Below are 142,017 nucleotides of genomic sequence, written 5' to 3'. Positions count from 1 at the left end.
GTAATACAGACTTCAACATATGCTACAATAAAAGTCTGTTCACACACGTTCTTGTACAAATAGATGGGAAGTCATGCTGTTACTAGAATAGGACACCAAACTCTGCTGTTACCTGCATCTTCACCATGTTCCAGTCAGCTGGTGAGTGGAAACTTCACTGAATATCCCCATTCCTGGATAGCTATTATATTATAAGTGCTCTCAGGAAACTGGATTAGGGGCAGCATTTCTGTCAGCTAAGCAGAGTACAAAGAGAGCAACAGGTGTCCCTGGGAATCAGCTGTTTACCTAGGGCAGGAGACACAGATACACACAGCCCTATTCAAGCTGGCTCCTGAACCAAGTAACTTCATACTCAGGCTAGGCCATTTAACTGGGATATTTAATATTCAGAGTTTCTCTGCAACCTAAAACCCCCAACAGATGTTATTCAAATAGCAGATCATTTCAATTTGAATACAAAGCAGACTTCTGCAAGAATTAATTCTTGTGTAGTGTTGGTGTTTGTGTCTTACAGAACTGATGATTATTTTAACATTCAAAGATGCTCTTCAAAACGATGTTCAGTATTATCTGACAGAAGGAAAATCAGTTTGCTCTTTGGCAACTGACCAGCTAAACACCCAGAGAAGACACAAGATCTTAAAATCATCAGTATTAGTTCAGGCTCATGATGGCTGAAGAATAGCCAAACCACAGGAGAGAAAGTGAGGGTGCTTCTCCCCCCCACCCTGCCCCAGTTCATCTATTTTTTTTTTATTCTTTGGAGCACCAACTTCATACTTACCTGCCCAACAGCAATGACAGAACGCAGTTTACTCATTCCACGAGACCATCAGCATTGTGCCAAAAGTATATTTTTAGTATGAACTGCTAAGATTTAACAGCACCTGCAAACACAGGAACTGTATATGAAATGCTGGTTTTCTGTCCCATCTACCCTGTCACTCCTCACCCATCAGACCTTGCTTTGACCAGCAAATGCACGTTAAAAGTCATTGCCTGAGCAATATACAGCATGAAGATACTGTTTAAACATGTTTCAGAAATATACCATCAACCATAGTCTAAACAAGTCCAAAGAGAGAGCAGCACAGTGAAAGCTTGCCATTGTACTGGAGTCGGACCAATTAAATAAAACTGAGTGAGTTTAATAGTGCCTCTATAGAGAGAAAATACTTCTTTAACCACATCATTTTTTCAGCCTGTGTAGTTTAATTGGTACAGCTTGATTCTTTTTTTCCAGGGGTTTGGAACCAAGCGTTCTGGAAGTCAGTTTCCTTTGAAACACCCCAGGAGCACTCATCAGAGCGACCCTCCAAATCACAACTGCATCTCCCCCTTACCAGCCTGATGCTCTCCAGGCACGAGCAGGCAGAAAGCCTCAATGCCAGTAATATATTCATTTACCTACATTTCCTCGCTGCTGCAAGTCAACTATTCAAACACCTAAATAAGCAACCTAAGGGTAGGTTCAACCCAGACACTTTCCTGTTGTGCTGGTTGAGAGAAATACTTGTGCTCCCTCCAAGCTGGCACAAGTCCTAGCACACACAGAGGCACACAGCGAGCAGCCTTGCTGCTCTAGCTCACTTCACTCAGCATCACCCGCACAATTCAGGCACTTTCTGCCAGCACGAAACCCAAACTTACATGGGGCTTCCCAAGGTATTGATGCCTGAGCAGCATTCATTGTGCTAAAGGCTGTCAAGATAATGAAAAAGAGCACCTCTGCTTAAAGGATCTGGATACAAACTGCAGCTTTTTCCAAGCTGTAACTTTTAATTTGCAGGGTATCTGACTTCTACATGAGCAACGTGAATAACTGAAAATAAATTATCACAAGACAAAACAAAGCTTAAAATAACGTAGGACGTAAATACCTACAGTTAACAAAGAAAACTAGAGGGAAATACAGGAACACAATTCTAAACAAAACAGCAGGGAGATTGTTCCCATGCTTCCCGCTGCAACGCTACCCTTTCCACTGAAGGTGCGCTGAAAGAGGGAATCCTCATAGCACAAAAAATTTTATGAGGATTTTCCTGTAATTGACTAGGAATTCTAATGGCTCGTCAGTTTTACGCAGCAGAGGAATCTGCCGACTCTGATCACGCAAACCTTGCCGGACCTCTACTCCAAAGGACCTCACGACTTACAGCCGTGTCTTTTAAGACAAAGAAGGTCCATATCCAACTGCAAGGCAGACAATAACTTCCAGGCGAAAAAAAAAAAGCCAACAAAAAAAAAGAAGGGCAGGCGTGAGTAACTCGTTTCCCCAGCTGTGTGTGAGTGAGGGGCAGGCCTACAGGGAGCACGGCGGCCCCGGGCAGCCGGACCAGCGCCCGGCCACCGAGCCGCATTTCTCACCGGGTCCTGCACCAATCCAGAAAGGAGATTATGGAAACAGAACAGGCGCTAAAAGCCAGCTGGGGGGGAGGATGGCGGGGGGACGGGCCGGGGAGGCAGAAAATCGCCTTCGAATGAATGAGCCGGCGGGGAGCGGGAGTTCCCGGCGGGAAGGCGGCAGGCACCCACCGCCCTCCCCGCCGCCCCCAGCCGCGGCCACCTCAGTGTTTACATCCCGAACCTCCGAACGCGACACTTCCCCGGCTGCCGAGAGGGGGATCCCCCCTCCCTCCTTCCCCCCCGGCGCCTCTTTATTGATTACCGAGGGAAAAGCCCAGCTGCTGCTGCAATGCAACACGCGCCGGCTAAGGCGGAGGGGAAGGGGGGGAATAAAAAAACCACCACCGGCAGAGAAAGAAAGGAGCCGGGCGCCCGGGGCTCACGCCATGCCCGGCCCGAGGGAGGCGCCGGAGCGGGGCCGCCCCCCGCCCCGGACTCGCGGCGGGGGGAGCGCGGGGGCGGCCGGAGACACCGGCGGGGCCGCGGGAGCGGCGGCGGCCGGGGGTGCGGGAGCGGCGGGCGGGAGGAAAGACAGAGGGAGGGAGGAAGGGGCGGGCGGCGGAGGAGGAGGCCGCGCCCACCGCCGCGCTGTGCCCGGGAGGCTCGCTGGGGCTCGGCGGCCCCGGTGCGGGGTGGCGCGGGTGGAGGGACGGGGCGGCCGCAGGTGAGGCGGCGGCCCCTCAGGAGAGCCGCCCGCCGCCCCTCAGGAGAACGGCCCGCCCGCCCGCGGCAGCTTCTTCCCCGGCGGCCTCGGGAGTCGCCCCGGAGCCGAGGGGCGGGATGGGCTCCCGGGATGGGCGTCCCGGCCGGCGGATCGCGGCGTGTGAACGCCTCCCGCTGCCTCTGCCCCGCGCTGCCGCACCGGGCTCGGTCCGGCCGCAGCCCCGCCCGGCGCGGGAGGGAACACCGAGCCCGGCAGGTACCACTGCGGGCAGCGGTGCCCCGGGAGCCGGTGGCCTAAGCCTTTCTCAGGAATGCTCTTCCTGCGGCTTTCGGTAGCCCCGCGCCTGCCCTAAAGGCAGATTTGCGTTCTGCTCTCGGTACCCGCAGCGGACCCAGCACGCTGTGCGAGTAACTTTAACCCAGCTCGTGTTCGGCTCCTTTCTCTCAACTAGCGAGTGAATGAATGCCCGTTCTCTTTCGTCTCGGTTAAAAGAAGTGATGAGCAAGTGTCTTTGCAATTCCCAATGGTGTTAAGCCATCTTGGTGCTTTTGCACCTCCAATTTATTTTTTCCCTAAGGACCAGTGCTTTCTAGGGTCTAGCAGTAAAAATATACATGAGAAACAAACGTGTTAACATCTTCTTTATAAGTGTCTAGACTTCTAGATATAAAAAAATGAAGATTTTAAAAATATATATGTATTTCTGCTGTAGGTTCCACACATGTAAGGGGATTTTACCATGAATCTCAGCTATTTGACACCACCTCTTCCTTGATCAGTGAGGCAGACTCACTCTGTCAATTAATGGTGTCAGTAGCACAGTAAGAGATGAACTAATCAATGAAAAAAAAAATGGCCAGTTGTTAGAAAACACTAACTCGGGAACAAGGACAGGCACTGAAACTGAAGCTGATGAAGAATAGTTTAGTAAGAAAACATGTTTTTACTGGCAAAGGGATGATGTCAATGAAAATGTTGCAGTAGAGGTGAATCACAAAATGCAGATGAGTAATCAGAAAAAAAGTGACATCGTGATCTTAAAAACTGTGTGCCTTTGTCAACTATGTAAAGACAATCTGAAAAAGGGACACAATTGAATCTGATAAATAAAATTACCTTAATTGCTTTCAACAAATGCTGAGGACTCTAATGACTGGCAGTGGACCTGAGTTCTTAAGGCATAATGAATTTTCTGAGGTCTGGGCTTCCTATCACCACAACATCCTCCAAATAAAAGGTTTGGAAAGAAAGCCATCCTGGCAGTGAAAATTCTCTTGAAGGCAGCCAAGCAGAAATGTTAAAATCTGTATCTATATAGATACATCTAAGATGTGTGTCTAATGGCCTTCAGCAGGTACATCAATAGAAGGAACGGCAGAGACAGAAGAAGGAGGATTTTGTTCAAAGATACCAGTTGTTCTACAACAGAAAAAAAATCAGGATCATAATGTGTCTGTCCTGATGCAACTGTCCGGTCTTATTAGTCAAACCTAAAAGAATTTTGACTGTGACAGGTATATAAAAACCACTGAAAGTATGCCTGGGCTCCAGGTCTGCCTGAGAGGGAATGAAAATAGCCAGAAGCTTTTACTCCTGCAAAATAACTATTATCGCTATTTGTGTTATATTACGAGGTGTTCTTGGCCAAATCAGATACAGCCATAGCTGGATTTCTCAAGACCTACTCAGTGGTACAATAGAATTTGTAAAAATGCCAGAAGAATCATTTTGCATGCTGGCATCGCAGATGTCACCAAGTGCAAAGTCATTTTGGACGCTAGCTTAGTCAAAAATCCCATTGAATTAATCTGTAACAAAATACTAAATCTGCAGTAACTCATATTAGCAGCTACATGGGAAGGAGAGGAGCCAGAATTATATAGGGCAGAAATCAAATTACAAACGTTGAATGCCTCTTTCTTTCCAGGTCAATTTAGTGAGGTTGTTGTCAAGAAACGAAAGCAGTCTAGCAGAGGAAGGAGTTAGTGTCATGTACATGTTTGTGGTGCTGAATTATGCATTGAGAAATCTGCCTGCTCCCAAGCCGCAATAGCTCGGTGTGTCCTGTGTCCAAGCCACTTGGTGCCACCCTGCTGTCACCTTTCTCGCTGACAGGATCCTCCAGCAGCACAGCATGGGTGTCAATGCCCTCTGCATCCTCTCCCTTCTTCTGGCAGTGACAGAACCAGTGTGGCAGAAAGCCTTCTTAGCTGCTGGTGTCACACTGATAACCTGAGGCCCATGACAACCTACGAGGCAGTGCCATGTAATGGTTCTCCTTATCAGTGTCCAAGGATTGTGTTCATGCCCTTCTTCCTCTGCATCCAAGCAGCTCAGAATACCCCAAAACCACTTTGCATTCTTCCCTCCTTCACTTTCTGCTGCTCAGCTGCAAGTTAGGTGCTCTGAAAAGCTAAGCCAGCTCAGGTTGAGCAGTGTGGTGTGCCTGCTCTCCAAACAACCTGACTAATAAAGGTTTTCTGAAATGGCTCACCCAGGCAGAAAGCAGAAGAGGATGTGCTCCTGTTTCCTATCAGCCAAATGCAACAGGCTTGGCAGGCTATTCCTGAGTAAACCCAGTGGATCCCATCACATCTCATCAGTATGGATCCCCCTTGATACAGGGTCAGGAGGAGGATGCATGATGTTCTAATGTTCTGGACACATTCAGGGAATCCAAAAGCTTCAAAAAGCAGAGTAATGCTTTCTCTCACAGTGAGATTTCCCCTGTCTTCTCTGAAATAATCTTCCACTTTCCAATCTTTGTTTCTTCAGAAAGGAAAAAGTAGCTGAGATCTTCATATGTCCTACAAAAGCCAGTGTCCTAGGACAGCGGCTCATATGCAAGATTACTTTGGCCTTCTTCAATGACTGTAAATAACATAAAGCAGGACACAGTCAAAGAAGATTCTGGAACAGGGGAAAGTGTTGCTTTATTTTTGGCTGGTCGTTTTGGCTTTTTGAGGGTTATTGTTCTTTTCACTCAATACACCCTGGGTTTGGGTTTTGAATACATAAGAAAAGATACTTTATTTCACTTGTTTGGACTATTTTCTATAGAACAAGTATAGAAAGAAAACACAATTTGCTGCATAATAGAAGTGAGAGAGTTGCAACAACAAAGCATGAGCTTTCTCTCCAGAGATAGTGAAGGGCTTTCCAAAAATGGTGGACTAAAAGAAAATAGCTCTGACAGTGTGCTTCTGGTATCATTGAAGATTATCAAAACAGAAGTGAATTAAGTAATTGAACATATTTTTCTCATCAGTGATTATGTTAATCTAATTTATAAATACATCTTTTGCTCTGGACCAGACACAGAGCTGACGCCTGAACCAATTCTGTGAGGTCATGGTTAGTTGAACAAAATGAAGATCCAACTATTATATAGATAGTTAAACTATACTGGCTACTATAATTCTTCCTGTCCTCTTCTTGCTTTCCCTCAACCCCAAGTCATTTTCAATTTCAGGTTGCCATGAGTCAGCTGACTGTTGAACTGTTGCATAGCAGACCATTAAAGGAAATGCTTTCAACTACAAACTCCTTAGTTTTATTTTATTTATGAAATTACACAGTTTTTCCTAACTGCCTTCTGGGGAAGGGGGAGTAAACTATCTCTAAAATTCTCTAGGAATGCTAAAATAAACAATTATTGGCATGACTCAGCACATAACAACAACAATAGCCAAGAAGGTCTTTTCTTAAAGGAATAATATTTTTATTCTGTTGTAAAAAAGGCAAAAACAACATCACCAGCAAAGGAAGCAAATCTTTTGCTATCAAACACAGTCCTTTGACTCCCAAAGGTGAAATCTGGTCTTCCTACCAGCGTACCCTGCTCCTTGTTGTGCGAGCAAACAATTCCTAAGATCTTCCATCAGGCACCTCCAAAGAGGAATGAAAACAGCAGCTGAAGCTTTCTGCTATGCTTCTTTCCACCAAGATTCCTAGAAGTGCCCCCCACACTATCAAATATCATCATCACATCAAACCACAAGCCCCTGGAGATGTGAGTGGGGAGTATGGCATGTGTCTTTCAGGCTGCTCCCAGTAGACTCAAATACTTAAGTGAAAATTCCTTGTATAAAAAGGGATTGGTTTTCCCCCCTCGGTTTACCATGAAAGAATTTGTATTGTGCTGCAGGCTATTCAGTGAGGGTTGAAGTCTCTTTTTGTGTAAGTACTGTCTATCAAGTGTAAATCGATGTGTTGTGTACTTAGTGCAAAAATGCTTTTCTGACACTCAGATAAATTATGATTGTTGTTTTGACCCTAGTCTTTCATTCGCCTCCACTCAGCTGCTGACTTTTGTGGTTTCTGAGATGAAATGTTGATTTAGGACCAGTGCAATTGACCAATCTCATCTCTTCCTTTCCATCTAATTTTATACTCTTATCCCCTAATAGTCTTATTTGCCACCACTCTGCATTCTTCTTATGCATTACCAATAAAATGTATTATGTCCTTCTCTCTCCCTTGCTAATGTCTCAGAACAAATTGTACTCTGCTGCTTTATCTTTTGCTGGAGCAAAGTCAAGGCACAAAGCTGGCCCAGGATTTGGTTAAGATTGTTTTGAGCCATCTTTTCTTACAACTCTAGATGAGTTCTTCTCTGAGGAACTCAATCACAGCCAAGGATTTGGGCCATTATTAATTAGTTAATATTAATAATTGTTAAGTGCCTAGTGTTCTTGTAGCATAAAAAAGGGCAGGCTTCTTGCCTAGAAGAGCTGTGTATGGCATGTCTACACTGCAGTCTCCCATGTCTAAGCCAGCTTTAAAATACTCAGGTATTACTTGCCTTACTTACTCTACTTTAAAACTGAGCTCTGCAAGCAGCTTCTACAACCCCAGCTGAGCTTTGACTTCACCAGAGCACGTTCACTGCACTGTACCCCTTCATCCTGTCTGAGATTAGGCAGGCAGATGCCAAAGGAAATGGTACTGTACTGAATTTCACCAACTCAACATTACCTTGAACTTCCCTGGGGTTATTTTACTGAGTCTCCACTGCAAATAACGTTCTGCATTTTGTCCATCTTTCTCCTTTCTCTTCCCTTCTATTTTAGATGAATGACAACACACTTACTATTGCTGGTAAGTTTTCATTCACTACAAAGTTGGAATAACTTACCATGGAAGTACTGTCCCAGTTATAGATGAATGACAACACTTTCACTATAGCTGGTTAGTTTCCATTGACTGCAAAGTTGGAATAACTTGCAGTAAAAATAATGTCCTGATTATAGATGAATTACAACACTTTTGCTATTGTGAGTGAGCACCTGTGGATTGCAAAGCTGTTAGTAACCTACAAAACAAATATTGTTCCAAGAAAGGTTGCAGCTTAGTCAGATGATAACCTTTTTAGTCCTTTTCCAGCACTGCAGATTCTGCTTTCTGGCAATAGCTATAGCCAGTTCCATAATTTGGATTTCAAATTTAGTAAGTGATAAATCATGCATGAGACCCAAAATATACAAAGCAGCAGTTGCAAAAATATTCTTCCTCAGTATTTTAGAAAGAACATCACAAAATTTTTTTGCCAAAAGAATTAATGTTTCTATAAAAAGACATGTGAAGAAATGAGCTCTTAAGAGATTACAACGTTAACACATGCCATTATTATTACTATAACTAGCTAGAATCTATTTCAGAATGTAGATATACTCTGTAAAATCAATGAGAAGGAATTCCTTGCAACTGGCCCTAAGTCACGCTTACAGGACTAGGGATCTTAACCATAATCACTCTCTGCTGAGTATTTATTTATTCTCCACTTCCTCTGTTAGTTCAGCTCCCATGTGTCACAAACACAACCACATAAACAGTGATGGATTTTCTCCAGCTCCTTCCACCCTCAGAGCACAGAACCACCTCGTACCCTGTTTCCTGTGTCACAGGTTTATTTCTAAACAACTCATCCCGAGTGTTTGACACTGACTGGAGTGCTGCAGTCAGGAATTCAGCTACTACGGTCAACTGACTGCTTTCCAAGAACACCTCTCATTAAAAAGTACTGTGGAGACTACATTCAAATCCTTGCTGAATGCTGGGCTTTCCTACTGGTTAATAAGAAAGGATTCATCTTCTGGAGCGTGTAAATAAGTAAAGGTAGGGAAAGACCAATAAAAATTCTTCACCAGGCTTTTTTCAGAGTTTTCAAAAAACAACCTTCTACTATCCAGAATACATTTTCCTGTCAGAAGTTCTTCTTTGTAAAACTTCCCTTGTTTCTCTTAGACTTACTGTGTCTAGATGAAATCTATCTTCCCTGGTTTTTTTTCTCTTCTAAATAGCTATAAATTTTATCACAGATTTCTTCAGACATCAACTATTGCAAAAATAACTGCTCTCTGTCACCAAACAAAATTTTTCATTGTTCCCATAGCTCACTTTCTCAAAAGCTTCCACTGACGCTTTGTGGTTTTGTTCTAAGCTCCGTCCCATGTCTCTAATCTTGGACACAAGGGCACAAAACTATTCTTTATTCAAGGTACAAACAACTGCTCTTTGCTTCTGAACATGGAAACAGAAATCATATTTCAAGAGACTGTTTCCACTAGAGTTGTTGTCAGTCTTAAAGATTCTGTGGATTTATAATAAAGGACAGGTCAAGGACAGGTAGCACCAACTGGAGACAGAATGATTTGTAACCCTAAGAGATGCTCAGACAATGATTTTATTTAATTGTCATGACTAGTTGAACATTTCTAAACTTCCAATTGTGAATAGAGGTTGCTTTGTGCAGGGAAATGCCTCTTCTAACAATGATCCATTCATTCTGCTGTGACTACACCAGTGGGTGAAGGGGAAATGCCAGCTTTGCAATGTTTTAAATTATTATTTTTATTAAAACAACTGTACTAGAGTATTGGCACATCTACAAAGAAACAAACCCCCTCCATTGCTTACCTGTTCATGGTTTAGAATCATCCTAAACTTTTAGCAGCCATAACCATTAGCATCTGATAGGGTTGGTATATTCATAAAATCATCAGTAAAATCATCCAAGAGCTCCTGGACAAAATCAAACAGAAAAAGGAAGCCTACAGAGGGTGTAAGCAGGAATACAGGAGGAATATAGACAGAATTGTAGCCAGAGATCAGATTATAAAAGCCAAAACCCTGATGGAATTAAACCTGGCCAGGGACATCAAGGAGAACAAAAAAGGCTTCTATAGGGTCATTGATAGTAAAAGAAAAACCAAGAAAAATGTGGGCCATCTTCAGAAGGAAACAGAAGACCTGGTTACCCAGGTGGGACATGGAGAAGGGTGAGGTCTCAATGAAGTTTTTGCCTCCATTTTCACCAGCAGGGGCTCCAGCCACACCAGCCAAGTCACAGAAGGCAAAGGTGGTGACTGGGGGAATGAGGAACCACGGCAGGGTAAGGGAAGAACAGGTACCAGAGCATCTAAGGAGTGTGAAGGTGTACAGATCCATGGAACCTGGTGAGGTGCATGAGGTACATGGGCACCAGTGGGTGAAGTGGCTGAGCCACTGTCCATCGAATTTGAGAAACTGTGGCAGTCTGGTGAAGCTGGCAGTTGGCGGATGAGGAATTGGCTGGATGGTCACTCTGCAGGAGCTGTGGTCAGCAGCTCGATGTCCAAGTGAAAACCAGTCATGAGTGGTGCTCCTCAGGGGTCTCTGTGGGGACCAGTGCTGTCTAACACCTCCGTCAGTGCTGGGGACACGAGCTGAGCGCTGCTGTCCACGTGCTGGAGGGAAGGGACACCACAGGGACCTTGACAGGACTGAGCCCACATGAACCTTATGAAGCTCAACAAGGCCAAGTGTAAGGTCCTGCACCTGGATCTTGGCATCCATCCCTGGAAGTGTCCAAGGCCAGTTCAGGTGGGCCTTTGAGCAACCTGCTGTAGTGGAAGGTGTCTCTGCCTAAGGCAGGGGGTTGGAACTAGATGGTCTTTAAGGTCCCTTCCAACCTAAACCATCCTAGGATTCTGTGATTCTACAAATATGAGCTAATGTGTTGGTAAAAACATGTTCAGATAAAAATGCTAGGAAGATAAGACGTCCATCTCTTTCCACAAGAAGTGATGGATAAAGTGAAAAATGCACAACTGAATGGGAATCTATGCAAGGTTGCCAGCCTGCTCCTAAAACCCAGCAGCAAGGGCAATCCTTGTGTGCTCCTTTGGAGCAATGGCTGAGAAGAAGAGCAGAAAATAAAATGGGGCTTCAGCAAGAAGCTGGGGAGGTTACAATGCTAAAAAATTTATAAAACCATGTATGAATTCATCAGCATTTGTCCTGACAAAAGAACAAGTCCTTGATCTACAAAGGCAGGGAATGAAATTTTTTTAAAGGAATTACCATATAATCATGTTTCATAGACATTACTCTAAACATAACAACATTACTCTAAACCAAATCCAGAGAAAATATAATACCAAAGTCAGTCTGCCATTGTAGAGGTGGGCTTTGCATTTATCAGTTTAATTTTGGCTTTAAAACCAAAGGAGGCCAGTTACTTACACTGATAAAGCTGCTGTGCATTGCCCTTCCATCTCTTAACTTCATGACAAAAACTCAAAAGGAGCTTTAAAACAGACACATTACAAGATTCTTTTGACAATGACCATCATCAACTTCACATTCTTCTCCATCACCTGGAATAGATGGAGTGTCCAGAGGACAGCTGAGAGCAGATATGTGCCTCCTGTCCCACCAAAGCACAGGGATTCCTGCCCCATAATGGTGCTTCCAGGCTGACCACACTTGTGATAACTCAGAGCAGGCTGGAAACTGCTGCAGGATTTGCTTGGGAAGGGAGAGGTGTTAGGTAAAGCTCAGAAGATGAACTAGCCCAGGGAATTACAGGGGGATTTCATGCATGAATCAGATCATGTTAGGTCAAAGCACTCCTCAAGAAGTGATGCTTTTGAACCTGAACAAAATGGGACTAAAAGCCTTGCTTTGGAGTTCTGGTCTGTGACTTCTACAGAGATGTAGAAAATGTCACCTTAGTAAACAAATTCATATGAAATTAAATAACAAAGAGGTGCTCTTGCCTCCACTTACATCCAGATCACTAAGGAAAGCCCAAAGCTGTTGATTTTTTCAGGAAGATCAGGCTGGTGTAGGCTGCAGAAAGGTCTTGGACACAGGAGTCCTGCTTAAGCACAGCTAAATCCACGAGCTTTCTCTACAAACCTCTTCATTTGTAGAATTTTCAGGCAATTTTTGGAATAGATCTTGTAAGTTACAGAAATAAGCAAGTTACCCTCATTATCACTGCATTACAGCCTCACCCAGGACAGCAATGCTGGTTCATGTGCCACACAAGTCCCTGAGAGTGTTCTCTCTGTGTGAGTTAACCTTTAACATAAATCAGCTGAGACTCCGACCCACATAAACTGTGACCTTACAACAGGGCATTTCTTCTTCCCTTCATTTCAAACACAGCAGCTCATCTTTTCATTTACATGAAGATCTTTTACATCAATTACAGCTGAATTTTATGCTATAATTAAGATCCCTTTGCACCAAAAAAAAGTGGTTCAAAATGCATTAATTAATTACATTAAATAAGCACACAAGAGACTGCCTTGCATTTTTTTGTTCCTCATCTAAGAATTCTGTGAAGCCAGCTGCAATTCACAAAATTGCTCAGCTTCACAAGCATTTCTCCCTCAAATTCTCAGACATTTTGGACATCTTACTGGTTTCTGTGAGGGCTCTCAAGCAGCCAAAAATGTGTTTCCCTTTCTACATCCTGCTGTGTGTACCCTTGCTAAGTCCTTCACAACAGGTTTTCCTCAAAAGCTGAGAATTTTCCAAAGCTGAGGTTTTACCTAAAAAGTTCTGCAGACAGACTCTCCTGAGATGCTGACCTCACTTGTTTAATGATTTCTCTCCAGCTACTGCATTCTTACAGCAGAGTTCTGGCTAGTTCTAAGAACCAGGGAAAGGCTTCTCCAACTGCATTCAGGGGACTTAAACGTAACAGCAGAGACAAACCTGTTAATCCACAAAGCAATTAAAAAGATTTGTCCTATGCATCCAAGATTTTATCTCCATTGTCTCTTCTCCTTTATTCTGTAAAGAAAAATTTAGTTTAATGTTAAATTCATTATTATGGTTGTGACAGATGGGTATAGAAACTATGGAGTAATTGCAGAAGGGTGGTCATTAGCAGGGAAAGACAGAAATGCTTAGTTGGAAACAGTGATCTTCCATAATCCATCAAAATGCCAAGATTGCTGAATATTCACTTCAAAAGACAGATTCTTTGCTGATATTTTACTTTACAATGGGTTTGTCCAAATGGGAGTACTGTGCAGAATTCTGGTTTCTGGTGTCTTTAGCACAGCGGAAATAAATGCTGAAGGATTCCCATGCATTTGCAAAGCTTACTGGGAATCTTTGTGCAAGAAAAGGGAAGGATTGGAAGCTATGACCACACAAAACACAAATCATAGTCCACATTCAGAATACCTCAGAATACCTGGCTGGCAGCACCCAAAAGGCTGGAAGATGGATCTGCTAATGTCATGTTCTCCCTCTGCACTGCCTGCTTAGCTCCTCTGGGATGGAAGGGAAGACAATGGCAGCCTTTGGCTTCGTGCCTGTCATTGCCATGACACTTCCATACGTTCCCTTCAGCATTGTGTATGTCTCCCTTTACCTCTCAGCAGCAGCAGCATCAGTTACTCCACAGGAAACGTCTCGAAATAAGCCTTTCATTTGAGGAGTCTGCCAAAATGAAAACACTTTTAGAAAGAGAAAACTGATCCGCTAAACAGAAATAAATCTGAAATTAACTGAAACCAAAATCACATGTTTCCCCCCTATGCCCCCACCCAGGTCTCTGGATGTTGGGAACCTTAAGCTCCACTCTGAAACTAAATTAGACTCACAGTCTGAAAACTGACCTCAGAGTCAAACTTTGGTGGAGTGGCTTGAGATGATATGTTCTCTACTTAGATATAAATGCACAACTTTAGATCCCCTGTTCTCACAAGTTGTTTCCTAGAAACAAAATCTTATGATTTTCCATTAAATTAGATTGTGTATTTTAATTAATTCTCTAGTCTTTCTCTGGAAGCAAAACATCAAATAGAAGAGACATCTGCACTGTTCTAATTGACTTAAATAGAAATAATGAATGTGCAACCTTTGGGTTGATTGGACACCTGGATTATTTCTCACCGAGAAAAATAATACATCTATCCACAAGCAAATTTTCAGAAGAGAGAGTGTGATAATTTCATCAAAAAAGCATTAAGTTAAAAAAGTGGGCTAGAATTACACACATTTACTGAGTAGAGCCTCTACTCCATCCCCTGTTAGGGCTTCACTTTGAAGACTGAAGTGAAACAGCAACAGTTTATTTCTTTCTGAGATTTCCATAATAGAGGAGAAAAGAGGCTCTGGTCCATGTATTTAGCTATAGACTATCTAGGAATTCTTCTGAGTAAAACACACCAGGATTTGCAGTTGCCACCTTTATTCCCTCTGACAGAAATAATTCCACTGATTTTTTTTTTCCAGAGACATTGGGTTTACATTTTATTAAAAAGGATAAAGCTGTTGTTATATCTAGAAAGCAAGAAGCCTTTCCAAAAAAGAGTACCTTGAACCAACTTTTAGAGAATAGAGACCATTTACCTCACAAAATTAAACTCTTATATTTGGAATTTCATGTACAAAACACAAACCTTGGGAACAATTCCCATAAGGAGCCATTTAACAAGCTTCATTATGTGGAAAGGGTATAAAGCAACCAAAAACCTAAAATGGCTGCTTGGTATTATATTGTTCTGTGACTGCAAGCATGATTTACAACAATGCATTTTCTGCCCTTGTTTCTTTAGCTTAGTGCTGAATTATAAATGAACAACTGCATCCTGGCATTCTTCTAGTTCAAATAAAATTAACCTGTTTGAGGGACACTTTTTTAAACACATTCAGTCAATTAATTCTTTATAAGGAAATTCTTTATTTAAAGAAAAAATACCCCAACCCATCTCAGACCTTTCTGTTTTGCTCTTAAATGAAGAGTAAAGATAGCTGCATGTAAAACCAGGCCAAACAGTTCCATGTCAGCTTGTTTGATAGAGTTTAATTAATTGTGGATAACCAATCCACAGAAAGGGCAACTGGTTTGCTTTGGCTTGATTTGAATTTAGAGGTGCAGTAAATTTGTCCACTGATGTAGGTATTTGACAACACGTGAAGTTCTGCAAAATCACGTTCAGTCTGCCTGACAACATGAACCTTTCTGTCTGCTCAACACTTGTGCACCATATCTGTTATTAAATAATGTACACAAATGCTGCAACAAACGAATCATAAATAATTACTGAGCATTTTTTTCAATAGATGACGCAAGTCCCCGCCTCAGGGGTTTGCTGTCTACCTCAAAAATGGGCTAAAAAGATGGAAAATTATACACAACACCAGAAATTAGCAGAGGTTTGGCACTGCTCAGTACTAAAGGCTTGCGAGAAGATGTTGGTATGAAGGAAGAGGAGGCAGAAGTGTGAAGTTCAAACCAAGAGCACAGAACACCAAAAAGCCATCCAAGGTTTACTTTCATCCTGGGTGTGTTCAGAGAGCTGCTGGAGGGAGAATCAGCAGGTAGCCAGTCCTTGCTGTATTTCCAGCTCTGTCCCAGCTCCACCTGAATGTTTCTCATTAAACAGATGCATATCTAGGAAGGTGTGACCAACCTAAGAGATGCTGCTCTGTTTGCAGGCCCCCAGCTGGGCATGGAGCTTGTCCTTGTGCCTTTCCAAGTGCCTCAGCACAGGGCTGTGAGTGGCTCAGTGGGGCATTCCCAGGGGTTAAGGAAGACTGGAGGAGAGGACTGTCCCAGCACTTTGCATCCTCTGACCACAGCCATCAAAATAGCTCTCAAGCTGTCAACCACAGCCCTGGGGAACAGGGAAGGTTCTTCAGCTCTCTCCTTGTATTACAGGCCTGGATTAGGCTGATTTAGCCCTTTTTTTTTTTTGTAAATAAGGCATCAGGATCTGCCAACAACATTCCTCTCATTTTATCTGATCTCATAAGAATTATTTTTAGTGAGAACTGGTTTGCCCTGAAAGAAAGCAATTCTCTAAAAAAAGCTTTGTACACTTAAGACATATGGGACAGAAGGAAGCCTGCATCTAGCATTGCTTTTTTCTTTCAGTCACCAGAAAAACCCTGAAATTGCCCTTTTTAGCAAAGAGAAAAGATAAATGGGTTCATTTTGAACCAAAATAATAGATATGTCTTGTGCCATTCTTGACAACCTTTTCTGAAGTCTCATTAGCTCACAGAACATGTGCACAACTCCTACCTCTAAGAAATCTACACAGGTGTAATTCCACCGAAATAACAGTTGAATAGCTGTAGTAGAATGAGAGCTATTTTTGTCACTTCTCTCACAACAATTAATTGAAATAGATACTTTACAGAGGTAGCAGCAGCCAGTCCTCCTTTCTGACCAGCTTACAAGCACTGGGGACATGGCTCGGGGTCATCATACTCTGTATTTTGGTGCACAGACTTAGTGAATGGCATGCATGTTATGCTTACTAAGCTACTTTGGATAAACATGGAAAAAATCTAGTGGTGTAGTTGTCACAGACCAAAATGGTTTCATGTGCTATGTGATTTGAAGGGAGATTCCTTTGCTGTGTGTCATTTACCTTTTATACATTGCTGCTGAGCAGTATTTCATAACCATTCATTCTTTGGATGCCCACACTGACATTGTTATATACATACAGGCAGAGAAAAATGGGAACTGTGCGTTCTTACTCCACGTCACATTGGAGTCCACAAACAGCTTTATTGCTCTTTACCATGTTTGGGAACAAAGGGAAAGGGATGACCGATGTCTCACAGCAGAACAATTTCCTTCTCACACTTGGAAAACAGAGCTCCTCTCTTTTACATATGGTTTGTGTACACATGCATAGCCTTGGGACATCGGGATCTGAGGAGGAAAACCTCTCGTGTTTCATATGTAAATCAGTGACAGCCCTGGTCATGTGCTAAATGATAAATAAGCTGGCATGGTGGAGTCAGCAAAAACCTTTCATGCTTTAATTTTTAACATCATTTCTCAAGCCATGATCCTGCAAGTCATAAGGGTTTTTGAGTAGGTTGGGCCCTGTCATGAATGAACTGTTGGCATAACGGATACAACAGCAAACAGCTTTGGGAAAAGAACTGCTTGTGTCTCTCTGGCATAGAGCACAAGACCCTCTCACTGACTCCTGCCTTCCCTGGCACACCTGGAGTGCACTCACTGTGCCCCAGTCACTGGGAATTCCTTAAATACATGGGGAGAGAATGATGATATTTAGGGTACAACAGGACTTGAAGTTAATGTGGGATCTGTTTTTCCTTCCTGTCTCTTGTGGCACTCTGAAATCAGCCCGTGATGCCTCTGTGTCTCCATTTCTGCCTTCATGGTGATAATTTCCCCATCCCAGGAAGTCTGAGAGCCTGTAAATGTGTTTAATGTGAATGGAGGTCGTTGGTTGCAAGTTTCAAATCAGATGGAGCCATTTTGTACAGGAGGTTGTGACATTATGGATAATAAAGATAAGGCTTCCCGTAGCTGAGGTTTTTACACTCCCCATTTAATTCACTGTTTCCTTGCTGAATGACAGTATTCCAACATTAGCAAGTACTAATGATGACAGCTGAAAGTTATGCTGCTGGGTATCCAACTCATGTCAATACTTTGGAATAAATCTAACCCAAGTAACCCATGCAAAAATGAAGGATACTGTATTGCCTTAAAAACATTCACATCCTTTCCTGTGATAATCCTAGGCCATCCTTACCCTGAAGGAGGGATGGATCACAAATGCTGATATCAAGGATGCAACTTTTACTGTTCCTTTCAGAAGCCTCTCAGTTAGACCAAACCTCTGCCCATTGCTTTTCAGTCATTCAGTAAAGAATGGGCAGGCTTGGATTAAACTTGTGTGCTGTCACAGAGAGCAGGGTGGAAATGCAAGGGGAGCAGCCCTGTGACAAGATATTTTGGGGTACCTGGGGTACCACAGAGCTTGGATGCAAGAGAGCCTAGGATGAAGTCTCAAAGAGGGAGCTCCTGGCAGGTGGAATATGAAAATGTTGGGGACTAAAACTTGAGGCTGAAGGAGACTGAGAAACAGGGATGGAGACAAGGAGATGTAAGGCTAAAAGGGCTAAACTGGGAGTGTAAGAAGGGAAAGCTAGAGTAAGTACGAGCTGAACACTTCAGAGTTGTGTTAAGAGCTGACAGTGTGCCTAGATGGGTTCCTCCCAGAATCTGGAACAGAACCCAAAATTTCTGACTTGCATATTTTTCTATTTTTCCTACTGAGATCTACTGAAAAAAAAAAGGAAAAAAAAAAGGATGCCTTTTCTCCTTGCAGCCTGCACAGGGATGATACACCTCTGCATGGTGAGAGTTGTCCATGAAACTCTGCTTCAATCTGTGGATCTGGAATTCCTTCCAATGAAACAAATGGAACTGAATGTAGCAACATGTGAAAGGAAACCAACTTTCCTCCCTCAAAAAGCTAAGAAATTCCTCGATATGCGTGTGTTTGTGTGTATTTATATATGCACACACACATAAAGTAGTGTGAAGGGAACTTGTGATATCACTGCCTTCAGAAAGCAGGAAGTACAGGAATACAACAATTGGAGCTCAACCATTGCTCATCTGCTCTGAGCACTTCCATTTTTATCCAGTCTATTTCTTACACCTCGTGCAGAGGCTCCTCCAAGTCCTCTGGTGCTCCACAGTTACTTCAGCCTTTTATTCTTGGGAAGGGTTTGGGTAGTGGTAGTCCCTAAGTCAGAGATCCAGTCTGTTCATGGCCTACTTCACCATCTAAAGAATCTGGACTGTAATTCCATAGCTGGAACTTTTCACTGCAGTGCTCAAATAGAATTCAACCAACCCCCAGCTTATCTTGCTGTTCTTCCTACTCTTCCTCCTTTTATTTTTTCTTTGCTTCTTGGGTTTGGTTTTTTTTCACACTTTTTCAACAAAAAAAATGAAAGCATTCTATATTTCTTCATCACTCTTTTCCTTTCCACCTCTTCTGTTTCTGTGCTTCTTTTCCACAATTAGCTCTTTTTTTTTTCTTCATTTTCATTTCCCTCTCCTGTCACAAGGAATGAAGCTTGAGCCTGGATCTTGCATTATCTTAATAATTATTTGAACCTGTATTACGTCTTCAGACTAGTCACAAGAGTTAAAACTTTTTTTTTAATTTTTTTTTTGTTATAAAAACTGATCCTAGGCAGCCTTCCAATTATGATATCAGTCTCGTAACGTTTGCCTGAATTTGCTGACATCCTGAAGGAATGATCTCAAGAGGTGTATTCTCCTGGCTGAAAGGGCCAGCAATGACACATCAGTCAGTGTTAGCCTGCCCACAGCTGATTATTTTGGGGGTTGGAATGGTGCAAGTGGAGAGAATGGAGCCCCCCAAGAGGCAAGATCTGGAAACAGCTGGAATAAAGATGTGCAGGAAGGATGAGGGGTTAGGAAAAGAAAATCTGAGGAGAAAAAGGAGGAGCTTAAGAGCCCAGAGGCAGAAGGAGCAGTAGCCTAGAGCAGAGATTTTCTGAGTGTGATGGAGAACAGGAAAATAAGAACTGATTAACTTTTAGTTATAAAGTAATTTTAATCCATGAAAAAGCCTCCTGGTGGTATCAGAATTAGAGCCAGTGATAACTGGGGAGATTATAATGAAACACCATAGTCTGTTTTCTTTTCTCCTCAGCTCTGCTCTATCATCTTCTTATCCATCCCTGTTTTCCCTGCCTAGACCTGTCCAGCTCCTACAGGAGTTAACAAAGAGCTTTGCCATCAGCTCCAGGAGGAGAACAGTTGTGAATTATTGTAAATTGAGGCCAGCCTTGGCAACAGGCTCACAGAAGGACCAGTTCCACATCAGGAAGCAGAGGATGTTTCAGTGACAGTGTTAATGCACTGCCAAGCAATAAAACTTCTGGTTTCTGGCATACTTTGGAGCAACATGACAAAAAATTGCAGAATCCACAATATTATCCTACCCACAGTTTTCTACTGACCCTAATTACAGTTCTGTTGCTCAAGCTATATAATTTGATTTTCAACAGCACACCAAAAAGGCAGCAGCTCAGCAGTTCCCAGAGCCATTGCACAGTTTGCTGGACAAATGTGTTCTGCTTCTGGTCAGGACTTAGGTGAATAATTAATTAGGAAGTTAGATGCCCAAACATGTGTCCAGTAGGTCTACAGAGCAAGAACAGTTAGATAGGGCTGGCATGCCTGGATGCCACTCCTAATGTTGAAAGTTGCTGGTAGCTCTTTTCTCTAATGGCAGATGGCAGATCTAGTGGAGGCCACAGTGTTCTTGCACTTTCATTCCAAGTGTAATTTTCATGTTTTCAGAGATAACCAAAGGACTAAGCACAACTGGTGTGGTGGCACTTGGCCCTCGTGCATATGACAACAAAAACAATGCTGGAAAAGGAGATACTCATTTTACTCACCATGTGCATCTTGTTTGGACCTTAAAGCATTTTGCCTTTCTCTTATTTCCATACAGGTACATTTTTGTTTATTTTGCCATTGAAGTCCTCAATCTTTTTTTTTGTCTAATTATTGTTGACACACAGTTGTCATACACCAGAGCTGACTCTGCCAGATGAGCATTGCTGTGGTTCAGTCCAGAGCTGCACCCCCAGCTAACCTGTCCTTCTGAAGAAGCCTTCCACCTGATGCAGCAGGAAATCTTTGCTTCCACCCCTGCAGAGACATCAGTGCAAACCCAGTCAAAAATCCAGCTAAGGAGAAGACAATCAGGCTTTCCATGAGGAAACTGAGGTGTGACAGCTCTTTGCACCCAAGGTTGCCTGGGTGGGAAGCCAAGGCAGACACTGCTGTAGCTGCTGCAGCAAAATTCACCAGAGCTCATCTCTCAACATGGAGTCATGTTCTTGGCATCAGTAGGAATCAGGCTTCCTCTGACTGAAGGGAAAAGTAGCAAGGGACATGATTTGAGATTGCTACTGATTTTGTTTCGCTTTCAAAGGCAGCAAGATTAAAATTTGAATTCTAATTATGTGCCTTTTTTTTTAAGGCACAGCAGCTAACTAATTCCCATCAGTGCTTTCCCTAAGATCAGAAGCAAAGTTGTCACTAAAATATATTTTTTCAATTCCAAGCCAGTCATATAAGTACAGTGCCTAAGATGAATCAGTTCAATGGTGCTCTCATTCCGTGTTTAATAATAAAATAAAACCAAAAATTACTAATGAAATCCCAAATCCTGCAGGCTATTGAAAATTGCAGACTATTGTCTGAGCTTGCACTCTGACCCCAGCTTATGTTTGTCTGCTGAAGCACAGTAAGCACATATGATATTATAGAGCAAATAAAACACACAATTAAGCTAACACATTCAGGCAGATAAAACTAATGAAAGGTTTAGCTCTTCTCAAAAATAATGTGCTCAGTTGAAGACAATCTCTTGAAGCACATGGAATGTCTTAACATAATACATTTCCATGCTTAGATTTTCAAAACTGCAAAATACAGACATTTATAGATACGTGTCTCAAATGCAAAATAATCTTTTTGGAAGGAGTAGACAGTATCTTTTTCTGACACACTGGAGGGGAATAATGTTCATTGTTTATGCATTTTCTCAAGCAGTGGAATTTTGCATGGCTAGACCTCACTTCATCAGATGTATATCAGTTTAAATTAGCTCAAAATCCAACTCAACATTAATTTTTAGATCACAGTCTTCAGAGGAACTGATTTATCAGGATGCCTAAATCCAGATGCACTACAAATAAGCCAGGAAAGACAAATAAGCCTCTTGGCATAAAACAAATGAGCCAGGAGGAAAAAGAAACGTGAAAAAAGGAACAGCTTAGGGAAAGTAAGAAAAAACCTGCCAGTGGGAAGAATGCAGAGTTTGAGATTCCAGACACTACCCCACTTGGATTTCCTCATGTTCTACCTTCCCTCCAGCCCTTCCTTTTTTATTTTTATTCCTTTTCCTTTTTTTACCATTGCCTCCTGGACCACCTTCCCTGCTCGCATCCATCAGCTCTCCAGTTTTGCATTTGCATTCCTTTTGAAACCACATCTCTTTAACAAACCTTATAAACCATTTGGGATGCCTGAATGAGAACAGTTTGGAAGGACCAAAAGGCTTTGGGCATGGTCTGAGCAATGGTAGCTGCCTGGGTCTGCTTCAAGCTCCCAACAAATACAAAAACAATCACCCCCAAGAACAGGATCTTAAAACGAAAGGCAGTTTAGACCCTTATCATCCCTCTGTCAGGTATATTGGTTTGCTGATAGTGGAGCTGTGAAGACTTTGTAGATGAGGAAAGTTTATATAAGAGGGAAAAGTGAAGGAAAATTGAAATGTTTGTATGATACCAGTCCTGTCAAGAAACAGTGGCCAAGTGTTAGAATAACTACCCTTTGAGAAATTGGGAATTAAAGGTAAAGCACTTCTGGCCAGAGACCAGGCTTCCTTAGCTGGGGAGCAGCCCAACAGAGAAAAATCCTTCTTCCTGCACAAACTTTCCACTGATGATGGCTAATTTACCTGGTACTTGGCTAAAAATTTAACATATTTGTAAGGTCTGACTCAGTTCTTATTCATCACTATTTAAGAACACAACAGTGTCTCATTTCCATCCATGTTCATGTAGTCTGGCTTGTACAGAGAGGTAAATGAACTCAGAGAAGTTAGATCTCAGATCATGTAGAAGAAAGAGTTCTATCAGGTAGCCCTGAGTGTAAGAGTCAGTGCCACATGTATTACCATTATACACTGCATTTCATTTTGCTCCTTTTGTTTCCTATCAGACTCCCCAGAGGCCTTAGTTTGTATTCATTCACTCTCTCAAACGTCTTCCCAGATGCTCAAATCCCACTTCTGTTATTGCAGTTTCTTTTAAATTTGTCTGGATCCCTTGTGCAGAGTCAGGACTTTACTGTTCCTTAGCTCAGCATTCTCCTGGCTGGACTCCAGCTCAGGTAATTATATCCAGAGCTCTCTCAGACTTCTCTCTCTAGCTGCCTTTGGAGAAGTTATTCTTCCTTTTCCTTTGCAAGCTGCTTTATAACATTGCAGATCCTGGGAACTGATGGGATGTGTATTTTGGAGAGGCTGTGCATTATGCATTAGGGGTGAACCAACACCTTCCTCAGTGGGACTGAAAGTACTGACACAGCTTCCTTTCTTTTTCATTTCAATGCTATTTTAAGTGGGCAGTTGTCACACCAAGCAGAAGCTGAAGGACAAAAATTTGGTCCAGATGAATCTGTTGTTGCTATTTGGATGTGGAGACTTCACCCTCTAATTTCCTATTCTGAATCTAGCCCGGATTTGTTCAATAGATGTTCAGTGGCTTATGTCACTTGAGCTGGTTGTCACAAGATGCTCACAAAAATAGATTCCTCACTTTTTGGGAGAAATATCAATACAGAGGTTAAAGAGAGAGCAAGTACTGCTAGAGGTAATACTGCTACATCAACCAAGAGGCAAACTACAAAACAAAAGCAAGAGAAAACTTAATCTTGCAATGCCTCTGCTCAATCAGCAGTTCTCTCTCTCTTATATTTATCCAGTGCTAGGGCAAAGACAGTTCAGGGTATCCTTTCCAATGAAAAGGATTCATATAGAATCACCAGGAGTCTAAAACATTAAGAGAGAAAAAATATTTTCCTTCTTAACTAAGAAGCGTGAACCATAAAGTTAGGCAAATTTCAGAAAATAAGATATATAGTTAAAAAAAAAAATTAAAGAATTGTAATTGATCTCCTAGACACTGCTCATTTCCTGCAGGATGTGGCCATGAGAACTGGCTGCAAGTACTTATGCAAGCTCATGTAACTGCTCACTGCAGTGCAGTTCTTCCAAAGCAAAGAAAAGGATCTTCACACATCAAACAAGTAAACACTGATCAATTCTCCCTCCCTCACCTTGGAGGAATTTGAGTTGTTGCTATCAGCAGAATTTTAAGCTGTTCCCTAGTCTGGGCAGAACTGCTGCACTCAGAAAAATCTTGGGAAGACAAATGATTCAGGAGAGGTCAATCTGTGCTCAGGAGAAGCTTAAGAAATGCTTTCCTAATCTAAACTTGAAGGTTTTACTTTCACCATGGGCCATCTCTCAGGGGAGGATCATCAGAGAGCAGCCTCATCTGCATGGCCTCACTTGGAATGGAGATTGGACCAAATTAGCTCCAGAGGACCCTTCATGCCTGCTCTGCACCCACAGGGAAATCCTTCACATCACAGAAATTCCTACCAAGGAAAAACAATAAAAGAAGCATCCATCAGATGAAAAAGTAATATAAACTATATACAATATATTTTTGTTTTATTTTCCTCCCAAATCTACAAGTTTTAAAAGCTGCCAGGTCCAGCTCAGCTTTTATGTTAAAAAATACCAATTATACCCAATGAGGCCATGACTGAACTTGGATCACTTGCTGATTTGGGTTCTCCAGAGAAGGCAGAACCATCACAGCCTTCATGTGACGATGTCCAGCCAGCTGAGATGGTTTCTGCACTTGTCCCAGAAGTGAATAGAGGGGAAGGGAAGGAGCAGGGGTCTGTAGAAGTGTACATCTGGAAGTTTAACTTGACTCTGCTGCAGAGTTAAGTTAGCACAACCTCTGTGCAGTTTTGATGGCAGGACCTGGCCAGTGCAAAAACAGCTGGCACCATGTTCATCTTCCTCCCCCTCTCTAAACAGCCCTTTCATGCAAAAAGAAATTGATCCCACTGTACTCAGTAACATTTTTATCCTCCCTCCCCTGCAGTTCAGGGGTATGTGAGCAGTCATAAATCCATATTTAAAGTGCTGCTGACTACTTTAGAACTTGGGCAGTAAAGGAAAAAAAGTAAGCACATAAGCATGTAGCCCTTGCACTGTTAAACATGGCATCCAGTGCTGGGGATAACTAAAAGCATGGTTGACTAAGGAACTAAATAAAACTGTAACGCACTACAGTATGATTTATATCACATGGGTTTTCCTGTCATTTTTGTAAGTGGAAGCCAGGAATAGGTGCAGGACAACAAGAACAAACATATTTTAGGATTCTTACTGCAATCAAAGCACTGGGGACAAGGAAGAAGTGAAAGTATACAAACATACTTGAGCAAGTATGGAATTTTTATTTTAATTTTTATGAAGGAGAAAAATCCACAATATAATGGTATCCATGTAGAATGAAATTCTGTTGGCTTATATTATACCAGATGATTGATGATGGTGCAACATAAATAGGTAATGAGCAATGTAATCTGTATTATTTCATGCTTGTTTATTTTCAAGAGGTGATATAAGAATAAAGTAAATTCTACACCTTCATAAACTTCAGCATCTGTTTCTTTTTTCTGTTTGAAAACTTTAAACATCAAGCAGGTTTTGGGACCTGAAAGCAAGCAAGTAAAAATTGCTTCCTCATGTCCAACCCAGGATTTTCTTATTAGTCATTATGAGTAAAGATGTCTAATGTAAGAACAGCAACAGTTTAATCTTCCACAGAACCCAAATATTTCAAGTACCTTGCTAATATTACCAGGTGATTTGCACTGAACAGTGATATGGATTTTATCAAAGAGAAGCAAAGGCACTGTTCTCTTTATGGAAGCTATGGATCAAATTTTCAAGAGCGCTGCAGGGACTTTACACACAGGGGAAGCACACCATGATATAATCCTCACCTTATTTTAGTCCTTTGGTAAAAGAGCCTCAGATTGCTCCTGTACATTTCTGCAAATGCAGTGACAATCTCCTGTTCCCAAAATTTGTTAGGGCAGCTGTGTATTTTCCTAAAGAAAATGCTGTCAGAGAAACTAAAGGAATGCTTGAACTACGGCTTTACCAGGAAGTCCTTTTTGGCTGTATGATTGCAAACGTTTGTAGATGAGTGAAACTGTTTTGAGTAAAACTTAAAAAAGAAGGTGGAAATAACCATTAGCAAGGCAGAGGTGTCTGTGAAGATCATAGAGGATATATTGAGGGATATTAAGAGAGTGCTGAGATTCAGCTGGGAAAGATCAAAGAGAGCCAGATAACAGCCAGGGGACATCAGAGTACCATGAAAGTTGCTGAGGATGTAGGAAAAGCCCGTCTAGTGCTGTGGGACATAAGGGAAGCTGAATAAGATATGTGTGTCAAGAAACATCCCAGGGTGATACAGAAAACCAGAGGACACATCCTCATGGCACAGCTGTCTGAGAAGGCCTTGCAGTGGTGTGAGATGCCAGCCTCAGGATGATGTGGAAAACCAGGGAAGGTTGAGAATTGCTGGGGATACAAGGCAGTCAGCTAACAGGAAGGAATGTCACTGAATGCAATCACATCTAGAAGGGCTACAGCTGCTGGGTAGAGCTACAAGGATGTTTGAAATAACAGTCAGAGTGTCCCTATTTTATGGTGAATAACACATGATGCTGGACACCAGTGACCAATAAAGTAAAATTAAGAACAATTAGAAATATACCAAGGAAAACACATCATATCACAAAATAGAAAAAAAAAATCATTGCTAGAGAGCATAAGGGAGAATCTGGAAAATGCTTTCAGCAAAAAGCTCCTCAGCCTTAGGAGCCTTCTTGGAGCAGCTGCTAAGCCTGAGGAAGGCTATAGCATGTTAGGGAATGAGAGAGCAACTGTAAGGTGCCAGAAAGAGTGAAGCAGATTGTGAGCTGAATGACAAATGTGTAAGTCGCTGGCTGCTATAAGGGGCCGTGGTGTCAGGAAATGTTGGAGCCTGCTGTGCTGCTCCTGGAGGCATCCAGGAAGGATGCAAGTCAAAGAACACTGTATAGGTTAAATAGCAAGAAACATCAGAGAAGGCCATGAACACCTTTAAGCCTGTTCAGCAGAGGGATCCAGACTAAGGCAGTGAATTGCTGGAGTGGCCACATAGAAACCAAGGCAAGGCTGTGATCTCCCAAAGACCCAAGATACCAGGAAAAAGGGAAAAAGCTGGAGAAACAATGCAGATTGACAGGGGGACTGAAGAATCCTGCATATAAACCAGGGACAACTGAAAGCTCTGAGATTGTCAGGAAGCACAGGGTAAAGTCACAGACTTAACTCAGATGTCTGGTTTCACCGTTTGACTAATAGAAGAAAGATGTGACCCAAGATAATCCTGCCTGCTTCTTTTTGGGAGAGCAGAACAGAACCCCTTTCAGTACTGTCCTAAAGCAATGAATGATTCCTGCTGAACAACCATACAAGGCCTTGTATGGAAAATAGCTATCTATCCTATGTCATTGTATGTGTTTAAACTGGGCCTTGGAAACCACACGAGACCAGGAGAGGAAAATAATCTCTTTGGGACAAGGGAAAATCTTAAAGGACTAAGTTGTGCTTAGGTCTGTGTGCTGGTGCAAGGAGCCCTTCTGCCCTCCTCAGCACAGTTACAAGCAAGTAAATATCCCCAGCCTTTATCATGAGTTTATAAAATACCGAGAGAGAGAAAAGCAGTGTGGAAAATACGTTTTATTAATGCATTCATCTAACTCCAGAGCACTGGTCCTAAATGGAGTAACATGGCCAATGTATTTATAATTCACGGTGCCAACTGGCTCTGGAGCAATGCCTTGCTGGAGCCTGGGCAGAGCGAGGCCCTCAGCCCCCATCTGGCAACCCAGTTTTACAGAGGAGACACTCTGTTTGGAACCTGCTCCTTGCTGCACATCTTCCCCAGGGAATGCCAGGCACCAGGACTTGAGCAGCACAGCTCCTCCCTCTAGCACAGCTCAGCCCCAGGAGAGCCACTCTGCAGCCTGAGTTTGGACGGGGAGGTGCAAGGGGGAAGAAGACAAAGGGTTATTTTCTGTCAGATCTGCTGTGGAAGGCTGAAAACAGCCAGGTTTCCAACCTCTTTCCTTTGTTTGCCTTAGGTCTCCCAGTTTCTATATCAGGCTCTGGTTCAGCTTCCATTAGCGCTTCCTCATCAACACCGCTAACAATGGTTTCTTCACTGAGGGTATCACTAGGATTATACTTACTGCCAGAATCCTCTGGCACAAAATCACTGTCTGAGTCAGAGCAGAGAAATAATTAACCCTCATGATACTTCTCTGAAGAACGAACAGAATACCTAATAAGATTTATGGGACATCAAACTGATGCTGCTCCTAAGGAGAAAAGCATCTGCTGGCTGAAGTTGTCATCACCACCGAGGAGTGAGGAGGTTCCTGAGTGGACACAGGAGACATCCTCACCTCACCTTAAGGCAACCTGCATCCCCCTAATTGAGTTAGTTACCTTACATGTCCAAACAGCAAACCACTTGTTTACTGCTCTGGCCCTGGATTAGATCATGGTTTCATTTCCTTAAAAAAAAATCTATCAGAGTCAATGGATTCTCAGCTTCTGTGAAACTGGCCAGGGTGAAGGAAAGTAGGGCAAGACAATCTTACCTGAAATTACCAGCATTTGATTTGCAAATGGCCTTCAAATACTCCTGATCATATCCTTGTTATGTAAGAGTAGAGTTATCATTTCAGTTACAATTCCAGAACTGAAATAGAACAGCTGAAAAATTTTCCCCACATGTGGAGAAGAGTGTTGCCCCACAGAAGAGAAATAAGCACCAAAATATATACAAATTTGCGGGCTTTTGCTGTTTTCAACTCTAGAGACAAGAGTTTTCCTTCCCTCCAAAAAGCACATGTGGAGAAGAGTGTTGCCCCACAGAAGAGAAATAAGCACCAAAATATATACAAATTTGCTGTTTTCAGCTCTAGAGACAAGAGTTTTCCTTCCCTACAGAAAGTAATCAGTCACTTCAGTGGCAGACATTTGCAACCAAAACTAATTAACCTTCTAGGTCCAGAAGGATCCCCTCCCAAAAGCTGGTAATATGTCTCAGCAGGGTAGAAAAAGGTAGTACAGTCCTAGCTGGCTGGGAGGGAATCTCTGGAGAAGTACATATGATACAGATTTCTGTCTGCAAAAAACCAGTAGTCTGCTAAGATCTGGAAGCCTCAAAATCCTTTCACTTCTGCTGGGAATTTAGTTCAAAGCAGCTGCATGTAAATTTTGCATAGCAAATGCTACACTGGCCAATCTTTCTCATTATTCTTGTCTTTAAATCAACAAGAATAAACGAAAGGAAGAGGAGCTTGGTTTAGGGCAGCCTAAACTAAACTAAAAGTGAAAACAACCCTAAGGAGAAAAAAAAAAAGAAATATTTGAAATATGTATGAGCAACTGCACTGCCCTGCCTCATCTCTTTGTGCTGCATAAAGGGGACACAGATTGGCTGAATCTTTTATACAAAGAGATCTGGCCACAGATTCATCAGAAGGCATGCAGCAACCATTCCCAGTTCCTGTCCCTCCCAGCCAGGAGCGGGTAAGAGGCAGGGAGACAAAGCAGGAGGATCAGCAGCAGGCTGGGAATTGCCTGAAGGCTCATCATCTTTCTCCAGGCCCTACAAGACTGAGAGCAGTGAGTATTTCCTCCTCATTCACATCCCTTGCATAAGTGTTTCTGGTATCTGTGTGACCTCTATACTTCTTCCTCATCTAAAAGAAAGGAGAACTTTGTCAGTAATTCCCAAAGGAGGGAGATCACTTCAACCTTTGACTTACTCACTACTCATTAAACAAAATGAGATCAGTAAAAGTTGCTAATGGAGAGAGAAAAACACCTCAGCACGAATGCAATGGTTAGGGCACATTGTAAATCTTGTTAGGAGCTATCCCTTCAACATGAAATTACAGCCATGGCATGGAATTTATGGAGATATTCTCCCTGCCCCCACTCCTAAACACCACCTAGGTCTCCTTTCATATTTTTAATCTAATCCAAATCTTTTGAAAACGCTAACCGTAGAGATTTGATGTTAAAATTCCTCTGCAGACCCAAGCCAACTAAAGAGCCAGGTAAATCCTTGCAATCTCCATGACAAGGGTCTTAACAACAGCAGTATGTTGGAAGTGAGGAAGCCCTTCCCAGCACTGATCCCAGCTCTTGTGTATGCTTCATGTGGGTCTGTGAGCCCAGTACTACCAAAGCTCTGGATCAAACACCTTTTAGAAGAAGCTGCCCTACTGCAGACATCCAAGGAATGTGTGTGCTAGCAGTTGTTCCAGGAACTGGCAACACAAATGTCAAGCATCCATTTTGATGCTAATTTGATCATAATTTGGACCTCCACCCTCACCAGCCCTTGACCAAGGACAAAGACTTGAACAGAGGAGCTTGAGGAGCTTGCAAGGTCTTTATTCTGCTGTGCATTGTTGGCCACAGCTGCTCAGCACAAAGTTCTGCTGCTGTGAGTTTGGGAAGGGGTAAACAGGGAAACAATTCCTCTGCTGCAGCTTCCCAAGCTGTGCCAGCCAGGCTGCCCAGCAGGCCCATGTGCTGGAGTCCTCCTCTGCCTGCAGCCCAGGGGATGGGAGAAGCTGCTGATTCAGATCCACTCCTCCTGCTCAGCCCGTCCTACTTCTTGTGGAAATTACCACCTCTTGAGATCTGCCTGCAGAGCAGGCTCCTGTGGACACCCCCTCAGCTACTTCGGTCAACCTGGGCCAGACTTAAATGGATTAAGTAGGAGGTTTTTGCTAGCCCAGTTTGATTGAAGTGGGTTGAGGGGTACTTACACATGCATTTCTGCAAACACATCCTGAGAGGGCATTAATCCCCAGGAAAAGGCAATGAATAAGTAGCAGGGACTACCAGCTCTTGTACTGCCACAGCTAAATCAAGAGTCCACTCAAATGAGGCTCTGTGAATTCAGGGACAGGGATGAATTTTCTTTGCAAACAGTGAAAGCTAATATTTCCCACCAGCTGCAGGTTGCTGCTCTCACAGCAGCACTGGGGGAAGGGGAAGCCTGTTACTCTCACTTGAGCAAGAAGTTGGCAGGGTTCACCTGCCAGGAAAGTTCAGGCCTTAGCATTACAGCTGCTCTGTCTCCCTTTCTGTAGGCTGAACCGAGGAGGAGGCAATTTCCATCTGATCCAGACTCAGACATGTAGCTCAGAATTAGAAGTCAACTTAAGCTAAAAAAATTCGGAAAGCCCTTCCACCCCAGCTGCAGTTACACAGCTCCAGAGGATTTGGGAAGGTATCACTGTAAGCATCTAATCTCTCTTGCCTCTTCTGGTGCTTTGTACTCAATTACGTCAGCCACGGCAGCATGAACAGCACAGGTAAACCAGCCTTAAGTCATGCCTATCAAATAAAAAGCTTTGCTGCTTAAAGATTAATGTAAGAAATCAATGTGCTTGCAGCGTGTGCCAGCAGATGATCTAAGCCCATCTTAAGCAGGCTCAGAAACTTCACGTAATGGTGATACAAAAATCTATGAGCAGTTAATGCTAAGATTGTCTGTCTGCTTCCAGAGTGCTTCAAATGCTGGTTCATGAGCTGGCTACCAGATGTGCTCCTCTTTTCCCTGAAGGCCATCACGAGGACTGCTATTTCATTCTCAAATCTCAACAGCCAGCGTGGTGACAGCAGAGAGGCTGCTCTCTAACATATGTCTCCTGCATGACAGCACATCCATTTGAATACCTTGTTATGCTGTAGGAACTGGAGTGACCACTTAACAGGAAGGGATGAATCTTTCCAGCTATCAAAACTGAGCAGCTTAACAAGAACACTGTCAGAACAGCATCCAAAAATGAAAGGGCAGTTTCTGTTCAGGGTAGAACACGGCCACAGGCAGGAATGACTCTCTTGCCAGAGTAATGGCTGTTGCCATCCACATACCTACACTCCCTAACGAAATGAGATTAGACCATATTAAATTACATTGTCTTTTCTGATGTTAAAGTAAATTAGGGAACAATGCTGCCTTGGGCAAGGTCATTGCTCAAGTGTCTGGCAAGGGTAGATCACGGTGTGCCCTGATCAGGGCAGTGTTTGCAGTGTGCTCCTTTCACAGGAGCAGGGGCACTGGGGAAAAGGAAAGAGGATAGTGACAGGCATCCAGGTTTTACCCTGCCCTGAAGCTGTGACTGGGCTGTGACAGGCACCAGGACAGTGCCCTGGAATCCTGCTGCCCACACACAGCCTTAACTGCCACGAACTGTCTTTTAACAACAAAGTGTCACCAACATTTAATTATCCTGTTAGGACAACATGAGCCTGAATCACTCTGTAAGATGCTTGTGTCCAAAATAACAGAAAACTGGCATTGCTGTAATTACCTGTGTATGGCTCAACCTGGCAAAACCTTCAGCCAAGCTGCGTAAAACATAAAACCCCTAAAAAGGAGCCGCGTGCTTTGTGCTCCTTCAGGAGCTGTGGAGTGAAACCTGTGGCTCAGACTGGCGTGTTCCAACCCATCCAGGAGCACAAAGTGCTTCTCACTGCAGGCTCGGTTCTCATGGGCACGGAGACTCAGAAGCCAGTGAGAAGTCAAGAGCTGGAATCTCAGTGTACTCGAGATTTATCTTCATCCCTATGCACATAAATGCCCTTTCAAAGGAAAAAAAAATAGCCCCGTGCGATTAAAGTCTGCATCAGTACAAATCCCAGGCTGGTTTAGACCATACACACACAAGAATGGAATGTATAATCACAATGCCTGGGATTCTCCTTAACTGTGCTAAGGGCTGGGTTGAAGCTATTTTGAAAGAAGCAACTACATCTCCTTTAAGCATTAAGCACTCTTGGCAGTAATAATTGCCTTGTAACTAACTCCTCATTAGCACTCTCTCAGACCTGAATTACTGCGCCGACTTTATGTTGCTCCCGGTCCAAGAACAGGATTATCATCCCGGCACCAAAGTCTGCTCTTAATTATACTGTTGCAGATACGGAAAAAAAACCCCAACGAAATAAATGGAATGACTCTGGATTTAGAGCAGTATATCTGAGATCAGTTTGTCCCACTGTTTCCCATGTAACCCACAATTTAGCATGATAAAGCACAGTGTTCCATACAAAGCTTCTTTTAGCTGGGAAGACCAGCTTGTTTTACCCACCAGTAGTATGCCATGGTGAATGATAACTATTTTAATGAATTTAATACTCTTATCTGAATTCCTTATCCAGGAGAGAAAAATAAAGAGAATATGGCACCTGCTTCAGATAGAATAAAAGCCTTAATGTGAAGAACAGGAAACCAAATGTCTGACCCTGAGTGATGCTAAGCAGCTGCAGCTTCCATGAACTTTGCAGGAGTTGTAAGATCTCCGTGGATGATATTTTAAGATTTAATGCAATGCTTTCTCTACTATTTCATTGCAGTTTGTCATTAGTGCAAAGGAAGACACTACATAAAACACCTGAAGAGATCATCATGTACAATCCAGGTGCCTGAACACAACTTTACGAAGCAGAACTTGCAGTGGCAATGCATGTAGGAGCTTGATCAAAGAGAGATAATTAATCATGTACATACAGGTTGGATGAGGGGAAAAGGCCTGAGGAAAACCCACATGAAAAGTCTTCATCACACAAGCACTTACATTATTGCTTCATAGCTTTTTATGGCCTTAAATCCAAGCAAAAAAAGACATTATCTAAGGTGGTCTAGGGAATACAGCAAGGATATACAGAGACAGACTGAGGAAAGGGTAAATGAGGTTTTACAGCATTCCACATTTCATTTGCAAGTGATGGAATGGGCCGTTAAGACCGTTGGAATGATTTCTTGCATGGCAGAAAGCAGAAACTCAAGAAAAGAAAGCAAGATAAGTATGTATGTTTTAGCAGAATTCTTACTAACTACTAAATTATTATTGGCTGCATACCAAACACTCCACACAGTGGTAAACAACTGCTCATTTTATTTCACTAAACAAAAAGCCCATTGAAGGATTTCTACTATTACTGCACTCACTGGAACTCACTTGAAAAATACAGTTTTGGACATACATCAAATACAACTTACAGCTGAATAGCTGCAGTGGTCTGACTTCCTTTCCAAACATGTCAAGAAAATGTTCTGTTCTCCAGGCAAAGGGAGAACAACAGAGCGCAGCAGTGCACTAACTACAGGTATCAGACATTCCCTGGGGCTCAGAAATAGCTTCTCTTCTTAATTGTGGAGAGCTCAGCAACTGGCCCTGCTTTCAGGGGCACTGGGGGCGGGGGTGGTTTCATATCCAGCCCCTCATTTTTGGTGGCAATCCAGCAAAACCAGTAGGAATTCCCGTATTCTGTCTTGCCACCAAAAAAGGTACATTTTCTACAGCTGTGGCAGCACAACAGTACATAAGGCCACACATTAAACTAGGAAACCAAACTCATCTCAGTAAAAAAAAAAAAAAGTGTTGCTAAAAAGGGTGTTGCTTTTAAGCCCAGCATTGGTTTGATTCCCAGTGCAGAGTCATAACCAGTTGTGGCAGCACAGTGTTGGGCCACAGGTGGTGGTGGCAGTGGCAGGGGTGACAAAATCCTTAAGATCTGCAGCCAGGAACAGGTTATGCAGAGCTGTGTACCAGGCTGGAAAGAACTGTCATTGTGACACATCCCATTTTCCTCAGAGGCAAGGCCAGTTATGAAATCCCTCTCTGTTCTTTGTCCTGGCTGCTGCAGTTTGTCACCTCCAAAATTGTGCCTATAGAACAGTTTTAGAAGCTGCATCCTAAAATGGATCATGGAAATCATCTATGTTATGGGAAAAAAAAAATACTACAATGGGGTTATTTTCTGATCTTGCTCTGTTGCATTAGCTCAGCTGCAGAGCTAATGACTGGGCATTGGCAAGCTCCTGAACCCCTTCTGTGGCAAAGAACACACAAAAGATCCTGAACATTTGAGTCAAAACTAAAATCCTCTCTGAAGTGCTTATGACTGGACAGCCCAAAACTGAGGCTCTCTCAGAAGGTAAACCCGTGTCCCACTTGAAGACCTGGACCCAAATTTGGTGAATGATGGCTCTGCAAAACGCGTGTTACAGGGTTTGTGCTCCCTTTCCACGTGTTTACATCCCCTACATGTCTGTACAACACTACCAAATGCAATTCTTACTCTGCTGCTATAAATAGCTACCCAAACTTAAGGAGAGCAGAGAACCATTCTGTCCAGGCTGGGTTCTGTGTCTGGGATGATTGCTTTAGGCTCTGTCCATAAACCTATCACCTGATAATCTGTTGATTCTCAGCATCTCTGAGGACAACTCCTGTAGATCTGAAGCTTGGTTCTGTGACACATCAGTGCCTAAACCCTGTGAGCAGTTCTGGAAAGAAAGAAAGAAAAAATCCTTAAATCTTTCCACCCTCCATAGCCCCCACTCATTGGTGCAAAGCCCTTTACCAGAATTGTTTAGACCACAAAACACCCACAAGTCACAATTTATGAAGTTTGGCAGCCTAATCACTGTAGACTTTTTCAGAGTACATCCCCACAGTAACAATTATTTTCTGCTTTACTGACTCAGGGAATTTCATTCTAGTTTTTCTCCCCTTACCTCCCATCCACCCTTTTATTTCTAGGCCACATTTCTTCATTCTCTCTTGCACGAATTGTGCCTTTTGTGGCCAAAAAAAGCCTGCAGCTATAGTATTTCCCCATGTTGCTAGTGGAGACTGCAACAGCCTGCATAATTTGTTCCCTCAAATGCAGACCTGCCCTAAACCTTCCCGTTTATTTGTCTGGCCACACTGGTGGAGTTTCAAGTTGTTCAGTAAAACTTGGAGCTGTGAATCATTGCCAGGAGCTTTTGGGCTTTCAGTGAAGCCCTGTGAAACAGAGAATAGAAACCACAAGTTTTCCGTGCTTGTTGTCACTGCAGCATGGCACAATTCGTGTGACACGAGGCTCAGTGTCTGGCTGCAGCCTTTGATCTGTAAGGGCACAAAAAATATCGCAGGCAATGGGATTTTTAAAACGTACCAGGAGAAATCACAGATCTTTTTTTTTCCACCCTCATTTGCTTTTTGAAGGGGATTTTTAAGTCAGCTTTACGTAAAAGCTTTACACACACACACACGCCTGAAAAGCAGACTTCCCTGACATTCCATGATTTTATCCTACGCCATTCAGCCTCTCCCCCAGAGAGCAGCTTTAGTTTAGCGACGCCTCAGCACCCCTCAGCAAGGCAGAGCAGGGAAGGCAGCGAGGGGCTCCCACACATCATTTTTGTTCCAACCTCCGGCCTCAGGCAGGCCCTTCCAGCCTGGGAAAACCTGGGAATTGCTCCAGCCGGGAGGGCCGGCCGAGCGAACAGAACACCTCAGCCGCACGGCCCTCACCTCCCGCCGGACCCCCAGGGGCCCGCTGCCCCACCCTCATCCCCCGTGGCCTCAGAGCGTGAATTTACCGCGGAGACAGCCCGTACCTGGCCTGGCACAGCCCCGCAGCCGCCGGCCCCGGGGCGCTCCGCCGGCGGCGGGGCTCGAACCCGCCACCCGCGGCCCCCCCCCCGGTGCCATCTTGCCGCGGCCGCGGAGCCGAGCGCGCCCGGCCATGCCGCACTTCCAGGCCTGGGAGGAGTTCACCCGCGCCGCCGAGAAGCTCTACCTCGCCGACCCCATGAAGGTGGGACAGCCCGGGCCGGGAGGGCAGGGTGTGCGGCCCGGCCCGGCCGCGGGAGCGGCGGTCTGGAGGCTGCGCGCAGCTGGGCGGGGGCGGCGGGCGGTGCCGGGCTGAGGGGGTTCCCTGGTCGCTGCACCGGGGAGGCGAGAATCGCAGAATGGCAGGCTCGATTAGGTTGGAAAAGAGCTCTGAGATCGTCGAGCCCAACCTGTGACCGAATCAGCCATACTGAGTAGGCCGCAGATAACCCTAATGCCACGTCTGCTTATTTCTTGAACGCCTCCAGGGATGGCGACTCCACCACCTCTGTGGGCAGCCCTTTTATTGCATGATCACCCTTTCTATGAAGAAATTTCTTCTAATGCCCGCCCTAAATCCACCCTAGCACAGCTTTAGCCTGTGTGGAGGGATGAGGTGACTCCTGAGCCTCCTCTTCTCCAGGCTGAGCAATCTCCATTGCCCTGCCCTGCATTCCCTGCAGCACCTCCGTGTCCTTCCCGAAGTGACAGACACAGCCCTTGGAGCGTGGCCTCAGCGGTGCCGAGCACGGGGAAAAGAGCCTGCGAGGAAGGGGATTGCTCCTTGGTGTTGCAGCTGGCCGTCCTTCCCTGTGGAACGGGAGGGGGCTGTCGTTTGCAGCCCCAGGAGCATCCCTAGGGAGCAGTGTTCCAGCTGCTCTTACTGGCAGCTGGGGTGAACCTCAACAGCTGAACTTCAAAGACAATGACCCATTCACTGTATTCATTTCAACCTGTGCGTTAAAAACCAAGGTTAAGAATTCTGCTGAAGCATCAATAATTAGTTTATTTTAGGAGTTTATAGCATTTAAGACCTGTATTATTTGAATTTGTCCTTTCGTTACCTCAATACGTTGCATTGTTGCCTGCAGTGACGTTTCAGGCTGGAAGGTGTTTGCATCCTAAAGAACAATTCCTCAAGGACTTAACTTCTTGGTTTATGACTGTTTCTTGTTTCTGCTCACTTTTTTGGGAATGCAGTTTATGCAAATACTAAAATTAACCTCAGTCTTCAGAAAAAGCATTGGCCTGACTTTAAAAGCAGCACAGAAGTGTGATGTGAAACTCACACCTGAGAAAACTTGAGTAAAAAAAGAGTAGTGTTCTTCACCAAAAATAGGGGAACTAGAGAAACCTTTAGAAGGTTAAATTAATATCTGATTACTCAAAGCAGATTAGCTCTGCCTTTTAATTAGCACAGAGACACCACGTGTGATTGCTGCTGATAATAAAATTGCCCAGTTTTGCCTTCCTAGGCTCTGTGACATTCAGTTAAATGAAAGAAGGGATGTCCCTGCAGCCGGGAGTTGCTCCTCCCCTTACCTCTAAAGGTAATCTCTTCCCATCCACGGCAGTAAATTTGTTACAGAGGGGTTTATACAGGCCCTGTTGTCACAACACAGGTACCCTCCTGTTACTTTGGCAGAGAATTAGCAGTTTTGTAGTTGGGCTTGCTGGGCAGCTGAAGGAAGAGCAGGAGCTGTGGGAGGTGGGTGTGTGTTCTCCAGCCCGGTGCTGAGTGCTGTTGCCCTAGCAGGAGCAGGTTATGGATACACTGAGCCTGTTCCTGCTGCTGTGCTCAGGAGGTGGCAGTTTGTTAAACAAAAAGGGTCAGTCTGTGGCGAGATCCACTCTGCAACAGGAATTTCAGAATGTATTTCTAGCAAAGGAGGTTGTTGACCATCAGCACGAATCACTGCACAATAAAACCTGTTTGCAGTGTGGGTTCAGAATGCTCTCAAAGGCAGCCTTGCTTTGTTTCCAGTTCCTGATGTTAGCTGAGGCTGCAGACTGTGCTCAGGGGGAACCACTTAATGCTCAGCCACTGAGGATGTGGATTTTTATCAGTTTGAGAATTTTGGTGATTTGAGGCTCCCGAGGGGCTGGATGGTCAGAGCTCAGGGCAGGTGAGCAGGAGTAGCTGTGGTAACACTTCAGGTGCCATAGCAGAAAAAGTGGTGGTGTTGAGCCTGCCCCACTCGGCTGATCCCTTTCAAGTCTTCATGTAGAGCTGCTCTTTTTTGAACTGTTTCAAGCCTACAAGCACAGGCTTCCAGTAGTTTTTTCTGGGCTGTGAAACACAGCAAGGGGGTGTCTCATCTCGACTCTCATTGTTTGTCCTGCCTGTTTCCAAGGTCTCTGCAACTGTTGTTGCTGAATTTGCAGGGTTTTTGAATATGCCCAGTGTTAACCTTGCTGGTGCTGCTGGAAAACCAGCCTACATTGTAAGGCAGGGAAGTGTGGGGGGTCAAATTCCACACCACCTTGGCTGTGGGATCACAGCTCCCACAGCACCAGGGCTCAGGACTGCCACAGAGGTGCTGGAAACATGGAGCAGTACATAATGATGGTTAAGGGTAGTCTGAATGTGGGCAGATTCCCTTCAATATATGCTGAGAATTGTTAGCTGTCAGTGCTAATTCCTAAAATATTAAAAATTAAAATGTTTGTCATTTCAGGTCCGTGTTGTCCTCAAGTACCGACATTGTGATGGGAACCTCTGTATCAAAGTAACAGATGATGTGGCTGTAAGTACAGAGCACAGTCCCCTTTCAGAGCTTCTTGTACCACTCACAGACTTTTGTTTATTGTCAGTCAGCCTGGGAGCTCCTGGACACTGCCTTGAGAATGCCTGACAGGTATTTTTTGTACTCAGCCTTCCCCTGTTGCTGTGTCTCACTGACACTGACCAGTTCAGGAGCATTTTCAAACAGGTTTTTACTACTGTGAGTGGGGTCCTTTTGATCTGCTCAGAGTGATGAAAACTTCCAGCCATAGGTGAAGTTCCTTCTTTGTGATTATGAGGCTGAGGGACAGCAATGTTCCAGCTAAGGAGCTGTTTTTGTGCAGTCCAGGGTACTCTGGTACTCTGCAGTCCAGACACAGTATTCTGCCCTGCCCTTGCCTTCAGACTTGGAAAAGAGTCACATTTCTTCTTTCCAGGAAAAGTAGTCTGGCATTGGAATTTCAAGTGCCTGGAATGGATGTGAAACTCCAGTAAAGGCACTTCTTGATAGGGCAGTAGGGCTGAACATGGGTGAGCTGGTGAGTGTGGAGCACTGATAATGGGGAATTTAAGGGTAATTTTGTTGAAATCTCCCATAGGGGAAGTTTGAGTCAGGTGATTCACAAACTTAAGCTCTTCTGGGTATAGGTTACCTGACCTGCTTTCAGTCAGAGAAGGATGTTACACAATGGGAGAAAATGGGGAGTGGTTTCAGCATTTTGGTTGGGTTGTGGGTTTTTTTATTTTAATCAGATTCTGTGTTCCCTGTGTAGGGCTCTCTTAGAAAAACAGGTTTTGCTTGGGGAAGGGCATCCCCTTCAGTGGGAAATACTGAATTTTATGTCCCTGGCAGTGTAACATTAAGGACTGTGAAAGGCAAAATAAGCTTGCTTTCAGAATATAAAGAATTGGCAAGTAACAGGTCTGAAATATGTTTCTATGTTTAGACAACACAAAAAAGGGCAGCTTTAAAACCCAAGCTTTAACAGCTTTTTGGAGCTAGAGGGAACTAGGATAAATCATGAGTTTCCCTGTTTTCAGTATGGGAGGCATGAGCATTAAGGAGAAGCTTAAAGGCAAACACAGATATGTTTGTGCTCTGAAACAGGGTAAGTGTGTTGGTGCTGCCTCCTGGTAACTGCTGAACATTTCAGTGCTCTCCTGTTCTGTGTGTTCCAAGCACAAATGCACAGCGGCTACAAACAAGATAAAAGCAGTCGAAGGGAGATCTGATATCAGGAACTTTGTCTTGCAGTGTTTGCTGTACAGAACAGACCAGGCACAAGACGTGAAGAAGATTGAGAAATTCCACAGTCAGCTCATGCGGCTCATGGTGGCCAAGGAATCCCGCAGTGCTGCCATGGAAACAGACTGAAGGGCTGCCAAGAAAATCACTGCTCTGGTCATATTTCACTGGAAGCAAATCTTTGGGATTTCAACGAAAAACTGGGGCAGGAGATACTTTTATGTACTGAAGTGGACTGATGACAAGTCTGAAGCATTTTCACCCCTCAGAGTCCGCTTTGGAAATCTAAGAAAATAAGTGCTTTCAATTGAAAGCTTATATTTATTTTTGGGTATTAAGCAACTATTCTTACACGTTAGGTATGCTAAGAAGACAAGCAAATATTTTAAATCTACAGTATGTTAGTGCAAATTTGTTAGGCCACAGGCATACTTCTGGAAAGTTACTGTAAAATTTCATATAGGTTTCATTGTGTTCATACCTTATGCTGGTTTATTCTCAAAATGAGAGGGTTTATTAATCTAATACTGTAGCATGGTGACTGGGTTTAATAAATATTTACATACATTATATAAATCTGTTGGGTTTAGAATAACATGTTTTCTGAACTGAAATGTTGAAATTGCCAATTTGTATTACCACTGTCACTGGCAGCACTCTAGCTTTTGATGTTGCACTCAATCATAAGATGTGCAACATTATCCACAATGCAGTTTGTAGAACTCTTATACTGGCTAAGTGATTAAACTTCTGTATTTTAAAAATTAAAACAACTTCACTTAATATTCCTAGATCTGTGAGAAACTGGGAGGGTTTTTTTCTGCTTGTGCAAATACTGTTACTAAAAAACAGTCAGTGGCTTTTCTACATACTTGAACTATTTTGTACTTGCAGGGGTTTGTTTTCCCATCCTTGCTTCAGGCAGAGTTGAAGTATATCAGCAAGACAAATTCTAGAAGCTCTTGCCTATTATGCTAATAGAAAATATCCAACTGCACACTACCCAGATTCCTCATTCTAGCAGCTTGTTAACTGCAATTGCAGATCTTACATGTGGCAGGTGGATGTCAGCCAAATGAATAAATGGATGAAAACACCTTAATAAATACTTAAATACCACTGTCAGAAATAGACCAATGCTCCTGTAGCTCAGATGTGTTTCTCACAGTAACCTCTGGTAGGCTGATGGAAGCTTTAATTGTCTCTTGTAAAAAAGCTTTTTGTTTGAAAACCCAGTAGCTGAAATTGATACTTGCTTTGACTAGGTCTTGCATACTTGAAAACAGATCAACATTTTCATGTAATTAGGCTATTGGTATAACTAGGTGCTTTCAGAACTGATGTTTTTGGGTTAAGCCAAGCCACAAAAGTAAAGCAGGACCATACTTATAGTGGCATTTTTGTATAACAAAACAATCTATCTAGGTAGCTACCTGCTGTCACTTACATAAAAATAATGGAGCTACTGGGAAGCAGTGGACTTTCCACATTTGCCAAAAGCTTGGAAAAAACCCACCAGGCTTGAATATTGCATTAGAGTACCCTTTCAGCTGAACATAGAATGTTGCACGTTGTTGGAAAACAGTGCAGCACTGAATTCCTGGTGACTGCTCAGAATTCTGGTCTGTGACTGGTATGTGTGTAACATTTTTGTATTGGCTTTTGAAATATAAATAAAGCCAGAGACAAGGCTGGACTCGGTTCATTGTTAAACTTTCATGAGATGCTGTAACACTGCAATTTTTCTTTGGTGCTCCAAATAACTTCCCTAATATGTGCAATATAGTAATAGAGAGGCTGGGTGTACCAAGTGGCTGAAAGGCTTCAGCTGCTTTGTACCCCAGTAGGTTTTAGAGGAGGAGCAATTACAGCACTGTATATTAGAGCACCAGTTTTCAGGCAAAACAGGCAAGGGAATACATTTCTACTTTTCTAAATTCAGAAATTATTTCCCCAAAACCCTGGGGAAATACTGTTGCCACTTTTGTAAGAGTGATGTGTTGTTAAGCTTGTTCTGTATATACTCAGAAAAAACGAGTGGTTCTGTGCAGTCAGAATGCAAAAGAAAATATTGCAAAGCTGCTGCTTAAGAAAATTAAGTGGTATGGAAAGTTGTTGAGAAAAATACAGGTGCTTCATGACTTTGTCCTGGAATTTTCAGCCATTTCCCTGCTGTGTCCATGGGGCAGTAGAGAAGCTCTGAATTCCAAGCTCTGTTTCTTTCATGCCTGCCCTCTTGCTGAGAGTGTGTGTGCTTTTGTACACTGATCACTTCCCTAATAAACATCCCCTGAGCTGGTCCATCATGTTGCCAGCTACTTGAGTGTGTCCTCTGGTGTGTGATTAAAAAGTCAGTTTATTGTGGCTGCTGCAGCAAAGGGGTGCTCACAGTACCTGAATCTCTGTGTTGGGCAGCCCAGCTTGGCAGAGACTGCTGCTCTCCAGCCTGGAGCTGGTGCCAGCTACAGGCTGCAGTCAGGCAGGAGCACATGGGCAGCCTGTGCAGTGACAGACAGGTGACCTTTGCAGAAATGGAATTATTGGAAAAAATAGGATGTTTTTCCCTGCTACAGCTAATTTTGTTGCTGCCTGATAGTTACCTTCAGTAGTTGTTCTGTTTGGTGAGAGTAGTTTAATAAAAAGGGGCCTTCTTATTGTTCCAAGAACTTGGGTTAGTTAACCCATGGGATTTATTCTGTTTCTCTGGGGTTCTCACCTGCTGAGTTCCCTGAGTGTCTTGATTTCAGTTCTTTGTGCAAAGCACTTCATATCTGAGCTCTCTTATATGCAACTCCTTATATGCAATCACTTCTGTTTCCAATTTTAGGGGTTTCAACCCTGAGCTGCTCCATATGTAATCCATTGTGGAAGCATATTCTGGAGTGCAGGAAGATTTTTAAATTATCTGGAGAAGCGAGAAGTTTGGTCACAGGTTTTTGTTTAAGAGCCTTTTGATAGCGGCCTTCCTATTAAAGTCCTGACCTAACTTCTGGGAGTGACAGGTTTATTCTGGAAAACTGGATGCTTTGGTGCTAGAATCTGTCAAAAGGGGAAATGGAGCCAAAGGCAAGCAGGTGCTTTTAAAAATGTTTTAACTTGTCAAAAGAATTATGTTTCATCTCAGTGAGTTTCTTCACGCAGTATAAAAGCGGGTAATACTCGGCATTTTGCTGGAACAAATGTGAGGAAACTTTTTTGTCAGTAGGACTGGGATGATGACTTGTGACTGTAGGCTGATCTTAAAGGATTAAGTCGTTTTAGCTGTTCTTAGGTGTCCATCCTGTTTAGGTAGGATGAATCCCTCATTTTGATCACCTGGGAGAAGGACAGAAACACGGTTACCTTACCTGTGCCTTCTCACTTCTGGCCGGGGGGAGCACAAACCTGTCACAGGAATTACACTGTAACCACCTCTCAAATGAAGTTTGGATCTGAAGCAGAAGTACATAGAGAATAAGTGTTTTCTTTTTTTTGTAAACTTACCTAGGCTGCAGATTGTGCACAAGTCCTGATCCTTGAAGATTTCTGTGAGCATTAGTGGGTGTCCGTAGGGAGTAGGAGCTTAGCTGAAAACTGGTGTTCTTTGTACAGTGCTGTGTGCTGAGGCACCTTCCAATTGACTGAAGCAAAGCTGTTTTGATCAAATAAATCCAAGGAGTCCTTTTGTTAGATAACTGTCTTAAAGGATCTTCACTTTTTTTTTTTTTTTTTTTTTTTTTTTAGGAGAAGCTTGTCTATGAAGAGCTACATCTAACTCCTTGCTTATGTTAATAGTGATTTGCTTCTCAAGACATGGGGGTGTCTCCTCTGAAATCCTGATACTACTTTAAGGGTAGATGCTGTGTGACTCAACACAACTTTTGTTTATAAAGATATTATCTGTTAAAAAAAGCTTTGAGAGTTCAAGGACTGGTATTTAAATACAAGCAATGGCTGAATTGTCTTTGTTGCTGCAGATGACATAAAAACATGCCTTTCATCTGTTATTACTTTCACATAAGCAGATCTTTAGTCTAAGTAGACTCTTCAGGCCGGCTTTCAGATAAACCTCCCCACCCTGATGCTGGGCTGAAGTGTTTGAGTCACTACAGACTGGAGACAGATGTGGGCTTTTTAGTCTGTAGAAATGTTATTTTTGAGATGAGAATGACGCTTAAATGTATTTGAGCAGCAGATTGGTTACTCAGCAGAAGTTTGTTAACCCCTGCTTATTACCAAGAACGTGTGTGTGCCCAGTACCAGCTCCACCAGGATAAATGCTCCTGGGAGGAGGTGGGCTTAAACTGGACCATGTAGAACTGAGGTCTGTGGGAACTGAGCAAATAAAAGCACGGTAATGGCATGACAGCAGAGTTAACTGCCTTCCTGCAAGTCCAGGCCCATGCTGCTGAGCATGATCTTTGCTTCTGCTGAAGGTAAGTCCTTATGTTCTCACACTGTGCCAAGGTGGTTGTAGGGGTGTGCTCTTGGAGTCCTGTGGTGGGAAAAGCAATTCCTTTCTGCCATTCCAAAAGCATCTAAAGCCCTGAGTGCCATCTCTGAGTGCTCCTGTGTGGAAGTGCCTGATCTTCCAGCAGGAGCCAGTGTGCTCGACCCGTTATGACTCCTCAAACAGACAGTTCCTGGGTGTTGTGAATATTTGGATTACAAAACCAAGAGTATGGAGTTTCTCTTAAACTGTAATGCTGGTATTTATGAAAGTGTTTTCCATTTAAATCAAGACCAGCTCTGAGGATATTTTGCTTTTTTAGCAAGTTTTGATTTTGTGCTTTTGCCGTCTTTTTGGTGGCAATTCTTGGTAATTTTTTAAGAAGAACTTAAAACATTAGTCATATCGTGAGGTCTGGGGTAGAGTGATATTTTTAAAAATTTCCTTTGAAGGTGTGTGTGCATGTTGGGTTCTTTTTCTGTCTAGAAGAAGACATGTTCTTCTGTTCCTGAAAGGACTGGTCTGCATTGCCCTGCCTTTACTGAGAACCTTCCTGAGCTGCAGCAAGGTTCCAAAGGCTGGCTCCTTGGAGAGGGGCTTGAGTTTTCTGGACACCTCCTGAATGGCTGTGCTGGCTGCTAGTGAGCAAGTGAGAGTTCAGGCAGCTGAAATATGCATTTTAACTGGGCTGCTCATGCATGTGCATACAGCCACCTCCGCTGCAGCTCTGCTAGCATTGTGTGGCTGCAGATGAAAGGCTCGCCTTGGGGCGCTGACAAATGAGCTCTGGCAAAGCCAGCGCGGCTCCAAATGGTACTCTGCAAAGGCATCTGCTCCGCTAGGGAGTCAGCGAGGCAGGGGATGAGCTAATGCCTCAGACACGTCCCTGTGAAATTCGGTGTCTTGCTTTAAGATGCCTTAAAAGACAGCTTTTTAAAATTTGGGGGCAGGAGGCAAAGTGACCTTTCAGTGATCGACAGTTCGGGGGTGGGTGTGCCATTCACATCCTCTGAACAGAGAGAGAGATGTAATTCTGTCTCGGAAAAGTCTGCATTGTGGGCTCTCTGGGATCAGTTATTGGATTAAAAGGGAAAGTAATCTAGGTGTCAGTTCTTTTTTCCTGGAGAAGCACAGAGAGAAGAAAGAGAAAACAATTCTCATCTCTACTTGCTTCTCCTGTTGTTTTTGCACGTGTGGAATGTGTTAGGAAGATTGTTTACCTGAAGTGTTTTGTCAATTGGATTCTGCTGAGGATTGTTTTGTTTCTTTTACCAATTGGAAAAAGCTGTGTCCTGGCTGTCTGGAGACAGCCAAGTTTTTTTTAGTAGTATTATTTAGTATTTTTTGTAGTATAGCATCTTATTAATATGGTATAGTATAATGTAATATGATATAAATATTAAATAATAAAGCAATAATAAGAATAAATAAATAAAAAATAAATAATAAAGCAATTATCCAACATTCTGAACCAATGGAGTCATACCAATCATTCCCTACATCGGGGGCACCCTACATTACTATAGGTGGGTTTTTCAAAAACACATTTTCTGCAGCAGTGCTCCCATATAGCTGAGGTCAGGAACCAAAGGAATAAACAAATTTCATCAGGGATTGTTGGTTTGTGCCCAGAGGCAAACCTTCTGTGCTTGCTCACACAGCAGAGCCGGGTGACACGTGAGTAAAACCCAGCAAAAAAGCAGCCGTGGCTTTGGCAGAGCAAACAGCTGCTTTGCAAACAGCTCCTGACCCTCCACAGGTGTTGATGGTGCCATGAGTGTGCAGGCTGGGATTCCACAGCAGCCTTGGTCCCCCTTGCCACTAGCAGTGATTCCAGTGGGTCTGAGCCTCAGCTGAGCTGTTCCCATTCCCCAGAGCATCAGAAAACCCCTTGATGTTCTGGAGAGCTGCCATGAGGTGTTCCACCTGGTTCGTGTGCTGAGGTGGTCACAGAAGGTCAGCTGAGGGCTGTTGGCTTCTCTGGGTGTGGATTGAAGGCACTGGAGATGGTAGTTTCATCAAACTGCACAGCCACCTCCCTCAGCCAATAATAGTATAAGAAAATGGTTTTACAGAATATGAACAGATTACTTGGACTTCAGCAAATAAAAAGATCCTTCAGCTCATACTCTGTGTTGGAGTATCTACATAGATTGTAGCAATTAATTTGCTTTCCTATAGTGCAAATGGCAATCTTCTTGGCGTTATTTGGCTGATGAGTGTCTGACAGTCTACAACACAGATTACTTGGACTTCAGCAAATAAAAAGATCCTTCAGCTCATACTCTGTGTTGGAGTATCTGCATAGATTGTAGCAATTAATTTACTTTCCCATATGCAAATTGCAATCTTCTTGGCATTATGTTATTTGGCTGATGACTGTCTGCCAGTCTACAAGTTGTAAAAGATGAGATATCAGCAATTCTCCATAATAATATTGATCAATACCTGTCGTACAACATAAAGAGTGATTTTTAAAGATAAAAACCATTGTTTTATCTGTTGTTGTCAGTTTCTCTGTGCTTATATGAATCTTTGTTTGAACTCTGCAGTTGCCCTCTCACCAGCAGTCCCATGTGCTTCTATCATAGTCACATCCTCCCCTTAATTTCTGTAACAAACCCAGCTGCTTTGAAGGGTGATATTGTGTGTATTGTTCCTCTACCTCAGCCTGATGCTAAAGCAAAAATTACTCAGAGGAATGCCAGACCATGGAGTTGCTAATGTTTTCCATTTGTTTTAGAATATCTCAAGCTGGAAAGAATCCTCAAGGATCATAATTTCCAACTCCCTGCTCCTCACAGGGCTACCTAAAGCTACTCCATATGATTAGGAGCATTGTGCAGATGCTCCTTGAAATCTGACAGGCTGGATGCCTTGAGCACTTCCCTGTAGCCTGGTCCAGTGACTGACCACTCTGTGAAGAACCTTTTCCTAATGTCTAATCTGAATTTCCTCCGATGCAGCTCCATTCCATTTTCTCGTGTCCTGCTGCTGATCACGAGAGAAAGGAGATCAGCCCCTCCTCTGTGAGGAAGCTGTGATGAGCTCACCCCCCAGACTTCTCCAAGCTCAACAAACCAAGAGACCTCAGCTGCTGCTACTGAGTCTTCCCCTGAGGCTTTCACCAGGCTGGTCACCCTCCTCTGAACACACTTCAATAATTTATTGTCCTTCTCAGGCTGTGGTGCCCAAAACTGCAAACAGAACTCGAGGTGAGGCTGCTCCAGAAGAGCAGAATTGGGCACTCACCTCCCTCATCATGCTGAGCCTGGGGACCTCAGGGCATGGCTGGCCTTCTGCCTGTAGTGGTGTTTGCATCTCTGTGCTGTCCCTGCTAGGCTGTGGGAGCTGTATGATTCCACAAGAAACAGCCAAAGCAGTTCCAGTCAGGAGAGATCCATGTGAAGCACTAACCCTGCTGTAATCTTCCTCCCATATCTGTGCAAGGTGCCTGTGGATATTCTCAGTTCAGCTGAAGAAAGAGAAAATTTCTCCCAGGCTGAGCCTGGGAATCTTAGACATAAGAATTCAAACAATTATTATCTCTCTTTCTGTAACCATTGTTTATAGCTATGGTTCTCCACAGTGTGCTATTCATAGTCACCAATAATATGAGATGTTTCTACTTCGAGACCAATCAGGTCCCACTTAGAAAATGAGACTATAAAGCTCACAACTTCTTGCTAATAAAATTATTCTTAGCCTTCTATCCACCTGAATACTGGAGTCTTTCTTTACATCCCTGACTCAACAGCATCAGGCACCTGCTTTGCCCATTGCTCTTTGCTGCTGCTGTAAGGAATCACGGAATGGCTTAGGTTGGAAAAGAGCCTCCAAGACCTTCAAGTGCAGCCATTAACCCAGCACTGCCAACCCCACCTCTAAGCTGTGTCTCCTAAGGGTTCAGTGCTGCTAGAGCATGGAAAAATCTACTCTTAAGTGATTTGTCAAGTTAAGAAGGTGGACACCCACAGGAAAACATCTATGCCAGAGGGATATCCCCACAACAGGGACTTTGAACTACCCTGTCCCCTTCAAAAAAGGAAGGACTGGGGCCCTCAGTGGTAGCAGGGCTTTGCTGGGTGACTGAGCACAGCTGTGCTCAGAGCATGGGACAGCCTGGATAAAGTACATCTACCTCCTTTGACACTGCATCTTCAGCAAGTTACAGAGTTACAATTCCAATCTCCAGTTGCTAACTGGAGATTGGAATTGACATCCTTATGACAAATAGAGGACAGAAAAAAAGCAAATTGTCATTAGTTAAAGTAGTCAAATAGAGTATTGTGCTGGCTTTGGCTGGGGTAATTTCCTTTGCATGGCTGCTGTGGGGCTATGGTTTGGGTTAGTGCTGAAGGCAGTGCTGATAGCAGAGAGATGTTTTTGCTGTTTTTTGGCAGGGCTTGCACACATCAAGGCCTGCTCTGCCCCTCACCCACCAGCAGTGAGCGGGCTGGGGACACAAGGAGCTGGGAGGGGACAGAGCCAGGGCAGCTGGCCCCAGTGCCCAAAGGGACACCCCACAGCACAGGGCAGTGTCCAGAGCTGGGGCAAGGAGGAGCAAGGGGGTGTTTGAGTCTGATTTCCCAATAACTGCTCTGGGTGATGAGCCTCTCTTTCCAGGAGATGGCTGAACACCTGCCTGCCCATGGGCAGCAGGGAACTAATTCCTTGTTTTGCTTTTCTTGCATGTGCATCATTTGCTTTACCTCTTAGAGTGTTTTTATTTCTATCCATGAGTTTTCTGACTTCTACTCCTCTGATTGTCACCCTGATCCTGCTGGTGGGTGAGTGAGTGACTGATGTGTGGTGCTTGGCTGCCAGCTGGGGTTAAACAGTGCCAAGTATCTGTGTGGTAGCTGTAACAAAGGGTTATGACCCTGGCACACCACACAGTTGCATTTTTAACTTTCATCCCGTAGAAGTTATGTTTACTATCAAATTCAGCACAGTCTTGTTTGTGTGTAAGTGAAATCTGTGAAATCTATGTAGTCCTACAGAAGAAAGATGGACTGCTACTGATGTTTTTGGTGTCTCAAGAAAAATAGTACAGAGCAGTTTGTGAAGATAGGTGCCCCAAAAGGGGTAGAACTCAGCCAGCACATTTGGAAAAAGAAAACTACAAAAAAGGACAAAATTTACTCACAGGACAGTCTAGGGACATGTTGCTTTAAAGAAGACTAGTTTTTAATTTAGGTACTATTGCTGCTCATAACAAAAGAGAGTGAGAGCTACACCAAAGGCCCTGGGCAAAGGCTCTGCTTGAGCAGAATGAGGTGATTGGGCTGAGGAGGTTGAAAGATGTGAAAGGAATCTTTGTCTGTGATCACAGGTCTGTCAGTGAGAGCCCAACAATCCAAACAGGAGCTGAGATGGTGTGGTGGAGGTGACGGAAAAAGAAGATTGGATCTTAGGAGTGAAGCAATAGGTGAAAAGTGAGATGGAATGGTAAAACCTCAGCGATGATGAAGAGTTTAATGCTTGCTTGTTTTGTTTTTCCTGGTGGCATGAGTTGCTACACCTTGACCTTCTGAGGCTCGTTTAGCTCTCTCTGCCCAAGCTGGGAAGGCAGACCTTGGAGAGCGCGTGTCCAGAGGACAGGCAGCTCTGTTTGAAGCATTTTCGGCCTTTTCCTTCTGTTGGGCACAGCCTGTGCTCCTCTCCCGTTCTACTCCCGGGAAGCTAGAGCTGCGATCCCGGCTGGGAGCCGCAGGGCATCTCCCGGTGGTGTCACCAGCGGATTCCCGGCCGTGTCCCAGCCCTGCAGGGCATCTCCCGGTGGTGTCACCAGCGGATTCCCGGCCGTGTCCCAGCCCTGCAGGGCGGCTGGCAGGCGGCGTTCGCATCCCGGGGCTGTGCGGGACCAACCTGCGCCTCTCCGGAGCCTCTGTCCCCGGCGGGCTGGGGAGCGGGGCACGGCCCGGGGGTCCCGGGGGTCCCGGGGGGCCCGGGGGCCCCGGGGTCCCGGTGCCCGCTCCCGCGGTGCCGGGATGCGGCGGGATGCTCTGAGCTCGGGAAGTTCCCGAGGGATGCGCTCCGTGCCCCGGCGGGAGAGCAGCTCCCCGTGTGGCAAAGGAAAGGGCTTCTCCAAGGCAGTCCGTGTGTCCAAGCCCGCGGGGCTGAAGGTCCGTCAGTGCCAGGGATGTAAGGAGTGCGAGGTGCTCCGCTGCTGCTGCTCCGCGGATTCCTAACAGTGGGAATTGTTCACGCACTGGATCCTCTGGGGACTTTTTGCTGATTTCGGGAACAGGAAGGCTCCAATCTGCATTCCTGGTAGGGGAGCGTGTGTGGCATCTCCAACAGCTGGAGCCAGAGGTGCTTTTCCAGGGTGAGGTCCCTGATAAGCGGGATTTACCAGTGCTTATGGAAACAACAATTTTATTTAGCGTTCCTCGGGAGTGTGGCCAGGTTTCCTTGCTTAGTTAAAGTAAGTCACTCTAACTACTGGCATGTAAAGGGTTTCAGTTTGGTTTATTTGCTCATTTCTAAATGGGGATATGAAATCGAAGTTTTATTTATTTATGGATAATTTTGCCAATTTTGAAGATGATTTGATTGAGTATTTTATGTGTAATTCCCTCTGCTGAACAAGCGTTTTGGGCATGAGAAGAAAACCTTGTAAGTTTAACGCCCATATTTTGTTGCATAACTGAGCAATCTGCAAAGACTGAGCAAATTATGTACCCTGCTCGAGCTGGGTTTAGTTTGTCAGAATTCAGTTGGGATTTTGATTGCCCAGAAGTTAAAACATACCATTTCCAAATGCACTGCTTAATTTTCCAACTCTGTTTAGTTAGGCTGCTTTCTCTTCCCTTCTTTTCCTAGCCTAGCTTTGTCTAAAATAAGAGAAATTGCCCAGTAATTCCAGGTGAACCTACAAGACAGGATCAGTCTTAGAAGCCAATGTCTCAGAGTCACTCAGAGAGCCACAAAAGCAGGGTTCATATTTTGACTGGCACCACTCCTTGGAGATGCTGTGCTTCTCCCCTGAAGCAGATATTGCTCCTGTTTGAAGTGAGCTAAAGCTGAGGCTTGAGTGCACAGACTGCTAATGCTTGCTGAAAATCGATGGAAGATAGTCCCCAAAAGCAATTAAGCAGCTTTGAAAATCAATCCACAGTTGAAGTTGTCCAAGGACAGGGGTTAGATCTTTGTCAGAGCTCAAGTCTTTGTGGGAAGGTCCTGGCACGGTGTCAAGTTCATGGCTCTTTGTTCTACATCTTTTCCAGTCTGAATTCATTTCCAGTCAAAAAATTAAGAAAAAAATCATTCAGACTTGTGTGTGATTTGCTAAACTCTGCTGGTTTGTTATTTTTCCCAGAGTTTGAGGTTTTATTTTGTGTGATCATAGCGTTGAAGTAAATAATTTGAAATAGAGCACGGTGGGTAATAACCAGTGCAGCCAGAATCCACATGCAATTTGTCTGTATGAATTGCCCAAAATAGGCTTTGGATTACTGGGTGTTTTAAAAGGCTTTTTTGCCCCCTGTTGATTTACTGTACTTTAAGTATTTGGTCATTCTGTAGGGTAATACCATTCCTTTCAGCCTGTTTGTTCATCCAGGGTTTCAACAAAGCTTTCAGACCTACCCAGGATTTTTAGGCATCAAATGGCAATGTTTTAATCTTGTAAGCACTGTGAAACAAGCTCAGGCTCCCTATTGGAAGGACCAATTTGATCTGAGTAATTACAACAGGTAAATGAAACTGTTAGGGGTAATAATCCTGGAATGGTAATACTCCCAGAAATTCTTGTTGCTTCACTAATAGTTTGTCAAGTAATTTGTCAGTGGAGAAGCAGAAAGCAGAGCTGGGGGTGGTAGGGGAAGCAGAGCTTATAGCTCTAGGCAAAGCAAATCGATTATCTTACACGTTCCTATGCACATTTCTTGTTGGAATATTCAAATTCTGTGGCCAGATGAGCAGAGGTAAAGCCTTACCTTTGTGGTAGGGTGTGCACTATTTCATTGAGCCTGCAAGAGGATTTTCTTTATGCCATGCACAATCCCAGAAGCAGGGCAGACTTCTGTAAAGTGCAAGTTCCAAATGTGGCAAATAGATCTCTAATTACTGTCTAAGTCCCTGAAGAAAAGTCACTTGGAAAGTAGAGCATCTTGCTTCTCTCTGAAGAGCTTTGGTCTGCTTGTAATTAATGTTGAAAATACTTTTTTCCCTTCTGAATACTACTGCTGAAAAAGTCCTGGATTCTTCCTCTGCACACATTATTTTTAATTAAAAGCATCATTGTGTGTGTAAATGGGTGTTTACATAAATAGTAAAGCACAAAGCATCATCTTCTAAAGTGGCATTTGCTTTAATATCTTGGTCATGCTCGACATGGCAGGATGGCTGACAGTGATTTGAATATACCCTGGGGTTTATGCTTGGTTCTTTAAAGCAGCATTCTGAGTTGTTTATATCTATTTAAGCATGTTGTTATTGATCAAATGCTTTCTGGTTGGCAGGGCTGGGAATATTTTTGTGGGAATTGTGGTAGCCATGCTTTGCTAGTTGTTCTCTCTGATAGTGCATTTGCCAGAATGAAGAAATGGCCTGTGATCATGTTTATGGAGGGATCCTGCTGGATTAAAGAACAGGAGCTGTTTGCTGGTTTCCTCTCTGGAAAGTGAGCTGTCACCTAGCATTCCTCCAGCTTTTTTTATTTTTTTATTTTTTTCCTTTTTTTTTGCTTTTGTTTTTTTTTTTGGAACATCTCTGCAGGAGATTATTAGGTGTAATCCATGGGACAAGAAAGGGCTCAGCAAGCTTTTGGGTTTTGTTGTTCTTTTTTTTCTCCAGCAATTCTCCTCACATTTATTGCACCAAGTTTTGTTCCTCCTGTGGGTTCTGCAGTTAGGACACGCAGCTCTTGCTCTCCCTGCTTGCTCTGTGTCTGCAGCCTGGCTGGGCTTTGCTGTCTGACAGCAGACAAGTCTCCCTCTCAGGTAAGACACCCAGTGTGATGAATCAAAACCCAAGCTCTGTTGGAGCACCAAGCCCCCTGGGTGCTTCATCAAGAGTGTTAATTGCTCTCATCTGGTGGGTGCAGGTAGTGCATTTTTCTAGATGAAGGCCATGAATCCAAACAGAATGTAAATATTGTTATTAAGGGAGAGATAAAGTAGCAAGGATTGTTCTTGTTACATGTTTACTCTGGCACATCCTTTTGGTGTTGCAGTTATTTGACAGAAAATGATGGCTACCATCTGTTCCCCTCCTCTGGCATCATTCAAAGTTCCTTTCCTCGTTGGGAATGGAGTCTTTGTAGAGAGACAACAAGTTTTGATCTCTTCCTGTTTCCATAGTCACATTTAATATTATTTTTTCCTTTTACATTTACAGCTCTAGGCAAAATGAATTGATTATCTTATGTATTATTTTGTACATTTCTTCCATTATACTCGGAGTATGCAGGTTTTGTGGCCAGGGAGTTTGCTGTCCCAGAAAAAGAAGGAAATCTGAAACAATAGATGAAGTAAGGACTCTCTCAAGGGTGTCAGACATCATTGAGGAATTGTGGCATCATAGAAAAAGGAGGAAATGTGGAAAAGTTGGACATGACAGAGGATTGAGATACTCTCATACTGAGGAAGGAGAAAGTCTCACACACAGGGAAGAGAGAGTGTGGCGGAAGGAAGGAGGGAAGGAAGGAAGGAAGGAAGGAAGGAAGGAAGGAAGGAGTCTGTCATAGCAGTGAGAGGGAATCTGCTGTCATAGAGGAAAGAGAGAGGGTTGCACAGAGGTAAGAGCGAGTCTGGCATCAGGAAGGAAGAAGAAAGTGTCATCATTGAGGAAGGGAGGGGTCTGACATCACAGGGCTGGATATCATAGACGGAATGTGGTGTCCTGAAGGAAGGAAAGAGTCTGGCATGGCTGAGAAAGGAAGAAATTGTCTCAGAGATAAGAGAGTCTGACATCACAGAGGAAAGAAATAATGTGATGTCACAGAAAAAAGCAGGAAATCTTCACTACTGGAGGATGGAGTGTCATCCTAAAGGTAAGAGGGAGACTGGTGTGACAGAGGTAAGAGGAAGTCTGGCATCACAGAAGGTGGAGGTCATCTTGCATCCCAGAGGAAGGAGGGAGTTTGGCATCACAGAGGAAGGAGGGAGTCTCACATCATGGGGCAAGGAGCACATTCTCATCCATGCTGCCCTGACTACTTGGAGTCGTGCTCCTAATTGAAATTCACAATGTGCACCTCATCTGTCTTGCAGTTTGCCAGAAAATTCCTCTGGCAGTCTTTATATTCATCGTTTCTATCTCCACACCTTCTTTTAACTGAAGGGTTGTCATGTACTTTGTTCTTACCTACCTCAAACTGCTTGCACTCCCTTTTTTTCCCCTCTAAAGCACCACATATACATCAATTCTGCATGTTTTAATAATTAAAGGTTTCAGTAACGCAGTTTTCTAACAGTGCTAATACAAAATCTTGTAAATCTGCTAGCTGAAAAGATCTTTCCCTCCCTGATTCCGTGGAAGAATCTTAAGAGACTCAGACTGAGGAAGATCCTGCAGTAAACAGAAGGGGACATGCTGTGCTGTACCACCAAGAAATTTGGGATGAAAACAAGTCTTATCTAAAGATCAGGGCAGGCAAAACATTGGCAATAAAACTGTGGCAGGGAAAGAGGGCAACCTTTTACTCTTTGCTGCTGGAGGATTTGGTGAAGCTAAAATTAGAGCCCAAATTTGCCTCAAGGCCTGAGGAACAATTACCTCGACCTCATTTCCTTATCTGTAATATCTCACTCTTTTGGTTCATTTCCACCTCCTCTGTAAAATGCAGATGCTGGCACAGGATGAGGAGGTGAACCTCATTATTGCTAGAAACTCCAGTGGAAGGCAAGACAGAACCACGTGCTGTTCATAATTTCTTTTCAGACACTAGGAGTGAAATGTTGAAGTAAAGCTCAAGATGTTGTGGCTAAGAACTATTTAAAAAACTTGTTGCTGGCATGGTATCCTTCCCTCTTTTAGCTGGAAGATGGGATTTGAGAGAGCTTTCAGCTGTGTTCACCCTCCATTGTATGCCAGGCTGTTGTCACTTCTCTGCACCTGTGCAAAAAACCTCTTCTTGCTGGGATTTGGGATCATTAATAGACTAGAGTCTGGATAGGATAAATAGGATAAAATCTTTGCATGATCTCACCTTAATGCATTATTATGGTAGTTTGAACAGCTCTTTCACCCTTAATTATTGTGGCTGAACAGCGCTGATTTAAGAGTCCTTTTGTGGCTTTTCTGTCTGCAGAGTCTGAAGCAGAAATTATTGCAGATGGAGAGTGCATCTCATTTCTCCTGAATCATGCACACAGTCATTAGATCACATTAATGGGCATCACACAGATCCCAAGCTGGATTCTGTCAGTTTGTGTTTGTGTAGCCCAAAGGCTTTTTTTAGACTTTTGAGAGAGAGTGGGTTTGTTCAAACGTAATAGAAGCAAAATAAGGAAAATTGAGATAAACAAATCACATTTTTAAGCAGCCCAGAATAATGTGTAGGGCACGGCTTTGAAAGCACAAGTAATGTTGCTTAGATTTGTGTTCTTGTAAATTGAGTTTCTTCCTCTTAAGAAAGCAGTGTGCAGTATTTTAAATAATGATTGAGTTATGAGCTTTGGCTGGCCAGTTGTTAGTAACATTCTGCCCCGGGGTGAGGCAAAGTACGTAGCAGTGAACTTAGTCCCAGACTACTTTTCTTTTATACTTACTTAGACTCGAGTCTCAGTGCCTGTGGATTTTCAGTGCAGTACTGGAGAGTTAACAAGGGACTGTAACTGCAGGAAAATGAGGGGGGAATGTGTTGTTCCACTCCTCTGGAACAACGTGCCTCGAAGGACAAGTGCTCTGGGTGATGCAGAGGGCACCCCCAGAGCCTGAAGTGGCCCTGCTGCTTGTTCCTGTTGGCCAGGGGACAAAGCAGGTGAGGAGCTGCACGGGAGCAGTGCCTCAGTGCCAGAGGTGTGGGGTGTTCCTCAGCAGGGAACCCCAACCCTGGCTGGGAGCAGCATGCCCCACTCCTGGGGGAGGCCTGAGGGAGTGTGCTTTCACTGCTTTGGGGACATGACCTCACCCCTTGCTTGCAGCCTTCTAATTAAGTTCCTTCTGTACTGGTTAATTTCTGATTGTGAACAGTCTAGGAAAAAAAAAAAAGTAAAATAGGATGATATCATCTCTTCCTGCTGTTTTGGAGATAGCATTGTATGCCACCTCCCTGTGGCAATAAAAAAATGTAAATGCTAAATTTCTTATCGAGACAAGCCAGAAACTCTGTTGGATTTGTATTTCCTGTCTTTGATTTGCTTTCCTGCGTAGGATGCTTTATTTCATCCCATGCCTGCCTCTCCTCCTCCCCTACGATGTTAATGCAGCATTTCATGCTCACCTGGGAGATGTTATCACTTGTAGGCAAAGCAATTTCTGCGTTGCTAAGCTATTTTCAAGCTTGTCATGATGCTCCATAAACTACAGAAATGGGAAGATTTTCTTCTGTGAGTGACTTGATGGTTTTCTGTCTGTTTCTGGTGCAACATGATGGCAAAAATGCCTGGAGAGGGTAGGGGACAAACTGAGGGTGAAGCTGTGGGGACTGTGCCATGTCTTAGCTCCTTTTAGGCTGTGGCAGTGCCCAGGGACTCTGTTACAGGTGCCATGAGTTTTAGAAGTCCTTCAGTGGAGCTGTTTTTCCTTTCTTGGGAAGAGTAGCCTGCAATTGCTGCTCTTTGGGCAAACAAGCATGCAAACAAAGGTGCTGCAGCAGAGATGTGTTTTTGGTAAAGCCTGATGTGGGACCTCATGTAAAGGAACAGAAATAAACAGATAAATCACTTCCAAATGGAGCTATTATTTCTCCTGCAGAGTAATTATTGATCAATAATCCTTGTGTCTCTCAGAGTGTGCCAAGTGCTCTGAGCTGCCTCCGAGTGTGCTGGTGAACCAGTCCTGGAGAGAAAATGTTATTAACCCTAAACCATGATGAGCTCTGAAAGCAGCAGAGTCTCACAGCTGCTGCCTCAGCCACGCAGCAGCAGTTTTGCCCTGGCAGGGTTTGGTAGCACCCTCAGAGCTGTGGGTGCTGCGCATCATTCACTGCAGCTGGGTGGTGTTTGGGCCAGAAGGCATTTCCAGCATTAAGTTTAAGTTCTGCACAGTTGCTTATTTCTCCAAAACCATGTTTCAGATGATTCTAATTCTGCAAGGCTAAGATGGATGGTTACTCATAGACGGAGAGGGGAATTTTACCATGAAGCTTTTTAATAGATGACCTCTCTGAAAATGAAGAGCTGTGTTCTCTGGGGCATCTCTTCCTGTGTATTGATGAAGACAAAGCAAGAGACAGGACATATCTTTGATGTAAATAATAATTGCTCTGTTCCTGTGGACCCCTTAGCTCTGATGTGAATGCACAGATGGGAACAAATCAAAATGCAGAAAGGTGCTGAAAACCAGGAGTGTCTTGTACTTGCAGGGTTCCCAGACAAAGGAAGGAAGTGATAAATCTGACTCCATGTTCTTAGAGGTTAATTTATTATTTTATGATACTATATTATATTAAAGAATACTATACTAAAACTATGCTAAAGAATACAGAAAGAATACAGACAGAAGGCTAGAAGATACTACTGAAAACTCATGTCTCTCTCCTCCAGATCTGACACAGTTTGGCCCTTGACAGGACAATAAGTAAAAACAATTCACATGAAGCCAATGAAAAAATCACCTTCCACATTCTAAAGTAGCATAACACAGGAGAAGCAAATGAGATAAAAATTGTTTTCCTTTTTCCCTGAGGCTTCTCATCTTCCCAGGAGTAAAATCCTGGGCAAGGGATTTTTCCAGAAAATATGACAGTGACAGGAGTGTTTCCAATAGGGAGCTGTAAGATACTGTAAGGAAGTTCTGGGGTTTTCTTGCAAAAGTATTTCACGAGATGTGCTTGGCCTTCTTCAAGAGGAGCTTGGTTTATTTACTGGGCCCATTGCATTTCAACATTTTTCTTTGAAAACATGTTTTTAAAGGAGCAAACCAAAAGCATTCCTCCTTGAACTCTTTTTAGGATAAAAGTACTGTCTAAGGTATTTAAGTGTAGTCTGTACACAATATCCACTCTGGGGTACAGCAAAGTCTCAGAGCCTAAGGACCATGGAATAAATGGAAATATTTCCTTCTAAGGTCTTGCCTTTGGTCACATAAAAAGAGGAAAAAGCCAAAGCAAAACATGAACTCCCTTTGAAGCACTCGTTTATAAAGGCATGGTGCCAGTGTGGTTGCATCAAGAGACTTCAGACAATGAAACCACCAGCACTTTGTTGCTGACATCTCTGAAAAACGAGGGTAGAAAAGTGTTATTATACCTCTTTGTCCTTCCACGTTCATGGTGCTGTATTGCTGCATGTGGAACAAGTGTTGAGGAGCTGATAACTTTCACTCCCCCACAGATCCCAGCAGTGATTAGCAGAGGAAATTCTGGTGCCTCACAACTGAGGCTGCTCTGTGCTGCTCAAACGACACACCAGAGCTCCAGAGAAGCAGCTGGAATAGTGAACTTGGGAAATCACTGCTCTGAGTGGCCTCCTCTGGGCCCAGGCTGGAGCTGCTGGCAGGAACATGCTGCATCCCAGCAGCTCATCCCTCACAGAACAATTCCCTTGGGTGAGTTGGTGCCAGTTCAAATGCTACTGACGTGCTTGGTCCTTCCCTTCAGACAGAAAAATGTGACACTCTTGGAGCTCTGGGACCCGTGTTCATCATCATCAGGAATTTTACAGGCACTTTCAAGGCAACTGGGAGAAGTTGAATACAGAGAGTCCCTCTATTGGCAAAAAAAAACCCCCAACCAATATCAGAGGTGGCTTCTTCCCAGTCAGGATGACATCTCGTGCAAAGCAATTTGTCACCAGCCCCAGCTATCTGCAGTGGAAGTCAGGATTCTTGTGGGACCTGAAGCTGTTTTGGGCACTTACTACTGGGTGGTAAACAAGCTCATCCTCCAGTCTCTTTGGAATTCACTGCAAAAACTGGATGCCTGTTCACAGTGCTCCAGGGTGAATGCAAAACACACACATCTGCACACAATCCCTCCCCAGGTCTTCTGCTGCAAAAATTCTGCTTTCTCCACTGTCCTTGGGAGGAGATGGTGGGGAGCAGAAATGGTTCTGCAGCTCTGGGCGTGGACATGAGGGTTTCTGGCTGATGGGGGTTCAGCTCCTGGGCAGAGCAGCTCCGTGCTGGGAGCTGCTCCCTGTCTGTGCTCCAGGGCTGTGCTGCTGGTGCAGCAGGAGCCAGGGCAAAGGGAGCTCTGCTTTTGGAGACAGCCCAGCCTGAACAACGGGGCTGGCACTGACAGCAGCTCTTCTGTTGGCTGGGGAGCTCTGGGCTTGGCCAAGAGTTGGGATTTTTCAGTGTGGTGTTCACACATGAACCTTTCCCGTCCAGACATGGCTCCAGTTGTGTTGTGATTTTGGGGAAGCTGCTGTTTTTCTCCACGAAGGCTTAGGAGTAGAAATTTTATAAAATGCTGTGGTAGGTATCATTTCAGTGTAAAGTGCTCTGAGGTTTCTAGAAGCCCCTCCAGTTGTGCTTTGCAGTAAAATTTAATTGTGCTCAGGATGCTCCTAAACTGCATTGGTTTGTGTGCTGAGGCAAGCTGAAATTGGATAAACATTTTAATTCTGGGGAGAATTATGGCCTGGGTGTTGTAAAGGTGGGAAAAGAGTGTTGTCCTGTGCTCCAGATAACATTGTGAAGAAAAACAAGTGGCAGAAATGATGGAAGCACCAGTGAAACAAATAAATCAAGTTTTTTCAGTGCCTATCATTCCCTATAGCTCCAGCCTGTGAGGATTCAGGCATTTTCGAGGCTGTAGCACTTGCATGTGTAAAAAACAGAATTTAAAATTTTTTTTTCTTCTTTTTTTTAGCTTGTTCAATCTGCACAGTGCCCAGACAAATGTTCAATCTGCACAGATGTTGTATGGTTGCTTATCTTGACTTGTGCATTTATTTATTTATTTGTTTACTGTCAGCCATTAGAAAATTAAACTCAAGAAGTTGACTACAACATGTTTTATCACATGAAGGCACTTAAACGATTCCATTCAGTTTCATTCCTGTTCTAATCCTGTGAATTCCCATTAAGTTGTGCTAAAATTCCTGGTTTGATCCAGGAGTAAATTTGGTGCATTCTGAGGACTCTTTGAGCCATTCCAGAGCATCAAATTACTCTGCAGCAGCAAAATGAACAAAACCTTCTGGCTCTAGAGAGAATGAAGACGTTCTGGGTCATAAGCAATCCTTGCCCTACAGAAGTTTTGAAATACTTGATGTCTTAGTAATTCCCCAGCAAATTAGTGTTTGAAGCATGATATTCTTTAAAATTATGCATTAAAATGATGACAGTACTGTTCCCCAAACCACCTTACTACGGTTTCTTACACTTAAAGGCGTGCTTGAAAACATTAATTATTAAAGACAAGTCTAAGTGTTTTTTTCTACTTGCAGCACAAAACAGTCCAAATATATTCAAGATGGTTTTCTTTTTTTGTTGTTGTTGTTGGGGTGTTCTGTTTGCAGCACAGCAGCCCTGCAGCTGGGTCATGCAGATGTGCTGTGAAATCAGGCTGCTCTGCACCTTGACAGAATTTTGTCACTTGGCAATGTGGTCACATTTTAGAGTGTGGGCTTTTGTTTTCTCTTTAAAATAGTTCACAGGGAGAAGGAAAGGGAAGGTCTGACTGCCCTTTACACTGCTGTTCAAGGGTTGTGCAAATATATCCCTGCTGCACTTCCTGGCTGACTGGGAGGTACAAGGTGGCTGCCCTCATGCTGTTGGCTTTTTATTCTGTATTTATGTTCTGTCTTGCTTTTCTTTCCCTCTGAATCTACAGCAAGAGACATGGAAACCTTGCTGAAGAGATGCTGTGCCCTGGGAGTTGTGGGGAATCTAGAACTTCAGAGGAAGAGAAGGCATTAAATGTGAATTGTATAATTGTAATTATTGAGCTCTGTTATATTTATGTCATATTTACATTGTAATGACTATTTAATTGCCACATGATCGCTTTAACTTACTTTGAGCTCTGTTTTTATTATGTGTCTTTTATTTAAAACAATTCTTCCTCATTTGGGTGGGTTGAAACCTTCTATTTCAGAAATTTCACAGAAGTATTGATATCCTGTGAGTGCCAGAACATCCTGTGGCTGGAATCCTGTCTGAAAAGGGAAAAGCCCTCATAAAGAATGTGAATGAGCTGGCTGGGCTCACCAGAGTTCTGTTCTTCTCTTGCAGGCATTATGCTGCTCGAGGTGTTCCTGGTCCTGGGGACTCTCCTCATCTACTTCTTATTTTCCAAGAAGAACGAGGAGACACTGCCCTTCAGAGATGGGTGGTGGGGCAGGGGACAGAAGCCTGTGACTAAAGAAGACTCAAGCATTAGGACATTTAAGGTGGAGACTGCAGAGGAAGAGCTGAGTGTAAGCAAATCTCTGTGCTGGGGGAAGGGAAGGAAGAAATGGCCAAATGATGTACAACGTGTTTGGAAGTAATTTTTAAATTGAACCAACAGGGTGCCAGTGATGTGCAGGTCTTGGGGGAAGGGATTTTTCAGTGCTTCAGAAGATAGGTATGAATAGGCAGATCTCACTGTATAATTTTGTTCTCAGCTGGCTCTTGCATGATTGCTGGTAAATAAACCTACTCTGCAAAGCCTAATGAACATAAAAATCATATTACAGATTACTCAACTCTGTTTTTCTGTTTGTGCATTTTCCTCAGTTTGTGTAGACCAGAATAAGAACAATGTCTTTTTTTCCCCCCCTTTCTTTCCAAAGCAATTACAAATACCTCATTTTCTTGACTGCTTTATGTTTGCAGCTGTGTTGGATGCTGATTCTTCTGTAATTAATAGTCTACTTTGGTCAACACTAAATTACTGTGGTAATTACAGTAAACACATACGTTGCAGAATTTGTTGGATAGAAAGATTCTGATTGTGTGTGTTTAAGCCAGGGATTGAACCATTTCATAGATCTTTGTGGAGTCATGGTTCAAACAATACTCATGGGATTGCTCATATTATTAATTTATAATAGATTCCTAATTTCTCAGCAAGGCCTGTGTTTTTTAACACTTTGCTTACCCTTCTTAGTAATACCAAAAGACATTGGTCTCCATTCTGTTTTCCCCTTACACTGCAGACACTAAGATGGATAATTTCTAATTTAAAATGATTGAGCAGGATTAGATTTCCAGACCTGCCTTTCAGCCACTCCGTGGTTCTGTTTGCAGCAGGAAGGGGCTCTTGGCTGTCTTTCCTTGCTGAGTGATTTTGAAGTGGTCTTGCAGTGTCACCAGCATCCCCTGTACCCCTGAAGAGCAGTGGGAAGGTGACTAATGTTATTCCAGACTGGCAAACTTCCATTTCAGTCTGGTTTCACCAACTTTCTGTCTGTGCAAAATCCTTCTGAATGTTCCCTGGTGAACACCTCCCACTCCTGGGTTTGGGAGGGAAAGCAGAAGGTTTGGGCCAGATCCATGCGTTGGCTGTGAGGAAGGTACCCAGGAAAGGCAGCAAGAGTTACCCCCTGAAGCCACAGCGGTGCCTGCAGAGCAGCTTGCCCTCTGTGCTTCTCAGCCCGGCAGAACAAAGGCTGAGAACAGCTGTGAATGGAAGGGGAAGGAGGCCACCTGCAGGAGGAGAAGGACTGGAACAGCTGATGGAGCAAAAGGCACAGGTGTCTAATTAGAGAGGTTATTCCCATTGTTCTCCTTTCACGTGGGAATAACTAGAGACCACACATAGCCCAAGAGAGCAGACACCGGTGCTTTTAATGTCTCTTCTCTCTCTTTCCCTGTAGGATTTATTTAGGAGACTGGACCAGGCTCGATTCATTGAGCCACTGGAGAACAGCTGCTTCCATTATGGAACTAACTCGGTGCATCTCAGGAAGGTTGTGTCCTACTGGAAAAACCAGTTCAATTGGAAGAAACAAGTTGAAGTCCTCAACAAGTATCCACAATTCAAAACAAAGATTCAAGGTGTGTTGCTTTTCCCCTTAAAACATAACCAGCAATAGATAAATTTGTCTGCAAGGGAGCTTGGTGGGAAGAAGGTTCTGCTTGTGTCACAGGGCTTTCCCTCCCTGGCTGCCACAGTCTGGATCGTTGGCATCACTGCTGAAGGAGCAGGGAACTCCTTGCTTGTAACTGAAGCCTTCAGGACAAGGAATGACAAATGGAATTCCCTGTGCATGAGCAGGCTGTCAGCTGGTGTTAGCAGGAGCCAAGCACGAGTGTTTGGGAGCAGAAGTGGATCTTAAGATGTACACATGTTGCCTGCCTTGCATGCAGTCATGCAAAAATTGCCACAGATGTCTCCTGGTGCTCCGTGGGGCTGCCCAGCTGCTGCTGTCACAGTGCAGCCATCAGCCTGGCAGGGCAGATGTGCTCTGCTGCACCTCTTCAGCATTCCCAGTGCCTCTCCCCTGGGGCTGGTGTGCTGCTGCTGTGAGGGAATGGTTCCTCTTCATTCATTCTTTCCAAGGAGTTCATTCAGCCAAGGTCTGCTGGTGCTGGAGCTTGGCCAGACTGGGCTTTTTAAAATGCCTCATTTAGGGTGGTGCTTAGGTCCTCTTGTAGGTCTAGAGCACAGCAGGCAATTGTCACCCATGATGGCAAAATTTAACCTTAACAGGGTATTTTGTTCTGTTTTCACTTGCACCCATAACTGTGTTCTTCAAAGGTGCTGTTTGACATGGTATTTTAAATGGATTTGGGACAATAAATAGTGCTACATAGTGGTTAGAGCTTAAAGCACTTATTTAAATGATGATTAGTGCTGAAAAAGATAAAACCAGAAAGTCTTCCCTTGAAAAAGAAGAAAAAAGCACCATCTGAGACAAGAAAGGGAGAAGCAGCTAAGGACAATGCACTATGTATAGCAGTGGGAAGGGAAATTTCAGTGTTGGGAAAGATTACAGAGAGGAGATATGAAAAGACAAGGTCAAACATGCTGTGTATCAGATTCCTACCTTCTGTCATCACTTGAAAGCTTTTCAGAGAGTGCAGAGATTCACAGGAGTGTCAAGGGTGGGGAAAGCTCAAGTCAGTGAAAGACGGTGGGATTGCTGGTGAACTGGAGCTGATGTGAGTAAAACATGCTTAAATTCATCAAGAAATGAGGTAGTCAGGCTCTGCTGGGAACAAATTCCTGTTTCCTGGAAAACAAAGCCCTGAGTTAGTTTGAGGAAGAGCAGCTCACCTGAAGCAGGTAGTGCAATGCTGTGTGGAGCTTTCCTGCTGGAAAGAGCCAAAATGGAAACGACACTGCTGATTTCACCTTTTACTGATCAAACTGGAGACTGGTACTAGAACACAGGCTCCTGTCTTGGTTTATTCACTGAAAGAGATCCTGAAAGCTTTGGACAAAGGGTAGGAAAGAACTACAAAAATGAAGACTTTAACTCACTTTTAGCAAGACATAAAATCCTCAATTTGGCATGATTGGTTTACCAGCAGTTAAGATGTGTGACCTGATTACATGAGGCTTCCAGAGACAGAGAATATTTAGTGAAGGCTTTAAAATTCCTTTTGTGCAGCATTGAGAGTCGGTGGCTGGGGACAGAATCCAGACATATTCAAATGGAAAGTAAGGCATGCACAAAATGAGGAAAGTGATTCATGCCCCCAGACAAACAGCTGCACGTTGTGATGGATTCCTTATCTCTTGGTGCCTTCAAGCTGCAATTGTGGGCCTTTCAGGAAGAAAAATCTCCGGCTGACTGAAGCCCATCCTGTGCCATGTAGGGACATTTGGGTAAAATTTAAGGGCACTTGGACTAAATGATGCAATTGTCTCCTCTGCCTGTAAGCTGTGTGAGTCACTGTGCTACCGTTGGTAGATTGCTTCACTTCTATGTCTTAATTTGCCAATTTATTTTAAAACAGAAATAGCCATCCTCATTTGGCTGCTGTGATGCTTAATTGCCCATTATAAAGTACTTTAAGGTCCTTGGATGAATGTGTCCAGAGAGGTGCAGTGTGTTTGCATGCTCACCAAGAAAAAGGACAGGGAAAAAGCTTTATTCCTAATCTGTTCTGTGATTAGTTTCAGTGTCACGGTAAATTTGGGCGTGCTAATGAATGATTTTATTTCTACAGGCATTGATATCCATTTTGTTCATGTAAAGCCTCCTTGTTTGCCTGAAAGCCAGGCTGCAAAGCCACTGTTAATGGTCCATGGTTGGCCGGGCTCATTCTACGAGTTTTACAAAATTATCCCTCTGCTGACGGATCCTGCAAGCCACGGCCTCGGTGATGAGCACATTTTTGAAGTCATCTGCCCATCCATCCCTGGTTATGGTTTCTCAGAAGCACCCCACAAACAAGGTATGACACAGGAGAAGAAACTGAACCCCCAAAGCCCAGCCTCGCAGTGAGGCAGCCTCTGTTAGCAGAACAGCAACTCCTGTTACACACTTCTTGTTTTCCCAGTGAGGAAACAGAAATCCTGCGTGTTGTGTGGGATGAGGGACATGAGAGGGTGACTTGGGGTGACATCACCTGCTACTTCCTGGAGCAGTGTGTAGATAATTTAAAAAGAACCATAAAAAGCTATGAAGTGACAACTCAACAGTTGTAATTGCATCCATGAATTGTCTGTGAGTGAGCAGGCATGGTAAATTTAAGTTATTACTGTTCCTTTTTGGTGTTTTGCATTCATATTCGACAGCATTGTACTGGTGAGAAGGAAGAGCTGAAACAGAGCAGTCCATGTGTCCACATGGCAGATTGCAGCCAAATACCTGCTTGCTCCCTTGTGCTCTGAGTTGTACAAACACAAACTGCAGAAAATTGAGGAGGTAGTGTTTAAAGTGATACTGAGTTTAGTATTTTATTGCATGTGCAGATGTGGAGAAGGTTGGGTTTGCTTTTCTCTGCTTCCCTGGTTACAGTTTTTATGGTCAGAATTCAGAGCAGTGGAGAGGTCTGCAGCAAAGGCTGGAGTTTGTCCTCCTCATGGTTCCTGCTTGCTCCCTGTGCTTGGATGCTGAGAAGGGCTTGCATGGAGTCAGGCAAGGAGAAAGGGACTTGGAAGAGCTTTGGAGGAGCTGGAACTTTGCCTTGATGTGGAGAATCAGTGCTGCAGGGTCAGAAGTGTGGGTGGAATTAATGCAACAAAAGTGATCTTTTCTTTCAATGCAGGCTTCAATTCCGTGAGTGCTGCTTCTGTTTTTTATGAACTGATGCTCAGGCTGGGGTTCAATGAGTTCTACACCCAGGGTGGGGACTCTGGCTGGCTCATCTGCACCAACCTGGCCCAGATAGCTCCCAGGTAAGTACACCCTTGGTGCAGCTGTTTTATTCTGTCAATAATTATTTCCTGTGCACTTGGGAGTTCCTGCCCAAGCCCTCGCTGTGTAGGTTCTCCCTTTGGTGCTCAGTGTTAAGCGAAGATTCAAAATTACATACCTTAGTTAAAAAAAACCCCATATTCAATGTTTTTTTTTTTTTCTTTCAAACAGTTGTGCAGCAGTTTTGTAGTGGCCTCACTGAGGTCTGGAGTGGGACAAGGACTTGTAAAGCAAAAAAAAGGAAGATTTGTGGCTTAGTGCCCTGGAGTGTGTGCTGATTACTGACAGTTGTCCCTTTGACTTGTCGTTTTTGTGTGAAAAGCCACACCACAAAGGGCAGCTGAGGCCATGATGTAATTAACAGGCTGGAATTCAAGTATGTCCATTTCTGTTAATGACATTTTAAATGTTACAGGTCACAGCACCAAGCCTGGCAGAGTTCAAGAAGTGTTTGGGCAACACTCTCAGACACATGGTGTGATTTTTGGGGCGGTCCTGTGAAGGGCCAGGAGCTGGACTTTGATGATCCTTGTGGGTCCCTTCCAACTCAGGATATTCTATGATTCCAAACACACAAACTTTAAATTTTGGTAACTTTTTTTTAACATGTGGGTTGTTTTTTTTTTTACCTTTAGCCATGTGAAGGGTCTCCATTTAAACATGGTCTTGGTTTCGAAGCTGGGGCTCTCTCACCTGCTCTCCGTCCTGCTGGGCCGGTACTTCCCAGGGCTCTTTGGATTCCAGGATGAAGATGTCAGGAGGATGTTCCCCTTCTTGAAGAAATATCTCTACAAGATCTTCTCTGAGTTTGGCTATGCTCACATACAGACTACAAAACCGGATACTGTTGGTAAAACAAACAAACAAAACCCCACAACCTTTTTTGAGCTCGAGATACCCTACAAAACCGGATACTGTTGGTAAAACAAACAAACAAAAAAAAAACCCACAACCTTTTTTGAGCTCGAGATACCTAAGTCTCTTCACTTTGGCTGTACTTTCATAGAAACAAAATGTACTGCTTAAAATATGCAGAAAATAGGGGTTTTTTTGCAGTGTATCTGCACATCCAAACTGAGCATGCTCCAAGTGCTACTGACATCATTTTCCAGTTTTCATAAATAAAATAGATTGTTTTATATTTTTCCACTTCTGCTATCACTGGGGACTGTAATTCCATTTCAAATGCAGCTCTGCTGAGAGCAAAAGACAATTTCTTCTCAGAGATTGGATCACATTCAAGTAATGTAAACTACAAGAAGCTTTTAGCTGTCTCAGCACACAATGTAGCTTATTTATTATAGTGATAAGTAATACCTGAGAAGTAAAATCAAATTTCACTTTCACTCATTGTTCTGAATCACTTGCAGATTTCAAGGAAAAAAAATTGTAGCTGTGAATGTTCTTTCTACATGAGCTAGTCACTCAGATGGTTTAACTGCTTCAAGTACCTGAGTATTAAGTATTTCTATTTTAAAAACATCTTTTGTGACTGAATTGGACAACTGAGTCAAGAGTACTGACTACATTTTAGTTCGGTGCAGTAGCAATTCACTGATGGATTTTATTAAAAATATAGCTAAGGGAAATATTTCTTAATGGTTTTCCATAAGCTTACCTACAGAGGCAGGTATGTTCTTAAAATGTGTAGGCAAAAGGATAATTGTATGGATTTAAAATAATTTTGCTTTTGTTGAGTTTTGGTTTCTAAAAATTGCCAGTCTTTTGTTCTTTAGGAAAGAGAGGGAAGCTGATATCTGAAAGATGTCTAAGCCATGCTCCTTCTCAATCAGAATTCTGGCTGATTCTTGTCCTTACCAGTCCAGCACATCTGGAAAGTGCTCAACAGAACTTTTTCAAATACTTGATACTTCAGTTATCAAGAGTGGTTGCTTAGTAATTGAAATCCCACTGTCATGCTTAAATTGCAATTACTGGTGAAATTGTGCCTGCTGCAGTGTTAGGCACCTTCCTGGAAGGCTGGGTTGCAAGGGTGGAACTTCTAATTCCACCAAATTCCCAAATTCAACTTCAAAGCTGTTCCCAAGGAACTTGCTGCTCCTTGGGAACAGCTTGTTCTCATGTTTTACTGAGAAGCTGGGACAATTTACAGTCCCTGTATTTCACAGCACTAGGATGGTGTGATCAAAGCTCCAAGTGCAGGTGTGTTCTTTGTGTCCAAGAAAAGCAAACTATAAAATCTATATGAAGGCTTGTTCTACATGAAAGCAGTTTGCTATTGCTAATTCAGAAGATGGACCATTTAGCAGAGCCTTGCAGTTCCTTAATGACTTTCTAATAATCCTTAAAATGTTTTTGCTGTTAGATAATGCTGCAAATCCTCCTGGTCATGTGTAGGCATGTGGGGTTTGGCTCTGTAATGCTGTTTAATACATGACAACTTCCAGATTAATGGAAGCAAACCCTCCTTGGCACATAGAGCTTAATCTTATTAGCTTACCAGAAAAAAAGAAAAGCCAGCAGAAATCCAATACTGTTACATCAGTTCAAAAAATGTTCAGTGAGAGCTAATTTGGAGCCTGCTCATTTGCAGACACTTCTAGTTTATGATTTGGCATGAAATGGCTCCAACTCATTGTACTATTTTATTTATTTAAGAAAGCAGCTGATGGAACAGCTTTGTAAAGTTACATCCCCTATATTATAACAGGCAGCTTCTCTAACACTGAGTTCTGTAGTTGGATATCAGTTAGAGGTAAATTTTCCTCCTCCTTTCTAGGCTGTGGTTTGAATGACTCTCCTGTGGGACTGGCTGCATACATCTTAGAGAAGTTTTCCTCTTGGACTGATATGGAATTCCAGAACCTAGAGGATGGAGGGCTAGAAAGGTAAGCCCTTTCTCCCCTGCTATTTTGCATGAGGTGACTGAGCCCAGGGTCACAGCTGAGGAGGTTTCTCTGATGTGGTCACCTCACACCTCAGGGAGCCTGCAGTGACCACAGCTGGTGCAGGGCTGCACTCCAGCACACAGAGAGGCAAACAGGCCATGGAGGCTGATGGATTCCCTTCCCACTTCCATCTCCTAGGAAAGAAATACACCCTGCAACTCCTGGATATTAAAAACTGACTTATGGGGAAGAATCTCATTAGGGCACAAAATCCAAAAGTTTAACGCACATTAAGATGCTGGCAGCTCATGATTCATTGTAATACTAACAATTAACTCCCTGTGAATTGGCTTCGGATTGATTGTTACAGCTTCATCTACCTACCATTTGCTAATAAAGGATTATGTTTAGTGTGCAACAGAAACCAGAGATGAAATCCTCTTTGAGAACTACCTGGCAGGAATGGAGAGAGGGGGCATGCTATGGAAAGGCCCAGATTTGCATGGAATGTTTGCCCTACATACAGCCAATAAATTTATATGAAACATGCACTGTTTACAGCACAAGCTGGTGTGTGAGGGCTCTGTTGAGGGCTCACAGTAGCATTTCAGATTATCATTAATAAATGGCACAAGCTGCTGCCTGTGCTGTTCTGCTCCCACCCTCCCAGTCTGTGGACAGGAGACACCATGCTGGAGCATAAGTTGCTTGTTGGAATCTGTCTTCCATGTAGGAGTTAAAATGTGACTTCCCAGTTTATGTCTGAAAGCCTTTTGCATCCTTAATTGGTCACTGGCAGACAGAGGGGGAGTAATAACTTCACCTCTCCACTCTTAACCACTATTTATTTCTATTTTTTTTTCCCTTACAACCAAACCAAAGTCAAGTCCCTGCTAAAGTGATGCAAATCATTCTTCAGTTCTAATTAAGCAATCTCTTGGGTTTGCCTTTTCAGGAAGTTCAGCCTGGATGACCTGCTCACCAATATCATGATCTACTGGGTGTCAGGCTGCATTGTCTCCTCCATGCGTTTCTACAAAGAAAACTTGCAGAAGGGGATAGGCACACAGAAACATGAAAAGTAAGTGTGGCTTCTTCTCCTTAAATATTTTGCCCTGATTTTAATTTTACAGTTGCATGCCTTATAGATTCCTGAATGCTGAAGAAAAACACTGCTCTCACAGTATTCCTCTGCAAGACAGAGCAGGTAGCTGATGTGCTTGGAAAACACTGCTTAGGTAGGAATCCTGAGCCCTGAGTGAGGAGATCTGACCGGAGGCACTGCTTGAGGGCCTCCCATTCTTGGTGTAGCCATGTACTTCCCCATTTTATTTCAGTTACTAAATCAGTCTGTGACTGAGTCACACAGTCAGTTTGGTTTAGTTTAGTTGGTTGTAGTTTTAGTACTTTTCTGTACACACTTTGCCTCTTTCTGCAAGAAAGCTTAAGTCCTTTGGAAGCAGCTTCAGCCTGCTGACAAACAGCATCATTGAGGAGTCAGTGAGACTGATGTGCCTGCTGCTGCTCAGACTCTTCAGACAGCAGCTTGGTTGCATGTACTTGTGTCAGCCTGAGTAAGAGTGAAGGCTTAAACCTGCCCAGAGGTATTTTCACCCACAGCTTAGTGCCATGGTGTTTATTTAGCTGTGAAATGATGCTCCCAGGAAGCTGACTCAGTTCCTGAAGCTGCTGTGGCTATGCTGTGGGCAGTATCTTGTCTGGTTCTGCCTGCATTAGATGAGCTGTGTGAGCTTCTAAGTGCCTAGAGGACAGTCTCAGAGTCCTGTGTAAAGTTCTGACCTCAGCCTCCCAGTGGCTACATGCCCAACACTTTTTGTGTCTACATTTTAAAGTCTGTCACTTCTGACAATGCAGCTTATGTGTATGGGATATTCAAACCTAGAAAATGTGGCTCTTAGAACAAGCACAGATCATTCACACCCCTCACATCCAGTTGCTTCCTTACACTTCCTAATGTGAAGAATGTTTTGTAGTGTGCATTTGTGCCAGTTAAAAGCAAGAGCTATTTTACAAGTATAGTCCCACATATAGAAATGTAGCTTCTGAACTAGTCTATATTATCAGTATTCCTCTCTTCTCCCCCCTATTAAGTGATTATTCTCCAGTTAACCACTAAAACATGCCAAGCCTGGCAGGACATCTTCTCTGTAAATCTCTCTCCACTCTTATAAAATTGTGTGCTTGCCCATCAATTTGAACCCTGTGTGCAGCAAGAGGAAATTTGCTGCCCACCAGCTCCTAGGGCTCTCGTCTCCCTTCCATGCTTCTGAGCCTCAGGCCCTGGACCCCCTGCAAAATTTCCTTGATATCACTGTATGCAAAAATAAGAGAGGGGGTTTTTTCTTTTTTTTCCTCAGGAATTATAGTGTTGTCTTCAGTTTTAGGATCTGGAAGTCAAATTTTTAATTCCAAACAGGAGCTTGCCCAACTGTTCGGGAACATTTCCTTGGGACTTTTGATTTGTTGCAGATTTAAGTGTTTGGAAGATGACAGTGATTCTCTCTCCTCTCTCAGGCTCACAGTACAGGTACCCACTGGCATTGCTGCCTTCCCTAATGAAATCCTGCACATACCCCAGGCTTGGGCCAAGAAGAAATACACCAACATTGTCTCCTTCCACTTCATGCCTCGAGGTGGCCACTTCGCAGCTTTCGAGGAACCTGAACTTCTTGCTAAAGATATTCTGCAATTTGTTGACAAAGTAGAGAAAGAGCAACTCTGGAAAAAGAAAGGGGAATAACTTCCCTAAGAAACAGCAGGGTAATTACTTCTAGCTTAGCACTTGTACAGGGCTTACTAAGTCTGCTGTAATCCACGTAATTAGATTTTATTGTTGACCAGATGTGAGCAAGGACAGAAAGAAAAATACAGTGTATCTTCATGAGATACTGCCATGGGGACCAACAGATTTTGGGCTGTTTTTTGTTTGTTTGTTTGTTTTTTTTTTTGTTGTTCAGATAGGCTAATAAAGTAGCATGAAGAGTGCTTGAGTAACTTCTGAAACATGTTCTGTAGGATTTTTGACTCTTGCTTTGAGATTGAAAAATAGACCTCACAACAACTAACGTACCTAGTAACAGTAAAATTGTTATGAAAGGCCTTTTCTTTTCATGGCAGCAGTAAAATTTGATTTGCTGTGGGTATGAAGTTCCTCACATAAAGAGTAGGGAGCAGTCTGGCAGGACCCAACTTGCATGAGTGCATCAATCAATCAGCATTGATGAGCTACAGTACCTTTAAACTGCCTTCTGCTGGCTTCCTTTCTCTTCCAGCCTGGGCTCTGAAGCAGCTTCCTGGCTGTGAAGAAGCTGGACTGCCCTGTGCCAGGCTCCTGGGATATGTGAGGAGCAGCTGACACACACAGCCCAGGAGATGGGGCTGGGTAGGAGTAATTGCAGCCCCAGCTACCTCTGCACTGAATTTGTACTCTTAAATCATAGCCCTAGGTAGGCTCAACAAACTGTGGCTTTGCACTGCTTTGGCAGGGTGTTATAAATACCTCTTACTAAAGGATAAAAATATTATTAATTCAAAATTAAAAGAAAAATGAATTAAATTTTTGGTAACTCCTGTGTGATTCTTTTAATTCTTTTAACAATGGAGATTTTGCTTGGCACCAGCTAGGAGAATCATCAGCTCAGAACCTATCAATTCTGTACTCCATCTGCCACAGAGGTCAGATTGAAGGCAAATTGCTCAAAGAAAATTGAAGGGCTGTATGGCTTTACCAGCTCCTGTCCCTAGTGTGTGCAGCTGAGCTTCAAACAGGTCTTAATCCATCTCCAGATGACTGATCTTAGTGTGGTTTTGTTCTCCAGTCACTTCTGATGTCCTTCTCTACTTCTGAAAGCACAGGGAAATACAATCTATCAATAACACTTGCATGGATTAGTATTATTTCAAAATATTAATTGAAAGAGAAGCTAAGATCAGAAGCTCAGCAGATCCATGCTCCATCCCACAAGGCTTTAGACTCAAGCATACCATGCAGTTTGTTTCACAGGAGGCAATGGACTGTCCTGCTGGAGAGTCAAAATTCAAATCCTAGTGCTGAGAGCCACCACCAACCCTGACAGAAAATCATCAGGGCAGATGGGCTGTGGACCAGCCTGGGTCAGTTTTCTGAGCAGAGGTGAGACCTCTTGCTCCTTTCCTCTGCCTGCTGCACCTGGGTGCCAGTAGAGCAAGGCAGGGGAGCTCTCGGCTCTCCCTGCAAGATTTGATCCTCAAGCTGTTCTTCAGTTAAGACAGCTACTTGCTTCCAGAACAGTGGTGAGCACTAATTCCATGCTTAACTTGCAAATGCTTTCATTCAGTCAAAATTTGTCTTCACATTTGCAAAAGGTGTGTGATGCAGGCCAGTCTGTTTGGAAACTCTGGAGGAAAACACGGAATCATTCCCTTTGAAATAGACTCTGTGGAGAAGACCCTCCCCAAACTTGTTTCAGGAGCAGGATGGTGAAAGAGAGATCCTTATTCAGGAGAAATTGGCTCACCTCTGGCAGGAACAGCCTGTAAGGCACCACTGCACACCCTCCTGCACAAGTCTGTTCTGTCCTGCCCTGCACACCAGGTAATTTTCTTCAGGGTTTGATAAGCTACTGTCTGAAAGAGAGACAAATCTGGACTGAAAAGGTCTAGATTTTAGGACCTTAAAAAAGACAATTAAATACCTGATACACAGCAGTTTTTGTCCTGAATTTTGATGTCACACTTCTCAAACCTTAAGCCCACAGCTATCAGTAGCTGTTACTCATCACCTACTTACCTGCAGTTAAATAAAATGCAGTGGAATACTATGACAAAGTGAAAAAGTATGAAATTAGCTATACAGTGGCTGTAAAACCTGCCCTCAGTTCCTCTTCCTTTTTCAAAATAATCCTCTAGTTTTAGCAAAACACAGCCAAATCCACCACCTCTAGTGCAAGGTTTAACACTAATGAACTGTCTGTGAGCCAGTGGTAGTATCTGCCTCTCATCCTGTAGGGAGCAACTCCCCCAGAAACCTGAAATCTGGATTTGACATGCACCTTGAGTGAGTCCAGATTCACTTCTGATACTCTGTGGTACTGGCTACAGGCAATTTGGTACAGATAACCAGAAATAGTTTAACAGTTTTAACATCTAATAGTTTTAACATTTCTATTACATTTCTATTACTACTAGCAAGTAGCTGCATATCAGACTATTGCAATAATAATAATATTTATAATAATAATAATAATAATAATAATAATCAGTACAAAATAAGTCCCTGCTCTGTTACAGTTGTTCTTATTTATGTCCCTGCCATTCAGCCAGGGAATTTTCTCTAAAAAGGTTAAGTGTGATGCTCTTGGGCTGGCTGAGCTGTTTCTTGGGAATAAGGCTCTGAAGGAGTAGCTACAGCCTTCAGCATAACACAGAATATGGTAACACTTTGATGCTCAAAACATTACATTTTGCTATAGGGCCACTTCTTAATGAAGCACCAATTTCTGTCCCAAAGTTGCCCCAAAGTCTCTGCTCAAAAAAACTAAAACTGTCCTAAAAGCCCTGCCACATTAAGTTGCTCCAGACCATGCATTTATCCCACGCTGAAACCAGAAGTAGCTGACCTAAACCTTGCTTTTTAATTATCCAGTTATAGCTCATTAAGAGTCTCGATAAGAGGTTTGGAACCATGGAGATGCCACTGAAAATAAACAACTTGTACTCTTCCTCCCCAGCTGAAGTGCTTTGAAAAGTGTCTGCTTCTAGTATGGAAAAATACAAGTAAGGTCATAATCTTCTCATACAGCTCCAGATAAACAAACTCCCACTACAACCAAATTTGACTTCTGATTTTTAAACTGCAAACCATAATGTCCTGAAAAATCCAAGTCACCATATGCAGCCTTTGGACATCTTACACAACAAGACAGGACTTCATATACATTAAACAAAAATGTCAGGCATTACTCAGCTCGTGAATGGAAAAAAATATGAATAGAACTCACACTTTCATAGGAAAAAGGAAGTGAAACCATCATTTAATATAAAATAGGATGTGTTAAGCCTAGCATCAGAGTTAGTTCTAGATCCATGAAGGGTCCCCTAAGTCAGCTGCAATTGCTCAGGGGCAGGACTGAGGTTCAAAGCAGTCAATCAAATGTACAATTCTGTTTTACAGCAAGTGCAATACATAATATGCACTAAATGAAGATACATTTTTGTCTGCAAGAGCAGTGGAAAGAGACAGGGAATAAATCCATATTGATTTCAGTGTAGCTTATTTTAAACCACTGAGAAATGATGCTGCTTGTTTTACTTGCTGTAATAGCACTTCAAGGAACATAAGTCACACTAAAACTGTCTTGCTCAGGATTAGTTTTCCTTCATGGAAGAAATACCCTGTGCAGTGCCAGACAGCCCTGATGGTGTTATGCCAGTGCTGCTAGAAGAATTAGCCCCATTACAATTGTCAGCTGTCTTCTGGAGAGCAGATATTTATAAACAGGTCTGTGCTGAGTGGTGACAGCTCCTTCCCCTGGCTGGGTGTGGCCCAAAGCTCAGGTTTCCAAAACCCTTCCTGACTGGGTTTAAAGATGCTGAGGATGATGGTGCCCTCCCTGTGTTTAATAATGGAATGTCTGCAGTTTTGAGGACATGATGAACAAGAAAAGAGATTGAAATGATGACTTTCATCACCTTTTTAAAGGAAAGATAATCCTTTGCAGCAGGAGTTCAATCCACTGCAGGTGATCAGAGGGAGTGCAGCACAGGGAAGGGGTGAGCAGAAACACCAAGGGACAAACTCCAGTCAAGCACCCAAAGAACCAAGAGCTCTTTTTCAGCCAAGCCTGCATTGCTGGCTGGTTTTGTGTACAGACACATTTGTACCTCATGAGTTCAAGGAATTCTTGTACAGGCTTCAGGGAGCTAAGGGCCAGCCCTGCATTTTTATCTTAGTGGAAGATTTTTATCACCCCAACTCTTTTGTGGCCCATAAAGCTTTTTGCAGTCATCAGAAGGCAATTCTTAATATTTCAGAGAAACCAGAGGCAAAGAGGGTTTAAGCAATATCTCACACAAACTGAGCAGAAGAACCCAGTGCAGAACACAGATGATGCAATTCTCCTAATTTCTCTACTCATTTTCTTTTAAAAGATAGATAACTTAAATGATTCCTCTTAAAGGTGCTCAATTGATTTATTTCTCAATTTTTGCCCTTTTCTTTCCAGCAGATTCTGATTTCCCATCTCAAAAGGGAATTAAGTTTTCCTATTTCAGGAACACTTTTGAAGCTACAGATTTAAAATATAAAAGAACAAGATAACCCTACTTCATTCTCTAAATCTAGAATCCTATCATAAAGAATTTCAATGCCTGCAACCAAATTATGGTACTTAGCAATTCTTTAAATCATTTGGTTTTTCCATTTTCATCTGTGGGGAGAGCTGCTGGTTTTATTTCTCTGTCTCTGTAGATGGAGGGGAAAAATACTGATAATTTGCCTTAGGGAAAAAAAAACCTATTTAGAATTCCAATAAGTTTTGACATGGAACATCTTCACTTGAAAGAAGCAACTTACTGCTTTACATTTCAGGAAAGCAGGCTATAAAAAAGCCAATCAGTCTGAAAATCCAAGCATAAACCAGCACCAAATGCATGAAAGATTTTCATACAGAAGGGAGGCCAGCTGTGTACAAAAATACATATCTCTCAGCTCTCAGTCTTCCTCCTGTACTGCAACTTTTTTTTTCTGAAATTTCAATGAACATCTAAGATGCAGAACAGATAGGTACCCTTCTAAACCAGTCCCTAACTTCTATCACAAACCTTCACCCTTTTGGGAGGTTCACAGCCACACAGCAGCAAGGATGAGACAGCAAGAAAATCTGGCTCCTGTTTTATTTAGGAGCATCTTATGACATACCATACGTTGGACTTCTAGAATTCTATCTTCAACATCACTTTTGAGAAGAGTGCTTTCATTAATTATTAACCAGCACTTAGTTAACCACAGAGCCTGGGAGCAGATACAAAAATTTCTCTCTCTCCTTCTTGGCTATTTAAAGTCCCACCTATTTCCACTTTAAGTTGTGTTGGCTGCAGCTGAGATGCTCCATTCTAACCAGCAGGATGTGGGAAACAGAGAAAATGCCAGAACTTCACCCAAGAACCAAAAAATTATAGGGAAGAATGTTCCATTATAATGACCCAATCTTCAGCCTCTCCACTTTTAGTTGTTTCCTTTCTGTTTTTATCCTTCAGACAGCTGTCGTCAGAAAGAAAAAAAAAACAACTTCTGTACTTCTGAAATATCTGAAACAGGCACTTGCAGCTGTTACAGACAGGTGACTGTCTGAATCCTTCAAGAAGTCTTGTCTAGATATGACAGAGAAGGAATTTGCAAGACCAATTTCAGATAAGACACGTGACCCTGGCTTCATTTGGAATTAAAAGCGTGCATTTCCTCACACTGTTGCAGTTTTGAGACAATAAAGGGTGTCTTTTCTTTGTAGTCAATAGACTTGGGATAGAGCTCCCTTCTCCCTAAATCTTCTGCCTCTCATCTCACTTTTAGCAAAAGCCAGGTGAAAACTCTGTGGTCTGCTGCTGCTGGGATGAAGCAGCAGCAGACTTGAAGCCTTGTCTTCTTGAAGAGAAGGCTTCCAAAAGCAAAAGGCTTCCAAACACTCATAACCAGATTATCTGTAGAACAGACACAAGAAAGCTTCAGTTGTGCTGCCAGCATGTGTGGGCAAGCAGAGCTGGGAACTGGACCTCTGCAAAAAGAGACACAAAGAACATGGCCTACTGCTACACTGGAGCACTTGGAAACTTAGCCAGCACAAAGATCTGCTTTTGGCTCAGGATATGGGAAAAGCCCAGAGGAAAACAAAGCACAAACGTGTGCACCTCATGCAAATGAGAAATTGCAATAATTTGGGTGTTGAGGATGTGTTGTAAGAGGGCTGGAGGTGAGCCAGATGGGCCTGGCACACAGAATCCTGGCACAGAGCTCCGTGTATCCAAGCAAGCCAAGGCTTCTGAGCCTCAGCAAACCATGTAGCATTTTCCTCACTCTGGAAGAAATTCATCTACCCTGAAGTGTTTGCAGAAGTGTACCCTGTTGTACAGTACCAAATGAGCTCCATTCTTCAAAGTGTCAGAGGCTGCCCCTTCAGCTGTGTCACAGAGAATCCCATCACAGACCATGCTCTGGGGCTTCCTCCTGTGGAGGGAGAGTGTCAGCTCGTCCAGGATTCCTCCTGTGGAGGGAGAGTGTCAGCTTGTCCAGGGTTCCTCCTGTGGAGGGAGAGTGTCAGCTTGTCCAGGGTTCCTCCTGTGGAGGGAGAGTGTCAGCTGGCCCGGGATTCCTGCCCCCGGGAGCGCTGCTGGAGGTGGCTGCTGGAATGTCGGGAAGGACTCAGCGTGGGGGAGGCACTGCTCCAACTGAGCAATTCGAGGCAAGCAGCAGGAGCTGGATCCCAACAAATATGGGAGCTTCTGGGAGCCACAGTCAGCAACTCCAGCTGGGCCATTTGCTTAGGCTGCTTGCCAAAAGGTTTATAAAAAGAACAGTAAAGAATGTGCCATGGCTTTAAATACGAATTACAAATACAGTGCAGCCAATATCCACATTTGTTGAGGCTTCCATCCCTCAGCTTTTCTCTAAGGCTCAGTCAGGAATGCAAGGAGTTTCTCCTGCTGATCTAATTTTATGCCCTTACAGATATTCACCAGAATGAAGGAATGAAGTAGAGCCAGGGCAGTTTCCTAATTACTTCCAGCTTTTAGAGAGGGACCCAAAAGGTAATAGTGAAGCAAGCACAATGCTGCAAAGATGCTAAACCAGCCTATAATTTGTGTGTTGCTGTACACAGCTCTTGTGATAATTTACCAATAGGTGACCCCAGCCTTTTCTCCAACTGGTGCCTGTCCTAATACCACAGACATTTCTATGAGTTTAACTGCAACAGAGCACAGTGGCAAACAAGAATAGCAGCTACACAGTAAGTGAAGGTGATTTCCCCATCAGACACATGAACTGGTTCCACAAATGCCAACAACGACTTTTTAGCAAGATGTAACTTTCCACTACCTCAGAGGTTTTCCATATTCTATATCTGAAGCACCTTAGCATGACTGGAGTGGGTTAATTCAAGTTCAGCTTGTGCCAGCCACAAGGAATGTCACCACCAAGGTTCAGCAACCTCCCAGGCACAGAAAGGAAATCAAATCATTAAAGGAGTTTTTGTCCTCAATATGACACATAGAACCTCACAGTGAGTATCAAAAGTCATCTGTTCAAAAAAGTGAGTTACATCACAGAGCATAAAACCCCCACAGCACCAGCACAGTAAACAGGTCAAGTGTGGTAGCTGAATGATTTATTTGATTCTTCAATAAGCACACACATGATCATCCACTGCTGCTGCAGACACCTGGATGAGATGGGGTAGTGCAGCTAGAAACAATCACAGGCTTCTGATGTAATTAACACAACAAGCTGCCTCCTCCTTGTGACCGCATGTCTGTATGAAAAACTCACAGATGAGCAAAAAATTGGAGTTTTGTTGGGTTTTTTTCCTTCTTGGTTTGAACACCAACCTGGAATGGCAGTGTGTGCACGAGGTACACATCACCTCATAATGTCATGATCGCTAAAAATTGAAATGCACATACACACACACACAAACCCCTGACTAAACTGCACCACTGAAGTGAGAGTCTAAAACAAGTCTGACAAATTCATGCCCCCTCCTCCACTAGCCAAGGCTCCTCACCTGCCTTTTAAGAACCAGAATGTGCATCTTCAGCTAACATGAGTTTGTAATCAGAGGGCTCAGAGCTCCACAGGATCCTTCTTGCATCAGGCAGGTCTCATGCTCAGCACTTGTCTGAGTGCTGTTCTTGGGAAGCTGGAGGCATTCCTGCAAGACACTGAACATCTGCACACATTTATGGCACAAAATCTCCTTCAATCTCAAGATGTTGCTGCTTTACAGACATGCTAGAAAAGGTCAAAGTCAGGAAATAACAGTTTAACAACAAGCAAGGAAACAGAGGGCCAAAAGCTTATCCTACCCATAGGTTGCCAAGATTCATCCCCTAGAGAAATCCAAAAGTATTCAAATTCCTCATGGGACATACTGTCATTCTAAGGCTTGTGGCAGTGCTCTTATGAAGAGTTCATGACCATGCTGTGAGGCAGCCAGAAAAAGGACTGTTCCAACACATAGAGAAAAGAATAAATAAATCAAGACAGCCTGAAATTTTTCTAAACTCAGTGTTTTATTGCCCCGTGATTATTAGTTGCATTTTGACACATTGCACTTCGGAATAGATTAGCACCTACTACAAAATTTAAAAACTTAGTATCTTACAATTCATATAATTGGCACTATTGAAAAAACCCAGAGATCTGTCATTTTAACCCAAGACTAAAAGAGATAAAATCCTTTATCGTTGGCAGGTGAGCTTTCATTGTGGAAGGCCCTTAAGAATAGTGAACAGAAACTAAGAACCAAAATGCCCTCCAAAAATGTATAAAAACAGTATCAGATAAATCACTCCCTTCTTTACACCACTCTTTTTGCTTTGGTACCTTTAGTACCCAAGTGCACAGTTATTCCCTCATCACTTTAAAGGAAAAAAAAAAGTAACATGATCAAAACTATGCTGACTACTTTGGGTGAAAAGAGGAGAGACTCCCACACACCATTCTCAGCACCCACACAAACAGCATTTTCATCAAAAGTGGCATTGTCTCAGGATTTAACACATCCCAAGAGGTTTATAAATAATAAACATTGGGGGTTTTTAAAAAGGGAAGAATTCTTTTGAATAAATAAATGACAGCTCTAATAGCTGCATTGGCTTTGGTGACCAGTTATCTAGATGCAGCATAAGTTATCTTCATAAGGCAAGTGATGAGCTAGCAGAAGTGAAGTCCCTGAGGATCAGCATCTCCGCGTTCAAATTATTTGTTTCACAACTTGTGTAGACAGCCTGGAAAACAATCAGTCCCAAGGCATCTGCTTTTTAATCTCCCAGCACAGCTGCAGACCACACAATGAATTATTTCTGTACCTTTTCTGCAGGCAGGAATACATAAATAACGCCAAATACTTAGGAGGAGGAGGCAGGGAATTAGTTCTGCTAAACCTGGGCCAAGTGCTCCACCTTGTGTTCGTGCTCACAACACAGCTCAGAGCGAAGCTCCCGACGCCTGCTCCACACCTGCAGGTCCTGTGGCATAGCTTCTGATTCCTTCTGCCTGGGAGCAAGCGTTGTCCATGGTGCCGTAGGACTGCTGCTCCGCGGGGGCCAGCACCGTCCTTTCGGTGGGATGAGGACGCAAAACCTGGGGGACATACATCTGAAATCACAAGTGAAGGCTTTTAGTGGTCTCTCAAAGCACAGTGCTGGGATAACTCACCCAGGAGAATTTTTCCCCTTGTCACTCTTCTCTTCATCCTTTTCCCATTCTTCACCTTAACACCTCAGGCATTTTGCACCCTGCTGGAGGCTTCCTGGTGCAACTTGTCTGCACCTCTTGACTGTGGCACCAAGGCCTTTCCTTCTACCTCAGTCCTATGTCCTTCTCAGTGACATGGCAAGCAAGACCTGCTACATGTCACAACATTCAGAATCAAAGCAGTGGCAACTGACTGCATTTGGCAGCTGTTCAGATGTGAGGCTCTGTCTGGGGCAGGGCACAGAACACAGCACACAGAGCTGTGGAAGCAGTGTGTCTCAGCTGCTCCTAAAACAGCAGCTGAAGGTACTTCTGGAACACCACCTGGGAGCATCAAGGAGCCCAGCTGCAGAGCTCTCTGGTCCCACATGCACCTGGGAAATCCCACAATCCATGCAGACTAATATGTGCTACACAAGCTCTTTGGTAAGCAGGGTGAGAAATTAGTTTATTCTAGGAAATGCAAGGGAATATTAGTAACTCTTAGCTTCTTACAGAAGATGTAGGGACTGTTGGTACATCTGTGTCTTTTCCTCTTTCACCTTGTGTGTCTTCAATCTGTAACCAGCAATAGGTGGGGAAAGAGAGAGAGACAACATCAAACTGGTGAGTGGAAACAATACACACAGATCATGAGCACCCAAAACCTGCACAGACAGATCTCAGTGCAGTTCTGGCACTCTCTCCACCACTCCTTCTAAACAGAATCACAAAAAGGTTTGGCTTAGAAGGGCCCTTAGAGATCATCAAGCTCCAAGATCTAAGGGACACCTTCCACTAGACCAGGTTGCTCCAAGTTCCATCCACCCTGGCCTTGAACACTTTCAGGGATGAGCATCCACAACATCACTGAGCAACCTGTGCTAGTGCCTCAGCAATCTCACAGCAAAGAATTTCTTACTATTACCTAATCTAAACCTACTGTCAGTTTAAAGCCATTCTTCCTTGTCCTCTCACTACATGCTCTTGTAAAAAGTCTCTCTCCACCTTTTTTTGTAGGCTCCCTGAAAAGGAAGCCTTTTTTGGAAGGTTGCAATTAGGTCAGCCCACATCCTCCTCTTCTCCAGGCTGAACACCCCCAATTCTCTCAGTCTGGCCTCACAGCAGAGGTGTTCCACCCCTCTGATCATCTTGGTTGTATTCTCTGGATTTGCTCCAAGAGGTTCATGTCTTTCCTCATGCTGGAACCCCAGAGCTGGATGCAGCCCTTCAGGTGGGGTCTCTCCAGAGCAGAGGGGCAGAATCCTCTCCCTCAACCTGCTGGCCACACTGCTGGGGATGCAGCCAGTACTTCCATACTGCTCTTTTCTCTCAAATTCAGTTCCTGCAGACACAGAGACTTTCCACTCTGCCAAGCAGCCTACCTGTACACAGGCTCTATTCAGCAATCTCACCATGAATAGACACTGCCAGCAGGAAGGAAGGGACAACCCACCAGGAATAGCTGGTGCTCCATCAGGCACACAGGCAGGTGCTGAAGGGTCAGGTATCCATCACTTACCCTATAATTCAGTGGGCTCAGGTACTTGAAACAGCCAAAACAAGTGTAAGCCAAGCAAATAACAATAGTGATGTTGACAACCAGCAAGGTAAACATTGTGGTAGGTGCTTTAAAACCTAGAAAAATATCCAAAGAATACAGTAAAAAAAACACATAGCAGAAAAATCCAACAAAACCAAAAGAAGCCTTTATTTATCCTTCTCATTTTCAGAAGCCTCATGGATTTTTTTTTTTTTCTTAGAGGAATGGGCAGCCCACTTCCAGCAACAAACAAGAGAATATCATTATGTACTAAGTTCTCCCACTTTTCCTAGAGGCCAAGAAGTGTTACTGCAATACCTAAATGATAGACAAGACTCAGTGATTCTTCTCCTCCCTCATTCCTCCATTCTGGACCCACTTCTTAAGTACTTTCATTAATGATCTGTGAAATATAATATTAATTACATTGATTAATTAAGATGATGGCACCAAATTGGATGGTTTGCCATCAGCTCAAAGAGATGGAGGTGGGGCAACAGGAGAATCAAAATGGTCTTGGTAGATAAAACCATCCCACCTGCTTTTAAAGGATCAAAACAAACAAACAAAAAAAAACAGCAGCAAGATAAAACTGTAGGTAGAAAACAACCACTAAGTACAATTTGGAAGGAAAAATAAATGTAGATATGAGGGATAACAATAGCACTGCAGCATACAACTGCTGGAAAGCAGTCAATAGTGGGATGGTATCAAAGAATATGGGAAGAGAGGAAAATGAAAAAAAAAACCAACCAAGTCTCTGGAACCTATACAAAATAATTCAGTGCTACTGAGCCTTCATCTGGGTAGCCTTGTCTACAATAAAATATGGACAGAACTCGGAAGAATCCAAGGAAAAAGATCAAAAGAATGGACAGTAAATATGAACTAGGCTGATAGGTAAGTTTTAATTCAGAGAAAGTGCAACAAACTATAGTAAAGGACATGGTTGTCTAGCATGGAAAAAGCATTAAAGATTACAGTGACTTCTTATTTTCCAGATCCACTGGGGAAATACTCTAAAGAAATTAATCTCATTTTGCAGTAAAGATGACTTGAATAGAATATTAGGAAAAAGTATACATCACTGCAAGCCCTAGCTGTTTCCAAGCTTCTTCAGTTTAACAACAAGCTCTAGACAGATTTGAATGAAAAAAACCCTAAAGAGGCAACACCAACTCTCAGACATTTCTGTGGAAAACCCAGCATACACAGTGGCACAGAATAGAAAAGTTTTACACTTTGGCAGGTTATAGAAGCCCTGCACAGGTCTGTTCACAAGGGGGAAAACCACCACACATGCAAAAAACAAAACCATAAAAGCTCTATGAACACATCACTATTCAAACCAAAAAAGGAAGTGAAAAAACCTCCCTAGGGGTATTCTGGAATGCCCTTCAGAGGGGCTTGTTTTTATGAGCACAGGTTACATGAGTATTTATCAGGTGGTGACGTGTGTCTACACCAAAGCCAATGTATGGTGCAAACCACAAGGCAAACAGCAGAGATTAGGGAAGGAAAAGTTTCCCACATCAGTTTTCCTTGCACTGTGTCCTCAGAACTCCTGCCTGCCAACAGCTCTGGAGAACATGGGATTCAAGTGACTGTCCCAGGAGATGGGGCTTGAACTGCAGATAGGGCCTCACCTCCTCTGTGGTGAGAGGCCCAGTGGTGTAGGATGGGTGGGTGGCAGGCATAAGAGTCGAGAAAGAATACAGGCACTGAGAAGGAAAAAATAGGCACAGCTTCTCACCTTCTGTATGCAGTCAGGTGGGTTTTGGTCCTGACTGAGAATGGGGGAGAGGTCTTTCCAGCCTTACATTAATATATGAGGAGTGAGAAACCAGAGTATTGGCACTGGACTCTGCAACCAGACTGAAACACCCATATCAAGCCAACCACACAAGTCAATGACCAAACAATCAAGCTTTACACCATAAACTGATCTATTTTGCAGATAAGAAAGCAGAGGTCTCTTATTCTTCCTTCCTTCTTTTTGGCACAAGAAGCAGCAATGAAATCAAAGTATCAAATTCCTACATCTAAGACTGCTCTGTGCACTGACAAACCACTGAACAGCATCCTGTAAACAGGATCCTCTACACTGACCAAGGCAAACATGGTAACCCAGCCTGTGTTTTCCATTATTAAGGTCCCTGACAAATGATGGTTTTACCATCCAGAACTAGAAAACATTATAATAAAGATTTTATTTTTACTTCACCAGGATTTCCTTCCTAACAATTAAAGAGGTGCATCAGAGGCTGAGTGCTTGGAGTTGATTTTTCTAAAGCATGCTCTAGAAATTCTCGTGTTAATTTAGAGGACCAGATTTGTTGGTCTTCCTGGTTGCAAAAGCAGCTCTCAAAACAAAGGAAAAAACAAGCTCTCAAACATAAAAGTAATGCAGGAACACCTATTCAAATCCAAGGACAGCCTGAAGCAATAGTTCCAAGTGCCTCTTGCATCCACAGGGAGCTTTCCCTATAGCTTTACCTCTCCCTAAGTTGGATGACAGCCTGCCAGCAATACCTTTCTGAATGCTGCTATGCTAAAAAACACAATCATTTGTCATGTGAGCACAACATAGTTAGCTATCAGGAGCTCCCTTCTAAAGAAGGGGAACCCAACCCTTCCAGCATCACTGACATCCCCATTCCATGCCAAATGCTTTCTCCTGTATCATGGATAAAAACCCACAAGCTGTTGCCTACCCTTTTTTTGACATCAAAGCTGTTGGTACAACACAGCCAATACAGTCAATACCAAGTATTTGCAAAATACAGAACGTCTGCTTTTTAAAGATAAATTGCATACAAAACATGAGGTTTTAAACTCCAGCGTGGGGAAGAGAGTCACCATCTCACTGCAGTCTTCCATGTGAAATTTGATGGATGATGAAGAACACACAAGGACTAGCATTAGCCAACATTTTAGCATTTTTTCCTAAGTGATGGCTGTACAACCAAGGCAGCAGCCAATTCAGCCAGGCAAATTAAACTTATGCCCAGGCTGCACAAATGCAGGTAGTGAAGCCAGTGATCATCTCACTATAAAGAGCTAATTCTGAGTAGATTTTTGTTCTATGTAATGATTTTTACTGTCTGTCACTTCACAGCCCAACTGGCCAATTCCAGGTATCCTGATTTAAGGAATACATTATTTTCTGTGAAATGAAGGAACATGGAGCCCCATGCTAACAGTTTAATATATCAGGCATCTCCATCAAAGGTTCTTGTGAAAATCATGTGTAGTTCAGTTCTACAGAAAACCACCATGACTCCCCCTTTAGGGAAGGAAATAGAAAAGTCCACAAAGCTTATGAAAGCTTTATGAGAGCTCACATCTAATTCAGGGATGCTGGCAAGAGAGCTGGAAGCAGCTTCCAGGTGGAAACAGGTCATACTTACCCAGCCTCACAAATGAATAAAAATAGAGCCAGAAAAGGCAGAGGATGGGAGCTGCCAGGGCCTGATTGACAGCTGCAAAGTGCATCTTCTTCTCCAGCTTGGCAGGGAGATAGGCGTAGTAGAGGTTGTGACGGTCCACCATGTGCTTCAGGAGGATGTAGATCAAACCTGGCAGGGAAAACAGCAGAGCCAAGCAGAGGCTGTCAGAGGTTTGATAAAAAGCAGCAACTCTGTGAGGAGATCTGCATTAAATAAGTGGATGCAGCTCAGACACGAGGAACAGCTGCAAGACAGCACTTCCCCCTAAAGCTTAGGAGCTGAGCTTGTTGCACCTCCATCCCTCCCCTCTCCACACACTCTTCTGTGATGCCTCTTGGGCTCCCAGGGAGAGCCCAGAGTTCCTTCCAGGGGCTGGCACATGAGGCCAAGCCAGTAGGGAAGACTTCCCAACTCCCCCTCCACTGTTGCTGGTAAGGAAGGCATGACAGTGGCTTAACATCTCCCTCTCAGCCTTCACCAGATTCATGACTGGATTTCAGGTCAGCTATTCCTTAGCCAAACAAACAGCAACTGCTGTGGCAGCTATGAATTGCAACAGCTCTGGGATGCAGTGGCACATTCAGATATTTACAACTGCATACAAAACAGAATGTAAGTAAATATCAATTACATTGTTACATAAAAATTGGCCACATTCTCTCAATAATAAGGTTGTTGATTAAACCAGTTCTGAACAATACCTAATTTGGACAATTATCTTGTATCTAGCTCTGTAAAGTTTCGGATTAGAAAATGAAAATACCAACTAAATAAAATTATTTAGTACTACTTATGTCTGATGTAAACCCCTCACTACCAAAGCCAGTACACTCAAATTTGAGAAATAAAATAAACATCTAATATACATTAAATGGACTTTCATCTTCTAAAGACAGTACAAGAGCTAAGTAATTCATCATCTTTTTAACTGCTCTTGCACAAGAAGGGAAAAAAACTTGGATCCATGTCCTGATGATTATCAGCATTTGAATGGGAATAGGAATTCAGAGCTGAGCCTTCCAAACTTCCCACATGCCCCATCTCACTCCCACAGTGCCCACTGGAAAACTTACCAAAAGGGACAATGATGGGACATGTGATGCTGTAGGCCATGATGACAGTGAACACACACAGCATCCAGGCATACATTGCTCCAAATTCATATTCAAATGCCTGTTGCTAGGAACAAAAACAAAACACCCCAAACTCTCAAGTCATCCATCAATGTGTCAGGAGTTAAGAATAGATTCCCTAAAGCAACAATTCACCTTATCTTATTCATTCTGAGAGATCAGTTATTTCCCTAAGAGGCAGAAATGATGTAATTAGATGAAATATTTTGTGTTTTTATTATCTGGACATACAGAAAAGATGCTGTTTCTTTCTCAGCCTTAAAGAAATTTCTCAGAGAATCTGCATCTACAAAAAGAAGCTCCTTAAAAATCACAAGGCAGAAAATAATTGTGCCAGACTCAGAACATTCACCTCACTATGGCAGGTACATACAGGCTTAAGTTCCCATTGTAACACCTGGAATTTCAAGCTACAGGATGACACTTCACCTGGAAGTGGAAGTCCACCTCTTAAAATGGAATATAGGCAAAATAATATATATATTTTGCTAGGTGTATGTTCAGTTTAAAGCAAGCTGCACAAACCTGATGGCTAACAGAAGAAACTAACTCTAGACAGATATGAATGAAAAAAAACCCTGAAGTTCAGACTATAATATAAAATCAGAACTATTCTATAAAATCCAAATCATAAAACTGTCTTAGAGCTATGAAGAGATTGACACCTGAAACTCAGAGCTTGAGTTTTGATTTTTGACCATCTCTGACTGGAATAAATCCCTCCCTGTTACCTGAGCTGTGAATGAAAGGAATATGAACCTGTTGTGGACAAGCGAAACAAAGGCTAAAAAAAAAATGTCAGGAGATGATGGTTAATGGCATGCAGGATGGGTGCTCCCACTGTTTCTGACAAGGATCAGTCACTGAAATGCCTCCTGCTCAGGAGGGCTCCAATACCTGTTTGATGTTTTTCCTCTCTGCTGTGGACTTGGCCATGATCATGCGTATGGTGTAGAGGATGAGGCCTGGCAGGCGCAGCAGCTCCATCCCATTGCCCACGAAAGCTGAGGCGATCACGTAGTTCACAAAGAAAGCTCCCTGGTCAGGCAGGAACACACATCTGCCAGGAAAGACACCAGACACTGACTGGGAGGAAGGCAAGCAAACACTGGAGGTGTACAATGTATCCCCATTGCCTTTGGAAATCTCCTAGGGTGAGGATAAGCACTATATAGGTTAGGAAGTGGCCAGCAGAACTTCTGATAACCTTGTTGTAAAAGAATAGTGCACAGCTACAAATGCAGCCAGGGTAGTATGTAAGAGCCTGGCTGAGGTGCAGTTCAGATGAGGAATAAACTGTTCACAAAAAGATGCAGCAGCCTGATGGGTGGCTGACAGCAGACAAGAGCATCATCTGATGTCTGCAACTGCAACCTGACACAAGATGAGATAAGACTGCAATAGAATAACCATCTCTCCTAACTTAGTAACTCCTAATTGTCTTCCTGTTACTGATTTTGAAACTGCATTTGGAAATCTATGCCCTAATAATTGCATTCTATTCTTTCCCTCCAGGCACAGGAACTTAAAATAACCAATATCTGCACATTTGCGATGTAATGTGTGCAAAACCACACATTTTTCTCGAAATCAAGGTTCACTGGATCACAGAAAGAGAACTGCTGCAGCTCTTTGGTCTCACTGTAATCCTTGAGAAGATTCCCTGTCAATTATATTCAACAATCCTCATCCAGTTCCAGTATCATATCATCCTTTCTGTGAAGAAATTCTTTCTAATGTCCAATCTTATTGTCTCCTCCCCTTATTCAGAAGCTCAACATCATCCCAAAGTAGCAACCCCGAGCAAATTTTAATAAACACTAACCAAGGACAGTAAACAGAAAAAAAAATAAATCTTAAGTCCTAAGTATTTCTTTACAAAGGAATAGCAAAGAGAGAATATTATTTAGCTAATACTTACTCCAGCCTCACTGCAGAGTCAGATGATTCTCTGTCAAACAGCCAGCGGAAAAAAAAATCAAGACTGAAAGAAAGATGGTGAATGTAATTCAGTCTCCCACACTTAGTATAGTTTAAAAATTGTTCTATTTTCAAGATAGTGCATAAAAAGAATTTAATCAAATAATCTAAACACTACTTCAGCTTTATCACAGTTACTGATAGCTAGAAATAAGAAAAAAGGTACAAAACTAAACAGAACAAAAATATCTACTTAATATTAAAGTTTTATTATTCATTTTTAGCAATTATTACACAGGACAAATACATGTCATCCAGGGAAACACTCAAAAACTGTAAAGGTGGGAAAAAAGGACAACTCCAACTGAAGAATAAGACACAGTCAGGAAACTTGGTTCTCAGCTATAATGGTGAGTATGGGCAACTTTTAATTCGGCATTGATCTTACAAGGTCTTAAATCTCTGTTAAAAGAAAAGCCAGGCTTTGGAACCTTTCAAGGGCTCTGAGGATCCCAGATGTAAGATAAATATTGAAACCTAATGTGTAATGATAACATAACCACACACACTGAAGGGAGTGGGGCTACATTGACTACACCTCACAACTAGAAAACACAAGTAAGATGTCTCATTATAAAAGTACTCAGCCATTATCTCATTAAACTATGATTCTTTACCTGGTCAGACCAAGGGAAGGCAGAATCAACACCATGAAGATCAAAAATATGTAGACTTTATGCATCATTATTCTGTTCTCTGCAGATCTATCAACATAAAAAGGCACTGAGTGAGAAACTCATACAAAAAGCTGCCACATATGAAGGATCTTTGTTGGACAATGCCAGCACTTGTCAGACCCCCAGCTTCCCCTACCATATCACATTGCTACCAGATAAAAACCTTTGGTTTTTTGAGATATTCACCAATATGGACCAAGCAGACTTTCAGTACCAAAAATCTTGCTGAATGTTAATGCAGCCTCTGGATGAGCACCACTACAGGTGTGCTCCACACGCACGGGGACGTGTGACAAGCACAGCTGGCCTCTCACCCAAAGACACTCAATCAACCTTGCAACAGCTTGGAAACAAAGAGCTCTTCAAGTGCCATGCCAGGAGGGATTAAGCAGTTCAGAAAAGGGCACCACTGCCAAGAAACCAGACACTTAGACAACCTCCCTGTCAGGTGTCAAGTCTTGGGGAACAACATGACACTACAAATGCTATACCCCCACTACAGCAGCAGGAACATGGATCCAGTGACACCCTGTTGCCAGAAAAGTGCAGCACTATGAACATTTCAGACTCCTAGAGGTGGTATCTGATAGGGCTTTAAAACCACAAGGGTTTTATTAAAAGAACACTTGGGTACTGTGAGACCTATCAGTGTAACTACACTGAGGCTTGAAATCAGACCTGTGATCTCTAGGGACTTCAGAAAATTATTTCAACTGATGGAGAAGGGCTCAAAGTTCATGTGTGCAGCACAGCTACCAAAACAAAGATGATAAAAAGCATAAAAGTGAGACAAATAAACAATAGAACCTAGACATGGTGTCTTAGAAAAGCATTGTATAAAAATTCAAAAGCAAAACCACCAAATTTACCTCAGAATATAAAAACAAGCAATGACTGCAAGCTTTATGGATAAAGACTGAGTGAAGTTGAGATTGAAGTACCATGTTTTTATCTGTGTGTAGGTAAACAGGGCATCAAATCTGGTACTCCAGACCAAGCTGTGCTGATTTCTCCAAGTCAGCAGCTCATTAGTGGGCTTGACATCTCTGGGGTGCACCAGCTCAGTGTGAAACCCTTGCATCAACACATCTGCTGGGCCTTTGGCCCTTTAAGTCTTCTTAGATCACCACTGATATCCAACAGATCTGAGCTGTGAACCAGGAGTTACCTCCAGACCATTCTGTCATGCCAAATAACAAAAAGATGCATGCCCTTTTTATAAGCTGTCAGCCTGGAGGGGATCCAAGCCACATGGCCTATCTTCCCAGAGAGCAACTTAATTATGAGATTAGAGGCACTTCCCATGCTCCTGTTGAAGCTACACCTCCTGAGCCTGCTCATACAATTTTTTTTTCTGATTAAACACAAAGAGGAGCGAGGTGGGGAGCAGGGGAAAGCATAAGCAAATCATGTGGTCATATTAAACTTGCTGTGTGGGTTACAAATTACCCAAACCCTGAAGTGTGGTTATAACACTAGAAAGAGACAAGAACAGGAAATTCCCTGCTAGGACAGGTCTGCAGATTTGAGAGCTCTGTGAAAGATCAGCACTTCATTTATCTTAGTAGCTCAGCTGATAAGGTAAAAACAGAGGAAAAAGTTGCTTACTTTGTCCAGTGCGACTCCAGCAAAGTTGAGTAATAGACAATTGTTGGTAACAAAGCTGAGAAGGACCAGAGCAAGAGAGTTGGGAAAAACTGACTGATGACAGGATTCTAGTGGGGGAGAAAATGAGAATTAGTTTCAAAAACACTTTAATGCAGTTGTGGTAAAACAGAGATCTTTTTGTAAATTCTAGCAGGATGAACTGGAGAATTATATTCAGAAAGTTTTAAATTGAGTGCTTAGCACTGGCATGCAAGACAAAAAAACAAAGTGAGATTTGGAATTAAATTCCATGAGAATGCAGTCTCACAAGTAGTTTTTATGTAGTTTACACTTGGGGAAATATTTAAAAAGAACAGCTTGCAAGTTGCTTTAGCTGCAGTCAAACTAGGATCAGATATATATGTCATCTTGCTTTGAATTCTATAAGCAAAATAAAAAAAATGCATTTTACCTCAGAGTTAAAAATCTGAATTTCCTCCTTCTTATCATAAAAATCAAAATACAAGTTGGATTTGAAATTCCATTTTTTGCAAAGATTTTTTGATTACAACATGTAGAATTATCTAAGTTTGGACTGCAAATTTTTACCACAAATACATAAGCATGTTATAGTAATATAAAACCTCAGATAAAAATTACTTCAGACTATTTTCCAGGAACAAAAGAGAGCTAAAGACCTGATTCTGGATTTATGGTTTTAATCAGCAGCTACATCTCAACTGAAGCTGTAAGGTAGGAATTTCGACTGAAGGTAAAACAATGAAACCATATCAATTTACCAAAATTTTGGTCTGATCCACAGTCATATCCAAACATAAGGCAATACTCACATTAAGGTAGTGAATAGGTTTAGTGACATTGAACTTGTCCATGGTTGAGATGATTATGGAAGGAGTGGTAAGAAAAAACAGCACAATAAATAGAAGCAAATTAATGCAAGCCCATCTAAACCACCATTTCAATCCACGCACTGAAAGATTTTTCCTGGAGAAAGAAGTAAAAATAAAAAAGGTATTAAAACAAGCAGCAAGCATTTGCTGTTAAAAAAAGACATACACATTATCTGTCAAGTAACAGGTGGCACTGCTTTTTCTAAACTGAGCTTTCAAAGTTATATAACAAAGCACTACACAAGTTCCAGTTGCTATTAGAAATAAAGAGAACTGTGCAACCTCTCTTGAATGATACATAAACTGTGCTTGCAGAAGAACATATCTAATCTTTCATTACACAAACATAACATCTAATCTAGTTAAGGTTTGCAATGAAACACTTCCATTATTCAATAATACAGAAGTACTAAACAGAAATGGAACAAGAAGAGACAGAGACAGTGGACACAGAATTTCTGCAAGGAGAATACCTATCAGAGGCAGAATCTACCAAAAAACTGTGATTTGAAATAAAATTTCAAATTAGCAAATACTGCATCCCTTTCTGCCTTATTAAAAGAGCAACTGTAGATTTTACACAAGTAAAGTTCTTAAATGTTATTTGAGATGGTTGCCAAAAGGACTGGAATGATTTGAGCACGAGGCAAAGCCAAATATTCAGAACAAACAAAACAGGGATACAGAGGTTCAGTAACATCCCTGATTATAACAAGTCTTGTGAATTTGGCATATCCCTGGGTCCCTCTTCTTCAAGGTTGGAGGAAGAAAAGGAAAAGAACAGGAAGAAGACAAACCAGAGTTTACAGAGTGGACCAAGTTAGGCTCACCACACGGCAACTCAGGTTCAGTAACATCCCTGATTATAACAAGTCTTGTGAATTTGGCATATCCCTGGGTCCCTCTTCTTCAAGGTTGGAGGAAGAAAAGGAAAAGAACAGGAAGAAGACAAACCAGAGTTTACAGAGTGGACCAAGTTATGCTCACCACATGGAAACTCAGAAAAATATATGCATATTTTGAGGATACTGAGCACTAAAACCAAGTTGTTTCCCTCAGATATCTACTTAAGAGTAGATATGCACTAGCCTCAAAAAAAGGAAATACTGAGGGACAGATATAAACAGGATTTTTTTTTTAAATTCTGGGGTGGAAAAACTCTAGTCCTTTACCCCAATAATGTCCACAGACCCCAAAGTCAATGAAGAACACCAGAAAGGAAAATAATGAGGCAAGTCAGCCACATTCCAACACTATATAAAATTTTGTTTAGGGTTTAAAAAAAAATCCCATACTCATCCCTATTGTCCTGTGCCCATTCTAATTCTACATTATCACCAACAAATGATTGTAAGAGAGAAATCTTACCAACAGATATTCTCAGGATAAGGAGCATATGTAACCTCCCAGCTGGATACACACAGCTCCCTGCTGTAGGGCGATGGCTGGGGTTCTCCTTTACACTTAATGCTCTGACATTTACAGGCATTGAAGTCCTTAAGGATGCTGTAAGGAAGAAGAGGAAGATTTTTCAAATTTTTTACACCCGAAAATGCTAAAATTGTAATGAGAAAGTCTGAGAATAAGTAATAAAGGATTTTGGTTTTTTAAAAATTTTAATAACCTGTGATCAAGATAGGGCTTAAACAACACTGTAACATATTATCCATTAATGGCCATTATTTAAACAGTTGCTACCAGAGGCCTGAGACATATTTTGTTAGAAATAAAAAGCAGTCTTGGTTTAAACTGTTAACTGCTTCTACCAACATGAACAACAGCAATGAGTCATATTAAAAAAAAATCAAAAAAAATCAAAGCCTGAGAGCATTGGAAAAAAATAAAAGACAGAGTTTCCTAAACATCTTTACATAATACAGCTGTCTTCAAATCAAAGTAGACTAATGAAATGAGACTGCAGACTAATCCTTTACACTAGTGTCAAACCAGCCAATTTTGCCTTGAGTACCAATTCTCAGAAGAATTTTTAGCATGCTAGTATTCTCATAATTCAAAATATTAGCCTCTTTCACCTACTCCTAAAATAATCACAGTCCTTAATTCTATCTTCCAATATTATGAGTTGACTGACACTGAAAACACTTAAAGAAAAATTTAAGCATGCCCAGAATAAATGTTATCAAAGATCTCTCAAAGGATAGCAGTAGAATGTGAGGCACACATTCAGAAACTATCTTATTACAGTAGCATAGAAACAATATATATTATATTTAAATGGGGTGATTCCAAAATCTGTGAACATGCTTTTTTCTCAGTTGTGGTCTTAACATAAAGAAGACAGAGAACTACACACACAAACACCAAACTAAAAACACAACCCTCAACCCCCCAGACTTTTTCCTTACCAGAATTCAAGCAGTGATGTCAGATTGCCAGCATCTTGCAGCAGCAAGTATTTAAGACAGTTGATTATTCTTTGATAGTTTATTTTTAAAAATACATACAGAGCAAGTTTTAGCCATCATTAAAAAGCTTCTACAACCACCTGAGCCCCCAGAACCTCACTTCTTGTGTCCTGTTTCTCTCATCCTATTTCAGGGCCCTACAGAGCAGAGCATCCCAAGTAACTTTCTAATTTGATGGGAGCCTCAGCTTCACACGAGTTAGTTTAACTTCCCAGGGAATGGAGTCCACCACATTAATTCCAAGCTAAACAAACTGAAATATTTTCAGGTCTTGATGACTGAACTCAAGAGATGCCTGCAGTGCAACTCAGAACACTTGCTCAAGGAGGGACTATTCCATCAAAACTGTACACAACACATCAGTAGCTAGAGAAGGAACTTCAGTGCTTATTTCTTCTTTCATTTTCACATCTCAAAATGTTACTTCATTACAAAATTAAGAGAGGAGGCAGATTTCATCACACGATCACTACTCAATGAAAGAGTAGCAAGCAAAACTTTGTCCAATATACCAAATTCTTCAAGAAATTCTACATCCTGGACTTCCTTGACAAAAGGCCTCAAAACCTGTCTCTCTAATACGACTTGAAGGCCAAAAGAACGCAGACAATTTAAACTGCAGAAGCTAAGAACAGAAAAAAGCATGATGTGTTATGTTGCAATACAAACATTATTCTGCTTCCCTTTACCCACTTTGTGTTAGCAAAAGATGTTTAGAAAGTGCCAACAGAATATGAGAGGCTGCACACATTTTTCTCTGCAAATGACTGAATAAAAGCACAAAACAACTTCTGCTATTAGGTCTAAACATGTATCTATAACAACAGGTAAGGATATACAGAATATGTGTATCTATCACCTGTGGCCAGGTCCCTCACTGAGCCTTCCCTGCTGAGATGATTTAACTGGCAGTGTAATTTGTACCCACTCTGATAGTTTGGTAATTGCACCATTTGCACAGTAGGAAGTGGAGTTGTCAGTAACTCCTATTCAAGAACCAATTAGTCTGGACTCCTATAAACCTACACAGATGGACTGGATTCCACACAGAAGAGAAAGGCTCTTTATCCCATTAAATGTCCCAAGCCTTTTAGTCCCTTAGATAATTTCTTCATTCAAAGCATAAAGGCTAAAACACATTTATGGAAAAACTTACCAGAAAGCAAAGCAGAGCAAATTCACAGAATGGTAAAAAAGAAGAAAGGAAGAACCAACATAAGCAAACAAGGGACATAAACAAGAGATCAGTTGTATTATTTTAGTAAAAAGAGAGCAAACAAGACAAAGGACAACACTTACTAGGTTGCCATGGATTTCTCTTGAAATGTTACAAAGGCCATTCCCAGTGGGTTATTATGAACAGCTTGTTCCTCTTTTAAATATTCTTCCTCAAGTTCATTTCTAACTTTGGTATAATAATCTACAGCATCCTCCTGTGGGGAAATTGATGGCTGTTACATGCATGTACCAGATGGCCAACGTCCTCATTAACACACAGTTTACACAAACCACAGTCACCCCTCCTCATGCCACTCTCACAAATTACTAATGATGTCACAAGGCAAAGACAGCAGGAAGATTTTCTTGCACTTCAGTTTGTGCACTAAGATTACATTTCAAAGGTTTCAGGGAATCCCTTTTCTATGCAGTACAAGAACATGGCAGATAAGTTATAAATGAATAAAGAATTTTCTGAAGGTCAATGAAACATGACACAAACACTATTTTTTACCCCTCTAATAACCTATTTAGTTATAACTAGAAAGAACAGAATCTCTCACCCTTTCACATCCTCTCATTTCGCAGCAGCAGAATTGGCCACATGGCTTAGGGTTGATTTGGACCCTCTTGCCATACTTCTGATGCAGGTGTTCATAGTAAATCAGGCTTTTTTCTGCCTGTTTTCTGCACAAAAAAAAATACATCCATAACATTTTGCAAGAAAACAGTATCAACATCAATCTTAAAAAGATTATAATCCCTGAGAGGAAAAAATTATGCCAAGGACTGATAGCAAATTAATCAATCACCAAAGATATTCACATGCAGTTTATTTTGGTTACTTATATAATTTATTTGCAAGTCTGTAGTATCATTATACAGCCTATACTTGCAGTGAGATTCCAGGAAAAATAATAACCCAATGTTATTCTTGAGAGCCCAGAAGATAACCCTTGTCTCTCCTGTGATCAGCACTTCTGGTCAAAGAAGTAGGGTTAACAGTTATCAATTCAATAGTTCAGTTTTTCACTTTGCACTGCCTGTCTGTAAATAGCTAAGTAGATACATACATAAATAATCAGCAAGTAAAAACTTGGCTTGGGCAACACACAACTTATCACACCAACAAAGAGATGGGCTGAGCCTCACAAACCCCTTTAAAACACAGCTGAATGTAACTGAAGTCCAGAGCAGAACTTGAAGAACAGAATCCATCTTTAGGATGCACCAGGTTAGTACTGCTGGTTCATGTTAAGGACTAGCAAAATATTCATAGAATTATGTTAAACTCATGTAGGTTACAAAAACAAGTACCTTTTTTTGAAAAGGTTAATAAGCCTGGCTACGTCATAACACAGCTGGACCTCCAGCACAGTGCAAGTTGGGTAGGCATCCCTGAAAGGAAGCAGCACATGAGAACAATGAGAACAGAAAGTACAGTGAAGAAACTGTTTCAAAGAGCAGCACCGGTATATAACTGACATCTCATCACTCATTTAATTTCTGAATGAGATATCAGAGAGCAGAGACTTCCACAGACATTCACTGAAGTTACTCAACATGAGATGCACAGCTTTATTCCAAGTAAAAGTTCGGTAGGGGCATGAGTGGAAAGTGTGGATACACACACATTTTCTTAAATTTTGATTTAACTGATTAAGATCAGTTAACTAACTTGATTGAAATAGTCTTTTCTGAATTTTAAACAGTGCAAAATTAAAAAAATTTATCTGCTTGGGCAGGGAAAGCTACCAGGACAATTTTACATCTCCTATTCCTAAACAAAGATAGAAAGAAACTTTTTACAATGGCATGTAGTGACAGGATAAGGGAGAATGACTTCAAACAAAAAGAGAATAGGTTTAGATTAGATATTAGGAGGAACTTCTTCACTGTGAAGGTGGTGAGGCCCTGGAACAGGTTGCTCAGAAAAGTTGTGGATGCCCCATACCTGAAAGTGTTCAGGGTCAGGTTGGATGGGGCTCTGAGCAACCTGATCTAGTGGAAGGTGTCCCTGCCTGTGGCAGGGAATTGGAACTTGGTGACCATTAAGGTCCCTTCCAACCCACACCATTCTGTGACTCTAATGTTATTACTCAAGGGTGAAACTTACGTGAAATGGTTTTGCACTATCTCCTCACTCGCATGTTTTGGAAGACCAGTTATGAACAATGTGCACTTAACCTGGGAGAGAAAATGCAAGTTACATTTTGATGAAACCCATTACAAAAGAGAAAACAAGAGTGTAAAGAAGGCCAAGACACAGCACAATTAGCTGTGTAGTAGAGCAGGAAAAAAGGTAGGTAATTCTGATTTTGGTGGGAACTCATCTATTTAAGACAGCACCTTCTACACTGGTAATAGGTTACAGCAAAATTTCACAAATCCCTCCCCAGCCCCCTTCTCTCCATCCATTTCCACAATGCACTCAGTAGTGCACTGCTTTCAGTCAATTCCTTCACTTTTATGTCACATTCTAGCATGCAGAATGCACCTTAGTAATTTGCTATTTTAGCATTATCTTTTGGCAAAGACACTTTTTTTCACTCCAATACAGACACTTACTGTGTTTTCTTCTTTATATGTGACGTACTTCATGTGATGTCTCATGAAGACAACAGTCAGAATCAGGTAAACAACAGCAAAAACTGTGTGCAGCCAAAGAAGATTATTGCTGTCAGACAAAACAGAAATATGAGAAACAGCAACCATCAAAATGACAATCAGATCAAAACCTCTCACTGAACCCAAAACAAGGAAAAAAGGCAGTTACTGGCAGTCAGTCACACCTATGCAAATGCCTTGGACAGCCAACAGGATTATTTGCTTCTCATAAAATTCTGTGGGTCATGGAGCTAAAAAGAAAACAGATGCTTTATGACATGGACATGTTTGGGCAGTGTTTGACTTTTACTTTCTCATTCAGATGACCTATATGACATATTATGCTATTTGCCAAAATATTTGTTATTTACTTTATTATTTAATGTGCTGAGTGCATAATTAAACTCTCCTTGAACACTATTCTTACTCAAATTGAAAACAGCCTCATACAGGGAGTAAATTCTGCTCTTCTGATAGCTCCTTCTTCAAAGCTTACAGAAGTTCTGTTCTGTGAACAGATCTTCAGTTTTGTGAAGAGCATTAATAATTGCAATTAAGCTAAAACTAAAATACAGGAACCTATTTTACAGATTAAAAAATCCAACAAAGTAAAAAAAAAATCCCCATTAGTTACTTAGTTTCATAACATGGTTAAACAAAATTCTACTGGACATGGCATCAGGGATGGATATGGATTGATCAAAAATAAATTGGAAGACTTGTGCAGCTTTGTACTTCAACTAATTTACAGACTTTTTAAAACACATTGAAGTAATTTTAGTTGTAATCTCAGATGGGAGAGATATGCACACACATAAATCTAATGTAAGGGAATTTAAATCATCCCAGCTGCACATGCCAGCAAAGCTATCAGCTTTACATTCTTTCTGAAGCATGGTTTCCTTTAATGGGGAAATTTCTGAAAAGAATATCACTGGGTGTGCAGTCATTAGCCAAGAGAAACACGTGGTGTAAGAAGTGAGAGCTGAGAGACCAGAAGCACAGCCTCAGGAATTCTTATCAGCACTGCAAGTGCACAGCCTGAAGCAGAACATATCCCAGTTTCACTGACAGACAGGGATTAAGTTATTCCAACTCCATGAGCCATGCTGCAAGAATCAGTTCTTGTGTTTAGAGAGCATGGCAGGAAACAGACATCAGCACAGAGGGACTCTGCAAGACTCACCTGGTTTGTAAATTTACTATAGTTGTTCTTCCAAAACTGTAGGGATCTTTATCTAAGAAGAACAAGAACAAGTAGGAAAATTAACTGGTGCAACACTTACTGTCAGAAAGTCATCTTTTATTATATTTTTTAAAGGAGTTGATATATTTCTTTTTATTGCTGAGCAAGTTAATTGATAAAAAGATTTAGAATCATAATCAATGTAGTTTACTCTGTCCTGTGTTTTAAAGTTATTTCTTTTTATTGCTGAGCAAGTTAATTGATAAAAAGATTTAGAATCATAATCAATGCTAGTTTACACTATCCTGTGTTCTAAAGTGGGAAAAGACACCCCTGGATTATACCACATTCAAGAAAAACAGTAGAGTGTTTTGAAAATCTATACACTTGATCTTTGAAGCTGGAAAAGACACCCCTGGATTATACCACATTCAAGTCATCAAGAAAAACTGTAGAGTGTTTTGAAAATCTACACACTTGATCTTTGAAGCAGTTATCTTTCTCCCTCCAATCTCCCTTCATGTCCATTAACAATATTGCTTAGGGATTGAACATATTTCCTTCACATTTTGCTTTCATCTTAACTGATTTCTTATCTCAGGCTTTTAAGCTGCTTTAATTCAGTGTTGACATAACAGTGCTGACAACCTTGGTAAGGTCAAAAATGGGTTTACATGACATTATTTCAATAGACTGTCAAGTATGAAAAGAAATTGTAATGCAAGTGAGGGGAAATTGAGCAAATGATCACAAAGGAGAAGGAGTTTAGTGTACCTAGAAAGCTAAACAATCATTGCAGCCCAGACTGTTAAACCACATTGCAAGTTAAGTCATCATAACTTGAAAGAACTGCAAATGCAAAAATCAGCTTACAGTGGAAGAGAAGGAAGAAGGGGAGAGATACTAAAGCTTTGGTTTCTGCTCTATTTCCCAGACTCACAAAGGTTAATGCAGAAAAACAGAAGCTATACTGCCCTGCTTTAATAAAAAGCTTGTTTTACTATAAACAGAGAATTGCCAAGAAAGATTTCATAAAAGGGAGGTCAAAGATGGAAGCACCAAAGGTAAACAATACAAAAAGGAAAAGGTACAATGTACCCTATTACAGAAAAGGGCTATGTCCCAAGGTTCTTAAAAACCACTAACAACATTTTAAACATCATCTTGAGGAGACTGATACAAAGGCAGGTATGAAATGGGATTGTAAGGGCTCATAATCAAAAATGGAAGAATGTATAAACAGGGTTTAACAGAGATCTCACTCAAAGAACTCAGGTTTCCCATGAGCAAACTGAATGGCAGACTAGAGGACATTGTAGGTGCACACTGGAAGACATAAAGAGGACTAGACTGCAAGAAACATGAAATGAACTTTATCTAGTCAGCACTGACAAAGTCTCTGCAAGATTTGTCCAATTTTGAGACACAAACCAAGACTTAAAGGAACAATGGGAGACAGTGTAGCTAGATTAAATCAAAAATTCAAGGCATGGCTGAGGATTTTATGATCAGCCAAATGGGAAATATTTCTCATTAAAACCAAATTAACTGGTTTGTTTATGAGAAAGAGGAAAAAGCAGATAAAAAATGTTTCTAATTCTCAAGCAGCTACAAGGATTTTGTAAAAAGGAAAATAATAAACTATTATCTCAAGTGACAGATAAATAAATTGATTTTAAATTAATTGAAGCAAAAGAGGTTCAGACTGGATACTAGAAAAAGATTTCTCAGCTGTGAAGATGTTTTCCATTGACAATCACCACCTATAAAAATCATAGTTTTATAGTTAAGAAGGCATGGGTAAAGTTAATCCTGCCTTGAACCTTTTTAAGTCTTGTACAGATAAATAAATTGATTTTAAATTAATTGAAGCAAAAGAGGTTCAGACTGGATACTAGAAAAAGATTTCTCAGCTGTGAAGATGTTTTCCATTGACAACCACCACCAATAAAAACCATAATGATCAACCCCAGTTAAGAAGGCATGGATAAAATTAATCCTGCCTTGAACCTTTTTCAGTCTTGCCATCTAAGTCTTGTCTGCAGGAGCTCTGCAATCTCGTTTCTGACAACTGTTTAAAGAGCCCCCTGCAATCACACAAATTTCACATCAGACTGAGGGGGTGTGTTGGGTTTGTGTGGCCAGGTTTAGGTAACAGGGGGGCTACAGGGGTGGATTCTGTGAGAGGCTGCCAGAAGCTTCCCCCATGTCCAAAAGAGCCAATTCCAGCCAGCTCCAGGACAGACCCACTGCTGACTGAGGCCAAGCTAATTAGGAATGATAGTAACACCTCCCTGATAACATATATCAGAAGGAGAAAAAAGTTATTGTGCAGATCTAACTGCAGACAGAGAAGAGCAGAGTGAGAATACGTGAGAGGAACAACTCTGCAGACACCAAGGTCAGTGCAGAAGGAAGGGCAGGAGGTGCTTAGGGCACCAGAGCTGAGGTTTCCCTGCAACACCAAGGTCAGTGCAGAAGGAAGGGCAGGAGGTGCTTCAGGCACCAGAGCTGAGGTTTCCCTGCAGCCCATGGTGGAGAACCATGGGGATGCAGAGATCCACATGCAGCCCATGGAGAAGACCCACACTGGAGAAGGTGGATGCCAGAGAAGAGGCTGCAATCTCATAGGAGGCTAGAGGAGGGTCCTGGCAGAGACCTGTGGACCCATGGAGAGAGGAGCCCATGCTGGAGCAGGTTTCCTGGTGACCCTGTGGGGGACTCATGATGTGCATGAAGGACTGCACCCTGTAGAAGAGTGACTTATGGTGCAGCAGTTTGTGAAGATGGCATCCAGCCAGAGTAAACCCACTAGTGTGGTTAAAACACCACCTTATGAACTTCACAAAAAAAAATCCTAAAGAGTTTTTGCTATTATATAAAATAAAGAACTGTTCTAAGAATACAAAATAATAAATTCTTACCAAGCAGATCACCTGAGAGATTGACAGGCAATATCACACACACAGACAAAATGCTGATAGCAATCAGCAAGCAGATGATGTGACGCTGGAAGGCGAGGTAATGGATGGCATCTTCACCACACCTCTCGTGAATCTCATCATCACTGCATCAGCCAGAAAAGCACATGGTCAGCTTACTTAATGTTCTTGGGAGTGGTTTATGAACACACATTAGATCCTCAGTCTACTCAGTGACATCCCCCTTCCCATCAATCCCTATTGGCTTTCAAAATGGCTGTGTTCTTTCACGTGTAAATTCACATTCCAAAAGTGTGTTTTTCTTGTGCAATACCACTATACAAAACCTAACACTAGGGAATTTAAGATTGAAACAATAATCTGAAAAGCAAATATGAATCCAAATTATTTTGGACTAGAAGAGGACAAAGTCTTTTGCTGTGACCTCCTGCTTTATGCCAGTCACAAGCTTAGCTCTCCAAATTTAAGATCAGTGTCAGTATTCACTCATCTCCATAAAGGCCCCCTGGGAGGCAAATTACCACAGAACCACCCCACTCTTATGACACCCAGCTAACAGGATATATAAAAGGCTTTGGGATGAACTCTCACCATCACTCCACTGTCAGCAGATTAGATCATTAGAATAAGAGAACTTAGAAAAGGAAGGAAGTGAGCTAACAAAAATGAAGAAGGACAGGCTTAACCCCCACTCCTTTCATATTTCAATATATCCAAGCTAGAAATTGATTTTTGAAGTCAGGATCTACTAAGCCCCAGAGATACAAAGAACACACATCACATGTCTAACGCTCAGTTTCTGGGAAACACTGGGATGGGCTTTCCCTAGTTAGCCAATTCCAGCCCCAACTAAACCACCAGTTCTCCACAGAAACCCTTGCAGGAAAATCCCACTGCCTGCCTGGGGCCCTACTGGCTTCAAACAGGGGAACACCCACGAGGTGCTCTTTGAAGAGTAAAATCCTAGAGTGTAATTATTAGCTCTGAATCCATATAAACGCTATAGATTCTCTCAGATTCACACACTGGCCCAAGACTGGGAAGTCCCTGAGCTTCCAGCAGGACAACTGTATCCTGAAAAAGTATTCCCATAAGTTGACCTTGTTTTCACTTCTTTTTTTCAACCAACCAAAGACACCTGTATCAGTGCTTGTATTAAAATTCTATCTACTCAAATGGGAAAATAACCCCCAAAATTTTGGAATGAAAACCTCCTTTCTAAATTCAAAAAGATCAAAGCAAACCACAGCTCACTATTTCTGTTTCATATACTTACTGCATCCGAAAAGCAGCTGTAATCCAAGAACAAAACCCCTATTAAAAAATTTAAAGAAAAAGAAGTTTTTAGGAGCTGACATACAAAAAATAGAGTCTAATCCATCCAATTAAGACAAGTCTTTCTATTAATACAATCTCTTAGCTAAAAACCTGGTAGCTTGTTGCTCTGAAATACAAGGGACTAATAAAAGTTAATCAGTTAAATGCTTGTTAAAAACACTGCTGGGATTATATTAAAAGAAAGGCTTTTTATATAGGTTTACAAATCCCCCAGTGAAACTGGATAGCAGAATTCACATCTCACTGAGCACCCCACTATAGTTCAAGAAAAACCCCTTCTCTCTCCAAAGGGCTCCTCTTTCAAGTGAACGTTATCCAACTAAATAGACACGTGTTACCCAACAGCTAAAGTTGCTTTAGGGTTTTAAAAAGATGAAGTAAAATGCACAAATAGCAGAGCAATCCTGGTCAACCACCAGTACGCTTTTGATGCTCACACAAATAATCTCTTTCAAGTGAACGTTATCCAACTAAATAGACACGTGTTACCCAACAGCTAAAGTTGCTTTAGGGTTTTAAAAAGATGAAGTACAGTGCACAAATAGCAGAGCAATCCTGATCAAACACTTTTGATGCCCACACAAATAATTAATTGCAAGGCTAGATATTAAGCTGATGCATGTATATATAAAATATTGAAAACTTAGGATGTCACCACTGGACAACTCTTGCATGGCTCATTCTGAAGTTGCAACACAAAATTATAGGGGTGTACCAATTCAACAACTTCAGAAAGACCATGGAGGGGGCAGTTATTGGCCAAAATGTTACCCTCCAATTCAAACCATTTTGATTACTGAGAGTGCATAACATTATTATTAGCCTCACACTTGCATCCAGTTTTCTCAACACTGAGGAAAACAATGTACTGTAAAGAACAACAAGGTATTACTGTCAAGGTGAACTCAATGTAACTTTTTGAACTGTTATCCCAGTACAAATTATCTACTAGTCTTTTTTTCACTCTCCTCCCCCTTTGAAACACTAACATATAATACCTCTCTAAATAAATAAATAAATAAATAAAAATAATAAAAAAAACCACACAAAAACAAGCCAGACTTGGACACAATGACACAAGATACTGGTTTTATGATATGGCAATAGTTTGTCAGGAAACAGAGATTATGCATGGTTCTATAAAAACACAGTTAATGCATTATTAATTTTTACATGGAGATGAACTTCCAGTTTAATGATGGTTCATTGAACTATATGGAATGGCAAATAACAGCAGATTCCATTCAGAAAGCATATTGAGAAGTACAGAGTACTTACCTTATCATATTCAAGATCTTCAGGTACTGATGATGATGTTGACAGCCGGTTATATCTTGATTCACTAAAACACATTAAAGGATGCATTTAAGTATCTTCAACAACAGATGATGGAGTTTACAGAATTACTTCAACCTTAACAATTCTCAGGGCTGTAGAACAAACACACTGTTTCACTTATGAAAGCTGTGGTTTTCACCCTGTAGCACATGCCTGCTTACAGTAACTTGTGTATGCTTCCTGTTGAACACAGAGCACATGCAGCTCCTGACATGAGAGCACATAACTGAACTTGAAAGAAAATAACATTTTATCAGGATATTAAAGCCACAGTGATGTAACAGAATGAAACACAGGTTTGGGAGCCTAGCCAGGATCAGATTTGCAAGCTGGCTTCTTGTTTGGATATTCCTCACTACAAGACACCACTTTTTTCCCCTCCACTTTTCTTCCTTTATACTACAGGCACTGCTCACAATTTCTCTTCACAACTAAATCCCTGCAAAGCCATCCTCCTCACATAAACTGTCCTGTAGCAAGGCTAGAAACATCAGAAACTCTGTAGCCCTCAAAAGCAGCAGAGTGCCTGTTTTCAGTTTGCTGCTAAAAAGAAATGTTGCAATGGTAATTACAGGAGGACACCTGTTAGAATGGAGTGTGTTCCTGGGTGTCTGTAATTTTGGCCAGCAGGCTCAGCTCACAGTCCCCCAGGACAAAAACACAGGCTCCTGGTGTCTGACTGCTCCAGCCTGTTGGTCCCACGCCTCCACAGCCCAGTACCAGAGCACCTTCATGACTACTGCCTCAGCCAGCCGGATTAAAGCCTTCTCAGTTATTGCTCATTTTATTTTACATCACCTATGTTTCACAACTGTCCATAGATTACACCTAAAACCAGGGTTTGAGTTCTTTCCAGTTGCTCAGTTGTGAATTTACCACAATTTCATTGCACCAGGAAGAGGCTCACTGTTAAAGTTTCCCCACCTCACACACACAGAGCTTAGATTCTAAACACCCCAACATATCATCCTACATTTAAAAAAAATCAAACACTCACTTGAAATATTACTACAAATCAGTGAAGAATTTCAGAAACCTGCAAAAGTAAGTTTTTCTTTTTGAACCCTTGGTAGATTCTGTGGCACAGGCTGTGCAGGGAGCTCTGGGAATACACTGGGCTTGAGCCAAGATAAACAGAATGGTTAATATCCCTCTGTACAGAAGCACACTGCAAACATCAGCATGCAGCATGGCAGCAGACAAGCAGCCTATTTCCTTCCCTCCACTTCCTTAACTCACAGCTGTAGGATGAAATCCATGGCCATGGAAACACAGGACTTATGGCTGAAACCCTGGACAGTGACTCTCTGAGGGGGGAGTATTTCACACAAAGCAGTGTGAGGGCATTTTTAACAAGCACGTGCAAGTGATTACAAGCATATCTAATTGATATAAATGCACCTAATATAAGCCTCATTTACTGTACTTTCCTCCCCACTCCCCAAATGATTCAACAGGCCAGTCTGATTACATATCTTTTTTACCTTTCAACTTCTGACACCAGAGCAACACGACCATAGTCCCAGAATCTCTTTCTTATAATGGAAAACAGTAATATTAAAATCTAGAAAATAAAAATGAAGATATTAAAATGTTTATTCTTCCCATTTCAAAATAATCATTCTTAGGTGTGTAAGAACTAACCAAAAATGCTGTCCTGGCTCCTAAATCAATTATCATATGCAGGCAGCTGAGTGGTGGCCATGCTACAGACCAAAACTACCTATCTCTGATCAGGGCAATGTATTTTTAATTTGCCCTCTGTATTTTCTCTTTTTAAAAGAGACAAAGAAAACAAGCAAAAAGCCCCATTACTGAGTATTTCATAGCTTAATTTCTTTTTTTAAATTTTATTTAAACAAGTTGCTGTACAGAAAGCAATGAAGTGACAAGGCCTGTTTTCTATGCATATGTAGCATACACCCTCACCTTCTGGTTCCTCCTCCATCCCATACCTGTTTGGCTGGAAAGTGGTGTTAGTGATGGAACTTACTGGGATCAAATACTGACTGGCCAGCCAGGAGACATGTCCACATTATCTCTGTGTCAAGATTACACAGCTCATTTCCACATTTCACAATTAATATAACTTTCTTATGAGAGCTTTCTTCCTAACAGGGAGGATTAATTTAGATCTTCCTCCTTCAGCTGGTCATTAAACTAGGTGCAAGCAGGAAAGTTCTTTAGATTCTTCACAACTCTGGTTGAAATTGGCTGTAATATTCTACAGTTATTAGGCAGGACTGCCACATAAAAACAGGAAGACAATGGAATATATAAACCTCACTTCCTTTGGAAACTATCCTAGAAATAATATATCAGAAATCCATCAATTGACAGCTGCTAAAAGGATAAGCAGTAAAAATGTCATGGAAATAAGAGTACAGGAGTTGACAGATAATTTTCAGTATTTGGTACTTGAAGAAGAGAGGAGCCTTCTGCACTGCACCTAGCTCTCTACCTAACCCTGCCTGAGTGCAGAGTTCAACAGCAAGGAACTCAAAAGTAGATTCAGTGTCTTAAAACTGAGCCACAGCTTAAAAAAAAAGGCAAACACTTCAACTAAATCTTATTAAATGCTGTGCCATTGGTGACACAGAGCTGTAAATACTGTACATCCTCAGAAAATGGATTTATGGTAGCATACACCAAATCAACAGCAAAGAATGCCACTATATAACTTAGAGGAATATCCTCTACATTCCTACAGAATGACCAGCTCAGAGCACAAGTACTTTAAGTTTCTATACAGCAGATTTGTAGAACTCAGAAACTGTTATCCTTTTTGTCTATTTTACTACCACAGCCCCTCTTCTCAGGCCAATTTGCAGGTCTGCAGCACTGTTTCTGGTGGCTGAAGACCACCTAGACCAAGCTCATTCCTTATTCTGAACATTCTCAGAAACCAAATTCCAACCCAATAAATAAGAGAATTTGGAACAATCTCACTTTTGAGAAGGCCAGAAATACTTTCAATACAAGAAATAGAAAACTGGGCTTACAAAAAAGAAGGTAACATCAAGCAGCAGGACAGTTGGGATTCCACCAAAAGTTACTCCTTGGAGCACTGTGCTGCCCTGGGCAGTGCTGTAGCAGTAAGTTTCATTTGTTCTGTTGAAAGGATCACTCCTGTTCCCGAAGAAGCCTACATGAGAATGTCCAAAACCCAGAAAATAGAAAGGGTTCATTTTTTCTATCCCTTTAAAAGACAAAAAAAAAAAAAAAAAGAAAAGGTGAAACAAACTTGTGAAAAGCCTGGTTGGTATTTGTGAGACATACTAATATTACAAGCATAAAAAGTGCAGGAAGATGCAACCAGAAAACTATTTTGGAAAAGAAGGTGCCTTTGGCAATCTCTTCCCTTCACATGTGAAATGTTTTGCAATAACTGGCAGGTTCAGCTACCAGCAGTGCCCAGACAAGAATTCCAGACATCTAGTGAGCCACATTCTCTACAGAGATCTGAGGATAACTGCAGAATATCCCTCCCAAAAAACCCTTCCCTATCACTGAATCTATAACATCTAACTACATATTCCAGCCTGGACTGTGATTCTAGGAATCACAAAGGACATTACATATTCCAATAACAGCAGTTTGAAAATTTTGTTCCTAGCTGATGAGCATGTGTGAATGCACCAGCTTGTGAACTTTGCATTTAAATGTCAAAACCTTGAGATCATTAACAAACTCACCACTAATTCCACAGAAAAGAACCACTACACAAAGACACATGTTCCTTTCTGTTCTTGGAATACTGGGTGATTTTCCTTTTTCAAAATAATTCAACTGAAAGGCCAGCACAGCTGGCCAGTTATCACAAACAAGAAAGAACAAAGAGCATTTCTCAGAGAACAGACATCTTTTAGTCAACTGACCTGATCAGATAACGTAGTACCATACAAGAATGCACGAGATTTGGCTATTGATACAAAGTTCTTTTTATCAGTGCAGGCAATTGCTCGTTTATTTTGGGGCTTTCCACTTCAAACATTTCCTTTCTTGGATCTCATTTACTTGCTGATTCCCAAGTAATGCTTCATGCAGAACACACTTCTGACTGATAAACTCACAGAGAAACCACTCCCCGAAAAAACTCAATCCTTCAAAAGCAAATATTCTAGGTCCTCATCACACAGGTCCAGGGACATTACTTTTGGGGTGTTTTGCCTCTAACAGGAATGCACATGTTTTTGACGACAGCACTATTCTGGATGCTGAAAACAAAACAAACAACAAAAAATACAAATAACTACATATTCTCCTTTTAATCAGCGGGAAAACAGCACGGAGAATACTCCTCCCAAAACAGCATTTGCTAAGTGTTGGGCAGCGCGACGCGGTGAGGAAGAAATTTTGTCTCAGCTGATGTGTTTCATCATGGGGAAAAAAAAAAAAAAAGGAAAAGAAAACCAATAACGCCCACAAAAGTTGTGCCGTGACTCTATCCTTCCTTTCTACGGACTGAAATTTAGCACTGACGGAAAAGAAAGCATTTTGGAAGAGCCTTCAGGAATCTTCAGCACAAACCTCCCCGCTAAACTCTAAGCAGCACACTGGGGTTTATCGGACACTGCTTCCAACTCTCGAAAGCTGCTCTTTATTAAACAAGCCGGCTGCCAGGCAGATAAAGGGCAGGGGAAGCCCTCCCCCGGGTGGGGCTGCGCCGCAGGAGCCCAGGGAGCAGCGCACAGCTCCAGGAACGGGAGCCGGGTCCCGTGAGGCGCTGGGAGCCCCCGCGCTCCCGGCTCCGGCCGGGACGTGGAGCCGCGGCGGGCGGGACCGGCTCCCTCAGGAGCACACTGGGAAGCGCCGGGCTCGCCCCTGGAGCAGGGAGCGGGTCCCTCCGCTCCGGAGCGGGGTGGGCTGGCTCAGCTCCCCGCGGGAAGGGGGCTCAGCTCCCCGCGGGGAGGGGACGCTGCTCCCGGCGCTGCCCGCCCCGACCCCGCTGAGGGAGGGTCCCGCTGAGGGGGGGCCGCGCTCACCTCGCCCGCTCCCCTCCCCGCGGCCCCCACACGGCGCCGCTCCCGCCCTCCCTTACCTGCGCCGAGGCGGCCTCTCCTACCCCCGCCCTTCCCTTCCCTGCCTTTCCCTTCCCTGCCCTCCCGCCCCGTCACCTCACGGACGGTCCCGGTCCCCCGGCCCGGCCCCGGAGTTACCAGCGCCGGCAACAAGTCCCGGCGTCTTCTGCGCATGCGCGCGCGGCCCGCTGTCAGCGCTCCCCCGCCCCCGGAGTGCGCTCCCCTCACAGGCCGCTCCGGCCGGGACAGGGCCACCCCCGCCGGGACAGGGCCATTCCCGCCGGGAGAATGCCATCCCCGCCGGGAAAATGCCACTCCGGTCGGGACAGGGCCACTCAGACCGGGAGAATGCCATCCCCGCCGGGAGAGTGCGGCCCCCGCGCCTCCCTCAGGCAGCGGACCCTCAGATAAGCGAGGGAAAGCTGCTGCTGTTCAGCCTGGAGAAAAATGCTCCGGGGAGGCCTTATAGCGCCTACCGGTGTCTAAAAGCAGAACCGAACAGAGCGTTTTATAGCACAGGAAAAAAATAAACTATACCCAAGAAATGTGAGATGTGATTTGCAGAGAGAATTCGCAGTTTCAGGTCTGGTGAAGTGGGCAAGCACACAGGTGGAAGTGGAGCAGCCATACAGTGAGATCACAGAATCGTGGAATAGAGTGGTTTGGAAGGGACCTGAAATATCCATTTCCAACCCCCACCATGGGCAGGGACACCTTTCACCAGACCGGATTGTTCAGAGCTCCATCCAGCCTGGCCTTGAACACTTCTAGGAATGGGACATCCTTGCTTCTCTGGGCAATCTCTGCCAGTGCCTCACCACCCTCAGAGTGAAGAATTTTTTCCTGTTACCTAACCTAAACCTACCCTCTTTCATTTGAATCCATTCCCCTTTGTCCTATCACTACATGTCCTTGTGGAAGTCCTTCTATGCTCGTGCAGAAGGCTCCTCTCCAGCTTTCCTGCAGCCCCCCTCAGGTACTGGAAGGTGCTCTAAGGTCTCCCAGGAGCTTTTCTCCAGGCTGAACAGCCCCAGCTCTCTCCTCCTGACTTTGTAGGAGACATGCTGCAGCCCTTTGAGCATCTCCATGGTCTCCTCTGGACTAACTCCAACGGGTCCCCATCTTTCTTGTGCTGGGGGCCCAGAGCCAGACTCAGCACTCAGCTTGGGGTCTCACTAGGGCAGAGTAGAGGGGGAGAATCACCCTCATTGACCTGCTGGCTAAACCCCTTTTGACAGGTAGCTCTGAAATAAATTAACAAATTAATGGTGGTAGCATGAACGTTCCATGAAATATGAACAGCCCCTTGTCTCCACACACAACTCATATGCTGTGAATTGGAAAAAAACCCAAGACTAGGGAGTTTAGGTTAATGAGTCTGTGACAGAGCTGGGGTAAGACCAATTCCCAGATATCCACAAGAACATCCTATCCTTTAAGGGGTTAATTACTTCCAGACAACAGGCCAGAAACACTGTACAGCAGGTTTTCTTCCATCTCTTCTCTACAATTTATTGTAGTGTTCCCTCCACAGCCATTTGATACCCAGCATTGCCAACCATCCTCATCCTCCTGTGCCTTCATCCTTTGCTCCTGACTGGCAGGACTGTCCTCAGTGAGCAGCAGGCATATGAGGAAGAAGAAGGTTATGGTAATGATGAAAATGTGGCTGTTCAGAGGGAACCAGGGACCACTTGCCTTCAAAGGTTTGCACCCCTGCCTGCAGTCTCATGGATGAGGCAGCAGTGAGGTCTTAGAACAGCAGCCCACTCTAAAACTGACCAAAAATAATTAGGGCATTGCAAAGTTTAGTCTGATGTTACACTGATCAAAACCTTGGTTATCTGCTGACTTTTATGTTTAAAAGGAATTAATGTCCCAGCTGCCAAGAAGCCAGTATCTGCTCCATCTGACAGTCCTGATCCTGCCTCTCCATCTTTAATTCCTTGTATTCCCACGTATTCAGACTCCATGGAATACTGAGGGCCCTGCATGCGCAGCTGCTGTCCTGCTCCCTGCCACTTTATTCATCCACAATTGTTTTACTCTGCCAGATCCTTGTTTCCCTTCTCAGGAGTGCCTGCATCTGGCTGTACGTGTGCTATCTGCCTTCTCCCACTTCATTCCGCAAAAAGGTCAAAGTCCTGGTTACCTGCAGTCACTGAGAGACATTTCAAGACAGAATTTCATCACTTACCTAGCAGATGCATTGTAGATAATCTGTGATTTGAAATTCACTGTAATAATTATGCTAGTTGGAAAATGACATAAAAGTTCTCAGCTCAGAGTGGTTCAGATTCACTGCTGGAATAAAGAAATCCCACTGTTGTTGAAGGATGTTAGTTTTACCTTTGAACACTCTCTCTCCTCTCTAGGGCTGTGTTGGTGGGAATGTTGTTTGGCATGAGTGTTGTAGAGTTATTGTTCCATCCTGTCTTTTCTGGAACAACTCTTCCTGTGGACAACTTATTTCAAAAGAGGATTTCACAGTGGAATAATCGTAATTACTTTCTTTTAAATTAAGTAGATCTACCATGTAGGTGAAGCATCAGTGTATGCTTGCAGCTCTTCCACTTCTAGGGCCAAAATCTGCATGAGTGGTTTTCTCACTGTTTCCTAAGCTGTTTGTACTCTTGATTCTTGCCTGGTTTTTCGACATTAGGAAGGCTTTGCTCTGATTAGATTATCTTACTCTGTAGTGCAAAATAGGTAATATTGAGTGATCTCAGCATTTTAGTCTTGACATTCTTCAGTGTGATGACTTTTGCTTAGCTACAAAATAATTTTTCCCTCTCTCTTTCTCACAAGAATAACATCAAGCTTTTGTCATTTGTTTTTGTTCTTCCTCTGTCTAGACAGGCTCTTTAGCTAAGTGGTGTGATTTTGTTTATCTCTAATTTCAACAGCAGAGTCACATTTCCCTCCTCCCTACCTCTTGTAAATAGGGTTTTGTTTACCACTGTCTGTTCTTTTGGTGACAAAAGCCACATACTGTCATTAGTTCACAAACGTTTAATTATGTTGCTAGAGCAGATGGAAAACCACCCTTAGGACCTAGGGAGCAGGTCAAGAGCCTCTGAAATCCTCCCATCTTTCTTTTATTTTGCATCCTCCATATCCACTTCAACAGCTCCTTAGCACCAGGTCGAACAAGTGTGCAGGGTATTTACACGTCCACGTGTGACTCTTCCCTTGCTTTATTAAATGACCTTATGGCTGGAGAACTCCCTTGTCACTTTAGTTTGATTTATCCCAGCAGGCTGTCCCTTGATGGGTGAATTCCCAAGAGGACTTCAATAGTCTCTGGAGGTGAGTAGCAGGTGGCCTGAGCTTTGCCATGCATGGCAACTCTCACCGTGGTTTCTTCTCTCTGAAGGAACTCATCAGCCCAGCTTGCTGTTCCCTACTTATCTGCCTATTCAAATACACCTTAATGGATTTAATTCAGGCTTCCAGCCTGGCAGCCCTTTGCTATCTTTTAATCTTTGCCTTCATCTGGCAACCTGTTTATGAGCTTCAATACACCACAGGATGAAATGTGGGCATTATGGGATTTTCCTTTGAAAGGTCTGAGCATTAAAATGTTTGTAATATAAACAAACAAGTAGAAAAATCTGGACAGGTACACGGACTTAAATGTCATAATTTAGATTTAATTGACAATTTACCCTTATTTAATTGACAATTTACCCTTATTTTTCCCTATTCTTTTTAATTGTTTTTGGCATGCTGCTTCTCATTCGTAAGTAATATGTTGACTTTCAAGGTAGAAATTGCCTTGTATTAAAGTTGGAATGTATTTTTGTTAATCAATACAACAGATTATTATACAACGTATTTAACTAAATATATCTGGTGATATATGATAGAAATTTGCTTTTTTTTACATTTTATGTCAGATAGGAAATGGTGAATGTAGCATTGGTATTGATGCTTGAGCATGATTCATTTTTCTTGTCATCTTCATCAAGTTATACTTGGATGAAAACTGGAGTTTTATTAAAACACACAGGAAACTGCAGTCTAAAATAGCAATGCTGAAAAGTATGGGAGGAAAAAGTAGGCTTATTGCAACATACTTTGCATAAACTTGATTTATGAAGTAGTGAATCCATGTGCTTCCTCATCACTCACCTCTGGGCAGGGTGAGGTTTTAAACCTTGGTTTCTTTGGAGTAGTTGCAGGTGTGGAAAATCCCTTGCTGATATATAGGATTGTGAGGTTTATTGTTAGCCTGTGACAACGCAACCACTGTTGGTGTGACACACCTTGGTACAAAACTAGGGCAGGGTGGCCTGCAATGTGGGTGACTTCATTGTTTCTTGAATGTACAAATTATCTTAATGCTTATCTGTGCATTAACCCCATGTGTATGGAACATGAAGGGACTTAATGCATAGGTGGCACAGCACTAACTATAATTAGGGCAGCTCCCTGAGGGAGAGAGGGAGATGGAGAAACCATCTGGCACAGTCTGGTTTGTCCCACTGCAGAGGAGAGCGCCTGGCCACATGGGCCATTGGATTTGTCAGGCACCAGGTATGTTTGTTACCAGTATGAAATATCAAACCACTGAGCTTGTAAAGCTTTCCCATTCCCAGGTACAGCTCACATTGGTTTTCCTGAACAACTCCAGTGTCCTCAAGAGCCTCTGTACTCCTCAGGTGTCTTCACTGAACACAGTGACTCCGGTTGCAACAGTACTGAGACGAGCCCTGGAGAGATTTTAGCATCCTTGCCTCAGGTTCTGCTTTCCCTGGAGCACAGAGATGAGTGGTTGTTTGTGCAGGAGACACAAAATGCTCTAGGAGATCATGCAGTCTAAACCAGTGGTGAGTCAATTCAGCTGGGTTTGATGCAGCTTTGGATTGAGAGTAAATTTTTGTGAAGCAAGCTCTGAAATCCTGGTTTCAATCCAAATAGGTCAGAAGAGGAACACTAGTTTTTCCCTTTTTATTTTTTTTCTTTCCAAACACCACTCAGTTTGACAGCTTTGAAGAAACTACTCACAGTTGATCTGCTGTATCCACCCTCCATCTGCAGAGAGTCCAGTGAGATTCCCAGCTTTTAGATGTAAGAACCCTGTTCCAAGGCATTGGCAACAACACTTCCTGGTTTACTGGCTTGGTTTCCCTTAAAATGTCAGCATCAAACATGCTGCTTGATAATTTATAAATTTATAGATGAAATAGTTTTTTAAAGTACTTCCATAATGAGCAGTCTTTTTTTTTTTTTTTCTGCTGGGCAAGAATTCCCCCTTCCCACGTGTGGATTTACAGATGAAAAGAATTCAGTGTCCAAACTGTGAGGATTTCAAAGAGCTGGCAAGCTCTGAGTTCAATTTCCACAGCAGCAGCGCCTTGGCTCCTTTGCAGACAGAGCAGGGGAGCACGGGGGGACACTAATGACAGCAGGATGATCCTGGTGAGCCCAAGCAGGGGGTCAGGTGCCAGGGATGCAAGGGGCAAGTGGCTGGGCTGACTTGGTGTCAGGATGCAAAGTGGCTTAGGCAGGAAGATGTGAAGAGCTGTGGCCATGGCAAACAGCCACGACCAAGGGCAGTGAGGCCTTTTCCAGCAAGGAAGCTCCTGAATCCAGGGGAGCATGGCTTTGGTAGAGTATGACTGGAAGTGGTGAGGAGCAGCAGCATCCAGGCAGTTCCAAGTGCATGGCTGCTGCCTGAGGCACACCACAGGCACGTGGATCCTCGCTGTGAGCTTTCTGCACCTCCAATTTAGGGAAGCAGAGTGGCCTAAATCTGCTTCCCTAAATCTGCTTCCTTAGTGTGTGATTTCCTGTTGGACATATTATCACCATACTTTCTGATTTTCCCATTCTTGTCCCTCCCTGTCCACTCTTTCCTTCCTCTTTGTGTAGTATTTTATTTCTTCCCCATTCGTCCTTTCTCATATTTCCTTTCCTGTGATTCTTTTACTCTCTCTAAATCACTTTCTTTTCTTTCTGCTTCATCTTTCTCCTTTCAAATGTATGCAAAGGATATAAAGGTATTTCCTCACATCTCTTCCAGCTGGACTTGTCATGTTTGACATTGCCTCATGAGTGGGAGTGTGGCCTAATCTAAAAAGGGAAAGTAATGTAGTCACTGCAAGCTGAGCACCTGAGACACACAGGTGATCTATGGATCAATGGAGAACTTTCTTCCCTGGAACACATGGTTTGTTTTACTAAGATACTTTAAGTACAGTAATCATTAGAGTCTATTGCTGATTAGAGTTTTGTTGGTAGAAGCTACAGTGCCTTTGAAAATCAGCTTGTTTATTTTGGTGTCTAAATACGGACTTGAAAATTTTGGCCAAGGCAATTTGCTCAAGGTCGCCATCCTGACTCAGGGACAGAACTGGGAAAAGAGCCCAGATGTTTTCAGCTCTCCTTTCCTACTGATGTTATGTACAGCTTCAGTAAAGCAGATGTTTATATTTAGATTCACTGAAGTAGATGTTTATATATTCAAGTTATATATATCAGGTGAGTGGTCAGAATTAATCTGGGAGAAGTTAAGAGCAGGTCCTGTAAAGTGACATGGTTTCTGGAATGAGATGAACTCCAGGATGGAAGAAAGGATCAGTGTTACATGGGAACACCTAGGCAAACTATTCTTGCCTTCATAAAATGGTGCACCTTTTTTTTTTACACCCTGTCTGGGTCAGTTCCAGGGGCTGGACAGGCACAGCTCAGAGAGCAGGTGCTGCATGCAGAGCCCTGGCATGAACAGACCTGAGGTTTAAGGCCCCAAATTGCCAACTGCCCTGGGCAAGACTGAGCCAGGGTGATTGTGATTCCTTTGGAACCATAGTTCCTGTTAGAAGGAATCCTAATAGAAGATTAGAAGAGCTTCATACATCAATATAAGAACTTGAACTTATTATTCAAATTATCATAGTGAGAGCATTTCTCAGTGGACATGAAACTGTGTTAAGGGACCAGTTCTCATCCATTCAGGAAACAAGACAACTGTGTTCTGTTATTGCTGTGGTTTCTGGATCACTTTCAAGGCAACTCAAGCAACAGTATATTTTCATGTCCTATTATGAATCACAGCATCCTCTCCTTTAGGACAGCAAGTGTTCAACAGTTTACCAGCCTGGGAACACGGTGAAGGCCAGAGGTAAGCTTTCCTACCACAAGGGACTGAAAACAAATCAAACAGTGAAGCTTTAAAAGAGTTTTAAGAGCCAATTTTCCAAGTCTGGTTCACATAATGATTTTCTGATTCCTCCCATTGGATTTGCAGAAATTGAACTTCCTTGAGAACATTGTTTTCCTGTAGTCTGCCTTACAAGTTCTCCAACAGATCTGGTCAAAATGATCAAGCATTTCAAATTAATTCTCAGGTCACCTATGTCTCTGCTCGAATTGCAGTAATTATTTCTTGTTTTGCGGTCACAGGATAAAATATTCCTTGCTCTATTTTAGAATCAAAGCAGAGAAAAGGGACTAAGTTTTGCTTAGTTTCCCTTTTGCAAACCAAGTTTTGCTCAATGAGAAATAGACTCTAAATTCCTTCTTGTACCTTTGAAAAATCTTCTCCACGTGTATGATTTGTCAAAAGATGCTGAATTATGCACTGGCAACTGCTAAAGCTAAGAGCCATGCTGCACAGATAAAATAAATTTTAGTCACCACATCTTTAGTTACTCAGCCTGGAAAGCTGACAGATGCCAGCTTCAAATGCATGGCATTTCCTGCAGAATCACATGTCAAAGCCAAAATTAAGGTTCAGAAATGCATTTGGTTGCTAGGTGGTAATGTTGGCCATTCCTGGATTAATGGTTTTGAAAAAGCAAATGGTAAGGTAAGAAAAGGAAATAAAGGAAAGAACCAAACAACTGAAGCTTGTGTTTCACGCTTTAAGTGACCTGACCAAGTGTGGCTAAATTCCCTTTTAAAATCAAATGGCCATGATGCATCTCCCATGGTGCTGCAGTATGAATGCTAAAAGGATTAAAACTGGTCAGGTCACAGAGCTTTATTTTTTGCTCTTTTAAGGGCCATGTTATATCCGAGGCCTTATATTCCTTCTTTACATAGATATGAGTGCATGGCAGGAAATTACATAATTTCCTGTGCCATGAAGTAAAACACCCTTTTCTGTTCTGTTTGGAGTCAAAACCACAAAAAACGGCTATTTTTAAAGTTTTCTTCTGAATTCTTTTAAATTAAATAGTAATAACATTAAAAATGTTAGAAATCAATACCATGACAATATAAATATTTAAGTGCAAACAGCTTTCTAGTAACTGCTTGAGTAGGAGCAGTCTATCCACACACCCTCCTTCTGAACAATTTTGAAAACAAAAGAGAATTAGGGACTATTTTGGTATTTGTTACTGTGCAATTCTCAAAGGTGTAACAAACTACTCAATCTAGGTAGAAGAGGAATGGAATGAAGAGGATACATAATAAATCACCACTAACAGTAAACAACTCACTAGATTTTAAAAATGAGTTAATTATTTGAAATTTTATTAACAGATCTAAAATATTTTAAAATTAATTTCAAATAACCTACAGGCCTTTAAGACCATTCTCTCAATCGGTATCAGCACTCTGAAGACAAAGTAAAGCTTCCTGCAAAAATTCAGTGCCATGCTTACAGCCTCTTTCTGTTTAAAAAGAATGAACATCAAGCACCAGGACGAGGGAGTATAGTCTGATCCAGGTCATCATTTCCAAGATGGTTTTGTACCTCTTGGAACTCCCAGCTTCCAGGGATGTTCTCCCTGTATGAGCCCAGCTCACCCAAAGCTCAGACAAGCAGGTCTGGTGCTGTTGCTGGGCCCATCCAGAATTCCACCTCCCCATCCTTTTGATCACAGCCCCCTTGTGCTGTTAACATCAAGGACAAAAGCCACATGTAGGTAATTATTTTTGAAACTGAATACATCTAAGTTCCATGGTGTAAAACCCACTGACATGCAATAGCCCCAGAGCCACTTCAGCAGCAGATGTTACAGGTGGAAAACAACCACGTGAGTAGTTCAGCTCATTTTCCTGTTGTTGCAGGTATCTTTTTGCCAATCAGTAGATTTGCTAAGGCACTGCCCAAGCTAATTTTGAATAGCTCAGTGAGGACTAGCAGAAGTCTTTGGGCAGCTGCTCCTCTGGTACTCTATCTGATGTACCAGATTAGAGAAGTCTAAACCATCAATTCTGTCTTGTCATCTGTGTGTGTTAGCACTTAATTTTGCCTTCTACAATCTTTCATTGGGTTTTGTAATTTTCTATGCAAGTAACAGGCCTTTTTAGAGTTTTCTTGCACTCCACTAACAAATTACTGTTTTGCACAACAACTCATCATTTTTAGCAGAAGTTGCTTTTTAGGTCTCACTCATCTTGGCCTTTCATCTTTATTTTTGGCCTGCAGAAAAAAATATATATTCCAGCAAAGTTAGTAATGCAAATTATTCAACTTGCATTAACATATTCTTCAGAATCTTTCTGCCTTTACAACTTCTCCTGGCAATAGAAATAAATTACAGCTGCTAGAATATAGTGTTATTCTTTCTCTGTCTGAGTTGGGGAAAAGTGATTCATTTTCTCTCTTTCTTAGCAAAAGAGGACAGTCTGTTCAATGAAGCAAAACTTATTAGAGCCAAAATTAACTGGAGGAAATACAATCCATAATTAAGCCAGGTTACTTAGTGCCACAGATGCAGTATAAAGAGTATTCCAACTGTATTAGCATGACAGGAAAATGGGGACATCACTCAGTTTTTGGAAAGCCAATTGCCACACAAACTTGGCACAGAATCAGTAAGGTCTATGGGACATTGAATCTGCACAATAAGGCAGAAGAAATGTACTTTTAAAGAAAAAGTTTGATAAACTTCTACGCTATAAATACAGTTGCAAGGGGAAAACAGCATTTTAACTAGGCTGATAAACGGGCTCTGATTAGAAATTAAGCGGTGCTCCTACAGAATTCAACTATTTCCCAGGAATTAGGACATTCCTTAATGAGGTGGACTGTGGTGTAAAGCAAGCAATTCGGGGCTGTATGCTTATTTATCTGATTCGACTGCATTAGCTAAATGTCAGTGTTTTTGCCAGCAGCCTATGCTGCACCCATTGGAGCAGTGACAAGTCCTGCTTCTCCAGCTAACAAACAAGGAACAGACTGGGGCAGTGGGGAGGAGACTGCTGAAGGCATAGAAAACACTGTATTTAAACAGTTGTGTTTGCTTTTCTGTTAAAAAAAAATCTTGAAGATCTCCTTTCTGCCAGAACACTGGCACTTTGCAAACGCTGCCAACACAAACCCCTGCGAGCGAGCCAGCTGACATCAGCTGACCAAGGACATGGGGGGACTTTGGACATTTTATCCATTCCTCCTCAGACAGACAGCCTTTTGTCCTGCCCATCTGACCAAAACAAGCTCATGAGTAAAAGCAGAAGCTGCCGATGGAAGATGTGCTTCTGTCAGTGCAACCAGAGATACACAGCACCAGGAGGGAAGAACTCAATAGGATGTGATTTTTCAGATATTCCTATTGGATATTTCAGTCTGACCTGCTCTGGTGATGAGGAAAAACAGTCTCAAGTCCTTGCCTAGATTAAACGAGCTGGACAATTTCTGTATAGCTCAAGCAGGTGATAGTTTGGACCATAAAAGTTGCTACTGTACCTGGCTCCTCAGCAGGAGAGTAAACACTAAGGACTGAGGGTGAGGTTGCAGCATCTTTGGAATGAGATCTGTGCACTCAGAGCAACCACAATTCGTCTCAGACATGGGACATGAACTTCTGTTTCCCAGAGTCAAGTTAGCCAGGGCTCACAACACTGATCCAAAGTCCCTCTTATGACTTTGCACCCACTGGAAGGAGGAAGGGAATGCATGAGAGGCAGGTAAGTCAGGTGATACCTGACTGAGCACAAAGCCTTTTGGCACAAATATAACAAGGCCAAGTTTTTGCAACAGATCCCAACCATCAGAAAGATCAACACAACTGCATTGGGTAGCTCTGCTGTTTTCAGTCTAGCTCTGGGAGACACCCAGATGTCTTGTGTTATCAGGCCTTACCTTCTGGAAACTTTTCCATGCCAGATACTAGCAGAGCAAGCTGAGGCCACAGGGAGCAAACTCTAGGGAGCTGTCCTGGCCCACAGAAGTTGCCTTTCACATCACTCAAGCAAGGGCAGTTTTAATATGTGCCCAGCTGTAATACAAAAGGGTTATGTCCATGGCACTTGAAATCTTCAAAAGTTTAATATTCAGACCCTCAATACTGCAAATACATTTCAAACATTCTTGTTTCCCAGGATAATAGCTACATAATTAGGGAAAGCCTTTCACACTTTCTCTTTGATCCCACTGGATTTATTTAGCAAAAGTCATTGCACGGATGTGCCCAGCAAATGTCTTACAGAAGTGCTTGTAACAAAATTAAAAGCTTAAATATAGAGATTGTCTCTCCACTAAGTACTGGCTTTTATTAAAACTGGGAGTTGCTCATACTTCACCCCTTGCAGCCTCTTTGAATCCTCTGTTTGACATTTCAAAAGTGCCATGCAGGTTCTAATACACATTACACAGAAAGAGCTATTATAAAATTCCTGACTTTTTCTTGTTTGCACGACAAAGGGGGAATGGCAAATCCTCCAATTGGACCAGATAATCACTCTCCTGTGAAAAGCCTCCAATATACATCCTCTGTTTTCTTCTTAGCTGAGCTTCATGTGTGTTTGGTCAATAATTTTATTTTGGGTGTGAAGCCCATAAATCACTTTCCAATACACATTGGACAGCAGAGAGTCCTGGTGGATTTGGCATCAGCCACAGGAGAAATCACATCCGGATACAGGAAAGCTGGGTGCTGCTGGAGCAATCAGACATTTTCATTTCATGTTGTCATGGTCTTTTGAAGAACACTCACTGCAGAGTAGGACCACTCTCTGGGACAAATACTAATTGGATGGATAAATAATTATGGGATTGTGTCTTCTTACACAAGAGAGAGACCATTACAAATCCATGGACTGCAGTTTTATCCAGGTTACCATACAAACCTAACAAATTCCCTGCTGGAACTGAGCTGGCCAATATTTAGAGGGCTCATGTGCAGAAAGCTTTGTCAGCCATGTGAACATTGCTCAGGCGGTTTCCAGCCTCTGACACAGCCCATGGTGTGACCAGCTTTTACCCCAGCCTCTAGGAATCAGTAATGTGCCTGGAGAGACGGTCCTGAGGGAAGAGCTGGGTGTATGGAGCTTTCCTAAAGGGGTGAGGGGTCACAAAGGTTTCAGGAAAAAAACCTTCCCTTTTATTCACAAGCGCAGGAGTATTTGACATGAGCTGAACTTGAAGCTGACAAATGAAGTGGATATTTTTCACTGCTGTTTGTGTCTTGGGAATGGATGTATTTTGAAGTAATACACAAATGCATGTCTAAAATTCATCTCAAAGTGCAGGATTAAAGAATGTGCTGCCTTGGGCCATGCACAGGCTGTTACTTTGTAGTCTGTTCCATTTTCATCTTAAAACTCAATTTAGCTAAATAAGGTGCCCTTTTAACATCTATCAGGGGCTTTATCACGTTTAAGAAGACAAGTTTCTTAAAAGGTTGTAAAGACAAAGTGAGCAGTAACAGAAATGTTGAGTGGGGCTCTTTCAGACTACTTTATTGCCTTCCCCTGAGTGCAAAACAGGCTGCCTCCCTCAGCTGACACTTGTTTTAATGAGGGATGAGCCACAAAGGGGTGATTTAGTACAAGTTCATTACATTGCATCCTCCAGCCAGACTGTCCTCAGGGCACACCATTCAGCCTGGGCATTGGGTGAAACTGGACCAATTTAAAATCATTTACAGAGGCATATAAAATCCAAAAGGGCTTTTGATGCTGAAGACATTTATACGTAGGCTCAGGTATGTGGCTGCTGGAGAGGATGAGAATCTGCCCCAGGTGCTATGATCCTTCATGCTTTTATCAATCACATTTTATTTCTTCAATTCAATCCTCCTGGGGTTGGTGCCAAAAATAGATTTCCACACTTTATGCCAGCAAAGGCCAGGGAAGAAAACGGTGTAAGTTTCCAGTTTAAATGTTACAAGGTAAAGCTCCAGCCTCCTCATCCCAACCTTCAGATCAGCTTCACTCTCCAGAGCCAGTGCTCTACTGTGGCTGTTAACAGCATTCAAAATACTGATATTCTTCATCCATGCTGGGAATAGTGCAGTGGTTTCTCATGTTCACTGAGAAGGGATTTGCTTTTACATAAAGCCCTCTTCTTCTAAGCATGAGTATTGTGAAACCCACAGGAATCCATAAAGAGTGATGGGGTGTTTTTCTAAAATGTCACACCCGTACATCTTCCACATTCTGTGATTCAGAAGCAGCATAAAAGCCCATCAATCATTCGACTGCTGTGACTCACTGCCCTGATTCATACACTTGATACAAATATTCAGAGATCAAAGTGGAACCTAACCCCCCCCACCCCAAAGATTAAAATTATTTTTCAATGCTTGCCATAAAAATGGACTTCCAGCTACAGCTAAAGCTTCTCCTGATTGTTATTGGCAAGTTCTCTGCAGTAAAGATTGATGCTTCATTTAGGAATCATATGGTGTAGCACATAAAGCAATGTATTCTGCAGCTGTGCTTCCTCCCGAGCAAGGCTGAGCAGGGGACACCGATTGCTCAGGGGGCTTCTGGGCAAATATTTACAGGGGATTAAAAAAGAAAAAAGGGAATTTCTTCCCCGTGATGGAATCTAGGAGCCCCCTAAACCTTCTTGTATTAACTTTGCAGTGGACGAAGGTGTTAAACTGGCATGTGTCTACCAACAGGGGAGTGATCCTTTTAAGTCCTCTGCTTCGTCCCCACTTGTGAAATTTGTTGTGCCAGTGGGACGAGGCTGGCTATAAAACCCCAGCACGGGGGACCTCCATGCATCTCGGGCAGCCTGCCAGCACATCTCTACATCTCTGCCGAGAGCAGCCCTAGGGAAATCTCCCCATTCATCTCTGCCGGGCAGGGAGCTGCTTTGCTGGCGGAGGAGGATGGACCTGAGGTGTGCCTGGATGCTCTGCGTGCTCTGCCTCATCCTCACGGTGCAAGCATTCACCCAGGAACGCTTCAAGGAGGTGGTGCTGAAGCAGCTGGGGCTGTCCGAGGTCCCTAAACTTCACTCGAGAGACTTGGTGGACCTGGTTATCCCAGAGCACGTCAAGAACAAGTACATGTCCATGCTGAAGCGCCAGCGGGTGAAGCGCCGAGCTCTGCCGAGCCTGGCTGGCATCCTCAGGGCGATCCCGGGACACACAGGTAACACTGCTGCTGCTGGCAGCATCCCAAGCATCCTGCTGCCGCCAGGGAATCTGCCAGGGCTCTCCCGGCTGGCCGCAGCATGGGCAGAGGCAAACCCCCCAGGGGAAAGGGAATGAGGGTCGGGTTTGGCTCCAAAGCTCAGCTGGGCGGAGGAGGTGCATGCAACAGCATCGGAAAGATTGACAGGCACCCTCTGCACCTGGAGAGGGGGTCCCGCGGTCCTTCCAAAGGACGGGATGCTGCTGGAGCTTGATGGAAGCCTTGGTAGCCTGGGAACAGTCTGGGCAGGTGAGAGGGAAAAAAGAGTGCAGGTCGTGTAGGTTTTGGGTGAAATCTACAGCAAGTCCTCTAATAGGAATCACACCTCTTGGAGAATGTTTCACTCTCACTCATTTCTTTTTTGTTTAGGTTATTTTTTTATAGGAAAAATTACCAAGGAGAAAAATAGCCATACAGATACAATAGTGACTGTACAAGGGCACTTAGAGCTTATTGTGCTTTCAAAGGACATACACAGCACCCTGAGCAACAAATGAGAATACTTTTTCATCCCAGCTGGTGCAGTTTTCTGCTTTCATGGCCAGCACTGGCACAGAGGTGCACGCTTCTTGAGGTCTGCTCAATTTGGGGTCATATTATGCCAGAGATTTAGTTCTTCCAGGCTGCAGAGGCTCAGACATAGGAGAATAATTAGGGCATTTGCAAGACATTGATTCGAGCATGCATTAGAAAAGGTGAGTTTAGTGGCTGTCTCTGCGACTGGGAGCATGGAAGGAGTGTGTTGTGATGATAATTGTGCATGAAATGTGGCAGCTTTTCTCAGCAGGGTGGCAGTGACAGGCTCTCCTTTTTGTCCCCCACTGCACAGGTATGACAGGGGAAGTCCTCTACTCCGACACAGCCACACGCCAGAAGCTGATGTTTGACATGGAAGGCAGAATACCTAAAAACAGCGAGGTCACAATGGCTGAACTGAAACTCTTCAAAAAGCCTCTGGACAGAACAAACCTGCCTGCCAGGCAGTCTCACAGGCCCGTGTCCAACGCCAGAGTCAGCGTGTACTGGGTGCAGCAGCAGCACGATGGTACCAACAGCACCTCCCTGATAGATTCCAGGTAAGAAAGGAGCCTCTGCTGGAGTTACAGGGTTTGGGTATCGTGTGGTTGTGCCTCAGCTCAGTCTGATGGGGTTTGCATCTGTACAACCACCTTATATGGCCTCTAAACCCAGAATGAGCTTTTAAGAGCAGGTATTATGCTGAGATGGCAATATATGATGATTCTTTGAAATAATCTATGAAATGAAGGCAGGTACTGCTACATCTTCCTCTCTGAAATCCCCCACCTGGTTCAATTCTGTGCCACTAACTCAAGTGGGGTACTGGCTACTGGTATTCTTTCCCCTGGCCATTTTATTAGCTGGTTTCAACAAGTAAATTTTGCAAAAATCATCTGATTCTGTAATGGTGAGCTCTGTGGAAGTTTTGCAACCCTTGAAGGCAGAACTAGACTGGATTGGAAATTTATGGCCCTAGTGCAGCTCAGGCAGGAGCAGGTGGGAGCCTGGTGCTTACCAGGCTGTCGTCACCAATACTGAGGCTGCCCATGATCCTGTACCACCTAATTTTTTGTATGAGCAAGTAGAGAGGGTTCTTTCTGGCCCTTCAGTGTCTGCTAGATCTGCATTTTTCTTTTTGAGGTGGCAATTAACTGCTGTGGGTTCTTGCCCAGAGCAAAAATGATCATGTAATCATGGCATGTGACAATCTACAGGAAGTAAATTATCCTGCTGCAATAACAGCGCTGCGAGCCCGGGATTTTTCTGATGGGCTTTTCTAATGCCAAGCCCTTGTCATGCAGGCTGGTTCCTATTCGTGAGTCGGGCTGGAAGAGCTTTGATGTGACCCAGGCCGTGCATTACTGGCTGCGGAACAAGCGGCGGGAGCCGATGTTCCTGGAGGTGCGGATCGAAGGGGAAAGGCTGGGCAGCTACGCCTCGGAAATGGCCAGAGCCGTGCGCTTCACCTCGCAGGACCCCAGGGACAGAGCGCCGGGCAAGCCTGAGCTGGTGCTTTACACCCTCAGCTTGGATGACTACGGGTACGTATGGAACCTAAAGCTCTACTGTCTCTGGTGTAATTTTGTCCCTGGATTATTGGGGGCAGAGGGCAAACCCAGGGTAGGCAGCTCTTACCCTCACCAGCGTTCACCAGCTGTGAATGGAGCAGTTAGAAAGCTACTGCTGAATCTCACCTCTCCCCTTCCCGTATCTGTTGTCTGAATACTCAAACAAACCCTGAGCACGGCCCAGCTTTCATGCCTCAGAGCCCACCTACTCTATCACCATCAGGGAGATTCCTCCCACCCCCCATTTTCCAGCTGCAGCACCCATTCCCGTTTCTCCCTTGTTGTCCAGGAGCCCTGGTGACTGCAGGGAGGAGGCGGCGCCGGGGAAATCCACCTGCTGCCGGCAGAAGCACTACATCAGCTTCCGCGAGCTGCCGTGGGCTCAGCACTGGATCCTGGAGCCCGCGGGCTTCCAGGCGTTCCGCTGCTCCGGGAGCTGCCTGCAGCCGCCCCTGCGCCGCCCCGGCTCCGGCCGGCGCTCCTGCGCCGTGGCCGGCAGCTCGGCGCTGCCCGTCATCTACCTCGTCAAGAGGGGCAACCACACGGAGATTGAGGCGGCCGAGTTCCCCAACATGGTCGTGGAGAGGTGCAGCTGCGTGGCGGATGGCGCGGCGCTGGTGTGACGAGGCGGTGGCGTGGGGTGTCATCCATCCCCTGCAGCCCTGCCAGGAGCCACGCCGGCCCCCAGCCCCAGGGACAGCAGGGAAGGTCCTGGGGGGCTCCTGCCGGCACTGGGGCCCTGCTGCCCTGCAGAGAGAGTGCACTTGGAGGCACTGTCCGTGTAGATGGGCTCAGAGGAGCGTGCATTTCACCCGTGTGAGTGGTACCTTAGGAGCCTCGTGCTTCTCAGGGCCTCCTTGGTGCCAGATAAATGTCACTGAATTTATTTCAGCCCCCACCCTGGAGTAATGCAAACAGCTCCAGGTAAAAGAAGAGTGCCCATCAGCAGGTGAAGAACAAATTCGTGGGCTCAGCTTTTCCTTCTTAGGCTGCTGGGTTTGGTCCTTGTCTGCCCAAGCCGTGTTTTTTGGTGAGCTGGAGAGCAGAAGCACTTACATGTATATAAACTGTACACACATGTGTACACATGTACAGAGTGTATGAATAAATGTGTGTATTGTCTACATACTGGATAGCTACATATTGATTACTTACATATATATATATGTACATAAAATATTGCCTAGAGCTCAAAGGAGCATATTTATGTGCATATGTATTGCATGTACATATACTTATCTACATGTACATAAAATGTTATCTGAAACTCAAAGGCTTATATTTTTGGTCCCTGCACCATGATCTTCACACAGTTTTCAGCAGAATTTAGAGTCCTGGAATCAACAGGAGCATTAGGACTTGCTTGTGTGAGTAACAGTTTGTTTTTCTGATTCTGTATTACAGTTATTTCAATTTAGGGATATTTTTCAAGTTGTGTGTGCTTTCAAAATCAAGGAAACAATAAAATACAAGTATTAAAGTGGCCATGTGTTTGCTTATATTTATTCTTAGATCTAAAAGTGGAGGGGAAAAGGTCTGCCATGCTTCTGTGAGTATCCAGTGCCCAGCTCCTATAAACACACACAGTAACAGCTCCTCTCAGCTCCTGTGTGATCTTACCTGCTCCCCCAGGGGCTGGGCTGAATCGGCAGCAGAGCAGAGCCTGCACTGCCAGCGCTTCATCCTGAGCTGCTGCGGAGTTTAAACCAACACTTAGAGAGAAAACCTAGAATCTTATCTGCCAGCAGGAGGTGATGCTCTCCTCTCGAGCCGCAGCCGTGGCAGAACCTGCAGGGTCAGCTGGAGCTGTAGTGCAGGAAGGGATGAGCTGCCTCCCATCCCCTTCCTGCCCATGTGAAGCATTTTAACCCTGACCCTTCCTGTTGGACATACCCCGGAGAAACGCTATGATCCCGTGGTTTAATCCCTTTAAGAACTGTTCTGAGCTGCTGGCCATGGTGTCACCCATGCTAATTATTTCCACCTTTGTGTCAGACTCCTCTTCTTGGTTCATAACCCACCGAGATGGCAGTGGCTCTGGGGATGAAGCATTTGCTGCTGACCATCTCTGTTGGATGGGGGGATGTGGTCCCTGAGGCTCTGGTTGAACTTGCTGCTGGTGCAAGGACTCTGAAATATGTTTGTCTGGTTAGGATGACCATAGATGAGGGGAAAAGAGGGACCTGTTTGACTCTGCAGTGGCTATGTTATCCATCAGGAAATGTGAGTGTTCCTGCTGCTCTGCAGGACCCCCAGGTCTGAGGTCACCCAGGCATCTCTGCCATCACCTCGTGTGTAGGCTGGCACCTCTCACCTGTGGCAAAATAGCTTTTAGGGGAGGAACAAGAGCAAAAGCACAGACTCACCATTCCCCAGCGCTGTGCTACAGCACCATGGGTGGCTGGAGTCCGAATTGGATGAGCCAGAACGATCTCTGGCATTCCCTTCTCATGACTATGTATCTACCTAATGGCATTGGCATTCAGCCCCAGGTCCTCTCCACCCAGCTCGGGGCAGGGCTTAGCCTGAAGGCCAGGAGCTCAGCTATCCCCACAAGGAACAAAGCCCATGATCCAGCCACACACTGAGCCTGGGGAAGAAAGCTGGGGAAGAAAACTGGGGAAGAAAGTATTTGAGCTGGTTTCTGCCTGAGAAAGAAGAGCATTAACCCTGGCTCCCTCCAGCCTCCAGCACTTGAACTTGGATCATTCATCCTCCATCCCAGGGGAAATTCTGTGCAGTGCAATTTGGGGCAGGCTGTTGAGGGAAATGGGGAGCAGAGCATCGCTGGAGCAGCGCATGGACGACGGCTCCTCCCTCCACCAGGATCCTGAGCTCTGTCCAGCTGCCTTTGCCGGGTGTCCTGCGGACAGGAGGGACACAGAAGCGAGCGGTGGGTGTGTGAGCATGCCTGTGACACCTGGAGGGTGGGGAGGGGGAGGTGGTGGCCAAGGAGACCTGGTGTTACTGTGGGGAGAACTGTGGGAATTGCAGGGTGCAAATCTGTGAGCGACAAAGCCCTGCCTGCCCTGCTGCCTGCATGGACACTTGGATTTATCCCTAGGGCAGCTGCACGGATGTCACAGCACCTTTGCTGGGGCAGGTTTAGAACTTACATGGGGATTGAAGCTCCCCACTTTTGGGGAGACAGGACGCTACTCCTCTAAACTCCAGATGGCTTTGCAATGAAAATGTTGCAGACTTGGAGGCTGGGCTGATGTGGAGAAGGCTCCAGAGACGTCTACACTGCAAACTCCTGAGCAGAAGGCTGTAGATGAAATACTGCCACACCTGGGACTTCTTCAGACATCAGCCCGTGCTACAGGTAATTGTCTCCCAGCCTGTCATCTTCAATCCAGGCTGCATTTGCTGTGACACCTTCTGTGTGTTACTTGCATGGGTACAACTTGTAATGCACACAAAGGCTGCCAAGCTGTCATGTTCTCCTTTCCGTCTGAGCAGCAGCATGGTCTCTGAGGAAAGGCAGAACATCTCACATGCCTGGTAGCAGCGTGCTTCAGCATTGTCATTGATGCTGTGCTCTAATACAACAAAAAGGAAGAGCAGTGTGGGGGCGTAATGAACCCCATACAGCCAGAAACTATTTTAAAAAATGGAAAGGTTGTTTAAGGCAAAGCCAGTGCTAAACCATCAGGCATCCTCCTGCACTGCTGAAGGCACAGAGCACCCAGGTGCTGCTCAAGGAGCAGGAGGTGTGTGCTCTTCACCTGGAGGACTTCAAGAGCCCTGTTAGTCCCACACTCCAGGTTAGGCTCTTGTGTGAGTGTTCTGTTTGCGTGGCAGCCAAATCTTATCAGAAGCATGAGTTTATCATGAGTGCCTGCTCTGGCTGGACCTCATGGCAGTGCTCACAGTGTGACCTTTAAGGGCCTGCAGTGGTTAATGGAGCTGGACAGGGGGTCTGGAGCTGGTCCCATCAGTCTCAGGAAAGCTTTCCTTAAGAGAGAGGCTTGGAAATGCCAGCAGCACTTTCCCTCTCCATTATCTCTACCCATTATCTCCGTTCTAGGAGAGAGAACAAAAGTTTCAAGCCACATTAAATGCCACTGCTAGCTGGATTACATTGCCCTGTGTGATCTTTCCATGGTTTCATTTAAATCAAAGCTGCTTTCCAATTTTCTTTCAAAATCTGTGAGAAGTTGCAGCTTTTCCCAGCTGGTGAGGCCTTATTTCCTCTCCCTCTCTTGTTTTTTCCCTTTTGCACTTCACAGGCTCCTACCAAGGGTGTCTGACACTTTGCCTTTCAGGGCAGCCTCCTAATTGCCTGTGTAAGCCGAAAGTCGGATGCCCAATCCACATCCCGGCAAAGGTGATAATCAGGGAGCTCCTCTGGCTTTGGCAGGCAACAGCTGGAGTCTGGGAAAGGGGAACCGAGGGCAAACAGGGGTGGGGAGGTGGTGGGGTGGCAGGGAGTCTGACAGAGATCCTGCAGGACTTTGATGTTTTTAGAGGACTTGGGCTCCTCTGTCCACTCGTGGAGCGGGTGCAGGAGAGTAGCACGCACAACATCAGCATATTTCAGAATAAAACAGAATAAAGAGCTCATCATGACTGCTGCCTCTGGTCTGTGCTCTGGACATGCTCAGGCACTCCAGAGCTGCTGGCGTGCCTTGGCTTCCTGTGGTAAAACAGCAGGTGCAGAATGGCCAAGAAAGAGTTTTTAACTGTGGCAGGAGACAATGGCTTATCTGGAGATGTTGGGCACTGGAAAGTCATGTAAACAATCCACAGCTCTCAGTATTCTATTTTTGATAACTATTGAATCAGGGTGGGTTTTTGTTTGTTTGGGTCTTTTTCCAAGCTATCTATCAATTTTGTTTTAAAGCTTGTCCTAAAGTTTATTTATGGGTTTTCTGTTTACATTTTTCCTTCTGATCTTAGTTATGAAAAAATCTGCCTCTTTGGAAGCCTGGGATGCCTGTATTCCCTTTGAAGGTCTGTTTTCTGTTTGCTGAAAATGAATGCAATCAGTTCATGATCATTACTTCCCAGGTGACTGCCAACTTCCAGCCCAGTAGCCCTGTCACCCTTGGGAGGTGCCAGGTAGTTGCTGGATGCTGGGCACAGCATCACACTGGCCATAAGGTGCCATCTATAACCACCAGACCATTGTTTAGGTTGGAAAAACCTCCAGGACCATCGAGTCTAACCATAAACCCAGCACTGCCAAGCCCACCACTAAACCATGGCCCACAGGTACCTCCAGGGGTGGTGATTCACTCACCTCCCTGGGCAGCCTGTTTGTGTTGCCACTGAGGTGTGTAATGTCCCCAGCAGATGTTTCACAAGCTGGCTGGCTCCTTATAAACACTCCTCTTCTCTCCATGGAGCCCAAACAGGTCTTTCAAGAGCTCCTTGCTCCCCTGCCCTGCAAGTTTTGTGCAAATTCCTGATTCCATGTGCCTTCATCCAGTGAAGGCAGCAGGGAGAAGCAGGCCAGGCAGCTCCTGCATTCAGGCCCTGTCTCTAAACCCGGACTAACAACCCTGGCTTAGCCCAGCCCCTAGCAGAGCTGGAAAGCAGCAGTGCCTGTCCTCTACAGCTGGGTGAGCTCAGAGTTGTCACCTCCCCCCCTTCAGGTGTCATTAGGCATGTTAATCTGCAAAGCCACCCCAAGCACTCCCTATAACCAAAGCAAGCCAGCTGAGCTGGCAGTGCTAACAGGGGTGCAGGCATTACCATTTCCACATAGATGTCTTGGTTTGAAAGCTTTAGGATTTAAAACCAGCACCTTCCTGAGAACTGGCATCGCTACAAACCAACCTTTCAAATGCCAACATTGTCCAGAAAGCAAAATGTTGGATAAGACAGAGTTGCGGGGGGATCAGAGGGATTGATTGCCACTGTTCCAGGAGCAGGCAGAACGGTGTACAGGTGAGCCCATGTCCCTGCTCCTCGGCAGGTGCCCGGTGCGGAGGGACGAGGCTCTGGCAGCGCTGCTGGAAGCGGACCCGTCCTCCGCGTCAGTCCAGTGCCACCTACAGCAGCCAGAGCAGAAACTGCAGCAGCCGGCAAACCATGGCAGCAATTCCAGCAGGCTCCAGCCAAAGGCGTGCTCACATCACTGAGTGGCCTTTGAGGAACCAGAGCAGAAACTGCAGCAGCCGGCAAACCATGGCAGCAATTCCAGCAGGCTCCAGCCAAAGGCGTGCTCACATCACTGAGTGGCCTTTGAGGAACTTTTTCCTTAGCACCGTCCAGGTGAGGACAATGGAATGGAGCCTTCTGGTTGAAGGCTAGCAGCTGTTGTGTCTGCTGCTGGTGATATTTCTAAACCTCCAGCAGTTCCCTCCCTCTATGACCTGTCCTGTTCCCTGTTGTTTTGTGTATTAGATGTACTCATCTTTACTTCTAGGGAAGTGAGGATCCCTATGAAGTGAGGAAAAGCCCTCTCTCGGGCTTGTGCCAGTGTTTTCACTCACTACTTTTTTTCAGTCAGTAACTCTGAAATGCCAGTGAAACACGAGGCAGTGCTTAGGTGCTTGAAATAAATGCATTTAAAATGACACTGCAGAAGTGTGACTTCTGTAAGTCGCACCACTTGCTTTTTGGGGAAGCAATTCCGTAGGAGAATGAACCTTTTCTCTGGGAACATATTCACAGTTTTGGTGCATTTACAACCAGAAACATCTTTGGAATCTAAAGCTACATAAATACTTAGGAAAAGACAGACACAGGCTGCAAACTGCATTATCCTCTGGCCCTGGACTAGAAAGATCACCTCTGTTCTGATGCCATTCTCTCCTACAGAAATAGCCCACATAACACTAGAACTGGTTCAGTTTATATATATTATTTTTTCCCAACTGTTGACTTTGCTGTTCTTGTCCAAATTCTTAAAAACCTTCAAGCACTTCACCTACTTGTTTCTCTTCTGTTGAAGGATCAGTCCAAGTCCTGTTGTTACCCAGCTGTTTTCAAAAGAATACCCTTTGAGCATGTGAAAGTCCTGAATCACCAGTGGGTATCCCTCTGGCTCTCCAGACACAAAAATGCTCTAGGCTAATCCTCGATGTGGGAAGATCCTAAAGCAAGTGCTTGTTCCTTTTTTAACTCAGCAGGAGCTAAACAATTCCCAAATAAATTTGCCAAAGTGTGCAGCTGGTTCAAGGTACAGCTGTTGCCCTCTAAGATAGATGTAGGGCATTTCTTTTAATTCTGGCACTACTGAAGATGCAGTTGGTCAATAATGTTTGGTGCTGCTGGTGGTTTAAAATATCCCAACCAGTGTTTTTATGTAATTCTGCTTCTGTTGTTCTGGCACAAATTTGTTAGAGCCACATCAGGGAACTGATTTGGTTTAATAAAGAACCCACAACACTAAAGGCAAGTAGGTGACATATGGGATAGGCTTGGAAGTGGCTGCATCAGTACAACTGAAATAAGAGAGCAACTGCAGTGAGGGGAAATAACCTGGGTAGGAGTTGCTGCCAAAACACACCACTAACATGGTCAATTCACTTTTGTCCCACACTTCCCTTCCCATATTACAGAGGAGCTTGAGTGTGCTCAAAGAGCTGAAGGCTCTTTTGTCCCACATACTGTCACTGCCTTTTAGAGCTGGTGACATCCAAGGTTTGCCACCTGGGCAGGAACTGCCAGATCTAACATCCCCAGCCACTGGATTTACACCAGCAAAACTTCAGCATGCTAAGGTGCTCTCCCAAGCACGCTGCATCCCAGTTTGCCAATGAAACAGTCAGCAAACACACCCATTTCCTTTCCACACAGAGTCCACTTGTCCTGTCACAACCTCCATGAGAAGTGATTTGCAGAGCCTCAGTGCTTCTCTTCTCCCTCCAACACACTGTGGAGCAGATTCCCAAGCACTGTGTCTATGATGATATCCTTCCCACCTGTCCATCCTTCCCATAACTCCTTGGGATGCTACTGAAGCTTGTGGATGCGAGTTCAGAAGCTGGGGATACTCAGTTGAAAGGATACCAAGAGCTTTTATTTAATGACATCAAATACACATGCAAAAAAGGTAAATATTCCCAAATCTAACTAGAGGTTTTCCCTTTAGGGGGCTTTGCAAATAGGGATGGCTTGATCTGGTCTCTAGACAGACCTCTCACTGAAAAAAGCCTTGCTGCTCTTTCCTTCAAAGTGCCTCCACATTTCAGTCCCAAAGACATCAATCCCATCTTCAGCTTCTCTAAACCCAGGGCTTCCAGCTCAGCAGCAGAGTTGAAGGCCATCAGGTCTATTGGTTCTACCTCCTGAAAAGAGAAAAACATTTGAGAAAAACATTCAAGAAAAAACAGGAGTTCAAGAAGCATTTGGACAATTCTCTAAGGCACATGGTGTGATTATTGGGGCTGTCCTGTGCAGGAGCTGGACTTTTGACTCTTGTGGGTCCCTCAGAAGATTCTATGATTATCCCAGGAAACTCCTGAAAAGAGAAAAACATTTGAGAAAAACATTCAAGAAAAAACAGGAGTTCAAGAAGCATTTGGACAATTCTCTAAGGCACATGGTGTGATTATTGGGGCTGCCCTGTGCAGGAGCTGGGTCCCTCAGAAGATTCTATGATTATCCCAGGAAAGTTCAATACTCCTAAAAAAACTGAATGAAGAACATCAGTTTACAATCTTGCCCAGCAGTTCAGCAGCTTAATCTCAGCTTCCAGAGGCACAGCAAAGCTGACAGCCCCTTTTTAGCCTGATGCAGAATATAACCAATATACCTCCAGCAGGAGCAGGAAGGAGGATGAAAGTTATTTCTAATACAGTTACACTGTAATTAAAGAAATTTATTAAGAAGCATCTCTTTTTAGTAAGATTGACCCCAAAAAACAAGTTGTGAAGTTCACATCTCATCCTGCCACTAAAAGAAAATGTGGATTAAAATTTCATTTTCAAAAGAAATTGGTAAAAAGAACCCCTACAGATAGTCTAGTCCAATCCAGGGCCTTGTCTACAAAAAACCATGGAATAGACAGGATAATTCCAATGTTGGAATTTACTAACACACTATAAAGGACACCAAAATATAAGCTCATTTCGTTCAATATTTAAATGCACATACTGCTCTTATAGTCTGTGTACCTAAGAGACTTCAGAGCAAGGAATAACAGTAGGAATAACTCCCCTTATGCACTCAGCAAAAGCAATTCTTGCCAGCAAAATCAGAACCTTTGTCCTGCTAAGCATACAAAAACCCAACTGGTTACCTCATTATTCTCACCCTACTCCTAAAAAAAAGAAAAATTCATCAAGGACTACTATAAAAATATTTCCACCTGCAATAACAATCTGCCACAGCATTGGTGGAGTTTCCTGTTCTAGGAATAGAAAGTCTCACAAATACTGAGCAAAAGGTAAACAGTGAAGAATGGTAAACATCCTGTTTAAAACTTGCCAGCTCTAATAGTACAGTAGATGACAAAGTTCTAATTGATCAGATTACATCCCTGGTCTTTTCCCCACTGAACTGTAATGAACTTTCACACATCAGAGTTCAGTTGCCAGTGGCAGACTTTACACCCAAGGTGAAAAAAGGCAGAAAAATCCCAGTAACTCCCCAGCCTGAAAAAAAGAGCTACACCTTTTTTTATTGCTAGAGTAAGCCCAGATTCATTATGCCCACAAATCCTTAACAGCAATATTAGGCAAGGACCCATAAAGCAGAAGTATTGGCACCTTTTGCTGCCAAGTATCAGTTGGGCTTTCATCCATCCAGTGGGAAAAGCCACATTGCTGGAGCTTGTTTGCTTCTTCAGCTCTAAAAGCAGCTGAAGACACACCACATTTTGTCCTGCTTCATACTTACTGTGCTCTGTGCCTGGTTTGTTTCCTGTGCCTTAGCAGGAACATTTTCTTGCTCTTCTTTCTGAGCTTGAGTCACTCCATTCTTTCCTTGGATGTCTTCCTTTGGGGCCTCTGTCATTTTGCTGTTTTCTTCAGACAGAATTTCAGCCTGTCCAGCTGTGCACACCTCTCCTTGCAGATCTCTTCCAGGAGCTTCTGACTGCTCCAGTGGTTTCTCACTTGCACTGGTAGATGGACTGTCCTCTGCTGAAGCCACAGAGCTGCTTGAACACTCATCTGAATTTCCAACACTTCCATTAGCACTGCTGCCTGATGGACAACTTCTGTCAGATGTACAAGGGGAGTCATCCTTATTGTCATCCTCACAGCCTGAGCCTGTGGCCTCATCCAATCCTGGCCTGGCACAGGGAACATGTCACAAATTAACATGCATCTATCTTAACTTTTTTCTTTTAAATAATTTTTAATTGCCACATTTCTCTTTCTAAAACCCTCTTCAGAGAGATATAAGGAGCTACTCTAACAGCTATTTAGGTTAGCTTAGTTAATGGAAGAGCTATCAACATTGAAAAGGAGCTACAAATGCCCAAAACAGGTATTACAGCATTCCCAATTCAGAAATGACTGGAATCTTCGACTTCTTTTCCATGTTACATTAGATGAAAGATGCCAGGGGAGAAAACCAATCTTTTTTAAGTTAATTGTAAATTATAATTAATTTATGAAGAAAAGAATAATAGTAAGTAGTAGAATATAATAATTTAGAAGGGGTGGGGGGAAAAAATGTCTGTTTTTGCAAATGAAGTTTGTCTGCTCCATCTGGGACAGAATTATAGGAATGCAGAAATGTTTACTTTCAGTTCTTTGATTTAATCAGTTCAGTTTTCTCATTTCTATTTCAGTCTACATCTCAAACTAGACTCTGCTTACTTGTATGTACCTAACTTTATATCCTTTTTAATGCTTATGGCTGGAGTATAAAAACAAGGTATAACTCTTACCAAGGACATTTTCTTTTTTCAGATTTTGTTTCACTTTTTCCAGGATCACCCGGACGCTTCCGACTCTTGCCACTTTCTGATGACACTGCTTTGCTGGCAATAACCTGCAAGCCTTCAAAACAAATTTGAAAGTGAACTTCATCAGGACACAACTAATGTCTGTTGTAAATTCTACTTTCTTTTCACTTCAGATGCAATTTAAAACACTAATGAAAACAATCACTATTGGTGATAGAGACTCAAAGCTTGAACATAAACTGAATAGAAGCAAAAAGCTGCTGCAGCAAAAGCTTTCCTACATGGATTTACTAAGAGTCAATTAAAATTGGATTCCTGAACTGAACTATCAGGTTCTTCATTCAGAATCAAGTTTCAGTATCTAGCTGACAACAATGTAGGGATAAACAAAGTAACTACAAAGACCAGGAAGTGAAACAAGGTATTCTGCAGTTGGATTCAATATCTAGTTTTTTATGTACAACCCCTTTATAGTTTCCCTGTGTAACTCTTACAGCTCAACTAGCAACACCACCCTCACAGAACCAGGTTCTTATAAGGAGATAGCTAAGCAAGGTGAAGCATCACTTCAGTGGAATTTAACAGACACTGCAGACAAAGAGGAAAAAAATCAAGTAAATTTGGCTGAAATGTAGGATTTGATTTAACTGCAGAAAACCAATTCTTTTTGAGATGTTCCTGCTGCAGCGAGGCTCTCGGCTCTCGGCGCTGGCCAGGCAGCCGTACCGATGCGCAGGGACTCCTCCTGGCGCTCGGCCATCTCGCGGTACTGCCGCTCGTACTCGGGGTCGGTGAAGGTGTGCCGCGGCTCCGCCAGCTTGCGCTGCAGCCTCTCCAGCCGCCGCTGCTCCTTCTCCGCCTCCCGCTCCGCCTGCTTCTTCACCCACTCCGCCATCCTGCGGCGACACAACGCCCTCGTCAGTGTTCACAGCAGCTCCGTGAGAGCGCTTCCACCCCTGCTGGACTCGGAGGCAAAGGGAAAAGACAACAGCACCCAGCGGAGTGACTGAGGAAACAGAGACCCGGCTACAGAGAGGAGAGCAGGGCTTATTCTGAAAGGCAGAAACAGCAGTCAAGTTCACACATCTGTGTGTGAACTTGCAGCTTCAGAGAGAACGGTGAGAATTCCACACAAGGAATTGTGAATTCTGCACCAAGAGGTGCAGAGCAGTCTCTCAGACTCAGGCTGCAGTAAAATCACATCTATTTTTGCCATAATAGAATTACAGTCAGGAAAGCCTTGGTGGCTTCCAGTTTCACTTTTGCTCTTTTTAGTACTCAAAACACCATTTCATTGCTGACAGACAGCCACTTGACCTCTTTTGTTAACAGTGAGCTACAGGCTCAGGTTATTCTGTGATTTCAGCTCCTGGGAAAACGCCTTACGCTTTCTCGTGGTTGACGTCCCGCAGTCTCCTGCCGCTGAGATCTCGACAAGCCTCTCTGTTTGTTGTCTTCTCAATCTGAGCACCCAGGGCCCGCAGCATCGACCCAAACCCTGCCAGGGCAAAAAAGCAAACAGGAATGAGCTACGCAGAAACATCTTGCCAATGTAAGGGGTCCAGCTTAGGTTGAATTCTTTAGTTCTTTGGCTACTGAGATCTTGGCATTTATATGTATATTTTTTTAATAATAGAAGATAAAGTCAATTAGGTCACATCACACTCAAATCACAGACTATTTGTACCTGAAATACTTGCCCTAAGTGACCACTGACTGAAACCTGGCAGTCTAAGATGACAGGTCTATAGGAATGTGCCCCCTGTTGATGGAGTGACAAAACTATCCTTTGGTCCCTTTTAAGCCCAGAAGTTTCTCTCCCTGCCCCCTGTTGATGGAGTGACAAAACTATCCTTTGTCCCCTTTAAAAGGAATTAAACCCAGAAGTTTCTCTCCCCAGTTAGGTAAAAAGACACCTCATAGGACCTGGGGGACACCTCAAACTTAAGGACAGCCAATTGGACAGGAGCCAAAAGGTCCCACCTGGGCAATTTACTAGAAAAAGAAGAGAACAAAGGAACTAATCATTTTGTGAGGTGTTTTACCAGGGGCAAGGATCTCCTGCACCTGGCTCGGTTTTTCTCTGCAAAGAGTTCTGTTATTCTGCCTTTTATTAAAACCTTTTTGTTTCCAACACTACCACAGAAGCCATCCCGCTGATTTTATGCCTTCTAAGGTAGCTGAGTTATCTTGGGTGTGACATAGATCTCCAAGAGCTTATGAGAGCTGGCTCGAGGAGACTCCTATATCACAGGTTTCACAATTTCACACAATTTCAACTCTGAAGTCACTTTGGTGCACGCCACACACACTTCTACTAACAGAGATAAGCTAAAAAGGGATGTGAGGAACATCTGGACTTCCCTGGTCAATCCTCAGCTTTGCACAAACACCTGGGTTTTAGCTCAGAGACTTTGTATCAGTCATGCACACAAGAGATCTGCCAGCACCTGAGACTCCTGCTATCAGTACAGACTAGGGCACAGCAGCAGTTTTTTAACCTAAGAATCTAATCACTAAGAAGCAGAACAAACAACAAACCTCCTTTTCCAGCACAGAGTCTCGGCTCCAGGCTATAAACAACTCCACTCTGCAACTCATCTTCATCGCTGACCAGGCGCCCATTACACTTCACATACAAGCTTTCTTCTGGGATGTTCTAAAAATGCAGCACAATTCAGTCAGATCATTGAGCCAGAAAAAATGAAACGTTCTGACACAGAAAATCATTCAGCAGTCGTGTTTTCTTCCTTCCAGAGCAGAAAAAGAAATCAGACAATCTGAAAAGCACAAACATTCTCTAATGGTGTTTGTTTTGATTCCTAGTTACCAAAGGACTGAATACAGTCTAAATCAGCTTGCAAACATGAACGGGTAAAAACTGTACTATGTAAAAATTCAGAAACAACCTGTGATGATCTGATCACAACCTTCATTCCCTGTCCTCCAGTGCCACTAGAGATAGAGCCTGGGAAAGGGGAGGAGGAAGGTGTTTTTAGGATTTCTTTTGCCTCTCATAATCCTACCCTGATTT

General features: G+C 43.2%; 6 protein-coding genes and 1 long non-coding RNA gene across 11 annotated transcripts in view; 4 read left to right on the top strand and 3 right to left on the bottom strand.

The window, feature by feature from the left end:
- The first annotated feature begins 36,424 nt into the window (after nt 1-36,424).
- Nucleotides 36,425-42,638, top strand: SRP9 (signal recognition particle 9). Its single transcript, XM_039717047.1, has 3 exons — nt 36,425-36,549; nt 39,023-39,091; nt 40,325-42,638. Exons 1-3 carry the CDS (start codon nt 36,478-36,480, stop codon nt 40,442-40,444), a joined length of 261 nt encoding a protein of 86 aa, XP_039572981.1. The 5' UTR covers nt 36,425-36,477; the 3' UTR covers nt 40,445-42,638.
- Nucleotides 42,639-61,407: 18,769 nt separating this feature from the next.
- EPHX1 (epoxide hydrolase 1) lies at nt 61,408-73,525 on the top strand. Of its 3 annotated transcripts, none has more exons than XM_039717016.1 (9): nt 61,408-61,726; nt 62,040-62,224; nt 63,608-63,788; nt 65,910-66,137; nt 66,954-67,083; nt 67,738-67,952; nt 69,843-69,951; nt 70,907-71,032; nt 72,487-73,525. In XM_039717016.1, exons 2-9 carry the CDS (start codon nt 62,045-62,047, stop codon nt 72,710-72,712), a joined length of 1,395 nt encoding a protein of 464 aa, XP_039572950.1. In that variant the 5' UTR covers nt 61,408-61,726; nt 62,040-62,044; the 3' UTR covers nt 72,713-73,525. The 3 variants fall into 3 exon arrangements, with proteins under 3 accessions (XP_039572950.1, XP_039572949.1, XP_039572951.1); XM_039717015.1 differs by having other exon boundaries at nt 61,408-61,741; XM_039717017.1 differs by having other exon boundaries at nt 61,411-61,561.
- LOC120505980 lies at nt 72,916-79,493 on the bottom strand. 2 transcript variants are annotated; one of them, XR_005628386.1, is made up of 2 exons: nt 79,081-79,493; nt 72,916-73,815 (listed from the first exon to the last, which is right to left on the bottom strand). It is a non-coding gene; the product is annotated as an uncharacterized LOC120505980 (long non-coding RNA). The 2 variants fall into 2 exon arrangements; XR_005628387.1 differs by lacking the exon at nt 79,081-79,493 and adding an exon at nt 74,469-74,606.
- A 1,722-nt stretch (nt 79,494-81,215) lies between these two features.
- Nucleotides 81,216-111,949, bottom strand: TMEM63A (transmembrane protein 63A). Of its 2 annotated transcripts, none has more exons than XM_039717013.1 (24): nt 111,852-111,949; nt 110,613-110,951; nt 109,737-109,933; nt 108,219-108,298; nt 106,675-106,738; nt 105,335-105,372; nt 104,041-104,183; nt 101,117-101,168; nt 99,892-100,000; nt 99,440-99,510; nt 98,641-98,721; nt 97,887-98,010; nt 97,405-97,538; nt 95,048-95,185; nt 93,620-93,773; nt 92,790-92,896; nt 91,122-91,208; nt 90,446-90,508; nt 89,422-89,584; nt 88,465-88,570; nt 87,353-87,520; nt 83,922-84,037; nt 82,916-82,978; nt 81,216-82,321 (listed from the first exon to the last, which is right to left on the bottom strand). In XM_039717013.1, exons 3-24 carry the CDS (start codon nt 109,920-109,922, stop codon nt 82,151-82,153), a joined length of 2,418 nt encoding a protein of 805 aa, XP_039572947.1. In that variant the 5' UTR covers nt 109,923-109,933; nt 110,613-110,951; nt 111,852-111,949; the 3' UTR covers nt 81,216-82,150. The 2 variants fall into 2 exon arrangements, with proteins under 2 accessions (XP_039572947.1, XP_039572948.1); XM_039717014.1 differs by having other exon boundaries at nt 110,808-110,951.
- On the top strand, nt 110,044-112,285 carry LOC120505914 (translation initiation factor IF-2-like). The gene is made up of 2 exons (XM_039716865.1): nt 110,044-110,172; nt 111,347-112,285. The coding sequence occupies exons 1-2, from the start codon at nt 110,044-110,046 to the stop codon at nt 112,283-112,285; spliced, it is 1,068 nt and encodes a 355-aa protein (XP_039572799.1).
- A 13,512-nt stretch (nt 112,286-125,797) lies between these two features.
- LEFTY1 (left-right determination factor 1) lies at nt 125,798-128,899 on the top strand. The gene is made up of 4 exons (XM_039717128.1): nt 125,798-126,041; nt 126,922-127,159; nt 127,904-128,143; nt 128,460-128,899. The coding sequence occupies exons 1-4, from the start codon at nt 125,798-125,800 to the stop codon at nt 128,791-128,793; spliced, it is 1,056 nt and encodes a 351-aa protein (XP_039573062.1). The 3' UTR covers nt 128,794-128,899.
- Nucleotides 128,900-136,123: 7,224 nt separating this feature from the next.
- The window catches only part of SDE2 (SDE2 telomere maintenance homolog), a 22,846-nt gene continuing 16,952 nt past the window's right edge, over nt 136,124-142,017 (bottom strand). Inside the window, exons 4-9 of the mRNA XM_039716864.1 lie at nt 141,525-141,642; nt 140,370-140,481; nt 139,710-139,879; nt 138,966-139,077; nt 137,966-138,362; nt 136,124-136,413 (exon numbers count right to left, since the gene is read on the bottom strand). Of these exons, the coding sequence (XP_039572798.1) occupies nt 136,195-136,413; nt 137,966-138,362; nt 138,966-139,077; nt 139,710-139,879; nt 140,370-140,481; nt 141,525-141,642 (1,128 nt within the window). The 3' untranslated portion in view covers nt 136,124-136,194. The remainder of the gene's footprint in view (nt 136,414-137,965; nt 138,363-138,965; nt 139,078-139,709; nt 139,880-140,369; nt 140,482-141,524; nt 141,643-142,017) is intronic.

This window comes from Passer montanus, unplaced genomic scaffold (genome assembly GCF_014805655.1).
Source record: "Passer montanus isolate IOZ18808 unplaced genomic scaffold, ASM1480565v1 scaffold37, whole genome shotgun sequence".
NCBI lineage: Eukaryota > Metazoa > Chordata > Aves > Passeriformes > Passeridae > Passer > Passer montanus.
The sequence above is the reverse complement of the archived record's forward strand: the minus strand, read 5'-3'. Positions and strand labels throughout refer to the sequence as shown.

What these genes read in the sequence shown, in the direction of transcription:
- SRP9 (XM_039717047.1), top strand. Translation starts at nt 36,478, where the DNA reads ATGCCGCACTTCCAGGCCTGGGAGGAGTTCACCCGCGCCGCCGAGAAG. An exon ending in ACCTCGCCGACCCCATGAAG is followed by an intron (nt 36,550 to 39,022) that starts GTGGGACAGCCC and finishes TTGTCATTTCAG; the next exon opens with GTCCGTGTTGTCCTCAAGTA. An exon ending in AAGTAACAGATGATGTGGCT is followed by an intron (nt 39,092 to 40,324) that starts GTAAGTACAGAG and finishes TTTGTCTTGCAG; the next exon opens with TGTTTGCTGTACAGAACAGA.
- EPHX1 (XM_039717016.1), top strand. Translation starts at nt 62,045, where the DNA reads ATGCTGCTCGAGGTGTTCCTGGTCCTGGGGACTCTCCTCATCTACTTC. An exon ending in CTGCAGAGGAAGAGCTGAGT is followed by an intron (nt 62,225 to 63,607) that starts GTAAGCAAATCT and finishes CTTTCCCTGTAG; the next exon opens with GATTTATTTAGGAGACTGGA. An exon ending in GGCACACAGAAACATGAAAA is followed by an intron (nt 71,033 to 72,486) that starts GTAAGTGTGGCT and finishes CTCCTCTCTCAG; the next exon opens with GCTCACAGTACAGGTACCCA.
- TMEM63A (XM_039717013.1), bottom strand. Translation starts at nt 109,922, where the DNA reads ATGAACCCTTTCTATTTTCTGGGTTTTGGACATTCTCATGTAGGCTTC. An exon ending in AGAGGAAAAACATCAAACAG is followed by an intron (nt 88,571 to 89,421) that starts GTATTGGAGCCC and finishes TTTTGTTCCTAG; the next exon opens with CAACAGGCATTTGAATATGA. An exon ending in CAACAGTCCCTACATCTTCT is followed by an intron (nt 82,322 to 82,915) that starts GTAAGAAGCTAA and finishes TTGTGATTTCAG; the next exon opens with ATGTATGTCCCCCAGGTTTT.
- LOC120505914 (XM_039716865.1), top strand. Translation starts at nt 110,044, where the DNA reads ATGCAACCAGAAAACTATTTTGGAAAAGAAGGTGCCTTTGGCAATCTC. An exon ending in ACAAGAATTCCAGACATCTA is followed by an intron (nt 110,173 to 111,346) that starts GTGAGCCACATT and finishes TTATTAAACAAG; the next exon opens with CCGGCTGCCAGGCAGATAAA.
- LEFTY1 (XM_039717128.1), top strand. Translation starts at nt 125,798, where the DNA reads ATGCTCTGCGTGCTCTGCCTCATCCTCACGGTGCAAGCATTCACCCAG. An exon ending in ACCTCCCTGATAGATTCCAG is followed by an intron (nt 127,160 to 127,903) that starts GTAAGAAAGGAG and finishes CTTGTCATGCAG; the next exon opens with GCTGGTTCCTATTCGTGAGT. An exon ending in CTCAGCTTGGATGACTACGG is followed by an intron (nt 128,144 to 128,459) that starts GTACGTATGGAA and finishes CTTGTTGTCCAG; the next exon opens with GAGCCCTGGTGACTGCAGGG.